The following is a 144,179-nucleotide window of genomic DNA, read 5'->3' as shown; positions in this document are numbered from 1 at the left end:
ACTTCTATCAAGACACCAAATGTTAATGGTTTGCTGTATGGATGAGCAGAGACCAGGTATTAGCAGTACCATACAGGTTTTTGCTTGTTTTTAATAAAAGGAAACTTAAACTTAGCCTGGAGCCTTGAATACAGAAAGATTTGCAAGTGAATTTAAAGTCAATATTACATGACTACAAGCTAAAGAATCAAAAGGCAAAGAGCATGGTGGTGTTTTCCACAATGGTTAGGCACTCATATGTCTGATCAGGCTTGGGAAAAAAGGTGAATATTCCATTTAGGTCATGTTGAACCAGAATAGGTGGCTCAAGACCCATAGGAAGTCTAGAAAGACAAGGAGAAAAGCAAGATGAGCAGTGTGATGTGAGGTTGAGGCAAACCCACCCTGATCCATGCTCACTGAAGCTCGGCCCCGAGGCACATGCTTTGCACCACGGAACAGAGGATCTGAGCAAACATTTTGGGGCAACTGTGATGCTGTTATCTTCTTAAAGGGAGGAGGAAGATCCCTAGTGCAGTCTGTATCCTTGACCCTCGGTGCTTTCTGCCTTGAGCATAAACCACTTATCAAATCCATGCATAAATATTGCAAAACTTTTAGAGTTGTGTTTAGCTGCTTAAAATTTCAAACTTGAGTAAATGGAACCATTTTATTTATTTAATTTTTTTTTTCACTCTGTGCTGCTGCTCAGGGGCAAATACATAAAGATGATGCATTTCAAAACTGAAGCTTTTGACTCAAAGTTTAGCAGAGTCATTAGTCATGTCACACGTGCCAAGTCTGGTGGAATTTGGCATAGCTGTTTAAACTTTAACAAGGGGTAAATTAAATGAACCTTTACCTAAGATATACTGCTGAGGACAGAATGCCTACGGTTACGATACAGATGCTAATTTATCAAGAACCGTTGAGTACTCAGTTTCGTATTAAAATACTAGTGTCAGCCAGGATCAATCCCTACAAATCTGCCAAGAAAGATACAATTTGGATCAAACAATAACATTTTTACTCAGGCTGAACAGACGCACTTTGGCTCTGATGTGTTTTCCTGGGTGAATTACAAAAGCAGGATTTGGAGGTTCTTCCATCTCGGGAATTAAACGCTCAGAACTATTGGCTGTCAACTTGAAAAATGTTAGATCTGCATCTCTCCACAATTGTCTTAAGTTTCTTGGAATCGAGCCCAGCTATTAGCAGGGGGTAAATAAGACCAAAAAATTGACAACAATGTGCTTTATAGGGTGAAACGTTGAAGGATGAGGTTTAGATGTGAGCGGTTAATGGATTTCTTATAGCTGTGGTGTTTGATTTGAAGCTTGCCATGTTTTTGGAGCAGGTTCACCTCAGTTGCTCTCTAAAATTTTTTTAAAAAACCCTAAAACACCCCAACCCACATTTATTCCTTTTGAAGTACTGCAAAAACTTGAGGTAGTGTTTATTAAAAATACCTTTTAAATGGGCAGCATTGTAAGTTTGAGGTCAGCTGGATTCATTTTGGCTGTTGGTGTAGGACCACTACAGCAAAATGGAAATTGCTCAGTGAACTAAGGTTTAAGTATCAATTATTTCCAAGGGCATTCACAGTATTTCCAAACTTATCCTTTTATTTTTATAATACACCATGCCTGAATGGGTACAGGGTTGTACTGTCAGACTGGGAGTGGTTTTGCCTTTTCAGAGGAATGTGGTGCTTTTTGCTTTACTTTTTCTGCTGTCCTCAGCATTTGGACATTATGAATACTTCTCTTCCATGTGATGAGCTGGGTTTTCTATCTTACATCATCTTTACCAGCATAGAAAAGTCCCAAAAAATAAATGCTACTTTTAACACAGAGATAATGAGGAAATATCACTGTTAGAATAGGGCAAACCTGTCAAACATCCCATTTTGGCCAGTTGGATAGGATGAGGAGGGATGTGAACACCTCGATACAAGCCACAAGCAGCATGAGCAAACCTATGCATGTTAAAGCTTGGTTCAGCAAGGCACTTCAGCCTGAGGTTATTCACATGTGCATGTGATAAGGTCCATAGGTATATTTACATCCAGGCACAGCACTGTGTATGCTGAAGCTCTTTGCCAAACTGGGGGCTGGCAAGCAGAACACAGCTTTTATTCCCTTCTCTTTATTTTACTGTTGAAGTGAATGACTCTGATTTTCTGCCTCTCTCCAGACTTCCTTTCTTAGCAAAATACTTTCAGTGGTATTTTTCTTTAGGTTCTGGAGGTGTTTGTGGGATGGCAGCACTTTTCCCTCACTCATACCCATGGCAGTGTTATCCGAGTCGCTCTCCAAAGCTGGCAGAGGCTTTGGGCAGAGCCTGGCTGCATCTGCACCAACTTCAACTCAATTTGCACATTGCAGTGTAAGTCAGGTTCATACCCAGAGCTCAAACAAATCTGCAGACAACAGTGATGAATTTGGGTACAGAGATTCTTAAACCAGTGTGTACATAATGCCTTTAAAATCAACTTTACTTAGTTGGAAAACATCAGCCCCTGCCCTGTCCTGCCTTCAGTAAACTGTTATGTCCCCACAATCACATTTTTTATCTGTCAGTTTGAAGGTTTTTTTCTGTATATACAAACAACTCCTGATTTTCTCAGATAGAAAGGAGGATTTTTCTAAAATACCACATTTCCAAGATTACAGGTAGGTGTTACAGCATTTGAAAGGCAACAACTTCCATGTTGGTTGATGGGCATGATTTAGGCATCATGATGTGCAATAGAAAAACTTCCAAGCAGTTTTTCAAGGCACAACTTCAGTAAAAAAGTTAGACTGGTCCTTTTGGTGAGACCACACAGTTACCAAGAGATAGGATGAACTAGAGTGACTTGGTGTCTTCACTTTTTACCAAAATATCACCCAGTTGTGATGAAGACCCTGCAGGAACATAAGCTAGTAGCTTAGATTCAGTAGCTGCAGTGTCATCGAGTCACAGGGTCAGAGGAAGTGTTAAATGGAAACTAATCAGGATATACCAGCAAGAACCAGCAAAGCATGGGAACGGACAAGGAAGGTGCAGCTTCACCAGGATTCCCATAAATGAGGGGTTTACAAGCTCCCATCAACTTTGCAAGACTCCTCTTTGCAACATGGATATAAAAGAGCAATTTGAAGTTTCAGGGGTGTCATGTCTGGGTGATGAGTCCATCAATTTTCTTTGGCTGCAGGTTTCCCTTCAGTGGCTGGAACGTAAATTATGAGGAGCTGAAGGAGGAAGCTGTAAATTATTGGGCTCTGTCAACTTCAATATCCTCAGCCTGATGGATCCTTGATTTGACAACAATCTGCTTGTCAGTCACTCTTGCAAAATATTAACACGCTTGATTATCAAATGTGTTAGCCAACTGTTAAATCTAGCGGGTAGAGCAGTCGGGAGTCAAGAGATGCAAAGGCTCAGTCAGACTCAGCTTCTATTCCTGCTGCAAAGCATCTGCTGAAGCTCAGGGGTTGCTCCTTGTGGGCCTGTGACAGCAGTATTTTTTAGAAAATTCTTTTCAGGAGAGAGAAGATCACACATGCTGCTGCCCAGTTTCCCTGGGTGCAGTCCGAGTTTCTGCTCATGGTCAATGGGGATGGCATGTGCCCAGCACTCCTAAAAATCAGTGCCTTTGAAGATGCAGGAAGCAGATTTTGTGCCTAAACAAAATCCCCAAATTTGGGAGGAAAAGCCAGGTTAGCTTCATTGCAGAGTATTTTATAACTAGTAAAACAGGTGTCTCCTGTTATCTGGTGCAAAATCCCATCTTCATCTGAAAGACCCTTTGGGGAAGCCAGACGGCTTCACCATGGTTTTATCTCTCCTTCTGTATTTTTCCCCATCTGTTTTTTAGCAGCCATGGCAGTGATGTCTCTTACTGCCCATGTTCACAGCTCCCAGCCCCATGATTCAGAGATTCACAGAACTGTAGGGGTTGGAAGGGACCTCCAGAGATCGTCGAGTCCAATCCCCCAATCTGGAGCTAAACCAGCCTGGGGGACAGCAGAGAGCATGGGGAGCCAAGCATTGGGTTTCCCCAGAGATTATGCTAGTGGCTCAGAAAACTTTGCTGTCTTTGGAAAAGCAGGAACCAGTAATGCACCCAGGAGAGCTGTGGCTTAGCAGGAGGGGAAGACAACAGGACCACAGGGAAGGTCACTAGTTGCATCCCTTGGAGACAGGGAACCTGGGGTTGGAGAGGAATCCCCAAGACAATAAAGACGGGTTGCTCATCCCCCCCTCACAAACCAAAACATGATTTTCCAGAATATTTTACTGCCTGTAGCAGAGGGAATCCCTTCTGGCATTGTAGTGCAACATAGCAAAGTTATGAGGTAACAGCCTCCAGCACCAGGACAGTCAGCAGTGCTCAGTTGTGTGCACAATGAAACTGCCAGCTGCTTGAGTCAGGAGTCGGGTGTCTAAGGCATAAGGCCTCTCCTCAAAATTCCCCCGGCTCCTTTTTTTTGGTATGACTCTATGTAAGGTACCTGTAAGAGCTGGTTAAATCAGCACTGACCATTGGTTCAGAAAGCTCCAAGGTACCTCCCATGGAGTTTTTGTATGCGAGGCATCCATCAGTTCTTACATTTAATTGTTTTAATTGCTTGTGTGGAATTCCAAAAGGCAGATGTATCTTTAAAGAGCATTAGCCTGCCTCAGGAAATGATGATGAGTGTTGGTCTGTCTCCTCCTACTGTAAATGATGACGGGACACAGCAGACATGGGCGTTGTGCTGCACATTATAAACAGTCACCTGGAAAAAAAATAAATGGATGAGTAAAAGGCAAAATGCAAATTTATCCCTGATTTATAATGTGCTAGTAGGTGCTGACATTCAGAGAGAGGGAATGCAGTGCAGGAGGGGGATGTTGGTCTTTGCAATTACAGTCCCAATCCACTCTCAAAGGATTAAAGTTTTACACAGTGGGTGTTCTCTGGAAATTTGCTGAATCCTAATATTTAAGATGAAAGCATAATAAAGGGTGATTTTTTTAATATACATATATCTATATATATATTTTAAAGAATTGTCTGATGGGTTTGATTTGCCAGTTCTCACTGAAGCAAAACTTTCCGCTGACTTCAATTATCAGTAAATTGTGGTGACCTCAATAAGAGTTCTTACAGAGCTGGACCCGGAGCGTGAATAGGCTGTTCTGCTCTGAAAAGTGACTGCATGAAAATGGCATCTTCTTACTCATCAGTTCTGCTCCCCGAGGGTGTGCCGAGCTGCTGTGTCTGACTTGCATGGCAAAAATGAGGTTTGTACTGCTCTTCCCACCTGCCAGAACCTGGGAGCTGGTGGAACTGGGCTGCAAGTTGGGGCAACAGCTGTAGATTTTGGGGGAGAACCACCTGGCAGAATGGTTGTGTCCTACTGGTGCTACATACTCAGAGGGGTTGTGATCCCCAAGGTTGTCCCCAAACCCCGCTCTCCCTGTGACAATTAATCCACCATCGTTTTTCCCAGTGGGCTACTCCAGTCAGGGAGCTTTAAATGCTCTCTGTTTGACATCCTCCTGATTTATTGCTTTTGTAAAGGTGACCTTAAATATTTTAATGGTAATAATTCTTTCAAGGGCTCGAATCAGTAAATGTGCTATGTTCATATTTTGGCATTATATACTGTAGGCAATTTAATCCATATAATTCAGTGATATTAACACTGTAGGCAAACTGATACTAAAGTTTAAATGTCAGAGAGAGTTTTCATATTAGATCTAGTGCAAACAAAGCATTTTTTTGCCAAGTACCGAGGCATAAAATACCAGGAGATAGTAAAGACAGAGAGTGCCAATGAATCTGAAATAAACAGGAGGTGAAATTTATAGTATTTTCAAATATGTGCCCTATCCAAGGACTGCTGCAGCTGCACAGATCTATAAAATTAGAGATAAGAGAAAAACCTTGTAGCACTCCACAATAAATGCACCTTCACAGGGGTATCTAGCTGGATTTCTGTAACTCCTTGGAGATTTACTATTTCACCTTCAATTTATTACCCTGCTGTGCATACCCTGGCTGGCATTTTAAATTTCCTCCATCACCCCACTCATTATTTAATGACAGGTCCCTGTTATAATCACTGGGCAGGGATGTGCCGCCAAACCATCGCCCACCCCTTGCTGAAGGGTCTGAGCAGAGAAACGCTGGGTTGATCCCACCAGTGTTTATCCAGCGGTGCTATGGGAGCTATGAGCTTATGCAGGTTCCCATCCTGTGGTCTTGAAGCTCTGGGTCCCTAAGGCAGCCAAGACTCTGCCTTATCAAGGGAAAAAGCACAGGCTGGATAAAAAGAGGTGTCTTTTAGGGTTTCCAGCTTGCTGTGAGGTGCTGGGTGCTGCCTGTGCTGGGGTAAGTGATGCCCATGGCTCTGCAGAGCCACCAGCCCTGATTAGGTGCACCCCACGGGGACGCCTGAGCCAGCTGAGCGCTCGGCAGCGCCGCCTCATAAAACTCGTGACAAATGGTCCCAAAGTTTATTGCCCATGTACTGCTGCTTATGACCCCATAAACCACCGAGGATAACATGGGTGGAAACACGGGCTGGCTGTTAGGATGCTTTTGTTGTGAAGTAACCCCACCTGCTCTGAAATCTCCTGCTGGCATACCTGAGCAGGAAAGGGTGGCTGTTAGAAAGCAGGTCCCTCAAAATCAGCAAAGCAGCCTGTGTGTGTGTGCTCTACAGGATATATGGATAATATAACTTGAGCTTTCTCCTTCTCTTTCCTATGCAGGAGAACTGTGTGTATAAGCATGAGGAAAATGGTGATGGACAGAAGAAACATGTCCCTGCAAGAGTGCTAATACCAGTATAACCACCACTTGCTAGCCAGTCAAGGAGGAGAACGTGAGTGTGGCAACAACCTCTACATCTTTTAATAATATTTAATCCTATTTCAGGACAATTGTTCACCTTTTACCAACCTGTAGTAAGAAGAGTGCCTGGACTCGGACAGGCATGGGTGGTAAGGTGGTGGCTGGATAATGAAGTTTGGGAGTGTGGTGTCAATGGTGCCTCATAATCAGGCTGCATTATGTGACCGTGCTTTTCTCTTTGAGACTTCATCAGTTCTCGTTATGACACTCAGCACAGTTGTTAATCAGACTTTTTAGAAGCAGGATGAGGCTGGCAAGCCCTCACCCTCAAGAAATGGTCTGGACTAAGTTTTGGCTTTATGGGAGAGCAACTCGAGGGCTCAGGCTTGTTGAATTTTAAGTTCCAGTGACAGAGGAACCTGATATTAATTGCTTCTCTGCAAGACTCTCTTCAGTCAAAAGCAATTCTTCAGCTTTCTTTGGCCTCCTCTAATTGACAAGCTGTAAATAAGGTGTCATCATGGCTTGTTGTTCCATAGTGGCAGCTATCACTGTACTTAAAAACATATATAGAATGAGTTGTAATAACTGCTACTGCATCAATAGCTGATAAACCAATAAATTAAAGTAACGGTGCATAAAATGATGAATTCTGATAGACTTAAGGCTATATAAAATAATTGGAGACTTTATTGCTATTTCCATTTTTAATGGGGTACTATAGCTGTACATTATCACAACGGGGCTGGAAAGGTAAATTAATCTTTATGCATCATCATCAAGCAGTGTAAACATGGCCAAACTTAATTATGATATAATAGACTGTTAAGTGCCTGCCCCACAGAGGTGTGATTGCTCTCAGGCAAGTGATTACGGCAGAGATGACTATTAGACAAGGTCTTCTTTAAAAGGCTGGTGTTAGCTTTTGGATGCCTCAGACGATAAATCTGACAGGAAAGCTGTGCCAGAGAGGCAGCTTTCCACAGCTCCAGCTGGAGCAGAACTGCATTCGAGGGGCAAACACAAATTTATGGTGGAGTGTTAATGAAACACGGCCTGAGATTGCAGAGCTTTCCCAGTAAAACGCCTTGTTTCTCTGCTAAAGCCTGGTGGAAGCCATTGGAGCTGCAAGCTGGGGGCAGGATGGAGGTGCTGGCCCCTCACCCCTGGCTCATCTCCACGCATCTGTTGACACCCTGTCCTGCTGGGCTGGGGTCCCACAGGGAGGAAAAATTATGGAGGGGGTGGCTGGGCTGGAGTACTTGTATAAAAAAATCAAAAAACCCCAAAAAAATGTTACCTGGCTTGTTGTCTTTTAGAAATGCTGGGAGATTCAGGTGAGAAATGCAATGCAACATGCCCTTTCCACTCTGTCTTCAATACTGGTCTGCTAACCATGGGGATCGTCAGCATTGAGGATCGAGGAGACAGGAAAGCAGTTGGCATTGGACAGAATATGAGAGGAAGGCTGTCACCTCATCACAGAAGTTATCACGGAATGACAGGAGTTGGAAGGGACCTCAAGAGATCATCAGGTCCAACCCCACCACCAAAGCAGGTAACTTGGGGCATATGCCTGTGGAGACAGAACTGTTACCAGTTTCCCTGTAGTATTTGTTTCCATCGATGTTCTTCCCTCACCCTTGTTTTTCCCTCTAGCTTAGGAGGTAGCCAGTACTCAGCTCTGATGAACAGACCTATTGTTTTGACGTCTTCCAGGTGCACTACTTCTGCCTCACCTTTCCATCTTGGCAGATTTGTCGCCCCTGTTCTGGGAGGCAGCTGGAAGGAAAGGAGCTCTCGTTTGAAAACCGAGTGTTGGCTACTGTTCTACTCTCAGGGGTGTTTACCATAGGAGCTCATGCACATGTGGCATGAAAGTAGATTCGGCACGACTTTGTGTGAAAACCTGTGTCCATAGTTGAGCCTTACAAACAGTTCAGTCTCAGCACTTCAAACTTCAAGATTTAGGTATCCAGGTTCGGGTTTTGGGTATGCTTGAATTTGGTCTTTCTTTGACTAAGCCCTGGATTTGTAGAGAACTAGCGCTTGGAGGGGTTCACAACTGTTCCCAAGGGCATGAAGAAATAGGATAGGGGGTGGTGGTTTTAAACTAGAAAAGGGGAGATTTAGGCTGGGTATTAGGGAGAAGCTCTTCCATTCTCATATGGTAGATCACTGGCCTAGGTTGCCCAGAGAGGTGATGGAGGCCCCTGGAGACATTCAAGGTCAGGCTTGATGGGGCTCTTAGCAACTTGATGTAGTTAAAGGTGTCTCTGATCACTGCAGGGGGGTTGGACTAGATGGCCTCTAAAGGTCCCTTCCAACCCAATACATTCTATGATTATATTCTGCCATGAGCAGCAATACTCCCAACACATAGGTGTGGTTTTATGAACCCACTGCCTCTCTTTCCATGGCAGCAGTTGAATTTATACTTACATAGGAAAGTATATATTTATACTTATATATTTATACTCACTAGACATAATCTGCAGTGATCTTGCTTCTTTAATTGAATAAGGTCACAGAAGGAACACAAAGTGGCTGCAAAGCCTAGGTCAGGATTTTCACATTATGAGGGGGTTTTGCGAGAAATTTTTGCGAACCAGTTCTGAGAAGAGAATGTGATTTATTGAATAGCTGCAATTTAGTCTAGACCTGATGTCTGTACAGTGTGGGCACCTGAAAATTCAAGCCAGAAAACATCTTTTGGCATCTTTTACAGCAAATTTTTAGCTGTACCTACTCAGACTGTAGTATATGTTTTATGCTTTGACAGCATGATGGAGACAGTGGTACAAATTGGTCATGTAGGGTAGTGGCAGGTTTTTTTCACACTGTCAGATACTGAAAGGTGACTTAATAACTGGAAATCAAACAGCGGCATGATCTTGAATTCCTTGATTACTCTAAGCCACTTTTTGGAGTTCAACATCCTTGTGTTTATTTCCTGATAATTGTGCCAAGAGTTTTCTGCTGCTTAAATTGCCTCAAGAATTAGGATGTGCTGTGAGAGCGGTGGAAGGAGTCCCCTGCCAGCACATCTCTCCAGAGCAGAAAACATCTCTCATTATGAAAATTACCATAGAATAAAAAGTGTAGAAAGAGAGAGGAGAGAGGGGGAAATAAATCATTTCAGAGCTATGGCAGAGGTCCGCTCCCGATCACCAAAGAGGCTGCTTGGACCCATTCTGATAATCAGAATAAATCAGCAGAGACAACACAAAGTGCGAAGATCCCAACTTCATTTGGTTACCAGTGTACATGGCAGAAGGGTTCTCTGTACTTAAATTTCTATCTTAATTACTTAATTCTCTTTTTAATTCCCTCTTCTGCTCATTTATTACACCACTTTGCTCACTGCTCGCACCACCTAAAGCTAAACAGGTTTAATCTCCTGACATCTCAAAGTCAGGCTGCATCCTTGCAGCTCGTTTCTGCATTTTCACTCTTTGATAATAGCTTTTACTAGCAGCCCAGTTTAAATTCTTAATTTTGTCTAATTCCTCTAAATGCACAATGATTCTTCAACTGGAAAGGAAAGAGAGTAGCTCTGAATGATCCATATGTTGAAGTACTGTATTTTCATCGTTTAAATGATAAACTTCCCATCAAATATCCACAAATGTACATTCATGACTCCCATCCAATGATCTATTGGCCAGAGGCACATACATTGGTTTAATTTATTTTAGAGTAAAGGTGCTTTCCTGCCGAGTTGGAATAAGCTTGCTATGTACCAAACAGATGTTCAATAAAAGAGAGACTTTACTGAATATGACATATAAACACAGGGAAAGAGGATGAAGAAAGGAAAATTACAGGATGTATGGATTCCTGGTTCATCAAACAACAGGCCACAGTTTTCATCGGGGTCCTTTTATGGACGGAGCAGTAATGAAACAGAAGGACTGGGGATGTCTTGGGAGAAGGTAACATCTACGTGTGGCTTATGGTGGAATTAACTTCCTTGAGCTTGCTGTGATGGAGCACAGTTTCCTCGTCCTCTGCAGCAGCACAAAGGCTTCTGTGGTTGCTAGATTGTTCCTCCCATCTCGTAATAAAAGCGAAAAAGAAATAATATTGAGTTGCACGATCTGGGAGAATGAAAGGGTCTGGCAGTGGACACATCAGGCTTTCTTCCCACCATATAAAATACCCAGCTTTTTCTTGCCAAGGAAAAGTGTTTCTTAAAATGCCCAAGCCTTGCATCTCTTCAGGCTTTTCCTGTTTGGAGAGAGGTGCTGTTGGAGGAGGAGGCATTGAGGAGAGCACAGCCAGCCCGATTCATCGGGAGATCAAAGAGGGAATGCCGCCTTTGAGATAAAGATGTGTCTGCTTTGAAAGGTTTCTCCTTTGTGCAGGAGTGTTGCAGCAGGATGTCCACCCACAAGGGAATGTCTCTGGGTGGAAGAACTCCCCTGAAGAGAGACATGAGAGTAGAAAAATATCTACTCTGCCTGCTTGGGGTGAGCTTAACCTTGGGGGGGGGGGGGGGGGGGGGGGGGGGGGGGGTGGAAACCAAGTGAGACTTTGTGCCTGACCATCTCCAGACCAACCCAGGCTTTGTGGCCAGCCACGAGCAGCACAACTATGTCTATGATGTACCTCCACCTTCTTGGCAGATAATTAGGCTCAGAGCTGCCTCATTTAAAACTGGAAAACCCCACTGAAAACTGCTCACAGACGTGAATCCCTGTGCTGGTTTGTTAAGGGAGATCACTTTAAGCCTCATAGTTTGCCGTGCTTGTCCAGGGGTTCAGCATAAACAGGTTTCCCTCACATCAAAGTGGTGAAAACATTAAGTTCTTAAATACTTCTGGGGGTGTTTTATTAAAATCTGAAGACAGGCTCCTGCAGATGCTACTACTAGTGCTCTGCATCTGCGTGACCCTGGTGATTTCAAAACTCAATTCTAATGGGAGTGATAATGGTCTCGCACACAGTGTGAGGCAACCTACATGAACATCATGCTGAGGCTTCCCAGAGGAAAAGAGAGTTGGTTTATGCTGAAGATTAGTAAGATTGCATCTTCCTCCTTCCTTGTTTCCTTCCTTGTTTCCTTCCTTGTTTCCTTCCTTCCTTCCTTGTTTCTTTGTTTCCTTCCTTTTTTCCTTTTATCCTTTTTTCTTTTTCCTTTTTTCCTTGTTTCCTTTTTTCCTTGTTTCCTTTTTTACTTGTTTCCTTTTTCCTTGTTTCCTTTTTCTTTTTTCCTTGTTTCCTTTTTCCTGTTTTCCTTTTTTCTTTTTCCTTTTTTCTCCTTCCTTCCTTTTCCTTCCTTCTTCCTTTTCCTTCCTTCTTCCTTTTCCTTCCTTCTTCCTTTTCCTTCCTTCTTCCTTTTCCTTCCTTCTTCCTTTTCCTTCCTTCTTCCTTTTCCTTCCTTCTTCCTTTTCCTTCCTTCTTCCTTTTCCTTCCTTCTTCCTTTTCCTTCCTTCTTCCTTTTCCTTCCTCCTTCCTTTTCCTTCCTCTTTCTTCCTTTTCCTTCCTTCCTTTTCCTTCCTTATCTATCTGTTTCTATTTATCGATCTATATCATCTATCAATTCCTTTATTATTTATTTAAAGTCACATCTGTATGACTTCAAAACTCTTGGAGTTACCCTATCCCTGTGTTTGCAGCATCCCTAAGCCAAAAGGAAGAGAGTGACAAGATTTGTTGGTTTGGGTTTGTGGGGTTTTTTTCTCAGTGTAGTCCTTTTGAGATTCTCATTAGCATGCTTGAGCTAGAGAATAAATTTGCCAATATCTTAAGTGCTCAGATGAACGTTACTGCTCATTGAGTAGGAACAGCATGTAAATGGTGGGTGATATTTTGGTGGGATCTGTAAGTGGCAAAGGAGTCACATTTGGGAGCAGAAGATTCAAACAGATAATTGTAATGATGAAGCCAATCAAGCTCATTAAATCTGTTATTTTAATTCCATCTTACATGACTGAGTGTATTTAAAAAGCTGAGGCAGAGGGACCTCTAGTCTGTGTTTCAATGAAGACTCTTCTGAGAAGCCTTTTAATTCTGAAAGGGAAAAAGTAACTCAGCACTTCCCCAGCTCATCACTGACACTGCTGAAGCTTTGCTGCTGCTTCTTCTTCCCAAAGGTCAGGCTCTGGTCCTGACCCAGAGTAAAAAACATCAATATCACTAGTTGCTGCAGGTAAATCTCAGTGTGTGTTATTCAGGCAGGGACTTGCATTGGCAAACTTTCTTTCAGCAAATTCTCAGCTCTGTTTAACTCTCCTACATTCACTTTTTCAGCAGGAACTTCCTTTATACAACTTAGAAAATGGGTGGTTTCATTTCGATATGTGCAAAACAACCATCAAATATTGAGCACCTGGCTCTCAGAGCTGCCCATTTGCAGGAGCAAAATCCCAGATCCACAGTTTGCAAGGAACAGTGGAGCTGAAATAAACCCCAAGACTTCCCTGTGTGAGTCCTAAATGTATTTGTTTCTTTCCCCTCCAACTCACGTGCTGCTGTAGGTCCAGAAAGACCAATCTTGGGAAACCAGTCCTGGACACACCACAAAGGGTTGTGAGCCTGGTGTCACAGTGCAAAAGCACCTGCTGATGTAACATGTCTGGGTAAAAAAAGTGGGAAATGGATGCTACAGATAAAGCAGAGTGTTGCCAAAAAACACACAGGGATTAAATATTGGAGGGTGAACTTCTTTTCATTCTTTGTTGAGTACATTGGGATGCAAAGATGGGAACACTGGCAAAAAACCTCCAAACTTTAAGAAGTCTTTAAGGGATAAAAAGAGGTTTAGAAACAAGGGCTGAGGTTATTGTGAGAATCAGAAGTTCAAGCAAGGCAGTAATCTGTCAAAACTCTCCCTAAAGAAACACCATCCCTAAAAAAAAGTCATGCCCTTGTGAGCAGTAGGGTAGAATATTCAAGTATCAGTGAGAGCATGAACATGGGACTGAGAAAATTGAGCAGGATACAAGGGGAAGAAGATGACCAAAATTAAAGGCAGAGTGGAGAATGTAAAAGGTCAAAGTGGTAAATGGCACCACACCTAACTGTACCTTTTTTTCTTTTTTGGAAAGAAGCTGCTAAGATGTGAACCTGGAGATGTACAAAGCTCTTCCTGGGCACACCACTCTGCTCACCTCCTAGTCCAGATGAGAAAGTAACTCAGCTGCAGAGCTGTGATGAGTGTCTCCAAAACACACAGTAAGATTTGTGAATATGCAGTGGAAAAGCAATATTACCCTTTTAATTATATTGTATGTCCCAGCCCTCAGCACACACCACTAGCCAGTCAGAACCCAGCCATGAATTGACAGGACTTTGCAATATCAAGTATGATATGCTGTAAATGTCATGTTGGAGGTGGTTGAGTCACCATCCCAGGATGTGTTTAAAAAAAAGGTAGATGAGGTACTTAAGGATATGGTTTACCATAGAATGGGAACAGTTGGACTTGATGATCTTAAAGGTCTTTTCCAACCTTGTGATTCTGTGAAATAACAGCCCCTATAGACTTATTGCCTTGTTACTATATGCAAGCAGCTATGAGGAGCACTGCATCTCCTACTCTGGCCGATGAATTTAAGCGTGATACTGAAGTTTCAAAACACTGGAGCCTGGGCAATATTTTTAACAAGATGGATTGACAGTTTTAATAATTCCTAGATCCCAAACACATAAGAAACGAGCCCTTGATGAGAAAGGTCTGATTACAAATAACCTGCAGAGAGATGAAAGTTCGCTTTTAATATCTCTTTTTTTAAGTCTGCTTTGGACTTTCAAGAGGCTTCAAAAGAAGTCAAAGACTAGAAAACAGTTTGATTTAATACTGTTAGATGTGTGAAATAAAATGCTGGACAATGAGAGATGTAAAACAAGCAACAAGTGCAAATGACTTAAATCAAATTAAAGAGCTAATTGAAAATAATGGAATGAAAACCTTTTCTGGTTGTTTTTATTCATCTGTTTTTCATCACTGTTTGCAACAGCATTTTTTTTTTAATCTTTTTTCCTTTGAAGAACAAGCTTTCTCCACCATAAAAGACAATGATTTTAATCAGTATCTGAAATGTCATTCTATGGGGATGTAGATGCTAAATGCCAGTCAGGAAGAGAAGCACCATCAACATCAGCCAGCAGGATGGCCAGAGAGCTGTACGGCCTTTGTCTGGAGAGCTTTCTGATACAACAGCATGATACCAAGTTACTTCATCTCCTGTTACAGTGATCCTCACTAACAGGTTTTTGCTTTCGTTCCCTGTACTAGGGGAAAGAGGTTTGTTTCTCTGTGGTAGCACACACACAGCATTAACTACACCAGCATCTGCCTCCAGTGAGTAACCACAAAGTAAAGACAAACTCAGGCTGGCTTGTTTTGCATGGGAGAGCAGGAGTCCCAGCAGGAACACAGATATGCTTACAGCTCTTTGCCCTCTTACCTTCTTTACCCTCTCCATGCCATTGCCCTGTCAAGGTTGACATCTCCTTGCTCTTCTTTCTCTCCTCCCTAGCCCAGCACACCTCCTCAGCGTTCCCCCAGCTGGTTTTGGGCTCCAGGGAAGAAGTGGCTCAGCAAAGATGCGTTTGCTCAAAGTGTTTACGAAGGACAGGACTCTACAGTGCTTAAAATAAGAGTTGAGGAGCATGTGGGTGCAGGGTGCATCTGCATGGGATTGGTACTTACAGCCTTTGCAGAGCAAAAGTCAGCCTGAACCCACCAACCTGTTAAATGCCTTTTGCAGAGGGAACCTCACTGCAAAGCCCTGTCATCGCTGTTTAGAATGTTTCCTCACTGATGTCAGGCGACAGGACCAGGGGCAGCACGTGCAAGCAGGAGCAGAGGACATTCCATGGGAATGTGAGGAGGAACTTTGTCACTGTGAGGGTGACAGAGCACTGGGAGCCCAGAGATGTTGTGGACCCTCCTTCTCTGGAGATATTCAAACCCACCTGGATGCATTCCTGTGGGATTTAGTCTGGGTGATCCTGCTCTGGCAGGGGGTTGGACTAGATGATCTTTCAAGGTCCCTTCCAACTCCTAGTATTCTCTGATTCTGTGATTTCTGTGATTCTTGGATCTTTTTTTTTCTGGTTATTTTTTGAAGCTCATAGGAATAATATCCCCATGGGCATCAGAGCCAAGCACCACAGCGAGTTCAGCTACCCCATGGGGCTTCAAGGGTTGTTTGTGCTTTCCTCCAACTCTGCCGCCTGTCTCACAGGCTGCTTCACTTTAAATTTCCACGAAGAAAGGGGAAAAGCCAACTGAAAAAAAAAGCCACAAGGCCAATTCCCCTGCTTGTGGGAACCGTATTTTCTAAATGAAATTATTTCCCCTGTGTACTGCTACGCTGCCTCTTCATTAGAGAAGAGGAGAAGCGTGTGCGCTTGCCCAACGTTGAGCACTCACGGTGTGTGAAGATGGCATAAAGAAATCATTTCTGGGACTACAAACCAAACCGTCACCTCTCTTGAGTTTGGTGAAATATCCAATCAGTCTCAGTGGGGTTCTGCAGGAAAAGGAATTAAGTAAAAGAGAAGAAAAAAAAAAAAAAAGAAAAAAAGGGAAAAAAAGAAGGAAAAATAGAAGGAAAAAAAAAAGGAAGAGAGAAAACCCACCAACCCCAGTGCATTCCAGTAATGAAGGGTCTAAAAATGCCCCACTCATTGATGCAAAATTACAGTTATTGTTTATCCTCCTTCTACTTCACACAGCTTTATACAATACGCACGCCGAAAAAATGCAAGCAAACAACCGACACATTAGTTAAGAGACCTTCCATTTTACTTTGGCAGTTCACGATAATGGAATTTAATTGTGGAAAAAGCTGAATAATTTTAGCTGAATGTCATTTGGTTCATTCAAACTGGGAATCAGGGACATTTTTAACAAAGGTTTTCAAACTTCTTTTGAAATCAGGAAGCTGCTGTGCACAGATAAGGGGAGAGGTTTGAGGATTCTCTATCAGAAATTTCAAGGTTTTTTCCATCTGCTTTTTCACATTAACTGGTAATTATCCAGAAAGGCACATAATAGTGCAGAAATGACAGAAGCTGACAAAGGTTTTCCTAAGATATGTAAATTGTCAGTGATAGGCAAGGTGCAACAGAAAGGCTTTCTACAGCACAATTATTTATGCCAGTTTCATTTGCTTTTAGGTAGCACTGATGGCATACCGCACCGCCGCGCTTATCACAGGCGCTGCACATTCCCTTCACCACCAGCACGCGGGAAAGATGGCAAAACCCAAGCTTGAAGGTTGGTGGTCCCCTCCGACTCCTCTCTTTTCTATTTCACCACATCTGCACACGTGCCTGTGTGTATAGATATTTCTGAGGGCTCTCTTGTTTTTCAGAACATTCCCCTTCGTTCCTTGCGCCACCTAAGTAAATGAACAAGCAGGGTTCTACCCACTGAAACAGCTGCCATGTACTGGTTGGGGTTGGTCTACGAGTCCACCTCCCTCACTGCAGTGTTATTTGAGGGAGGGGGTGTTAAAAGAGGCACTCAGTGCTTTGCATCATTAGCCCTTTGTGCTGATTGTGTGTTTTCAGTGGGCAGACAAGGCTGTTAAGGATGCTCAAACTCCTTCCCCAAGCAAAAAGCCCCTATGGCCACGCAGTGCAGAGCAGGAGGGTGGTGGGACAGCCAGGACATTGGCTTTTAAAGCATCCAGTGCTAGGACAGCTGGATTCAGATGCTCTTAGGTCATTATCAGGCTCCCCAGGGAAGGGGTCACAGCTCTGAGCTGGGCTGAGGGCAAGAAGCATCTGGACTTGGCTGGTCCTATGTGGAGCTGGGAGTTGGACTTGATGGTCCTTATGGGTCTGTTCCGATTCTATGATTCTATGATTACACTCCCTAAGGGAGAAAAGAGCCTGTCTCCCTAAACCACCAAGTCAGACACATAGGAGTGCAAAAATCCCACCCCTTACCCTGCTCCATGATGTGGTCCTGCAGGTCAGGTTCAGGGTCTTGAAGAGGTTTTACCTGGGTTTTTCAGTCTCTGCTATAAAAGCAGGGGGAGAGGTGGTGAAGGGTTGATAAATACCCCCTTTCAAAAGGACAGGTTGAGCTTCTGAGTCCTTCCAGGAGGTTAATTTTTATTTAAGTAAAGTGTCAGGGGCTGAGCACAGGAGAAATTCCTGCCTGACCCTTGCTGCATTCAGCTCAGACTGGAATTACGGGCTTTAATTAACCTTTTCTGGGAATAGGACTTCATATGTAACTACATATGTAATGAGAGGTTATAAGATCTTTAATGGATGAAAGGACTTTACCTATCAGTCCCTGATGTGGCGGTACCAGAGGTATTATGGTGGTATAATTACTTTGCATTACCACGCAAGTGATGTTAAGTTACTCTGATGGGAGGTGTTTCCATGTGGGTGGGTGGGTGGAATTAATTTCCTTTCTGGTAATATTAACTTAAGTTAATAGATGCTGCGAGAAAGTAAACAAGAATGCAGCACAATAGATGTATACAGAAAAAGGAACCAAGATTGCATTTGAAAGTCAATGGGCTCTGCTATGAGCTATGAGGACTTTGTCTCCCATCTCCAGCTTTGTTTTCCTGAATCGGAAGGGTGGAGATGAAGCTCATGTAAAAGGCTTTGGGGTGGAGGGAAAGGATACAACCCACTGCTGCCCAAGGGGGTCTGTCCCTGCAGGGACCAGCCTGGGGGGGCTGCTTGTTTTCTTTGTTTCTTATTCTTTAATTTCACTTTTTTTAAAGATGGGTTTTCTCTCAGGTGCTTTCGCACCGTAAAGAATAAAGAAAACCTTTGAAGAGCTGTTTCACTTGGTCAGTGCTTAACTCCATCAAAAGGAGCAGGGTCAGAGGCTTTGGCTGCAATATCCTGGCCACTGAGGAAATAGTGGCTGATTTATGGGGGGGGCTGCAGTCCAAAGACAGCTCCTATGCTTGTGTCCTCTTGTGTCCCACCTCCTGTAAACTCAAAGGACTCCTTGTGAGTCATTAATGTCTATAAATATGTAAAGGGTGAGAGTCAGGAGGATGGAGCCAGGTTCTTTTCAGTGATGGCAGCGATAGGACAAGGGGCAGTGGGTGCAAGCTGGAGCAGAAGTTCCATGTGAATGTAAGGAAGAAGTTGGTCACTGTGAGGGTGATGGAGCCCTGGAACAGACTGCCCAGAGACACTGGGGAGTCTCCTTCTCTGGAGACATTCAAACCTGCCTGGATGTGGGTTACATTAAGTAAAAGGCAAGAAAAACAGCCCCCTCTTTAAAAACAACATACCTGTGCCCAAGCAGCGTCTCCTATAAAGCATCCAGCTCCGTGTTCTTTGTTCGGTTTGAATCAGGGGCTGCGAGTTTCAGACGTGCTTCTGATTTACCCATCGGTGTGGTGGGAGCTTCAGGGTCAAGAGCAGTTTCTGGAGGTGATATGTGCTGGCAGAGTCCCATGGTACAGAATTCTGGACACACTTTGAGCAAGCAGTGCCTGTCCAAAGACGACTCTCCCAGGGATGCTGAAAAAAATCACGAGGTAAATGGGATGGCAGGAGTTCTGCATCTTTCTGGGTCATAAAAGGATGGGGGGTGGAAAAAGCAGCACAGAAAAAAGTAATGCTTTAGAATATTATGTTTTCACTGACTAAAACCTTCCAGCTTCTGTGATGCTAGAGCTCCCCAACATCTTACCCAGCGTTTTGGGGACAAAGGGGTGGGAATCAGAGCAGGTAAATGCAGGGGTCTAAATACACAGACATGGCCTGAATGCATTACCTGGATTATCTGGGGGTTTTCTGCAGCCTCTTGCTAGAGTTTGAATGAAAAAAAAATTTAAAAAAAAATTAAAAATTAAACATATTTCAGAGTAATTGAACTGTGCTCACATTAACTTACACTAAAATTATTTTTAATTAAATGACCTTCCCCTGTTTGTAGCTGGAAGGTACTTATGTGAGATAAAAACTCCATTCTAATAACGCTGAGACTCACTACCACTTAATTAGCATCACAACTCAAGGCAGACCGAGCAGGGAAGCAAGCAGGGCAGTGGGCTTGTGCTGCTGGGTGGGATTTTGGGGAGCAATGCCCCCTCCTGCAGCAACCTTCATCCCAGAGCCCACCCAGCACCGTGAGGCACGCTGGGACTGGAAATCACACCTAGGATTTGACACAGTTTGTGGCAAAAGCAATTATAATTAACATTATATTAAATATTAAGTCAAGATCATAAAATGTTGATTGGTACTGATTAGCTGTATAATCCATAATTAGAAATCACTGCACCCTTCACCAGGTACTGTAGTGCTTCGCTTACGCTTTCGCTGCTAAATTGAGTGATTCAGCTTTTGCCCTGAGTTTTACTTCTGCATTTAATTTAGGTCAGAACCACATGCAAGGGGGAGGGAAATAAAATAAAAAAGGCACAAGACCTGTTCCCATTGAGGCTGTAACCCAAAAATTTCCATCCCAAGGGCATCTCCCCACCACTTCCACACCTGTGAGAAGGTGATGGTCAAGTTCCCCTTGGCCAGCCCCAGTACTTGCTATGTGTGCAAGGCATTGCAAGATGAAAGCTCCTTGTGTATTTACTCACCCTTGGAAAATGTTCATGCAAAAGGTAGAGCTGAGGTGGTAAGCGTCTCCCTGGCTGCACTCAATCCAAGACAGATAAACCAACGTTAGGCAGCTCTGAGATGATGCTGGAAACACCAAGCCTTTGGTAGAAGAGTTTGGAGATGATGGTGGTGCCGGGCTGGAGAGTTGCTGCAGGAGGGTGAGTTAGCCCAGGTGTTCAGGATGGCGTGCTGCAGCAGTGCCCTGAGCAAGCCTTCCTCAGATTTTATGCAGCCATTATCATTGATATCCATTTATGATGGATAATGTCATCACGACACATTAGGAAGCCTTCAGGTTTTGTTAAAAGTGGAAAACAAAATCCACTGACCATAAGGTTTAATGACTTGGCTACTGGTTTTCAGTGACCACCTTGGCTGGAGACCCACACACAGTATTCCATAGCATTTCTGGATTAAAAAAACCAACAGAATTTGGCAGATTAAATCCCAAACCTGTGGCAGCCTGGCTGTCAGGAGGAACCCAGCTGTACTTGCAGTGCTGAAGGTGAGCTGGTCTGGAGGGACCTTCACAGGCTGAGCTCAGTGCCCACTGGCAAACCCAGGGCTAGAAAGGGAAAATACACTCTAATAATTTACTTTTTTTTCCCAAAGGCACTTTCTGGAGTCCTTTGGAAGAAATCTTTTTATTCCTTCTACAACTAGAAAGCACACTCTTTTCTTTTGCAGTGATTAACATCTCCTGGGAGTGGAGACGAGGTGCTGGGCAGCACCCGATGCTCTCAATCAATTAAATCAATGCAGTCGTGATGCTCCACCAATTTTCCCTAACCGAGGGTTTCACCTAAAAGGCAACGTGCAGCATGTTGCAGAGGACACACAGAATAATGTGGCTGCCAGTCAGGCAGAGAAAAACAGGAATACCATGCTCCAGGTCCTTATTATCCATCGATAAGCACCGTGGAATGCATCCCAGGACTGGGTCAGGAGACTACGGCAACCCACGATGCCTACCCCCTCATTCTTATACCCTTTTAACTACCCTTATAATTGAATTAATATTTATATTTTTGTTTAAATGATGGCTTTAATCTTGTGCACCTTGCCTCCTTCTTTTAAGTGCTGCTTTGGGTTAGTCGAGGGAAACTCTGCTGTGGTGTCTCCTTCCAGGGACTTCCCTGGGAGCTCCTCAGACAGCCATGCGTCCTGGCCAGATCTTTACCTGCCCCACTACAAAGCACCCAAAAAGTCAGGGTCACCTCTTTCCCCTGAGCATCTAAAAACCTGAAACAAAACCCAAACCAAGCAACAGAAGAGAGGAGCAAACCTTGTGTATGCTTTGCTGAAACATTTCTAGCGTAGGTGTTACCTCTGAGTAAGCAGCTGCTGAGAAGATTCCCATGCAACGACTACTCAAAGCAAGGTACTCCTACTCTTTCAGCATTTTTTCATTCACAAAAGAATAATAATTTTTTTTTAAAAAAGGTGTAAAAGATGCTGACTTTCTTCCCTGCCTACGACCTTTAGGTGGGCAGCATCGTGTGCAGGCAGCTGCTGGGCACAGGGTGCTGCGTCCCAATATTAAACTGTGTTTGCATCCACTTTACAGCCCCCATCTCCTACCTGGGCTGCACCACAATCCCACCCCCACAGCAGCCAGCCCGTTGGCTTGTGTAATATTAAATACCTCTTTTTTTTTTTTGCTGCAGAACCAATGCATTAACTCAGAGAAGCGGTACTGGAATGAAAGCCCAGTGTCACTGCCCACCCTGGAGCCAGGAGCTGCTCAAGTGATGGCAGTGGGGTTGCTGTGAAAGGAAGAAAAAAAAATAATCCTTCCCAAAATGAGTGCAGAGAATAGGTGTCTCCAGTCCCTTCTTAACCACAGAAGATATTTTCATTTAAAAATACCTACTCAAAAGCAGGTTTAATCTCACAACAGCATTTTACAGTTAAAAAAAATATGTAAAAATCCCCTTTAAAAATGTTTAAAGTTAGTTATCCTTCAATATTTTTTTCCAATTAAATTAACTTAAAATGAGTGAAAAATGTTTCATGCCCTAAGATCCTGAAACCTCCGGTGTCAGCTGAAACCACCGGTTCTGCTCTCAGCCGCAGCCCTCGCTGCAGGCACCTCTGCTTTGAAGCCTTTGAAGTGTTTGTGGTGCAGGCAGAGGCTCTCTGCAGAGAAAGCCCATCGTTTTATATATATTTAATGCATAAAGTGTGCGTGTCCATGTGTTTGCCTTAGCATAACATGGATTTTCACAATGCATATGGAAAGACGAAGAGGAGATCATGACTTGCAGAACAAAATAGCAAGGAAACCCACTGTCTGCCTTGCTTGGATCATCCATAAGGTGCTTTTTGCCCAAGCCCAGGTCAGCATCATCCTGAGGATCTGACTGAAACCATCCGCTGACCTTCAGAGACCAGAGGGCATGAAAACACCAGCACCGAAGTGATGGTGGATGCCCACCCCAGCTGGGAGCTGCAAAGCAGCTGGTGCAGCTGCCCCACACTGATTTTGGGGATGTGATGCAAGAGCAAAGCAATAAAGTTGATTAATGACTGGGGTTTGGAGCTAATTATTTGACTCACAAGGTAAAGACCTTGATTCTGGAAACTATGCATGTGGTTTGAGAGGCAGCCTCTCCATCCATGTAAGAAATGACCCAAGAAATGGTGGCTGCATCATCTTACGTTCAATTTCCCTATGTTTTTGGGAGGGACAGACTCAGAATTGATGCCTCTGTTTCAGAATGAGCTGCGTCTACTCACCACACACCACAATCATTCCAGCCTGTAGCCAACGAGGTTTAATCATCAATAAAACTGTAAGCAGCCAGTTCAGCCTAGGTTATTAGAGCAGCATTTCAGAATGGTTTGCTGAACAGCTTCTCCCACAGACTGGTGGGGTTTTTTAACAGAAGCAGGAAGGATTTCTCCCAACATCTAAAATAGATGATTTTTTTCCATGTTCTACAAAAACATTTCAGAGGACACGTAATATATTTTGCCAGGGTAATGTCCCTATTCTTGGCATGGTTCTTTCTCCTCAGCGTTTGTTGCTCTTTTTAATGTAAGCCACACAGGGAAATACTGGAGAATGGAGAGGGAAAATATAATTAACCCTGTGTTTTTCACACAATTGCCCTTTGTTCTACTTTATTTTTATTTTTCATAGCTCTTATGAAGCCATCATTAATCTAGTCAGCCAAGGTCAGGTGAGACTTTTTTTTCCTTCTCTTCAGACCCTAAAGCTTATAAGGCTTCAATCTACTCTTCCATAACCAAATGTTTAGTACCTACTGGTTGGGTTAATTAGAGTGCATTCTTTACAGCTCTGATAATAATCACTACTACCCCATCATAGCAGTGGCTGTGGACTACTTCTGCATTCGTTATGTCTTCCTAACAGTAAGCATTTAGATACTCACACTGTCTATACCACCGGTTCCTTCAGGTCCAGCCAAGTGATCATACCTGGAAATGTCACATTCCAGAAGATATGAGCATCACCTGCACTCATGACAATTCCCAACTGAAGCACAGCACAGCATCTTGGATATGCCTTAAAAATAAGTGACTTTAAAAGTTATATTTTAGGAGGAGGAGAGAATATTTATAGGGAAAAAAAAAGAAAAGAAAAGATAAGAAGCAAAAGAGAAGATTGCTGAATGCCCAGCATTGATTTAGACATAGGCTTTGCCAAACAGGGTGAAAAGGAGCCTTCCTGATCCATCCAGTGTATGGTTATTAGTATTGATAACAGGGCTCTGGCTCCCAAGGGAAAGAGTGAGGAATGAATTAGGAAACAAATACATTTCTGTAAATAAAGTTTTTTCCATTTTAGGGTTGTTGTTTTTTTTTTTTTTTTTTAGGAAGTGGAGAGGGAAAAAAGAAATCTTCTCTTAAATGTCAAGTACTTGAAAGACTAAAAATAGATCCCCGGAATAAATAAATTAACCCAGGAGACAGGACTGATGCTCCGCAGGCATCGGGGATTAAATAAATTCACTAAATTCAAAGCGGTAGTCCAGATAAGAGCTCTTTGTGCTACAGCATGTACAGCTTATTGATTATAGGATTGAGGTGCTGTGCTCTCTTGTAAAATGTACTCTGGTTGATATGACTTAATCCCGCAGTAATGTACAGCCCACTGCATGGAGCATGGAGCTGGCTTATATTTTCTTATTTGTTTTAATTTTGTTTGTGCCTTAATTTGCCTCACTGCATCTGTGCTCTCTCCCACCAGCACTTCCCTGGGTGGTGTTTGCTCAGGATGAGCGAGGAGAGGTGTTTCAGAAGGCGCTGACTCAGCAGGATGAGGGCTAGGCTGCCCAGTGGAAGTATGCAGGGACCTGCCTTGGTCATCTTCCAATGGGATGGAAATCCCAAGCATGTCACTTTTCTGTTGCAATGCTTGGGCTGGCTGAAAGGATAAGTTACTGATGTAGGGAGCCTTGGGGATCCGCTCAGATGAGGGAACTCATTCTGCAGACCTCCGTGTTTTCTTACTTGAGTCCACCAAGGCACTGGAAGTGTGTATAACCAAGGAAAAAATACTACCTGCCCAGACAAGGTGGATTCTTCTGGATAAAAAGAGAAAGTATAATGTTTTCTGAATCCTCTTGGTCAAAGTAAACAGTCCCAGTTGAGCTTTTCTACACTGGGCTGGAATTAATTGTATTTAAGTTCCAATTAACCTGTGTTTCACCCCCCAATCAAATGTTGAACTGCCAAGGTGACTTCACACTAGCACAGGAGGACATTTCTTTCTTCCGTTGGAAGCTCAGCCCAGCTCTCCTCCACAGGTTGCTCTCAAGAGCCAGCAGACCTCTCTGACCATGGACTTTTACTGTACCATTTACCAAGAAAGAAAAAAACCTCTATGCCTCCAGTGGTGTGAGAAAGCAGCTTGGCATGGCAATGATGCTCTCACGACATGCTGGTCTCCTGGTCCATCCCTCCTCAGCATTGCTGCTCATTACCCAGCACCTTCCCAGCCTTGGAGAGTCCTAGTTTTCTGAACCATCGGTTAAAAATTTGATCTAACCAAGGGGAAAAACTTTTCTCATCAATTTTTGTCTCCTTGGTATGAAGGAGCTGCAGGGACTTGGGTTTTGGGTAACCTCCCCACACCCTCCTATCTCCAACAGGCTTGGCAAGTCTCCCAGTATCGTCTTTCACCAAAACCAAACCTCTTAATCTCAAGGCATATAGCCTCTGCTATGTAACTCTGCCTCCTGAGCATGATCCACAGGGCCTTTATTTTAACACCCAAGATTCATTAATATTTCCTGCAGAGTATTCAGTAAGAAGCAAATAAAGCAGGAAGTGTCCCAGATGTTGGAGAGAAAAAATGGAATTATTCATTGCTTACTAACGTCAAATGCTAATGTGAGAAAAGCATCCTTGAAGAAATCCTTGACTAAAACTCATCAGTGATGTGAAATCACTGTTTTAATTATGCATTTTTGAATGTATTTATTAGTCCCGGTTCTGATCTGACTTACAGATGTTTAACAGTGATAAGGGTCTGCTGCCGTCTTTGGAATTACTCATGATTTATAATGACAAAACTTGGATCAGAATTAGGTCCTTGTCACTGCTCTATAATATCCTTTCATCAGACTCCTTCACATTCAACAGATGAAAAGGACGGTGGTTTCCGCACTCGCAAACGCTACCGCTGAGGCCCTTAGCTTGGCATTTTGCAATTTCTCCTCTAAAAATGATGATTCTTAGGCAAAATTTTGGCCACTCAAGCTGCCTGAAAGCCAAGGACTTAGACTCTTTATGCCACCAAACGGATGGGTTTGGTTATCACTTGTGCTGCCTACAAATTGGCCATGAGCCAGCAGCGTGCCCTGGTGACTAAGAGAGCCAATGGGATCCTGGGGGACATCAAGATGAGTGTGGCCAGCAGGTCAAAGGAGGTGATCCTTCCCCTCTACTCTGCCCTGGTCAGGCCCCACCTGGAGTGATGTGTCCAGTCCTGGGCTCCCTGGTATTAAAGGGACGGGGATCTCCTGGAGAGAGTCCAGAGGAGGCTACAAAGATGATGAAGGACCTGGAGCATCTCCCCTGTGAGGAAAGGCTGAGTGACCCAGGGCTGTTCAGCCTGGAGAAAAGAAGGCTAAGAGGGGATCTTACTAATGTTTATCAATATCTTAATCCCCCTGGGATGCAGGGGGAAATGGCCAGCCCCTTTTCAGTGGTCTGTGGAGACAGGACAAAGGGCAATGGCTGCAAGTTGGAGCACAGGGAGTTCCACACCAACAGGCTGAAGAACTTTTACACAGTGAGGATGAGGGAGCCCTGGGACAGGCTGCCCAGAGGGGTGTGGAGTCTCCTTCTCTGGAGATATTCCAGACCCATCTGGACGCCGACCTGTGCAATATGAGCTGGGGAGCTGCTTTGGCAGGGGCAGGTTGGACCCGATGAGCTCTCGAGGTCCCTTCCAACCCCTATGATTCTATGAAATGTTGCTTTTTAACAGATAAGTTAATTAATTTAACCACTCTAGTCTAACATCTCATTCTCTGCATCCTTTTTGTTGTGACTCTTAGAGCATGCTCAATACCAGCGGGCTTAAAAAAACCCCAAACCACCCCAAAACCTCCACTTAAGAATGACTCAAAGAAGTCATGTGTTTTTCAAAAGACTGATGGAGTTTTAAGCTATTGCTTGTTCTAGAGCTGATCCAGAATGAGCAGGTCCCCAGGGATGGTTTACTCCCCAAGGCATGAATGCATGATTAAGCTAAATGTATTCCATAAATGCCTTGATGACATTAAACTAAATTTTTTAAAGAACAGATGGAGAAAGTTAATAAATATTTCATTCTATAATATAAAACTTACTTCTATATTCACAACTTCAGGGATCCTCAGCTTCACAGATATCAATAAGTCTGATGGATTTCTCGCCGCATTCTCATTCTTCTGCCCCGGTGTCTCTTATGGGATCATCATTTCTGCATGCTTGGATTGTTTTATGGGATCAGTGAAAGGCAAGTGACTGTAAATCTTGACCTCTTCTGCTCCTGGATTATATACTTTTATTCTTTGTGACCATAAGTGTTCATCTCTACACCGAATAGATAATTAAATGACAAAAATTATTCAAAGGGAATTTATAGTGAGAAATTATCACTTGAAGAACTGATGGGGCAAAGGCATAACCCAAGGAGCTATCATGAAGAAAACAGTTTAGAACAACCAAATAAAGCACTGAAATACCAGAGTATGTGTAAATACATAAAAAAACCTATTCATTTTGGGGGGGGGGGAAACCAAACATGATTTTTACCTGCATATATTTCTGTTTCTATTCAAACAAAATTTCTATTAATGGAAAACAGTGTGAATTTTGCTTAAGAACTGCAGACCAAGCCTGCTATTCATATGAAAGAACTAATCTTTACATGTGGGAATTACAATTTCTCACTCCATGTACGCCGTGAATCTTGTAAAAGAATAATTAGAACTTGCTCCACGAGGAAAGAAATACCAGGCTTGAATAACATTTTAGGAGGAGCATCAGCAAACATTCACATACTGCTTTCTAGAAGAGATTTACATTACATTATTAATTAACCACACTGAGTCAATAGTGTGACATAAAGCTTGGGAGCTATATATTTAGCACCAACTCTGACTTGTGGGAGAACAGCGTGTGTTTTTAGGGAGTTTGATTTACGTGGGACCTGTCAGACAAGGCACACCTAAGCAACTGCAAGAATTCACACATACCAAAATGGTGCAGGGTTTGTCTTTCTGGAGCTGCTTCTCGTACTGTGGCCACAGAATACAGCAAGGTCCCGCACTCAGCTGGCTGACAAGTGTCTTACCATACCAAACAAAACTAAAAAAACATCATTGGTGGTGTTCCCACTCCCTTTTCCCCCCAACTCTGACCATCTTTCAGGTTTGGGATGTGAATCTCCACAACACTGTACCCAGGGAAAATGCGAAACGTAGGGTGATGCGGTGCTGGGAAGAAATACTAATTGATTCACGTTAGGTTTCATGCCACAGAAATGGGTTTATTCGCTTATTGGAAGTTAGGTCAGGTCCAGGTGCATTTGTATCTTCAGAATCAGGGCTTTTAAGGAAAGAGGAAAAAAAAAAGAAAAGAAGTTCCTGGCGTTTCCCGACATCCCATTAAAATGGTTGTCCTTTGACGTCAATTAGAGCTGGCTAAAAAAAAAAATCATCCTTAATTGCTTTTCAGAAATAGACATTATAGTGTACACCGTCACAGCCAGATTCGATTACCTTTTACAAGAAACAAGGATGCTGGGAACGCCATAAAACTCCAGTTCAAATGAATACAGCTGCAGGGCTGTGCAGGTAGCTGGGGGAGCTGCTTTTCAAGGCAAAGGCTCTTCCTTGGGGTTCCAAAACCCAGTGACACATCTAAATTTCTCCAAAGTGTAAAAGTGCTGAAGCTGGCTGTTCAGCTGGGGCTGGTTTTGGACCGAGAGTGGTGGGATGCTCAGTGCTCCATCCCAGCTTCCAGCTAAAAGTGAGTGTAATCATGCACTATGCTGACAATTATAGCTACAAACCCGATCAAAACTCGTGTGTGTTTCTTTACAAGGAGCATTGCCCGTGTTCTCAAAGGCCTTCTCCACACTCCTCTTATTCTTGGGACTTCATAATGTCTCTGCCGACCAGGTAGAAGAGGAGTCCAGAAAGTAAGACCAGGGGCACTCCCGCTGCGGCGAACATGAAGGACCACCCATAATACACGTGCACCGGCACATCGTCCATGCACTTCTCACTTCTCTCCAGGAGGATGTACTTCTGGAAATCAGCAGCAAACTCCTTCCAGATCACAAAGAGACCTACGAGCAGGAGAAATAAGCCTCCTGGAAAGAGAGACAAAGACAAGTCATTCTCTGTGGGTGAAGAAACACAGGAACAAAACTGAGAAAGGAATGCAAAGGTTTTCCATCCTTTTCCCTCCTTTGCATCAAAGCTTAGCACTGCAGAATGACTGTCCATGACATCACTCTGCAGGATTCCATGAGAGCCAAGCCCACATGCTGTGGGAAAGACCCACACCATCACTATCAGCTCCCACCCAGGTTCCAGAGCAACAGCTTCTCCTGCTCCCAGAGCCTGCACTATCAAAGCCCCCAGTATGGCTGGATGCAGCCATGGAGAAACCATCACAAACACAACTGATGTGCATGTTGGGATCAGCGGGGGGCTAATGCTGCATTCCTGCCTGAAGGGGAGGGTGGGTTGTTTTGCCTTTTTAATTTTTAATTAGTTATTTTTAATTTTCCTGGGATGAGCGAGGAGGAGACACTAAGACTTACTTTTCCCTTTTATTTTGACCCTTCCAAGTAGCCTCAGATCCAATTTCCCACTAGAAATGCAAAGATACGTGGATCATTCCTGCTGAAGGGAAGCAGAATTATCTGGTACCAAACCTGTTACCCTCAGCGCCAGCGCAAGCAGAGCCCACAGTCACCAGAGCAGCTGCTGCAGCTCATGGCAGTTCCTCCCTGCATCTTGCATTACCCATCCTGAAACTGAGCTTTGCCACACATGGAGAGGAGTATGAACAATCCTATTTTGGAAAGAAATAACACATAATAGAGTGGAAAAGACATATAGCCATGAGATGCTAATCTCAAATGGGCTACTAAATAGCAGAATAATAAAAAGTATAATAAACAGCCTATACCATGAGGCTAGAAAGTCATTTTATAGCACAACACTGGCAAGTCCTCCCCTGGAGCCAGATGGGAGCAGAGCCGAGGTCACACGTAAGGCTGGTCAGCATCTCGCTCAGAGAGTGTCTGCTCTCCTCGGAGCCTCCCAAGCCTTGCAGGATGCTCTGACCCAAATAGCAGATCTCCCATGAGACCTCACGATCTCATATTTCCAGCTGCATACCCATCAAAGGTCAGCGTTCGCAGGAAGAGCTTGGTCACATCTGAAAAGCACGTGGCAAACAGGCACCTCCTGGACCTGGCGCAGCCCCCAGTGGGTTTGGGGGCTTCAGTGCCTTAATAGGAACCCCCTTTCCCCATAACGCAAAGTGATAGTGGTTGAGTGCAGCAGGTCCATCTCCCCAGTATGGAGTGAATGAGAAAAAATAGAGTGGCCTTGATATTATTTACTGTATTGCATTAAAGAATATATATGTTGCTTTTTAAAGTCAACATATATTAAAACTGAATAGTGAGGTTGTGATGACAGATCTGAAAGCAGTTTGGTAGTATCTGAACTTGCTAATTCACAGCTAGAAGCTTGCTATTTATAAATGGTGCTGTATAACATATAGATATATGCACACATGCACACAGATATGAAATAAATACAGCACAGATTATAATAATTTTATAGGAGAAGCGAATTCAGAACTAATTTAGTTGACAAGTTACCACACAGTTCTGTGGATATGTTGTGGCTTCCGCTGGATTTAATTTCTCCCCTTGCAATTTTTAAATCAAAGGTAGCATGTACTATATTTAATTATCCTTCCTGGAAGCTCATTCACTACAAACTCCAGGTCCCGCGCTACGCAACGGGAGCCGGTGAAGCTTGACGTTGGTTTGTCTGCTTACTGATGGTGGCTACTGAAACCTTGGTCAAAGAAAACATGTCAGTGTTCAGCTGGGTTTCTGCTTAGGATGGGTATAGATGGATATAAAATCCTCTGCTGCTACAAACCCCTCATCTTTCAGCAAAAAACAAGACCGGTGTGAAGGCACAAGGGGTTCAAAGTCCTCCTATGCCTTCCAGAGAAGTTGAAGCTACGCACCACAAGCTGCCACGTCCATCAAACTTATACCCAAAGAACACAAACTCAACCTTAATAATCAAAGGTTGGTGCAACCCTGTGAACATCCTTCACATCACCACACGCTGCTATCGGAAGCTGCTCTCCTCGACACAGAGAAGTCCTTACGCTTGCTGGAGAGGCAGGCTAGGAGTTAAACAGCAGCTGCTATAACATTTGCATCTTCATTGAGATTCTGATACCACTTGAAATTAAGTGCACAAATAAATATTTTACACTTAATATGATAGTCGTATGATTAAAATACCAATTATTCCTCTATAAGAAAACGATTGCATGTTTAAATAGTCACATGGCCTTTACAAAATACAATGTATTGATAAGAAGGCAATTAAGTCTTTATTACTGATGTAATTTAAAATTAAATTAATTAGATGGCAACTGAACCTTGAAAAGTGCTCTTTTAAAGATCAATTTCTATTTCATTAACTTATAATACCTTCCGTAAGAGACACAAATAAAAATGAAGCCCCAGTGGGACAGGGGACATGGTACAGTAGTGGTATTCTGAATTCTCCTGCTTTTCTTTAAATAAGTAGGGATTTTGTATTGACTTGTCCCAGGACAATTTACATTTAGTGAAGATATCAGATTGAAACCCACCAGTTCTTACTGAGGAGGGTATAGGGAAGCACCGTGAGTAAGTGTCTCCATCCCTGAGCTTGCCAGGAGCGAAGGATGGGGAAACGGTCCCTCCCCTCACCCCAGGAGGAGCGCCAAGTCTCAGTGTGAAAGGATTTATTATTAAACAGATACTGGAGGTGACGACATGACCATGGCATCTAAATTAAGAATGTTTTCACACTCTGGGAAAATGACAAGAAAATGTAAACTAAGCAGCCTTCATCCCTGGAATAATTAGAGGCGCGTGGCGAGGAGTCCCCGGGATTTACACCATCTCCTTGGTGAGGAAAGAGAATTGGAAGGGCAGGTGGAGGCAGAAAAGGACAGTGGGAGTGCATAAAGGGCAGCTCACTGAAAAAATGTCCAAGTAAGCATTTGATATTATTGGGTCAAAATGCTATTTTATTTCTGATATTTAACCCTGGGAACAAGTGCCACTTTACTATCTCCTTTTGGGGACTTCCAGTCTCGGACGCAGCAAAACATCTTCATGTCCTGCCAGCCCCAAATGGCTTTTTATGTGGAGACAGAATTCTTCCCTCCTTGGGCAGCAAAGTAAAAAAAAAATCTAAAAAAAAAAATCTCATTTTCTACCCAAGCAACTAGCCCGGCATCAGCACACGTGCCTGAGACATGTCATGTGTTTGGTTTGGGTCAGTATGAGTGAAGACCTCATCAGACCAGACCACCCCCATGCTCTTCTCAGCAGCCTTGTGGCTTCTACCATCAGAAAAACTAACCAAGTGACCTCTTTCTTTCTCCCCTTTTCCCTCTTTGCCTCTGCTCATTGGCATAGCACAGGAAAAAAATGAACTGCAAAACTCCATCTCAACGCTGATGGGGTCAATGGCATCTTCTGGGGAGGGACTAATTGCAAGAAAATTGAAGTGGGGTATTAAATCTTTCTCCTGCATACACTGCTAACTGTAGGACAACAAACCCCATCGCTCTGTCCCCGCCTCCCAGGAGAGCTGCGCCTTCCTTGTGGGTAAATTGGAGTCAGGCTTTTTTCTTTCACTCTCTTTATATCCTTGTGACACCTTTATAGCTGCTAATTGTAGGGACAGGTGAGTGAACTCAATCTTTAACTCTTATCCTGTGGAAGCTGCTGAACTTTCATGTAATCTGCTAATTACAGGAAGAATGAACTTTGACTCCTTCGCCTTTCTCACTAGTTGCCTCTTAAGGATGTTAATTGCGAGGAAGAGGAGGAGTGACCTTCAGCTGCATTTCCAGAACTGTCTGCCTTCGCAGAACAAGGGATCCTGAGGCTGCCAAAAACATGTGATTTGGGAAGAGGCACCTGAGCACCAAATTAATTCATCACTTTTAGTCATAGGAGGGGTGTAGCAGCCCTTTCTTTATAATGCATTCAGCTCCCACTGAAGGGCAGGTTGGTCTGAGCACACACTGTGCTCCTCTGGCAGGACCACAACACAGCTCTGAAGGCACAGGAGAGTTTTTGTGCTGCCTCTGGCCATAGGAAATGGCCCACGGGATGGTGTGAGCAGCTCTATGCATGTCACACAAATGGGGATGCTGGAGAGACAGCACTGAGACTACAGTGGCTGGGGACAAGTGTGGACTGCACACGGTTCATCACTTATCTGTACTTTCCAGTGAAAGGTGAGCTGACAACGAGCTCCTCTCCAGGTTGTTTAACATTACCTGGGACACACATCCTCATTGCTTGCTTTGAAAACTCACCACACATTCAGGCTTTGCCCATCCAGTCCCTCCAGAGCAGCCTCCTCACCCCAGACCAGGCCACCAGGTCATTTTTCCACTTCAGCCTACAGCTATGCAGCTGGTCCAAATGTCTTAGGGCAGCACAGCAAGCCCAGTGAGCACCCTGGGTCTGCATGAAGCGTGTGCACCCTCCTAGGCTGGGTCACTGAAGTGCCCAAGGGAAATGGAAACTGAAGAGCACAAGAACAGAAAACTGAGGAGCACAAGCACCAAAAACTGAGGAGCACCATCAAAGTTATCTCAGCAACTCAAACATTCCCCAGAAGGTGCAGCACAGCATTCACCCATCCCCCTCAGTGCCATTGTAGGGATAATTAATCATATTGTCATCTGACTGGTGAAACAAGGGGACCATTATTTACCAGGCAGTATCTGTCTCCCCTTCCTGAGCACCGACGCTAAGTCTGAGCCAGCAGATGTTGGAAGGGAAGGAGCACTCTGGCTATCTGCTCATGTAATTTGGGCGCTGTAGGGAGCAGGGTGGCAAGGATACCTACTCAGCTGGGGCACAAGATGTGCAAAGACAACCTGCAGCAATTGTCAGGTGGGCTCCAGCTGTATTTCCCAAGTCACCCAGCTGATGGAATCAAGGGGGATGGCTCCAGTCCCTTGAAAGGGGTCTTGGAAACACTACCCACACCCCACTGCATTTGTTAGGGCAGCTGGCAGAGGGATGTGTCCTCTTGAAAGCATAACAAATAGAAGGCATCTTGGAAAGGAAGCCCAAAGGGATCTAATTGAGTGACAGCTGAATTCCCCAGGCAACAGAGTGGCACACGTAACTCCCCAAGATCAGGCTGGCTATCCATAAACGCTCTTGGGAGTGCATTTGCTCCAATAATATAGAGTCTTTTGGTGGCAAATGTTACATCATTTTGCAATGATTAACCGAAAGGGGCAGAGGGAATTTATGGACTGAATGATACCCTGGGATGCCAGGGCATCTTGCAGCCGTGGTGCCCCCCTCTCACCATCCAACTGCCAGACCACGTTCCTACTCTACAAATTGCCAGCATTTTCACACTTCCTCAAGGAGAGATCATTTCTGCAAGGGAGGTTAATTAACAGTGACCTGCAGGCCATGATTAGAAGACAAGCCGCGCTTTCTCCTGTGCCGTCTCTCCACATCCCGCTATCTGAAGGAAAGGGACGGCCAGGGATAGAAGCTGTGTTAAATCTATTGTTCCTATCACTTAGCACAATCAAGCAAAATATTTTTAGAAGGGATGGCACAAAAATAACCATGGAAAGATGCATCCTGAACTCATCAGGAAGCCAGTGCCGGGAAGATACCTTCCCTGAAAAGAAGGGGGAAAAAAAGGAGCAGCTGAAACTGAGGAAACTTTGCTGAAAATGCTGAAGGAATGCTGCAATCTCCCAGTTATCGTTTCGATTGAAAATTTAGCAGGAGTTATCTTCCAGCTGAACTTGTTCCTCCTAATGACAGTTAATAACAGTGATTGCTGTTCAGATTGAAGCTGCTTTAATACAAACTTCGATTTAAACAGCAGCATCTTCATCTGATGCCAAGAGGTTTATGTGATGCATAATCAGCTCCTCTAAAAAGTGTCACATTCTATGCCCCAGCCTTTTAATCAAGAAGTAGTCAAATAAAGTGCTAAAACAATGGCAAAAATGGAATACAGTGATTCAATATTACTTGACACTCTTTTTGGTGTGATATTTTATCTGGCCAGTGTCAGAAAATGATCGATCTTGGTTTTTCCTTTTGGGCTGAAAGTTGAGCATTTTGAAGAACAAGAACTTTAACTGAGGCAGCCAGGGTGTCACATCTGAGAGGATTCAAATATTCAGCCCTAGTTTCACAGGAAGAGATGACTTCAATGCACGTGCAAGTCAAGTGGCTAATGCTACTCTGTAGGAGGCATTGGTACCCGATGGAGATCTGACAGCAAGACATCTGACATTCCCAAATGAAATCCCTGTGTGCAAAACCTCATGAAATTCACTTTTGGAATAACTCAGCCCAACTAAGCATTTATTAAACCATATGAGAGACAAGCAGATACCCACAGGTTTGCTGCCCTCACTTCAGTAACTAAAGACCTAGAGGCAAATGGATAACCAGACAAAACACACAGGGAATTAGCAGAGGCAGGTAGGACCACATGGATTCGGTGCCTCCCAGGTTTTTTTAGACAAATAGGTATGTCATCTCAGCTTTGTTTTAACAAGCAGCTCAGATGGTGTCTCACAGTTAATTATTAGTACATCTAGAGGAGACACAGGTTGGGAGAGGAGCTATAAAACGGATAGGGAGCTAAATGACAGGGGGAAAGAGTAAGAGGTCATAACAGCAGGGCATGGTGAGATTGAGAGGTGTTTAGGTGGAATTCCTCCAGGTCAGTGTTGGGACCTTTCTTGATAAATAAGTTCATGAATGAATGTTCATGAAGATAGGCTGGGAGAGTTGGGCTTGTTCAGCCTCGAAAAGCGAAGGCTCCAGGGGTATAAGGCCATTATAAGTAGTGGCCTTCCAGTCCCTGAAAGGTGCCTATAAGAAAGCTGGGGAGGAACTGTTCATGAGGGCATGGAGCAATAAGATGAGGGGTGATGGTAGGACTCCAACCTAACACATTCCATGACTCTATGAATGTTTTCAGCCCCAAAGAACTTGGGCACACTCAAAGCCCAAACTGGGGGAGCAAAGACACTATGTTTGCTTCCCGATGTGTCTGAGGAAGCAGGACCTGGTGCAGGATCCATAACTAAGCAGTGGGTTTCTAGAGAGAGGCCTGACTTCCTTATGAAAATCTTTCCTTGGTTCAGCTGAGCTCCAGCCTTCAGCTGCTTGACTCGCAAAAAACCTTCTCCCTGAGTTTGAGTCCCTGTTATAAATTAAGTATTTCCACTGGTTAAGCCACTTATTCCTCCTCAGATACAGAAAGGGAAAAAGCCCGAGCGATAATTCAGTGGAATCATTTGTAATGGTAGTGGGAATAATGAATAAATGCCTATTTTTAATTCATTTTCCTGCTGTGCCACCACTTCATCTTTTCAGGTTTTATTAAGCCAGCCCTCCCATTTTGCATCACTGGGTATGCCTTTCATCGCTCAGTGGGTTTCCAGCTCTACCAGATGTTAACAACAGAGGCAGGAAAGGCCCGAATGCACAGGCTGACTTTGGGGAACAGAGCGTAGCTGATTGCTGCCCAGGGTTAATGCAGCCATGGACTTTACTAAAATAAAAGGCTCTGCTTCTCTGGGTTGCACAGAGAAGGAGAAAGAGGAGGGGGGAAAGGGAAAGGTATTTTTTCCCAACCCCAGCCTCCCTAGGACTAAGGGCTTGGCTAAAGCTTGGCTGAGCACAGAGGTTTAAAAGGGAAATCATTAGCTTGGAGTCAGTGCAGCTCCCATCAGAGTCCCCACATCACCCCCCCTCCCAGCAGCGTCTCATCCCCGGCTGCCTCCTCTCCCCCTGCACGAAGCTGGGCACGGCTGCTGCGTTCCTGCCCCGGCCGTATCCCGTTACCGCCGCTTACCCGAGGCGAGGAGGAATCCACCTCCAATTTTGTAGGCCCGGGGGCTGACGAAGGGCACACCACACACCAGCAGCAGCCCCCCCACTAGCCCAGCCACGACAGCCAGCATGATGAATGCCGTCCAGAAGCCTCTGTACACTGCATGGGGAAAAAACAAGAGAGTAAAGTCAGGGGGAAAGGAGAGGAAGAGCGGTTTTCTTCAGCCCAGGCTTAACTCCTGTTTTGGGAGCGATGACCTGTAACGCTACTTGCGTTCAGCAGAGCCAGAGCTCCAGCATGGGTGCAACGTGCCTGGAACTGATGCAAGATCAGGTTGAATGTCACGCCCTACATAATGGGATTGGAATGAGTACTAGGGTTGGGGAGGGCTTGCCAGGGAAGTACACCACAAAAGGGGGGTGAGAGTAAAGGACACCGTGCTTAGCTGCGCCCGTGGGGGATGGAGTAGCTTGGCAAGAAAGGAAAGTAAATAGGAAAATTTGGAGAGATGGAATCAGACCACATCTTTGTTCCATTTTAATTAACACTTACAGAAGGTGCCAGGTTCCTGGTTTAAAATAAAGGCGTTTTTTGTTAGCAGGATTGCGGGGAAAACAGGAGCTCATGATTTCCCCCATTAATGGCCTCGCTTGACTCCAAGTAAGAGCACAGGGCAAAGCACAGCTGCCTCTTCATCCACCAAACCAGCGGCGAGGGGGGAGGGTGTAGCTGTGACTTCATGCAATCGTGCCAGCCAGAGCCAAGCCAGCTTGCGTCCACCCCATTCCACCCCACAGCGTGGGACATAGCCCACTGATTTCAGTCTCCTGGTAGCCAAGTCTCATCCAGCCACTGCCTTAAAGCTTGGCCAAGGGTGGTGGTCTTCAGCCAGGCACCCTCTTCTACCCCATTCCCCTGGTTTATCTGATCCCCCTTCATTGCACCACGCTCTGCCTGTTGTTTTTCAGAAGTGCTAGTTAAAGAGATTTAAGCTGGGCACGAGCAAGTGGGTAATGCTGAAATGATTCACACTTGAAAGAAAAATGATACAGAGAAGATGCGTTTTACTCATTTGAAACCATTTTGTCAGGAGAGCCACTTAGGGAGAGATAAGTATCTTGAACTCTCCAAAACCACAGAATTCATTTTCATGTTTAACCTCCCGTCACCCGTTTCTCTGGGGGAGGCTAAGAGGATGCAGATAAGGCAGAATTATCTCCGGAGCAGGTAATAGCTGGAGGACCCCTCTTTCTTGGCCAGCCTCCTGTTTTGTCATCATTTGCATATGAGGATGGACTGGTGTGAAATAAAATGAACCTTAATGACAGAAGCGCCCGCTCTCCGCAGAGGTCTGAATGCCTTGCAGAGGGGTTGGTGCAGCACAGGCACCCCAGTGCTCCCGCTGCCCAAAATGTGGGTGCTGGGACATCCTCATCTCCCTGAGGATCATAGCAGGGTGGGTGCTGGAGCCTCCAGGCACAGCCCCTCCCCGGGATGAAGCCCCTGCACTGAGCCCATCCCTGTCACCCTCCCATCCCAAGGGGAATTTCGGAGAGGCAGCTGGAGAGGGTTACATAGCAAGGGCTGACAGGCAGGGACAGATGCCTCCAGGCCCCTTTATTTAGTACAGAAAAAAATAGTGTGTTTATCAGCAAGATCATTCAGAAACTACACGTCATGCCTGCCTCTCCTAAGCTGAAAAATCCCATCGCTTAACCCTCTTGTTTGCCTCACACAGCCTGCAACGGGCTCCTCCTTTTAGCATCCACAGGTCCCCCCCATATCCATTTGACACTCCAGCATGTTCCCTGAGGCAGGAATCCTGCACAGTACAGCAAAAGAAACTGCCTGCTCCCCCCATGCATTCTCCTACTGGCAATTTATTTTATTATTTTTTTATAAATTAATTTCTCATAAGAAAAAAATAAAATAAAAATTTTTTAAAAGGTACTGCTAAAGGCTAAGGAAAAGGTCAAGATGTTTGTTTGTGCAGTACGCCTGCCCCGGATCCCCGGAGGCAACGCAGAGTGATGTACACTATTTAAAGAAATCAATTCATTTCAAAAAAGATCATTGAATTAATTCTAGCTGCTGCCACCAATTTAGCAAATTAAAATTCCTAACAGCAGCTGATTCATTAAAGAACTCCGAAAATACAGAGAAACATAAATAAAAAGGGAACCAGTTGAAAGGAGAGCTCTCCAACTGTGTCATTTTCAGTGCATTAAAAATAAGCCAGTCACTTACATGGATCTTCTAACAATTTGGTCTTTAACTGATTTTCCAGTGTTTGTTTATTTTGTCTTGCAACAGATCAAGACTAGAGCTCTCCCAGGAAGCCAGACTCTGGAAACAAGTCAGCACTGGGCTGCCACAAGCCTGCACCCCAGGAGAAATTATTTTGCTTGCTTGCCTGCTGGGTTTGGCCATGGGGTTGAAGCCCTTTGCTTCCAAACGCCTCCAAGTGAGCAAGAAGGTGGGAGAAGAAAGAGAATCACAGAATCGTAGGGGTTGGAAGGGACCTTCAGAGCCCATCGGGTCCAACCCCCTGCCAAAGCAGGGTCCCTAGGACAGGTCGCACAGGTCGGTGTCCAGACAGGTCTGGAATCTCTCCAGAGAAGGAGACTCCACACCCCCTGGGCAGCCTGTCCCAGGGCTCCCTCACCCTCACTGTGTAAAAGTTCTTCCACATGTTGGTGTGGAACTTGTTATGCTCCATCTTGCAGCCATTGGCCCTTATCCTGTCTCCACAGACCACTGAAAAGGAGCTGGCCATTTCCCCCTGCATCCCATACAATGGATCAAGCATTACATCAAGCATACATCCTCCCTTGCTCATAGGAGCAAGCACTGAGCACCCAGACAACTCATGGCTAAGCACAGCTGGCTCTGGAGGAGGGAACACACAGGAGAACATCTTAACGTGCTCGTGGACAGGGGCAGTCAACTAAGACAGGTCATTTTGTAAAAAGCTTTCCAAAAGTCTTGGGCACACCTGATCACATGCATTTACAATGGGAGAACCACGGCACCGACACACACACACATCACAAATCTCTGCCTGATCACTCAGGAAAGGAGCTGCTGAGGGAGCAGGAAAGAAACCCACCTGCAGTCGTGTCGTAGGAAGGATGGGGGAAAGGTCCGAGAGCGATGGGCATGGGGAAGAGGTAGCCATGCATGCAGAACTTGGGGTGTGCTTGGCTGGCTGAAAAAAAGCCACAAAATAAACAAAGAAGTAAATAAATAGATAAATATGTAAATAGAAATCCATGTGTGTGTTTATTTTCTGCAAAACCCCAGCATGTAGCGTTCAAGTGGCCACATTCCGTTCAGCAAAACCTACATGGCTCTCACTGAAATCTGAAGGCTGGGGAGTAAAGGAGGATAGTAAATCCTGGTTGGAAAGAGAAAAGGAAACAGCAAAAGAATGATGGGAGAGAAGAGATATAACAGGACCTGAGACTGCTCCCTGTACATCTCATCTGCATAACCTGAGTTGGGGGTGGACATAAATCATGGAAGACAGAGCGACCGAAATCAGTGTAAATAATCCCATCGCTGTTTTCCTCTAGAAAACATGTTCAGACCACCTGGCAGGGGCAGAGGTATCTGGGTACCAGGACCAGCAGCCTTACAAGACCTCCAGTTTGTGAGAAGGGAAAGCACTATTAGAATGGCAGTGCCCCATCAATATTAATACCACTGAGGCTTATCATGATTAACGGTAATAGAGTGAATGTTAAATGAATTAATTAATGGCTGGCCACTTATTTAAATATGTTCCCCAGCTCAAAGGAACACTTTATAATAGGTGGACATTAGTTCATGCTAAATTGACTATGGAATACCTATTGAATTAATTATTACATCCATGAGAGCAGCAAATTAATTTGCCATGATCAATCCTATTATAATAAATACCTAAAGAAGTAATACAAATTTGCCAGTTATCAAAAAGAGTCACTTTACTCCAGGTAACATTCTATTATGTCATGTATTTCCACCTAATGCAATTAGATAGCCAACTCCCTCTCTTGAGCCTGTCCTTTATCAAAATATTCCTGTGTGAAAAATCCGAGGTCGCTGAGTTGGACGGTGGCAGGAACTGTTCCAGCCAGCACCAACAGGTGTCTCTGAACAGGTTTCACCTTCTCCTGCAATTTTTTGAGGAGTGAATTTGCTTTCAGGAAAAAAGCTATTAAAAATATTTTGTGTGCGTCTGTTTATTCCTAAATGTCATTTCAGACCTCAGAAAGTAAGGCAGGATCTTAAAATAAAGGTCTTGTGTGCTTAAGAGCATAAACATGTGTGGTTACAGCTCTGCATGGTCCATCAGTGCCCACTGCTAGAGGTCCTGAGCACCCAGTGAGACCACCCATGTGTGCATCCATCCTAACCCACGCTGGAATTGATGGGAGGCAGGCAGGCTCAGCATGCCACGGCTGAAAACACTGACAGAAAAGCAGTGCTAATGGCCAGGAAAGGTGTGGGATCAAGCTTATAGGACCTTAGCTGAGCACAGGTAGCTAGAGGTGTGTGGGAAGAGTTGTCCTTGCAGGTTGAAGCCACCAGTCCGTAAATGGCACCAAGTGCCATGTTAAATGGCATCAAGAGATTCCTACATTTCTGTGGAAAGATCTGAGTCAAAAAGAATGAAGAAAGGTGAGCTGAGATTGGTTCTGATAGAGATGACAAGGATGAGAATGAGAATGTAAAAAAACCCTAAAATAAAGGCCACATTCTCTTCATCCCTGTACTTCAAACTGTGAGTGAACGTGGTGGATATGATGGCATCATACTCACTGTACCAGAAGGTCCAGATGGTCTCTGGGTGGCCTTCGCCAAAGAACCAGCACCGCCAGAAGAAGCCCTCATGATGGAAAGTGAGGATCTCCTTCCTGACCTCTGTGGGTGTTTCAGCCTGCTGAGGAATGAAAACACAAGCTGACACAGGGATGGTCGTGGTCAGGAGGTGGGAAGTGTGAATTTGTTTGCTTAGGGAGTTGCTGCTTTCATGTTTCGTTGGGAGTTTTTGTTTGTTGTTGTTGGAGTTGGCTTTGGAGGGGTTGGGGAATGCAGAGGTGGCTGCTGCCCTGGACTTCGCACCGTATCACAGCTACAAATTGTTCTGATGCCCAATCTTCCCACAGACCTTCCCAAAACAACTTCTTTCTCTGACATCTCTAAACACCTGAGTGCCAGAGCTGGGCAGGAAGAGCAGAGCTTTCCAGGCCTAGCCTACTTCTTAAGCACTTCAGTAAATGTCATCGCAGTTGGAACTGGTAGGAAGCAAGTTGATTACCAATTAGGCAATTTTAGGTGTGACCCAGTGCAATAGTTCAGATATCCTTGCTACTCTGTGGGATACGTGTAAGGTCTGGCTTAACCCCACAAGACATCCAACATCATGCCCAGAGAGGTAGTGGATGCCCCGTCCCTGGGGGTGTTCAAGGCCAGGTTGGATGGGGCCCTGGGCAACCTTGTGTAGCTCCAGGCCTGGAGGTTGGTGTCCCTGCCTGTGGCAGGGGGTTGGAGCTGTGTGATCCTTGGGGTCCCTTCCAACCCAGACTGGTCTAAGATTCTAGCGTTCCCAGTAACAGTCTTCCAATCACCAGACCAAAGGTTTCCTTCTCTCTCTCTCTCTCGGCCAGCAGAAGTTACACTAAACTTACAGGAGACACAAACTACTCTGCCCACACCAGTCTTCTCACAGGCCACAATAAGGACATGGACTTTTTTTAACTTTTTTGTGATTCTACTTCAACCCCAGACCAGACCTGCAAGCACAAGGTTTGGGTCTTTCCAGAAGGGAGGATGTGCTAAAGTTGAGTCACAGAATATTTACCAAAAAGCTAATTAAAATTAGAGCCAAAAAATTGATTTTATCTTTATCACATGAAGTTTGGCAAAGGAGACATGACTGCTACAAGATGACATTACACTATGGAGAAACTTCATGCAGAGTGAACTCAAGGAAGGAGACAGGACTCAGTGGGGAGCTGCGAGAAGATACCTCCCTCACCCCAGGGTTTTGATGCACCAAGTTATAACAGCTTCCAGAGCTCTGATTGGATTCTCCTTTTCCTTTCAGGGTAAAATACTAACTATGACAATGGTAACATGCAGCCCTCAAACTTCATCAGCTGGGTGGCTGCTGATTTAGTGCGTCTACAGCACATTTAATCGCTGTTTGGCAGCTACTCGAGCCCATCCTTATCTGTAAGGGACAGGATTTGCCAGTTTAAGAAAGGGCAGGGAAGGTAAAAAGACAGTCTGTGGTACACAACCAGTAACTGAAATAGAAATAATAGAAACGGTGCCTGAAATAGAAATAAAACAGCTCAGAGGAAAGAGTAAGAGCAGTTCTTATTTCTGCCTGGCGCTTTTGAAGTCTCTCTGCCTCAGTGACAGGCACCCAAACACTTGGCCAAGAGCACATCTTAAACGTTTGGGATGCTTATTCACGTCACACCGTGCCACATCTCTGCTCCCTCCACTTTCAAAGACAACAGCACAAACAAAATTCAGGAACAATTAACACTGTCATTTTCCAAGTACACAAAAACTGAGCAACACTCCTCTATGCTCCTCTGTCCATGACTCTGTCATCTCCAGGGCTTTACTGTGCAAGGGCAGCATCTTCTGCCAGGCAGTTTTCCTATCTTAACTTCCACCCCCATCCCCCCCCAATAAAGTAATTTGGAAACACGACTCAAGCAAACAGTGCCCTACATTTGATTATAGGATTCTGAAATGAAAGCAAATACTCCTTGACGGTGTCGTGACGCTTCCCCGGCGTGACTCACCGCACTGGGGGGATAAAAAAATTAAAGGATCAAATCTAATTGGATTGAACTTTGAAGTAACAAAAAGTCGGCACACAGCAAGGGTCTTCCTGTCATTTTGCTATTGAAACCACACATTGATCAGCACAAAAACCATTTTTGAAGAGGGGATGGCTCGAGGAACTGATCTGGTGGTTATTTCATTGATGAGTTAGACACCAGCAAGCATGACTCAAGTAAACCTTCGAAGGGATCTATGGATGAGTGATACCAGCAGTTAGCACTAAGATACCGTGGTGTCCTTCAAAAAACTGTATTTTCTGCTAACTAAACCTCTATATAAATCTTAATTTTAAAATATATAGGCCTCTTCTTGTTAGATGGGCTGGAGTTCTTGTTGTCTATGCTCTGTGCCCGAGGTTCGCTTTTGTTTCCAGTCAGAGCAGCTGTCATATTGCCTCAGACATAAATGATTGCCAGGCCCAATACTTTAAAATCTGACCTTATCTTTTTAATGAAGAAAATGCTGAGGCAGAAATCTTCCAATGGCAAATATCAGGAGATATCTTTTGTCTTTAGAGGCAAATGCTGCCAACAAGCAAAGCTCTTACGGCTTTGCCTTTCATTCCCTAATATTCCTGCTTGGACTCGATGACCTCAAAGGTCTTTTCCAATCTGGTGATTCTTGTTATATCTGCCAGATTACAGAGGTGCTGTCTCAACGTTTTCCTAGATATGCTTCAATCAAAACACTGGATACTATGGAAAAGCTGATCTGGAGTTTAAACTTAGCTCAGGCTGAGGTTTTACATTAGCAGGTCACTCTCACCGAGCACAAACACTGTCACAGATGTAAAGCTGCCGGCACCCAAATTAAAAGTACTTGTTTTTGCTTTAGAACAAGTTGTTTAACCACATCAGCCCTTTCCCTCCCAAGGCAAGTCAAGGTTTCAGAGTTTACCTCCCCAGGCTGCAGAGTGCTATTCCCATCCTGGAAGATGCCGCAGGTCTCTGTAGCGAGAAGCCAGTAATCCGTCCCGAAAGCGATGAGAAAGAGCAACACGCCGGTGCCACCGAGGATCCCGGCGGCCAGAGCAGCTACTCCAGCCTTCATGGAGCAGCAGTGGGCAGAGGAACTGGAAAGCAGAGAAGATTCCAAAGAAAATCTGAAAAAAGACTCAGAAGAAAAACACCGGAGTTTCCAGGGTCACTGGAAGAAGGGGACAAGAGAAGGGCTATTTTTGGGCACGGAGAAGAGTGTCCTCCTGGCTGGTGTGAGTTTCAGTGGGTGGTGGGAACAGGACTAATAAAAGCAGATGACCTGGCGTAACCAAACAGCTGTGGCATTAGGGAACATGACAAATGGCTATGGAGACAGAGCAGGATGGTTTCCAAACACACACGTGGCTGTTTGCTTCAGAAGAGTGGAGCAGAGAGCCCTTGGCCCCGGCAGCGTCTGTAGGTCACACCAGTGGGTACAGTGCAGAACTGCCCCAGACAACAGGGAGTGTGTAAAACCCTGCTTGTGTCTGAGGTGGGCAGAGAGGCTGTGCAGGTCTGACCCCGATGGTCTTTACTGTGCCATAGAGTGTGCAGCTCCTGCAGCCATTGCTGTGAGATACCTTTAGCTGCATCCTCCTGCAGTGTAGACATGATGCTTCTGCAATACGCATCTACATCAGCTCCTCCAGCCTCTGAAGACTCTGGCTTTCACACGAAGTAACCCCAGAGACTAAATAGGCAATGTTAAAACACTGGTGACATCTCTTAAAATCTTGCTGCTCTCAGAAGTGATACAAACACATTTCAGAGAATCATAGAATGGATAGAAGGGACCTTAAAGATCACGAAGTTCCACACCCCTCTGCCATGGGCAGGGACACCTCTCACAAGACATAAATCAGGTGAGTTCATATCTACCTAGACAATGAGCACTAAAATCAGGTGTACATACCCATACACCTAGGGCATCTTACTATGCAGTTGCAACAGGATGTTCTTTCTCATACCACAGAGTAGATAGCATCCGTCACCCTCCCACTGCCCAAACCTGCTCTGGAAGAAGTGTCTCATGGGGAAGAGGACATTCCTGCATGGAATTTCATCGCCATTTGGTTCCTAGTGTTTTTGTCTTCTGCTGGAGCATCTGCTGCAGATCACTGCCAGGAACAGGATGCCAGACTAGGAAAATTATAATTTCTGTAGGGCAATAACCGTATTCCTGTGACACGCTAGGAGCCTATGAGAGGAAATCTAAATTACTGGGAAAATTCAAGTTCTGATTTTCCAACCTTAGCCTAAGTCATGCCCTGTTCGAAAAAGGGGCAGAGATGAGGATGTTGACTTCCTTATCCTACAGGGTTTTGTGTTGCCAAATTAATTTCTGAATCAATGTTATAGTTAAAGTTAACTGGGCACATATGGGTATTGCAGAGAAACTGCACACTGGTTAGGGAAACTGGAGAGAGTTGGGTAAAATCTTGACTACGTTTCTAGCCAACTGCTGAGGCATATGGACTGATGGATGTGCTCATTCTTCTTCTATGAGCGCAATAGAATTTAAATTATAATAATTTATTCTATCCTCTGTATTATTCTTTCTTAAAGTGGCAGAGCTGCTGTTTGTTTAACCTGACCAAGAGCACACGAGCATCTGATAGGATCCAGGAAAGAGGTCCCTGCACTGAGGAGCCCCTGCACTGACATGTGGAGGAAGGAAAGGTGGGATGGGCTGGAGACTTGTCATCATGCAAGGGTGAAACTCATCCACAGCCCCATTAGTTAAAGTGGGACTGTGAGGTGCAAGACCATAAGGAGGGCAGAGGATGGTGGTGTATCTGGCATGGTGGAGTAGGTGGTGGGTGAGCAAGGCAACAAGGAGCTGAAGGACAGGGGCAACAGGTGGACTCCAAAGTTAGGTTTACCTCTTGGTTGGTCGCTAAAATACCTTCTGATGTTTGTAGAGCGAGATGGAAGTCTCCACAGCGGGGCTGGACGCTGCTCTCAGCAGGCAGAGACATCATCGCATGGCCTTCAAGCAGGGAGCAGCGGGTGTGTGTCTGAGGGGAGAGCTATGGAGGCCATTTTCAGGGAAGCGAAAATACACATCATGTTTCCAGCCTGTGCAACCATCGCTCTTCTTCCACCCAAACTATTCAGCCAGCTAAAGGAGAAATCATTCTGACACCGAGACCCTTGGCATGCCCGTGGGGGAGCAGTGAGCAGCTCCACTCCTCCCGCCCCCTCTGAGCCCTCCCCAGCCCTGTAATTCTGTGGGAATAAACAGGCACTGTCCCTCCCCAGCCACACTCACCCTCCTGCATTTACCTGCCATCTCTGTCGGAAGCAATACATCCTACTGCGATGTGTTTGCAATGTAGGTGCTCCTGGCCAGCCCTCCCATCCCCATCACTCATCCAATACCTGCACACAGTACCCTTCTCCCAGCCCATCCCTGAGCAGCCCAGCACGTTGCCTCTTTTTCCAGGGTTTTGAACTGCAATAATGCCCGTCTCCCAGAGGCAACGATGGCTGCAACGAGCTGCCCTCCCTGCACTGAACATGGGAAACAGTTGATTAAATACAAAGCACAATATATCTATCACCTAATTAATTTTCAGCAAGTGTCATTTCTATCAGTGGCTGTTTAACTAATGTAATAGTGACTGAACCTGTCTGAAGTGATAAGGAAAGGCGGGTGCCCATCTATTCTGGGGATCTGTACCTCAAAGCTGAGCATGACCAACAAGAGGGCTTTGGCGATGCTGGAGGAGCTCGGTGATGACAAGGGTTTGCACACCAGAAATGAAGAACCTTTTTTTTGCAGACTGCACTGTAACTGCATAAAATCAAAATGCAAAGTGGGCACTTGTGTATTTTTAAAAAGGGATTCATGCTTGCTTCCCCATTGAGGGGTGTCTTTCTCAGCCAGCCGTGCCTGGCGTTGCAGCATCTCTGCTGATGCGCATCCGCAGGTTAGTGCTGCTTGCCATTTGGAAGGTGTCCTCAGCAACTCTCAGTCCCACTGGCAGAAAAAGCCCTGTGTGGCTGAGGCAGAGCTGTGCCAGTGCCCAGCCTTGGCTCCTCCCAGCCTGCTATGTGCCCAGCCAAATATTTCCTGCATTCTCAGGCTGTGGAACAGGAATGGAGTTTGCAAGGTCAAAACGTCTCCTCCATGCAATGAGCTTTTCCTTCTCCTTGGCACATCCCCACGCAAGCACTCATCACCATCAGGGGCTGAAAAATTCCTGGACATGATGGACAACATGGGCATTTGCAGCTGGTGGGAGCACCCCAGTTGCTGGGGATGCCTAATGCACCTGATGGGGCTACAGCCCCCTTATATTTCCTTCAGTTCACCTTGATTGTTTTTTTTTAATTAGGCATCAATCCCATTGCATCCATCCAGTTCAGAATGTGCTGGCACCTCATGCCATGGGGTTGCGGGTCTACCACAAGAGCAAACAAACACCTTCAGCTCCCCTCTGCCCTCTGCAACCCCCTTGTTTCTCTATTTCCCCATCACTCAGGGAAAAAAAAATAGATAAAATTAAATTCTTCTACCAGGAATATTTTTTTCCCTAAGACTTTTTAGTCTCACAGGTTAGACTAAATGAGAAAATATTTCCTTTACTCTTCAGAGTAAAAAAATCATCTCTATCAAATATAAGATTCCGACCCAGTCTGGCTTCAAAGTGTAAATTAGCTTTCTGGTTTCCTTTTGTGCAGGGATTTTGTTCATATAGATTTTATACAATGCGACAGCCAGCCCTGTGAATAGACAGGGGACACACAGGCTAGAAGAAAGGGGGGTAAAATAGAAAGAAGAAATGGCAAGAAAGCCACCAATAAATCATTCCAGCCCCCTCCTCTGCAGTTAGAAAGGGCTGGGGTCTTTCTGATGTACTAATGGGAAAATGCTGCCTTTAGAAACCAAATGGTTTTGAGGAAGGGCTGGAGTGAAGAAAGGTGTTTCTTAATTCTGAATGTTTCATTTCAATGTTTGCCAAGAAAAGGTTCTGTTCTGGAGGTCAAAACATCTTTTTACATTTCTCAAATAAATGAAAACAACCCCTAAATACCTATATTGGTGTAAAATTTTTATAATTTTTTATATATATATTCTGATTAACTAATCCGTATTTTTTTCATCTTACTGTTCCCTGGGCTGCTTTATGATGGGGCAGTGATACGGGCATCCAAGAGTTGTTACTGGGAAGCCACAAGAATGGTCCAGTATATGCCCAGCCTGAGCTCTACAACCTTCTGTGGGTTGGAACATACTGCAGAGCAGGCAAGGACAAGACAGGAATCAAAGTCCTTTTATTACACAGAAACACCCCAGGATAAATGCTGGGATCAGCAGGAGATGTGCAATCTCCCCAGCAGAACGGGATCTCACTCCATCTCACAGAAGCCTGGTTGCACCCATCCAGTGGAGATGTTCTCTAGTTTAGGGAAGGAAAGAAACAGTTCTCCAGCCAGGAACAGCAAGTCTGGCTACCAACACTTCCCCATTGACCTGGGTCACAGAGACACTCTGCCTGGTCCATCTCACCCCTCAGCATGAGGTCTGAGAGGTACCTCCAGAAGGTGATGCAGCTCTTGGCTGGCCTGAATGATCATTAGGACCATACTTGTTCCCTCCTACAATGCAAGTCAAACAGGTGACCTTATACACAGGCATTGGGCAGGCCAGGAGCTCCTCTGCCTGCCTCCCACACTGAATACAGGTATTTCTAGGGGAGAAACACAGAGGAAAGCTATCATCCCAAACTAGTCCACAACTTCTCCTCACTACCTGAACTAATATAACACCCCTGGAGCACTATAGCAACAAGCGTAGGACCCCCATCCTAAACAAAACCAAACCCAAATCTCAAAGAGATCCTGTCATGCTTTCTAAATCTCTAGAAGCTGGTAATGATGTTAGTTGTCCTTTGTAGCTTGCCCTGGGATCTCTGGAGTGCCACACCAAATCTAGGTAGGTGTTATTAACTGAGCATCACCATGATCCGTGCAACAAGTCAACACAAATTCCATTTACTTGGTGAGGAAAACAGCTCTTTGGTCCCTTACCTCTCCTGGTCCCAGTGCAGAGCTGCCTTCAGGTTCCTTCTCTCCACAGAGATCCAATGGGGATGCCACCGCAGACAGCACTAGGTCCTAGATGTAAAGAAAGGGAAGTCACATCCTAGGCCTTTTATTTCTTAATTGACCCTGAGGATTTTTTGCCCTTAAACTGGGACTGTGAGTCTCTAAAACATGCTCCTAGCCAGGAGCTGGGGCTTGTCAGCTCCACTTTTTGCCAGAATCAGCGTTGTACCTTTTGACTGATCAGAGATTCCATCAGCACCACCTGAGTTACTGTTACTTTTTATGTTTTGATCTGTGCTTGCAGAAAAAAAATCTACATTATGTAGATAAACATATCTTCCTCTCTCTCTCGTGCTGAAAGAAGAGGAATTTTGTGTGTTTTATAAGCAGACACGATTTCAGGTCTGTGTTCAGTGACTTCCCCAATTCCCTTTGGAGACTGCATAGCTCTCTGCATTGAAGCTTACCCTGAGACTCTGCCAGGCTCTGAAAGATGCTCCACATAACATTTTCTTAGGCACATGGGGCAAACACCTCTTGTGAGTCTCTGCCTTTGCTCTTGCTTCCGTAAACCTCAAAATGAGAAGAAACCAAGGAGAGCAAAGCCATCCAGACCATAACAAGGGCAACTGGAACACTGGCTGCTTTACTTTGGAAATGCCACCAAGGTCCCCAGCTGATTTTGCAAAAGAGCAGCCCCCCAGTAATGAACTGCATGGGGAGGGAGAGGAATAGTCCCCCACATTGACATTTGCCTGTTTAATTCTCCATTTAAAGTTATAATCACCCTTCACCTCCATCACATGCTCCTTTTTCATCTCGACCGTCAAGACGTCTCTTGGAAGAAGCACATAAGCCTTGATGTTGAAAGATCTTTAAGGTTCCTTAGGAGGTCAAATACCACCAGCACTTGGTGTCAGGAGAGAAAAAAAAGAGCTCAACTTGCCTCTCCCCCTACTTAAAGTTTCACCAGGACTTTCCAGGATTCAGCCATCCAAATCTCCTTAAGCAAGAGTGAAATAAAAATCAACAAGGGTGTGATGTTCTGCTCAAGATCAAAATATAAATTAAAAAAAAAGCCCAGATGTGTAAACCCAGGATGGTTTTTAGAGCTGGGAGGGCAAAGGAGATATACACCTTGATTTGTAGACATGGCTGCTTGATCGACTTTTCTGATGTAGCTTCTTGGGGCTCTCACTTTGCCTCTGAGCAGCTCCCCATCACTAGCAACTTTCCCCTGTTTTTGACCCCAACTTTCAAAAGCCTCCTGTAAACCTCCAGAGCAAACACAGAGCAAGTAACTCCCTGAACTCCTAAAGGAATCAAACCGATGCAATTTCTTTCCACGGAACCATGCAATATGCAATGATACACCAAATCTGTGTTTTTAACCACTTTTTAAAGGCCTAAAACTCTGCAAAGAATGAATTAGCCACGCTTTGAAGCCTCAGCATTTAACAGAGTTTTTTTTTTCACTCACTTGTAGAATTTTAAGACCACCAGCACTGGATACTGGCAAAGATTATCAAAGGTATTCTGGGCTGAAATACATACTGGGTGGAGGGCTCGGCCACTTAAGCAACTGGAAAATGCTTCATGAGAAAAGCAGGGCTCAAGTTATGTTTTGTAAAGAGACTTTTAAGAAAAAGATCTGTAGGATCTAGAAGGTTAAATTTGGGGCAGGGTGACTCACTGGGAAAGCACGTACTGCACAGAAGAATTGTCTTCTCTATAGATTGAGCAAACTGTTAATGCAGCAGGGAGGTATTTAGGGTTGTGGTGCTGCAGAGCAGGGTAGGGAGGGTTAAAACAGGCTGAGGTGGGTGAAGGATGAGGCCGGTGCATGTGCAGAGGCAGGTGGGGATGGCAGGAACTGACCAAGCAGCATCTGAGAAGCTGGGAGATCCTGGCATCAAAAGGACTTTGGTCATGCTAAAGTGAGATGAACCCCTACAAATTCAAAAAAATGCAAGCAAAATTTAATTTTTTTTCTTTGTTTTCTTTTTTTTCCAACCAGATAAAATTTCAGTTCTGTTTTTTTAATGGAAGCATCCTGATTTTCCCAATCATTTCTGCTGCCTACTACAGGATGAAAAAGAAACCTACGTGTACCAAAACAGACACCGTTTGATAAGGTCCTTGGTAAACCCCTAACAATATTGCAGAGAACTCATTTTATGTGATGGGAAACTCAAATGCAAAGAGACCATTATTTAAGTACCCAGAAGCATGATGGATGCTGTACAGGACAAAGGTGGTACGGACATCCTGATATTTAGGACAAAAGCAAGATGTTTCAGAAGCCAAAATTTAAAAAAATAAAAAGTTTCTATTCTTGATTAAAAAAAAAAATCCCAACCTTGATTAAAAACTCCTTGGCAAGCAGCTTGATTTATTCTCCTTTTTGCTCTCCAGCTATGGAATAAAAAGGGCCCATCTCAGTAAATCTTTCTATACCTATTTATTGTGAAGAACTTATGGAGGAATTTTAAACACTGTGGATGTTGAACTGGAGGTAAAGAGGGAACATTTCACCCCCAGACAGCCCAAGACCTTCAGATTCAGTGCATTCCCCACCCCCCAATTGCTTACACCCATGAACAGCTTGTTTTTCTGGCTGCTTACAATCTCCTTGCTCATGATCTTGTGATCACCAGCCAAGGGCTGAATGTTGGAAGCGGATGATCTGCTGAGCTTGTCGTGCCAGACTGATAACACCCAGAGAGACACCCCCTGCATGTCACCAGCTACTACTGATGTCACTGTGAGCAATTGGGGGATGCAAGGAGGTAATAACCCTTAGGAGGACTCATAAGACAGCATCTTTAATTGAGATAGAAGCGTGGTACATGCCTATTACATCTTCAGAGAGGGGCAGTTTTCTAAACAAAGCAACTCCCATCCAAGACAGATTAAACTAAGAGACAACCCAAAATTTTAATGAAGTAACTGAAGACAACACTGGACTTCCCCTAAAATCAGTGAACAGGTACATATAGGCATCTGCATCCCCCAACTACATGCATAAGGCTAAAAGGTCCAGTTTTCATTTGCAGTGAGGTGAATTGCCAGAGCCTTAAAGCCAAAATGAAACATGTCAGCTTATGTTAGGACATCATAATGGGGCTTGTTCAGATGCAAACAACACCTAGACATCATTGTAAAGAGCAACACTCGCAGTGTGGTGTCTCTGATGTAAAATGAAGGTCCCAGTGTAGCAGGCAGTGGTGTGCTAACAGAGCATTCCTGCACACAGATGATTGGCTCTGGAAGTCTGAATATACCATAGAGACAAGTACACGGATTCCTACATTTCCAAGTCAGGAGGAGTGTTCTTTGGCCACCCATTGAGATTAAACGCTCTTGGACCCTTCAGTGCGGAGGAATGGGAAGAGAAAGATAAACGTTGATGTTCCCAATGCTGATCCTCAGCTTACTGGGCTCAAGTAAGCACAGTCACAGGCTGGTTTGGGTTAGAAGGGACCTCAAAGCCCATCCAGTTCCAACTCCCCGCCATGTGCAGGGACACCTGCACCAGCCCAGGGTGCCCAAAGCCTCATCCAACCTGGCCTTGAACCCTGCCAGGGATCCTGGGGCAGCCACAGCAAGGACAGGAATTCAAAGATTTGAACACTTACCTTGAGTTTCTCAGAAGATTAGCCAGAGGTGGAGATACCTGTCTTCCTCAGATGCTATCCCTGCAGTTTACCTACATCTGCTCCTTTCTTGGTCGAAGCAGCGAGGTTTTGGGTCCCTCTCTCTTCTGCATCTTCTAAGGAGAAGCATTCAAGCCTCCTCTGACCCTGCTGCTCTTGGCCTTGGCAGAGATCTTCAATTTCAGCTACAGCATGAGGCCAGTCCATCTGTCTGAGGGCCAGCCCACTCTTCCCCTCCTATCGCTGCTGGATTTAGAGCTTCCCCATTTTATTTTCTGAGGTGCAGCTGCAATAAGTTTTCATTAAGAGAACCGTGCTGAGGTGTGGGAGAGCACCTCTGGGACATCACAGTGCCTGATTTAACTCTGTGATTTAACTCTGGACTTCATGTGATTGATGTTTATAGCCAGGACCCATCAGTTCCTGAGGAGCAGAAGAGATCTTTTGCTACTTCTTCTGGCTTTCCTGGTGGCATGCTCCACTGCCTAATAAAACCCTCCTTGAGATTATAAAGTTTTTCCTAACATATAATCTAAATGTTCCCTGCTGTTTAGTCTATCCCCTGCTGACTAATGAGAAGATCTGATATCTCACCTTATTAAAACATCCTTTCTTGCAGTTGCAGACAGTTTCAGCGATTTTCCCAGGCTGAGAAGACTCATTTTTCTGAGCTCCACTCCCAGACATTACACCTCCCCCTGCTACTGGGCATCTTTCCTCTGGGCTCCCCTTAAACCTCAGTGTTGTGCAATGAGAACACAACCTTTGATGCCAAGCACACACAATATTTTGCCCTGTCCACACTGTCCATTTCAATATTCATCTTATTTACATTATCTATCTGCAAGGTGTTGCACTTGGGCCAGAAGAATCTCAGACATAGATTCAGACTGTGAGAAGAGCTCCTTGAGAGCAGCCCTGCTGAGAAGAACCAGGGTGTCGTGGTGGATGAGAAACTTAACGTGAGCTGGCAGCGTGCTCTTGCAGCTCAGAAGGGCGATGGGAACCTGGGGTCCATCAGAAGAGGGGTGGCAGCAGGGACAGGAGATTGTCCCTCTCTGCTCTGCCCTCGTGAGGCCCCAGCTGGAGTCCTGTGTCCAGAGCTGGGGCCCCAATACAAGAAAGATGTGGGACTGTTGGAGAGGGGTCAGAGGAGCCAAGAAGATGATCAGAAGGCTGGAGCAGCTCCCCTAGAGAGAGGCTGAGGGAGCTGGGCTGTTTCAGCCTGGAGAAGAGAAGGCTGCAGGGGGACCTCATTGCAGCCTTCCAGTCCCTGAAGGGAGCAAAGAAACAGGAGGGGATTAAACTTCTTAAAAGGGTAGGCACTGGCAGGACAAGGCGGATAGAGTGAAGCTAAAGGAAGGAAGGGTTAAATTAGATATAAGGGGGAAGTTCTTTCCAGAGAGTGTGGTGAGGGGCTGGAACAGGCTGCCCAGAGAGGGGGTGGGTGCCCTGTCCCTGGGGGTGTTCAAGGCCAGGTTGGATGGGGCCCTGGGCAACCTTGTGTAGCTCCAGGCCTGGAGGTTGGTGGCCCTGCCTGTGGCAGGGGGTTGAAACTCTATGATCCTTGTGGTTCCTTCCAACCCAGACCAGTCTATGATTCTATGATCCACATGCAGAGTGGCCATCCGTGAGGTGGGCAGACCCATCATGGGACGCCAGCAGCATCGCTTGTGCTTTTACATCTCCAAAGGCAGCTCTTTCTCCTCTCCCTTCTTCTCTGCCTGGGCCATATTGCTGGGCTGTGGCGGTGGGATGACACACACCGACTGCGACCGGTTCTGTTTCACTTCCCGAACCTTGTCCGCCTCCCCCACTGTGGGAAGAGAAACAAACACCAGCTTGTATGAAATGTGTTCTTCTTTGCAGGCCAAAGGGGAGGAAGAAATACCAAGAGCTATTGAGGACACTGCTCGTTGGGGATGAGCTATTCCACTGCAAGGATTGCTTTTATAAAACAGAAGGCAAGGATCAGTGTTTGGATGGCAGGGGGGGCAGAGCCAGAAATTCAAACCCTATTTTCTACTTTAAAATATGTTGTGTATCTGGATCAATATAATAAAACTTGAAAAATCCACCCAGAAACCCAACTGTGTCACTTTGGGCTGCTCACACTCGTATTTCTCTTCAGGAAGAACGCAGACTAAACTTTTATTAATAATAAACTGGGGATTAAAATAGCTGCACCCCTGGCAGATGGCCCACGTTACGAGCTCCCAAATGCCAGGCTTGTGTTCTTCCTTCTCCCCTTGCAATGCTGCAGAGAGGTACCTCTGTGCAGGGGGAGTGCCAGCTATTCTATGGCTTTTAGGTAATTGTTTATAGGCAATAACAAAAAAGGAAAACATAAGAAATAGGAAGACACAAAGGGACTGAAAGGAAATGATGATACTTTCTTCCTTCTTAAATATTTTTCTAGTCTATTCATAACAAAGAGGCTTTCTGCATATTAATGCCAGACCCAGCCCCTTATCCCAACTCAATCCATACTCGGAAGCAGCGTTACTTCCAGGAACAAACACCACTGAATCTTTCCAGCCATCACTTCCACAGGTGTGGCTGTACTAAGAGGGTGTCGAGCTGAGTACTGTAACAACTCAGTGCCCAGTTTCCCACTGAACATCTGTCTCATCACCGTGCAGAGGCTAAAAGGACTCTGCCCTCTGTGCTTGGAGAGATGCGCTTTGCAGTGTTGATGGGCAATAGGTGTGTGAGGACACCTTGATATTGAAGTTGGGGAGTTTTAAAGTGTGAAAACTCTGCTTTCAAGTTGTCTAAAAACTCAGCTCGGGCTCAAAAGGGCCATGAGGGCTCAAGCCACTTGTCTTTCTGCTACAGGCTTCTGACAGTACAGACAGTGCTGCTAATGGGGTGCCCGAAATGTGTCTTAGGTATTTAGCTAGCACTGGAATCAAGAAAGAAAGAAATAACAATACTTAGCAAGGAAAAAGCAAAAAAATCTTCATTTTTGGAAGGCACTTGGGCACAAACTTCCTGTTTTGAAGCATCATTCATTTTTATAAGGTTTTAGTTTACACATTGGCTTCATCACAGGCAGAATGACCTGCAACTGCTGCCAAACATCTCCGTGCTCAGTGGACGACGAAGAGTGGCCCCCCTATGAAACACTTGCCAGAAAACTCTGTGAATTCAGGCGCCCCCTGGAAAGCACACAGGGATCCAGGAGGTGCAGCACCAGGACTGGGACACACATCTCACTGCCATGACTCCCACAAGCCACCTATCCCAAAGGACCTGCCTGGAGACCTTCCCTCCCCAGCTTACCGGTGAAGGAGCGGCACAGCTTGGGCTGTACACTGGAGTCGCCCGGCGTTGAGTAGGAGTCATCCTTCTGTGACTAAGGAAGAAAAGTACTTTAATGCATTTATGAAGATTGCTAGCGAGCCTGTTAATGACACTCCTGCTTCATAAACAAGCCGTCTGTAATCCCCACGGACTCTGCTCCCGTTTGTTTTACTTTTGCCAAGAAAAAACAAGATGAACTCTTGCTAAAAATAGGCCAAATAGACAGTAGGAAATATTTACAGGCATTTCAAGTTGGTGGAAGAGCTCTCCAGGAGTGATTCGGCAGATAGGATGGGAAGGAGCAGCCCTGGTTGGGGTGGAAGATGGGGCAGGAGAAGCCCCAGGACGTGGACATTTCTCACCTTGGCTGCTCCCCACCTTGGCTACAGGCCAAGGAGGCAGGTAACAAGCTTTCACTAACAAGCTTCCTGTCCTTTCACTCCAGGGCTAATCTCCACCCTTCAGGAAAAAGGGAAAAAAAAAAAAAGAAAGGAGAAAAAAAAAGAACCTAAAAGAATAATCAGGTAGCAGAGGGCTGCCTGAATTGTTGAGTGCTGCTGTAAACTGGGAATAAGTCTCTGTCGCAGCTGTGATTTGGCACCTCAGTCCAGAAACCCAGACTGCCAAAATAACTCTGGACACCTCCCAGCCTGGATTTCTGTTTTGTTTCGGTCCCTTCTCCACCCTCCCCTAACGAGGACCGATGCCTTCCATCCCTTGTTCCCACTTTTATTGACCATTTTAATAACAATGCCTTCCCAGCTCCAGCAGCATGGCCCAGCTCCCTGGAAAGCCATTCCCAGGGGCATTTAACGCTTCTCAGAGCATGCTCCATGAAAGGGCTGCGACATAATTACCAAAGGCAGTATGTCATTTACGCACATGGCTTACAGGCAGCTCCAAATAAGCTCCTTCTGGGGGAGTGCACTCGTGTTTTGGCAGCAGAAAAGAGGACGAAGTTGCCTGGCTACAGGTGCAAGGATTTTCTGGGTGCTCAGTGGTAAATAAAAGCTATCCTGGGTCTCAGAAACCGCCCTGCCAGGGCACGCTGCGTTGGATCCGTGCCTAAAATAAGGCAAGCCTAAAATCCAGCCAGTGTTCGGAGCCAGCGTGATGCACAGCTCCAGGAAGCAGCAGCCTCCAGCAGGAATTTTGTCCTTAGGCAGAGGAAGGCGAACTTTCTGCTGGAAATAGATGGTCTTGGAGTTAATCCTCTGGGCTGCAATTCAGACCTGAAGTCACCTCGTTGTCTTGCCAAGGTTTTTCTGCCTGGTGTAAATCATTTAACCTGTGCTGCCGGCTCAGGAGGGATAAGGATGGTTCTTTCCTGACTTCTCTGCTTCCCCTATTCCCTCTCTGACCTCTCCTTGGCAGGGACTTCTGATGCAACCTCTCTCCACTGCAACAGCAAAAGTGGACTACCTAGAGCCCACTAGACTCCTAAATGACCTAAAAGCCACCCAAGTTGGAGTGAAGATGTGACTCAGCTGATGGCCACAGACCAGTCCCTGTCCTGGTGAGAGCGCTGGTTTCTCTGCACTGACTGTGGAAGGAGATGAATTGTCCATCAGACAAGATGAACTTCACTCTTGGCTCCTTCCCAGGGCTGGTGGAGCCATAGACCTATAGAGAGATGCTCTTCCATACATACCTTATTTTGTGGTGACAGAGGGAAGAGACCAAGCAGCACCCAATAAATACGAGACTGACCTATCTGAGCTACCACAACTTCCTATTTCAATAGCAAAGGACCAACCAACTTCACTGGAAGAGAAAATACACAGAGCATCAGCAAGCAGAAAAAGCAGTCTTTAAAGGGATTTTTTTTCTATTATTCCTGCTGCTGATAGCACCTATCCGACTGAATGGATGGCCAAAGCTTTCTCAGAGAGATGGGCAATGGGAGCCACCAGCACCAGAGTGTTCCCAGCCGCCCTCTGCTTGGAAGTCTTTTACAGTTCCTTGCTTTGCAGGTGGGTTTGCAAACACAGTTGTAATGCTTCCATCTCGTGGTGAAAAGCAGAATAGAAAAAACGTGTGGCATGAGCGAGAGCCTTTCTTTTCCATGCTGACTCAAAACCTGGAAGGCCAAACCTTCCCTTTGGGACAGCGGAAGATGGATTACCTGACGAGTGGAGAAATCTCAAACGCTAACTAGCCGTATTTTTCGTTCATCTTTTTTTTTTTAACCAGGAAAAATACCATTTGCTTCTCATGCTGTCATGAAACCAAGTCTGAGCGGCTTAATTTTCTTTTCCCCCAAAATTTGAAATACTGAGCTGCTTTTCACAGGCTGAATTCTACTCCTTAGCACAGTGTTCCTTCTTTCTGCTGACAAATTCTGTGATCTATCCTCCTATAGCCTGAAGTAACAAGGTTCACCCACCCTCCCACCTCTTCTTAATATCCAGAGGCTCTTGTAGAACATTATCCCACTGCTTTTGGGCATCACCTTATTTCTTCATGGTAAAACAAGGCAGCTGCTTTAAACCCTGAGTGGATACGCTGCCTATGACACAAAACACACCTGATTTCTCCGTCTGGGGGCAGAGGGATGCTTCTTGGTCACCCTTACAGTGCCACTGGAATCAGCTTCTGGTGTCTACACCTGCTTCCCTTGGACTGGTATAAAGGAAAGGTAGCTGCTGTAAGGATGAGCACCAACAAAGGACTCTTACGAGACAGCAGCATTCAGCATCGAATCGGCATCTCGCACAATCCATAGCAGCACTCGTCACCCCTGTGGGGTGTTAGCCCCCACCCACAAGTCATAGAATCATGGAATAATCTGGGTTGGAAGGGACCCCAAGGATCAGAGAGCTCCAACCCCCTACCTCAGGCAGGGCCACCAACCTCCAGTTGCCCAGGGCCCCATCCAACCTGGCCTTGAACAACTCCAAGGACGGGGCATCCACCCCCTCTCTGAGCAGCCTGTTCCAGCCCCTCACCACTCTAAATGACAGAGTGAATTCCACCACTTTTGCAGTTTTCCCCCCAAAATACTCCATCCTCTGAAAATCCAGCTGTATGTGTTCAAAGCAACAGGAGAAGCGGCCTTCCCAAAGGTGCTGAATTTCCTACCAGACTGCAGCACCAAACAGGCAAGCAGGATCCCAAGGGTTAACAATCAAATGTCCTTAAAGTACGTAACGTCGTGCTCAAAATCAGCCCCGGTTTGATGCTGTTCTTTTGAAGTTTAATTATACCAAATGTTCTACAGGAACATGCCATGTTCTTGCCTATCTATTTTGAATTGTAAGTACCAATCAGCATGTAAATGATCAAATTAAATCTTTTAAGTTGTTTGCAAGAGCCGGAACACCTTTCTGTGAATGAAGGGCTGGAAAGCAGCAGCATTTGGTGTGTCACTGCTGTTCTTGATGGGCTCCTCAATGACTGGCATTTGAACAAAGAAATCAGAGTGGGAGAAAGCCCGCGGCGGTCCTGAGTACTTCTGCTGTCGTGGAAATTTACTATCTAAATAAAGATAGATAAATTATTTCTTTTTAAAAGGTCATTCTCTTCTCCTTAGTGATGGAGCCTTGCCTGCCCAGATTAGAGACCGCAGGGCTGCAGCTCCAGCTACCAAAACCTAAGACTGGGAGAAGCGAATGAAATTTAGGAATGGCTCAGAATTACTGATGCCAACCTGGGTGGTGGGGTGGGAGTAAAATTCAGGGGGAGCTTAATTGCTTTTCCTCTAGAGTTATGAATCATAGAATCATAGAATGGTCTGGGTTGGAAGGGACCACAAGGATCATAGAGCTCCAACCCCCCTGCCACAGGCAGGGACACCAACCTCCAGGCCTGGAGTTACACAAGGTTGCCCAGGGCCCCATCCAACCTGGCCTTGAACACCCCCAGGGACAGGGCATCCACCCCCTCGCTGGGCAGCCTGTTCCAGCACCTCACCACTCTCTCTGTAAAAAACTTCCCCCTAATATACAGTTTAAACCTTCCTTCCTTTAGTTTTAATCCATTCCCCCTTGTCCTGCCAACTGAAGTATGGGAAGAACTGGAAAGACCAAGTGTGCTCCTAGTGCCCTGTTCCTGGCCCATTTTGCCTTTCACAGGGAAAGGTTTGCCCAGCTTATGTCACCAACTGCCAAAGAAGTCAGCAAAAGTCTTCACTGGCCACAGACATTGCATTTACCTTGCATCTCCTCTAATTCAGAATACCACAGGACGCAGAGCTGCCCAGCAGTAAGTTTTGGCTCCGAGTGGCTCTCCCAGGAATCTGGTACATAACACTTCCCTCTATTTTACTGCCTTCAAGTCTGCCCAGAACCATAGCTACTTTTAAAACCAAACCAGCTCATCCAGAATAAATAGGAAAGCTCACAATAACACTTCAGTCCTTTCAAAGAGGTGGGGACCAGTGGGGGAACACCAAACAGTGTCAAATCTTTCCAGTCCATCAGGACTGCTGACAATGGGTGTATGTACCAAATTCCCACCTTCAACGAAATCACCCAGAAAAGAAAATATGGGGAAAAAAAAGACATCTGAATCCACAGACCAAAGCCTGATTAATAACATTTGCTCAGTAAACAACTTTCCTAGCATGGGTGGAAGCCTGTGCTCACAAAGCACTGAACACACGATGGCTCATCTGTTGGTCAGGAATTGGGTTGGGGTTTTTATTTCCTTGGGATTTCCCACTCATCAGAATGCAGAGACACCACTTCTTTTCTTTAAGACAACAGGATTTGTCTGTAGGAATCACAGAATCCCAGGATTGCAGGGGTTGGAAGGGACCTCCAGAGCCCATCAGGTCCAACCCCCTGCCAAAGCAGGGTCCCTAGGACAGGTCACACAGGTCAGTGTCCAGACGGCGCTGGAATCTCTCCAGAGAAGGAGACTCCACACCCCCTGGGCAGCCTGTCCCAGGGCTCCCTCACTGTGTAGAAGTTCTTCCCCAGATTGGTGTGGAACTCCCTGTGCTCCAACTCGAGGCCATCGCCCCTTGTCCTGTCCCCACAGACACTGAGAAGAGGCTGGCCATGTCCCCCTGTGTCCCACACTTGAGATATTTATAAACATTAATAAGATGCCCTCTCAGGCTTCTTTTCTTCAGGCTGAACAGCTCCAGGTCACTCAGCCTTTCCTCGTAAAAGAAGGGAATACCACCAGCAGCAAAGAGCACTCTTGCCAGTGCTTGCAATCAGTATCTGCTCTGCACAGTCTCTGCAGGTCCAAGCCTCCCCCGCTCCCTCTTACCTCCTTCCTGGAGCTGAGTGTGTCACCTCTGCTCACTTCCACCCACAGGCTCTGGCTCTTGTGCCGGAGGATCAGGATCTCCTTGGCATGCTCCACGGGCTCGGTCTCTCCAGGAAGGGTGTGCCTGTTGTATGCTGGCCCCTGCATGCAGCACCAGAGACACTGCTGTTGGAGGTGGGACAGACCCTCCACAGCAGCAGCATCCCTTCACCTGTGCATGTGTCTGCCAGGGTCCTTTGCCCTATCCTGCCTAGGTAAGGGGACAAACACATCCAGCCAAGAGCAGGAGGTGGGGATGGAGGGGAAAGAGCCAAGGAGAGAAAACAGGGTTCAGAGCTCTGCTTCTTTATGGAAAACTGCCCAAGAGCCTCTTGCTGATAAGACTGGGATGCATCTCTACGTGTCCACGTGAAACACCAACCTGGTGCAAGTACTCTGCTCAAGGTGTCTTCAGCCAGAGCTGCCTCAGTGCCCGTGCCCAACCCCAATATTCTATATCAGCCCAACCCCACATATCATTTGTGCAAGAGCATCAAAAGGAACAATAAATCCTGCTTCAAGAGGCAGGAACTAGCCAAAGTTAATGCCCCACTGGCACCAGTGGGAGCTGAGATAACTCTGTCGCTACAAGGGGCTAGATTTAGACAGGAGTAAGTGCCACCAGGAGGTATACCTTCATCTTCACCCCAGCCACCATTCCTATAGGTTTCCTCCCAGCCTTATCTAGTCGCTTCTATCAACTCAGTGAAGGGACAGGAGGGGGTGGCTGATCCCCCTATGCTGAGCTGCTCACACCAGCCACATCCCCAAGGACTCAGCATTTCGTGCGTAATCCGTAAAACAAAGGCTTAGGTGGATTCCAAGGATAAGGCTCCATGTATCACCACGTGAGCAGCAATTAAAATGCACAGTCCTAGGTGCTGCATAAAGCCCCCACCACACCATTCCTGAGTTATTCTGTAAACAATGAGTGGCTCTCCTATGTTATTTACCAGTTGTACCAGTTTCATGGCAAAACTGCTGAGGGGCTTTAAAACCTCTGCAGACTAATTCTCACTTGCAGCTCCCTGATCGTGCTCTCCTCCACGGGGTAAAACACAACCAGGGGATAATCACATCCCCGTGCTGCTCTGTAGGTAACCAGGAGCTGCTGCAACTGCTGGAGCTGCTAAGCTGATGCCTGAAGGATCTGTGTGTTCATCTCCTTTCTGGTTCCGGGTACAGATGCCTAAAATACTCCAGGAAATTATAGGCTGACTGGGTGAACCTTTCAAAAGCTGTCATGCTGCAAACAGAAATGTGCCACTGACTTGGAAACTGGATCTGGCTTCACACAGCCAACTATTCTCTGCTCACAAAGCGACATCATTAGCAATTATGTAAATATTCATAACATCTGCTCAGGCTGTTAGGATCACCGAGATAACTTTTGTTATTGGACATCTAAAATACAGCTCAAGGGAAGAGATATACCGTCCTCCTTATTCGGTACAGGTTCCTGGCCAGTATCTCCTGTATATTTTCCAGGACATCCTGATCCAGAGTATCTTCCAATTTTTTCTCTGTTACAACAGTCCTGTCATGATTCCTGCAAAGCAAAGCAAACCAGAACACCTTATTTTGGAAGCCACAGAGCAGCACCCCCAGAGCATCCCCAGAGCCCTGTGTTCACAGCAGCCCTTCTGGATCCCACCACCAGCAAATATGACCAACAGCTAATCCTTGCAGATGGAGGTCTCTGCAGAAGGGACATCTGTTATTTGCACCAGAGCTATGCCATCCCTGTGCTCCCTGGAAAATAAGAGCTGCAGGGAGCTGTGGCAGAGCAGAACCTCCTGTGAGAGATGAGATGGCCATTCCAACGCACAAAGAGTTGACCCTGCTGCCCCAGCCAACGCTCAGGCTGGCTGTTGGTTCCTTCAGTACCTTCAGTACACGTAACAGTGCAAAGCAACCAGAAAATGGTGTGAGAGCCTCTTCATCAGAGCACCATTTCCATGTGAGCTGGGGCAGAGGGGATACAGATGAGCCTTCTGAACACTTTTAATACCCACCTACCAATCATTAAATAACATTTACTTTGCCTTTGTCCAAGCTACGATGCTCCATCCCATGGGACAGCCCGGCAGGGAAGAGCAGAGGAGGCAGAGAAGTTTTTGCAAAGGCTTTTCACAAGCCTTCCTTCCAGTGGGAGGGTTGGGAGGAGAGACAGAAAGGGGACAGCAGCCAGAGACCACTTACAGCAAGGACGGGTGTGACGGGGCGTGACCCAGCTGCCCTGCTTCTGCCAGCTCGATGGCGTGTTTCCGCTCCAGCTTCTCATAGAGAAGCACAATGCTTGACTTTGGCTGGTCGTATTCACGAAGCAGGATCTTCTGCAGGTATTTGCTGTTGAAATATTCTAATCTGTTTAAGAACAAGACATATCAGGCTTAGCTTCCTCCCACAACACCCCAGCACCGAGGTGGACACAAGCAAGCCAGCAGGTTCAGTCCAGAACTGCTTTATATCCCATTATCAGATCCTAATTATTTCTACTACAGTACACAAGGTGAAGTATTCACAAAGCTGTAGGGGTTGGAAGGGACCTCCAGAGATCACGGAGTCCAACCCCCTCTGCCAAAGCAGAGTCCCTAGGACAGGTCACACAGGTCGGTGTCCAGAAGGGTCCTGAATATCTCCAGAGAAGGAGACTCCACACCCCCTGGGCAGCCTGTAAGTTAAAACTTTGCCAAATACAATGAAATCTTCCCAAAGTACCACGTTAATCAGGAACTCTACCACAAGTGTTACAAGCACCCACAGCAGCCCCAAGGGATGTAGCACATTTAAACACCTCCAGTTTCCCTCTTGAGCCAACTCCTCCCTCTTTCTGCTCAAACACAGCACATTAGGGAAGGACCTTGCACCAGGGTATCAAACACTGACTCTCAGGTTTGGCTGTTCACAACATGTTTGGTGTTCACAGACATCCTCACAAGGAGCGAGGATGCTCCTCAGCAGTGATTCCCATACCATCTAGTGGCACTTGCAAGCATTGGCCTCCCTAAGAAAATCCCTGCCAGCTGCCTTTATCAACCACCACAAAGTCAGCTGCATCTGCACAGCCAAGGGATTAAACCCTAAGGATTGTTAGTAGTAGATTTTGTTATTTGCTGCTTGGGGTTTGGGGTTTTTTTAGTATATTTTCCTATGTGTACAATCAACAAGAATTTAGTGAAAACTATGCTACAGGTTTCTGTGGAGCTCATCTGTAAATTGTTGCTCCACAACAAGCAGTTGTCCCTCAAAGTGCTGCAAGCTCATGTTGTGAATATTAATCATGCACACACTGGGTTGGGGTCCTCAGGTCATAGAATCACAGAATGGGTTGGGTTGGCAGACACCTTAAAGATCATCAAGTCCCTAGCCCCTGCCACAGGCAGGGACACCTCTCACCAGACCAAGCTGCTCAAGGCGCCATCCAACCCAGCCTTGAACACCTCCAGGGAGGGGGCAGCCACCACCTCTGTGCCAGGGCCTCACCACCCTTGTAGTGAAGCGTTTCTTTCTAATATCCAATCTAAATCTACCCCTTTCCAATTTAAACCCATTCCCCCTTGCCCTATCACTCCAGGCCCTTCTAAGAAGTCCCTCCCCAGCTTTCCTGTAGCCCCTTCAGGTACTGGAAGGTGCTATAAGATCTCCCCACAGGCTCTCTTGAACACCCCAACCCTCTCAGCCTGATCCACCAGAGTTGGAGAGTCAGAAGGACATGCCCTTTCATCTCCAGCAGATTTCTTTGGACAGAGTGACAAACACAACAGAAGAGGAGAAAGGAGTCTTTTGAGGATGAAGCATAACATGATCCAGAGGTGGGGAAGCACCTGAGAACCTGGTCTCACCTCAGGCACCTCTGTCCCCTGGGTCGTACCACAGGGATGAACAAGGTTCATCTCATTTAGGGAGCAGAAACCAGACTCATTCTTTTTTCTACACATGTACACAGTTGTATTTTGGCAAATCCTTACTTGTCTTTCCAGTAATACTGTCCCCAGTGTCCAGATATATCTTCAATGCCAGCCAGCAAATGATCCAAGAACTAAACAGAAGAGAGGATTTTGCTGTACACCGGTTGCATGTGTTGCATACAGGATGAACTCAGTCAGCAAACATCAAAAGCCAGCAGACAAAACAGGGGGATGCTTCCAGCTTGGTACACAGCACCGGTAAACAAGAAGAGGGATCATCAGGCTAATTCCCTATCCAGGCATCCATGTGCATCCCTTGGTTCTGGAGTACAGTGAGTGGTTTGGCTGCTTGCTTTCAGGTCTGTGCAAGCAAAGAATAATCTCTGAGGGATGTGGTCCTGCTCTTTATGATACATAGAGGATGGCTGATGGTGTGCATGTCCTGTATATTGGGCCTTGATAAGCAGGAAGTGCTCATATTGAGGTTTTTGAAGACAATTTGTCTCAGGAGATTGGAATCTCCAGGATATAGGTGTAGATAACATACAAATGATTTGAATATTAAGTACTGCCTTCCCCCAGACGCTTCCCACTGAATGGAAAACAAAATTGGCCATACTATGCCCTACACAAAGACGTTATTGTAGTTAAAAATATATTAAAAATCCCAGGTGGGCTGATTGTTCCACCTAGAAGTTAAATCCGTCATTTCCCAAATTGTTTACTGGCATCTCCAAACTTGGAGAGGGCTCTGCTCTACCACGGGTCAATTCCCCTCTACATTCAGGTAGTGATGCCTCCAGAGCTTCCTCCAGCTTTAATTTTAAATAAATATAGAAATTTATTATTATATATAGATATATTTTATTTATAGACACATAGATGTTTGTTATAATATATATATATATATTCCTGGGGTCAGAGGCAGGAAAATTTAGCAGCCACACAGTCTGAGGATCAACAAATGACCTCCCGCTGCTCATGGCTCTTGTGAGCAAGAGCATCCCAGCTATCCAGAGAAATAAATCTGAGGAAGAAAGCCCCTCCTGGCTTCCACATGCCTGGTTCCCAGCTATCTTCGTTGTTACCTTCTCTACTTAATTGCTACACAGCCATTTTCAGCTCCCATTTCCTAATAAACACATTTCTGGAGATGATTTACTATTCATACACTAACAAAAGAAGAAAGTATTCTCTGCTCCTGACAAGGAAAAGCCTCTTCAGCCTATTGAACCATTCTGTTACCCTCAGACAAAGCCCTGTAATACAACCTCATTGTGAGGATGCCAAACAGTTTTTATAAATGTCCACAGACCTGATGTCTTTATTGCCAACTACCCAAAAAGATGACAAAAACACTCCTGGAGGAGCCATACCTACAGGAATGTGATTGGGCATAAACAATTACATCTAGAAACATTATTTTACACTGGATGCAGAGTATCACAGTGTTAAAAATCCCCAGCCCCAGCTCCTGGTCAGGTTGGAAGACTCAGACTGAAGGAGACCTAGAGCAAAGGCTCTCCAACGTGCTGCTCAGCACTGCAGTGGGCTCCAGCCGAGCTTCCCCCTCTCTGGACAGCCCACCTAATGCAACACCAGCATGATGGTGGCTGCTATTCCAATGCAAATAACAACTCATGTTTTGGAAGCTGCGTAGCACTTCAGACCTGCCAAGGAACCAACCTGCAGAGGATTCACATGGAATTGCAGGCCTGAAGCATCCCTGGAGGCACACCACACTTCCACACTGCTGTAAGCAAAAGCAGACTGGAAAGCTCTGGCTGTGTGTCCATGGACACATCACTTACCCGAATGTGGATCTGCTCTCCCACTGTGGGAGCACTCTCTCTTTTCCTCTTGACAGCCAACAAGTCCACAAGAGGACGGATGGTCATTCCCTGCAGCATAACCACAAAGACAAACATCAGCTTTTCTTCACATCAGAGTGTCCTTAGCTGTACCTGCACTGGGACAAAAAGTCACCAGCATGGGTATGAGCCACAGCCACCTCACTCTTTGCCAGAACAAGACCTGCTGTTCGTGCTAGTGCCTCTTATCTCAATCAGCACGATAAAAACCTGCAAGGCTTTGCCAAGACTAGAAACTCTGCTCTCCTAACTGTAAGCCAAACATTTTGCTTGATCTCAGTAGTAGGTTATCCACAGGAGCTCACACACAGACTTCAGGATGGGGGTAGGCAGAGAGGGGAACCCTCCCCGCCTTGCTCTCTTCACCTGGCATCTCAACGACAACAAAAAGTCAACCAATGATTTCAGGGTCAAGCCTGAGGGTTGCTATTGCTTGTAGCCTACCAGATGGAGAAGGGCTTGAAGTTCAAACATTCAAAGGCCTGAAATGATGATAATCCTTGAGCCCTCACAGCACGAAGCCCCCACCAGCATTTGCCCCCTAACTTTTCGAGTATTGTGTCACAGATCATTACCCCAACGATCTTTGATGGCTCAGCCGATGGCTGCATTTACTCATCAAAGCATCCACCTGGTGGGAAGGGTCAAGGGAAGAGTTTTAATGTCCTTTAAGCCTCCTGAGGGAACTTCTAAAATGCCTCTGCAGTGCGTTGCTTAGTCTGGCTTCCTTATGAAGTGACTTTTCCAGGACATGTTTACAGCAAAAATGATGGAGTAGTTGATGTTTATGACTTCTGAATGTCACAAACGCTGGCACGGAGGAGAGCTGAACACATTTTTAATTGCAGAAACAATTAATGTGTCATTTTAATAGCTAATAGCAATAAAAAATGCATCACTGTTCAGAGTAAATAACATAAAAGGCACAAATACAGAAATAACAGATATCGCAGAAATTAAGTAGACACCATGCCAGTTGTTCTCTTGCCTTCACTGGATAATCAGCTGTGTTTGGTTTTGGTTTAAAGTGGCATTTTGGAGTTTTGTGACCAGGAGTCTGAAATATAGAAACACCTGAATTTCCTCTGTCCCTTCCTGACCTTGGGAGCATTATGGGAATTCACTGGGACAGGCTGTCCAGGGGGGTGTGGAGTCTCCTTCTCTGGAGAGATTCCAGCCCCGTCTGGACACTGACCTGTGTGCCCTGTCCTAGGGACCCTGCTTTGGCAGGGGGTTGGACCTGATGGGCTCTGGGGCTCCCTTCCAACCCCTGTGATTCTGTGATTCCACATGTCATTTCAAGCCATATATTTCACCTTTGTAGGTCCCCTGTGATGTTCCTCCACCCACCAGGGACAACTCATCTGAGATACATCACCAATTGCAACAGCTCTCACAAAGTTCTAATACCAAGAAGCTAATAGGTCAGTGTGGGCAGCAGACAAAAAACCAAACCACCAAACCCCCACACCTCTTCACAGTTACTATATTTGCTAATAATTTCATGGCAGAGGTCAGAGCCCAGCAGGCTGAGAGAGTGAACTTCAAACAGAGAACATGGTATTTCGTTTTTAAACCACACTGAAAGGCAGAACAATGAGAGCTTTTTGTGACATTCCAGACAAGCCCACAGCTCCTTGGAGCACTTTCTGGTCTACGTGGCACATATCCAGGGCTGTCTGGAAGCGCTGAGGACAATTGCTTAGTCAACCTTCTCAAAATTATTAATTAGGCTTTTGTGGGGAGAGCCTTATGCAACCGAGTTAGGCCAAAATAGAGGAGTTTCCTGGGTTGTGTAATGCACGAGCCCAGCTCCTTACACCTTGGTCCTTAGTCAGGGTAGTACGAGGCTTTCCAGACAGTGTATCCAGGATTTCCAAGAAAATGAAGTGGTTTTGTGCCCTGACAAGACACCTTGCTGACCTTCAACAGCTTAAAAGAGCCCAAATCATCTCTCCCCTAGTTCCTGTCCTAACACAACACCTCCTTACCCCAGCAAGCCTGTGTCCATATCACTGTGAATATAAAGAAAGCTTTTTGCACAAAATAACAACAGCAGAAGTTCACCAGCCACAGAAGTTGTTTGGCAGCCAATACTTCACTGGTCCTTCCATCCAGAGTGACACACACCACGGATGATGCTGGATATGAGAGATATTTATCCCCCCCTTCAGTCCTGTGCCCACTGATGTGGCCAGCAGCAGTGTCGTGGACTTCAGAAGCTGTAGGACTCATTTCTGAAGGTTCATCTTAACACCTGCTTCTGTTTTCCTTTGATTTCTGTGCCAAGCTGCAGCAGTATCTTTCTGGTTCAGCTTTTAAGCACGTTTACTCCCCTCACCACCCCCCCCTCCTGCTCTTCTCACGGCATCCTCAGCTCTGCACAGCACTGCAGGTACCTGGAGGCTGAGCAAAGTCCCTCTTTACAGATGCTGTGTTCCCACTGAATGGCTGAAGGTCAAGGGGTCGCCCTGCCAACACGTACCCACGAGGGACCCTGTTTAACTCTCACCCTTTCGCATGGAGATGACATCACCAGTTGAGCTTTGAGGTTACACAAAAGCCCTTTTCCCAGTCCTGGGAAGGATTTTCCGAAGCCTTGGTAGAATGGAGCTGCTGCCTTAGAACAACCTTTGTCTGAGACTCAAGAGCGTCTCTGCATGAGCGGACGTGCCTAGTGACCGTGTCTTTTCAATTTCTGACCCACATTTGCATCTTAAAACTCGTCAACCTCCACCTAACTACGCTCCCCCAACCCCTGGCCCCTGCTCCCTCCTTTCAGTCTGCAATCTGTGCTTGGTCCAGCTGCCCTGTGGGACTCAGCTCCGAGCCCATCCGCACATCACACTCATTGACCAGTTTTTCAGCCCGTGGTATGGATTAGGAGGACATGGGGAAGCAGAGTCAACCCCAACCCTCTGCACTGCCAACGTGCCCAGCACCCACACCTGAGAGGTTCAGGGGGGAATTTGCTCTTGTGGGGTGATGCTCAGCCACGGGGCAGCCATCACTGTGACCCACCATTTCCCAAAGCCCCAGCAGCTGCTCCACACACTCCATCCAAGGGCAGGAGGAGGCCAGCTCTGGGTCAGCAGCTCTGCCTGAGCAGCTCTGCCTGGACCTCAATCACTTGAACAGAGGCTCCCAAGGGAGTTTTTCTGCACAGCACCATTCCCAGCTCCTCACACTGCTCACTTCAGCCCCATGGAGACCCATTCTTAACTTTTTGGGACAAAACATGCCAGGTTGACATCAGCCTTACTCACTTCAGGGCCACACATCCCCAACTTTCCTACCACATCCTCCTTCAAATGCCACAGCGTTTGGCTGGTGCACTAAAAGCCACATTTCAGACAAACCCCGAAAGGAGCCGGGTCCTTACAGACCGGCTGCTGGGCGGAGAGCAGCAGGGAGACAGACATCCAAACCTTCCTCCAAGAAGGCTGCAAAGATTCCTTTGCCACTAGATGTCACAGCAAGGCTGCCTGCTCCTCCGAGCACCACAAGTCTTACCACCTCAGCCTGTGCCTAAGGGAGAGAAAACCTTTCCCTACCCTAATGAGGGCTGCTCATTAACAACCCATGAAGAAAAGGGGGGGGGGGGGGGGGGGGGGGGAAGTACATTAATTCATTCTTTAAACAATAAACCCAAGGATCACCAGGGCAGAAAGAGAAGCAGGTAGCAACAGGGCTTAGGGGTCAGATAAAAAAGAAAAATTACAGGCAAATTAACCAAATGTGCCATGATTTTTGTATCTACTTCTGATTTCCCTTGCTTTTATAGCACCTAACACACCCTGGTGTTTTTTTCCAGTGGAAGAATTAAAGCAACCCCCTTCCTGCTGCATCACCACAAAGTAACTGCAGCTGCTTTGCTGCATGACTGTGAAAACCTCTCACCCATATAGACAAAATATTTTGATAAACACTAATGACTGGTGTTGCTTCAGGGGCTGGATGCCCCAACAAAACAGAACTTGCTCTCAGAAAATGTTAAGGAGTCACTCCTCCAAAATTCAGTCACTTTAAACTATCCCACTTGTGAACTACCAAGGCTGAGAGCACCTCACAAGAAAAGTCTTTAAATTCTCACTGCCTATGCTCAGAGTATCTCCAGTATCTTTCATCTTCTCACCTTTGGGACCAGGAAATCTGACCTTCATTACTCCATGGCTCAGGTAGAATCTCTTTTCATAACAAGGCTACCAGAACAAGCGGTTCTTACCCTGCTTAAACTAGATTTATGTTGGCTTTGCTCTCACATCAAACATGTAAATACATTGCTTCAGTGAGGAAACCTATGCCCCAACATCATTCGTCACAATTTTCACCTCTGCTTCCCCAATAAACATGGACCAGACCAAAGATGGGACAGGTTTTGCTGGAAAATCACAGAATCGTAGGGGTTGGAAGGGACCCCCAGAGCCCATCGGGTCCAACCCCCTGCCAAAGCAGGGTCCCTAGGACAGGTCACACAGGTTGGCGTCCAGATGGGTCTGGAATCTCTCCAGAGAAGGAGACTCCACACCCCCTGGGCAGCCTGTCCCAGGGCTCCCTCACCCTCACTGTTCTTCCATATGTTGGTGTGGAACTTCCTATGCTCTTAACCTGCAGCCATTGCCCCTTGTCCTGTCTCCACAGACACTGAAAAGGGGCTGGCCATTTCCCCCTGCATCCCATAGTTAAGATATTTATAAACATTAATAAGGTCCCCTCTTGGTCTTCTTTTCTCCAGGCTGAACAGTCCCAGCTCACTCAGCCTTTCCTCACAGGGAAAATGCTCCAGGCCCTTAAGCATCTTTGTAGCCTCCTCTGGACTCTCTCCAGGAGATTCCTGTCTTTTTTATACCAGGGAACCCAGAACTGGACACAACACTCCAGATTGGGCCTGACCAGGGCAGAGTAGAGGGGAAGGATGCTTCAGCACACATTGCAAGTCAACCTCATGAATGGGTGACACATTCTCAACCCTTCCTCTCTTTTCAACAGTATTGTTGCTTAACCACTTGATGGGGGATAAGTTTTAATGACTGGTAAATCCTTGTATCCACCTAATGGTTTAGTCTGGGAAAAAAGGAAAGGAAAACAACCATGGTCATTCTTTACATCTGCTGGTGGCACGGAGACTGTTTTTACCTGCACGAACACGGTGAAGAGGATGACCACAGTTGTTGCTGCAATGAAGAGCTTCTTCCGGCGAAAGTCAGGAAGCAAGAAAACCAGAGAGAAGCAAATGGCCCCTCGGAGCCCCCCGTACGCGATAATGAACTGGTCTTTGCTGGTGATGGTGTTCACGTGAAACCTGTTCACAAAGAAAGTCAGCACAAGGACCCCTGTGGAGCAGAAAGGGGGAGAGCACATCAGGTGAGAAGAGCCATCTGACAGACTCGCGGTAAAATATCATCGTTGAACCGGTGAACATCAACCATGAGGAGCCGACCAGGGGCCAGGGTGGTATATTCCTGATATGCCACTGGAGAAGGGCTTTTCCTCCAGCCTGGTCCATCAGGTTTGCATTTGATTTGTCCTGATAAAAATCAATCCCCAACACATTTCTGATTTGGGGAATTACAAGCGGCCACGGTTCTGGGGAATAGAACATTTTACTGAGCCCATCCTGTAGCAGATTCTCATGGTTTTTAACTCAGCCTTGTGCTTATCACAGTCCAGCCTGGAAACCAGTTTCCTTCAGAAGGACTCTGAACTCTGCAGGGGACTTTCACTGTCCTCCCACTCCCATGACCACAGATGCCCAGCTCATACCGTTTACCTGGCACAGATGCTCAGCTCATACTGTTCACCTGGTAACTCGGTGTTAAGCATGAATACTGAACTGTAACTACTGCCAACATAGGATGCATTAGCACAATCATTTTGATGGCAATTAAAGTTTTTAGGGCAATTCTACAGTCACATGCCAGCTGCAACTCCACTCATATAACAATACAGAGCCTGATTCCAAGAACTGAGCTGAATTATTAACTGATCTATTCTAATTGGTGATAGCAAATGATTTAATTGCTTGGATTATAAATGGTCTTGAGGCAAACCAGCAGTAACAACCTACCCACAAGTCACCATCAAGTTTCCAAAGGTTCCCAGACAGCAGCTTGGGTAAGTAGCTGCACTCTGCCTGTGCTAATGTCTCCTCACAAGCCTTTCACTCAGAGTTGTGTTGTACAAATTTAAGCCTGTGCAAGGTGACACAGCAACTGATGTAATTTAGAGTCATCTGCAAATACGCAAACAGATGCAGAAAGGTACAGAGAGCCAGGCTTTAAATCAGTAAACTGAGATTGCAATACCAGCAGATACAGTAAACACCTTATCCCCTCAGGATCAATGGCCATTATGAGAACCGATGACACTGACTGCAAGGAACTGGCTGGATCCACATCCCTACTGCTTGTCTAAAGGGTGCTTGTAAAAGAAATCACCTTCAAAAATAGCACACTTGTACATATCTAACACCTTCCCACATGTACCAAACATCCTCCCACATGTGTGCAGCTAAAAACATCTGAACTTTGCACATCAGACCCTCTGAAGAAAACAAAAAGCTGGGGATGCTCAGGAACAGGGAGCACTGTTAACCAAACCTTGCAGCACCATCCCCATCTCTGGAGCGCTCTGTGGAGCTGGTACCCAGACCAGCAGATGGAAAGTGCTTCAGCTTCAAGGTATTTTATACGTTTAAATAAATAAATAAAGGAAATTAAACACACCTCTGATCACATCTGCAGCTACTCTAAAGCTCAGGCAGCACCAATGATTTAAAGGAACAAAATTTACTTGGGCTGATATCTTGACCTTTGCTTTAATTTAATCCTTCCTCATAAATTATTACCAGCATTCCCTAAACTAATTCAAGGCCTGTTTGGTCCAAGACGGGATGTACAATTAATCATTTTGAGCAGAATCTCTTTTCTCCTGGAGATATACCTTGAGAAAGAGCAGAAGTAAATCTCCCTCATGCTTGGCTAAGAGCAGCATACAAGTACTGCTGTGTAACTAATATATTTTGCATTTTAGCTGATCTCTCCCATTGAAGTAATTCCAGCCCTCAGGCTTCATAAGAATCATTTCTCATTTAAGAGCACTGAGAGGGTCCAATGAAGTACAGCTTACACACCACCCCCAGCACTGCCAACCCAAAAAAACCCAATTCCTGCAAGCAAACTCCATGGGTACCTCCCATTTCTGGACTGGAGCCTTGCGCACATCCAGAGCTGCTGGATGGGTCTGGGCAGCTCAAGGTCTGATCTCAACCACCACCCTTCCCAGCTCAGCCTCAGGAAGAATTTTTGATTCAAAAAAACTCCTCAAATTCAGAAATTATTTTCATTTGAGCAAATAACAGAAGAGAAAACCACACCACTGTGATAAAACATCCAGATGGATGCACAACTCAAACATTTCATAGACTCACAGACTGGTCTGGGTTGGAAGGGACCCCAAGGATCACAGAACTTCAACCCCCTGCCACAGGCAGGGCCACCAACCTCCAGGCCTGGAGCTACACAAGGTTGCCCAGGGCCCCATCCAACCTGGCCTTGGACACCCCCAGGGATGGGGCACCCACCCCCTCTCTGGGCAGCCTGTTCCAGCCCCTCACCACTCTTTCTGTAAAGAACTTCCCCCTAATATATAATTTAAACCTTCCTTCCTGAAATGGAAGGTGAGATGATGGCAGTCAAAGGAGGGTCTAAGACAGAGGCACTGATACAATAGATGTCATGAGAACTTCTATTTAGCACCAGCACTGCCTACAGTAAGTAGAAATTGCAGCGAACTGCAAGAGTTGATACTGAACAAGGGATGGAGGAGGAGGGAAGCATGGCTGGCGTGTCCCACTTCAGTACTTGCCTTCACATCTGGGATAGCCACACATGGAAGGACAATGGTGGGGGTAGAAGCATTCTCTCATTTAACAGAATCACATTTTCACCCCCATAAATAATAACCTACATAAAATAAACCCACAGAATTTCACCATACCCAGTGCTCTCCAAATGAGACAGAAAATAACGGTGAAGCAAATATACGGCCAGTTCCACTCGTGATTTTCTCCAATGGTGGAAACACCCAGAAAGATGAAGATGAGGGTATCACTAACACTGCTCCACATCTTCATGAAGTATTTGACTGTGGTGTGAGACTTCAGAGAGATGTTGGCCTCCACGTACCGCTTCATACCCATGGCACAAGCAATAATGCTGAAAGAATTAAAGCAAAACAATAAATGGTTCTACTTAAGCATATAAACTGGACACACTGTCATTTATTTACAAATAATAAAATGGGTTTCATCAAGTCTTAGATGTCTGCAGACACCTCTGGGTAGTGATTCGCTTCCCCAGTCAGTTCAATGACATCAGGACAGTAAGATATTGTGTATGTTGACCAGACAGACTGATTCTGTTTTTTTAATAGATAAATGGGATAGATATTGGCTGTTTATCACAGCCATACAGCAATGCTTACAGTTGACTTCACCCAACCCTTCCCATCACCCTACATTGTTCTTAATTCTTTAATTTCACCAAACTCTACCGCCTGGGCTGAAGAATTTCACACTTAAGAGTCCACATAACCTATTTTGCATGGATAAAAGGCATTTGAAGGAATTGGGAGACTTGTTTCTCCAGCATGAGAGACGTGTAAGTAGGACTGGTGTGGGTTGGGCTGATACCTGGTCAGTGCAGCAGATTCATGCAGGACTGAAAATTCATGAAGTTTAACAGCAGCCCAAGTGCTTCACTCCTTCACCCAAAGCTAAAGTTGGAGAAACTCAAGCATATGATGTTCCTCACACTGTGCATTTCTAAGCCTGGCCAGATTTGCACTGGGTATCACTCAGGCACAGCTAGGAAGCATTGACTCCACGTGACCAAGAGACAATCAAACGCTCAAGCACGCTCACAAGGCTGCCCAACCAGCCAAGAAAAGCTGTTGCTGCAGTCAGAACATCTGACCTCCTCAGGTATCACATATCCAAGGTCACTTCAGAAACACACAGCACCAATTAAAGCTTCTGCCTTGCAATTTCTCGTGGATAATTGGTTCTTCATGTTACAGGCTACATGTGGTTAGCTGCATTCATCAGCGTTTCAAATCAATACATGTTCAGGCCAGCAAGCCTAGAAGGTCAAAACAATTGAGTCAAAGGGTTGAAGCTGGATTTTTTTATATTTTAACCTGGAGAGAAACATTTTGTCCTACACATTGTATCATCAGTATAAGAACAGCATCGTGTTTCTGAGATCTGATTTCCACCAGTATTTGGTAAGGCCATCCCCACTGAGTTTTATTGCACTAAAAGTTCCTTCCACAGTGGACCTCATGGTTACTAAATCTCTTTACACTATATCACACACAGACATGCCCATGGAGAAGGAGAGCCTTGGCTTGTGACAGTACACCTGGGTCTGGGAGAATGACTTTAGACACCAATCAAGACCAGGGCAGGTCAAGGATCCATACCAATGCAAATAGGTGTCAAGACAGGTGGTGGCTTTTGCAACCATTATCCATAATGTATCCTATCAGGCAGAGACTATTCAGGAGATGGTCAGGCAACTACTGCTTTGCAGTGAAAACAGTACATTTAACCCCAGAATTTGATGAAAAAACCCCGAAACCCAGGGTTGTCCCCTGGTCACAGCAGACAGGGCAGTTTGCAGATGGGCAGAGCTGACTCTGCTCTGCTTGTGGTTTCATAACCTGTATGAAACCAAAGACCCTAAATCCCAGAATCACTGGGTTGGAAAAGACCTTGAAGATCATTGAGTCCAACCACACCCAGCCTCTACTAAACCTCATCTAACAGCCTTTTAAATACATCCAGAGTCAGTGACTCAGCCCCCTCCCTGGGCAGCCTGTGCCACAGCCCCACAACTCTTTCAGGGAAGAGCTTTTCCCTCCCATCTGACCTGACCCTGCCCTGGCACGGCTTGAGGCCATTTCCCCTTGTCCCATCTCCTGTCCCCTGGCTGAAGAGACCATCGCCCACCTCTCTGCACCCTCCTGGCAGGCCAGTGTAGGTGGTGATAAGGTCTCCCCTCAGCCTCCTCTTCTCCAGGCTGAACACCCCCAGCTCCCTCAGCTGCTCCTCATAGCATTTGCCCTCCAGCCCCTTCCCCAGCCTGGTTGCCCTTCTCTGAACTCACTCCAAGACCTCAATGTCCTTCTTGTGGTGAGGAGCCCAGAATTGGACCCAGCACTTGAGATGCAGCCTCACCAATGCCCAGTCTAGGGGCACAATCACCTCCCCACACCTACTGGCCACACTATTTTTGATAGAAGCCAAGATGCCATTGGCTTTCCTGGCCACCTGGACATACTGCTGACTCATATTCAGCCTGCAGTCACCCAACACCCCTAGGTCCTTCTCTGCCTGACAGCTCTCCAGCTAGTCTCCCCCAAGCCTGTAGCACTGCATGGGGTTGTTACGTCCCATGTGCAGCACACTACACTTGGCCTTGTTACACTTCATCCCATTGGTCTCAGCCCATCAGTCCAGCTTGTTCAGATCCCTCTGAAGAGCCTCCCTACCCTCAGGAAGATCAACACTTCCTCCCAGTTTAGTGTCATCTGCAAACCTACTGAGGGAGCATCACTGAGATGCGCTTCCACCCACTGTGAGTTACTCCTGACTGTGCCCTGTGTTCAAGCAACACCCCCAAATCCACACAGTTCTACTTCTTTCATTTGAAAATCATCATTTGTTCTGCCCCTTTGCCATGGGAAGTGCACAGATTTTCTGAAGAAGAAACATTAGTGCCTTGTCTAAAATTAAAACTTACAGGAAAGGACTTGTAAAGGCATGTGGTATGAAAGGTCAGGCTCAGAAAAACCACAGTGCCCTTACTGGGAAGGAGATCCTGTTCTGCCCAGCAGCACGAGACAAAGATTCAAATCCCTTTTTTCATTTCACGCTGAGTTCACATCTTTTATCTCCTAAGAAAATGTAGCAACACTTGAAAATATTCTGAAATTGGTCTTTTTTTGATTTATCCCTTACAGATTGACCTGCTTTGCATAAAGCACTGAACCAGACAGAGTAACAGGGAGTGAGCCACGGGCTAAAAAGAAAATGATAAATTCTTCTGTTTCTGCATCTGCCTCAAGAAACAGCAGATAAAATAGTTCCAACAAGGAACCAAGAAATCCAACAAGCTTTTATGGGTAAGCGACTTCCAGAGCTGTGGTTTGGAAACACTTCTTGGGAAAAGTAGTGATAGGACAAGGGGGAATGGGTTCAAATTGGAAGGCAGGAGATTTAGGTTGGATATTAGAAAGGAATTCTTCACTCCGAGGATGGTGAGACCCTGGAACAGGGTGCCCAGGGTGGATGTCCCATCTCTGGAGGTGTTCAAGGCCAGGTTGGATGGGACTTTGGACACCCTGGGCTGGTGAGAGATGTTCCTGCCCATGGCAGGAGGTGGGAAATAGATAATCTTTAAGGTCACCTTCAACCCAAACCAGTCTGTGATTCTACCTACGGGCTCACACCAGATTCACAGACAGGGAGTAGACTTGACCTGTTTCATCACGACTTCAAAGGAGGGCAATGCCCTGAGGGCAAGGGGGAAAAAAGAAATGAAGAGTTAAAAAAAAAGAAGTAAAACTAAAACCCATCTCCAGAGCTGTTTCACACCTCGAGTTACATTCACAGATTATTTTTTTTTTAGTATGCAGAATTGATTTTTTTTGTGGCAATCAAACTATTTTTAAAAAAAAAAAAAAACAAACCCTGCCAAGATCTGCTTCTTATAACCCAGTATTCCCTGGTCACAAAGGGCTGGATTGTTGGAAATCAAGATATATAAAAGAGGCATTTATAATTTGGCAATTATAAGACCGGCAGTGTAGAAATCAGCTGCCTCTGCAATTGTTTTGCTTTAGAAACAATGCATTATTCAAAAGAATAGAAAATGGGTTCCATAATGGGTACAGTAGATTGTGATTGATAGAAGGAGACACCATTAGGATTGAATGTTTTCTGCTCCATGATGATTATACAGCATATTTATTTCACTGTTCTGTCTTGCGCTGCTATAAATAGGTTTCTCTTACCTATTCCCACAGCTAGAATTGTTTTCAGCAGCACCAGAATATTGCTGCTATTAACCACTTGAGGAAACAAAATCTGCAAGATACAGGAGGGGTTTAGAGCCAAAGGAGAACCACTGGTTTTAAAAGAGATCTCCCAGCTCCTTCCCTGTCTAGCTGGTACCCAGCTTAACTTCTTTATTCCCTTTTTATCTTCATGATCAGATTTCCAGTTGTTCACACCATAGCTATCAACACAGCTCCATACTTTTTAGGGAAATAGGAGGTAGTTGGTTGTGATCCTCAGCACCAACCAACTCAGTTTAGGCAGGAGAACCAACTGTAACAAGTATCACCCCACAGAAACCAGGCAGATTGGATCACTCTGTGTTTTCAGCCACACCGCAAAGTCAGGCCAAACCTTCCTGAGGATTTCATTAAATGCTCCTCACAGCTCTTCAAACGGTAGTTTTGACCAGGGCACCCATGGAAAACAACAAAATATGCCAAGAAGCCTCCTTCAGCTTTGTCAAAGCATCTGGGCATCTTGCTGCTTGAGCATCCAGGGCTTCCAAACAAAAACCACAGAGCTCAAACAAACATCCCTCCATAATCTCCCTAAGCCCATCAGCCATCTGAAGCCACAGGCATCTCGACTTGCCATTGTCACTGCTGATCACAGAATCACAGGGGTTGGAAGGGACCTCCAGAGCCCATCGGGTCCAACCCCCTGCCAAAGCAGGGTCCCTAGGACAGGGCACACAGGTTGGTGTCCAGACGAAGGAGACTCCACAGCCCCTGGGCAGCCTGCCCCAGGGCTCCCTCACCCTCACCAGGAAGAAGTTCTTCCCCAGATTGGTGTGGAACTCCCTGTGCTCCAACTTGAGGCCATCGCCCCTTGTCCTGTCCCCACAGACATTGAGAAGAGGTTGGCCATTTCCCCCTGTGTCCCAGCCTTCAGATACTTATAAACATTAACAAAATGTTTTTTAAAACATTTTGTTGTATAAACATTAATAAAATATTCTTTTCTCCAGGCTGAACAGCCCCAGCTCACCGGACCTTTCCTCATAGGGCAGATGCTCCAGTCCTTTAATCGTCTTCATAACCCTCCACTGGACTCTCTCCAGGAGACTCCTGTCTTTTTATACCAGGGAGCCCAGAATTGGACACAACACTCCAGGTGGGGCCTGACCAGGGCAGAGTAGAGGGGGAGGATCACCTCCTTCAACCTGCTGGCCACACTCCTCTTGATGCACTGATGTGCAGTTGAGAAATGTGTGAAATGGGGTTACACCTCTCAGCTTCTCCACCAGCTTTTAGACCTGCCAACTAAGGGAACTCACATTAAAACTTCTCCTAAGGCTTTTCCATAAATTAAGGCAAAAGAAAAAAGCTTTCCCAGACAGACGAGATGCTGGGATGTACTTACGCCACGATCCCTGAGAGGTGAAACATTTCGGCGGTGAGGTAGGAAAGGTAACTGTACAGGAAGACAAAGAGCGGCTCGATGACCCGGATGTCCTTGGTGAATCGTGTGGTGAAAGCAGCGGTCATCCCAAAAGTAAGACCCACAAAGACTCCTCCCAGTCCAACCACAAAGAATTTTCCAACTCCAGCAAAAATATCCATGCTTTTGATGGTCGGCATTTCACAGAAAGAGCGGAAGAGCTTGTAGAGCACCTGGGTGGAGAAAATGAGACAGAAAACCCACTGTGAACAAGATACTGGCCAGACATGGCTGTACCTAGTGATGGCATGGAAATAAACTGCTGGGATTCCTGCTTGTGCAGCGTCAGCATCCTTCTCTGGAGGTCAGCACCCAATAGGAGGAAACACACATTTCTGTCTGAGGAAAGGCTGAGTGAGCTTGGGGCTATCCAGCCTAGAGAAAAGAAGACTAAGGAAGGACCTTATTAATGTTTATAAATATCTTAAGTATGGGATGCAGGGGGAAATGGTCAGCCCCTTTTCAGTGCTCTGTGGAGACAGGACAAGGGGCAATGGCTGCAAGTTGGAGCATAGGAAGTTCTGCACCAATATGCAGAAGAACTTTTTACACAGTGATGGTCAGGGAGCCCTGGGACAGGTTGCCCAGGGGGGTTGTGGAGTCTCCTCCTCTGGAGATGTTCCAGACCCATCTGGACACCAACCTGTGCAATATGAGCTGGGGGCTCTGCTTTGGCAGTGGGGTTGGACCCGATGATCTCTCGAGGTCCCTTTCAATCCCTATCATTCTGTGATTCTGTCTCCAGACACGCAGTCAAAGAGCTGTTCACCTGACAGCTTCACAGGGCCTCAGGCCAGAGAAGCGGACCAAGACCCTCTGCTAGAACCCATTGATGCCTTTTACCTGCGCAGACCTCCCGTCCCACCTCTCAGCACCAGAACATCCTCCCTCTGAACATGAAATACTCAAGACAACGGCTGGTTCTTACCACCGTCACCGCGTCGTTCAGGAGCGATTCGCCGAAGACCAAAATGTGGAGCTTTTCATTGACGTGTATCTCTTCAAACACAGCCAGCACGGCCACGGGATCCACAGCAGCGATCAGGCTGCCAAACAGGAGGTTGTGGAGCAAGGACACGTCCTGCAGATGAAAGGCTTTCACCTGGCAGATCCCGTACAAGGAGAAGCCGATGCCAAACACATTCCATATCGTCCCCACCACCGCGTAGAGGAGGATGGTGCCGATGTTCTCAAAGAAGGGACGGCTGGGCATGAAGTAACCGGCGTCAAGGACAATGGGTGGCAGGAGGTAGAGGAAAAAGATGTCTGTGTCCATAACAGGTGGTGACTTGTCATTCAAGCCATAGATAATCCCCCCCATAATGAGTCCGACAAATATCAATAAACAGCTTTCGGGAACGACAGAAGGCAGCTTGTTATAGAGATGAAATCCTGGATGGGGATGGATGGATGGATAGATAAAAAAAATAATCAAACATTACCTCACCAGCCCAAACTGCCTGAAGAACACCAACCAGCTTCTCAATGGGGCAAGGAACCCCATGCTCCCACCTTCAGCAGGCTACATTTCAGAGAAGCAGTAACACACACACACACAGTTAAGGTGAAGCTGCTCGATCAGAAATCAGTCAGAAAATCTGAAACAAACAACTAATAGAAAGAGCAACTGCTGATCTTAAACACAGTACAGGTTCTATACATGTAAAAAAAGGAAATAATCTCAGCAGGTACAAACAGTGCAATTTTAATGTTATTTTATCCTTAACACATAAGGGCTAAGGGCAATATTGAAAGCAGCCCAGTCGAGCCAGCCTTGAGCAACACCCAGTGTCAGTGAGAGATGCCAACAGCCCCAAGACTCAGGGTGAGTTATTAAGAGAGAGTAACTGGAGCAGGAATACTAAGGGGGAAAAAAAACCATTGTGATCATTATTATTTCTTCATGCAGGTCAATAGAACTGGGGAAAGGTGGTGCAACGAAAAGATTGTTTCCGTCTGAGAGAAAGTGTGATTTAACTGAGTCTCTGAGACTTCTCCCTTCTGAGGGAGAAATAGAAGATAAAATGCTGTGAAATGACTTTCAGAATACATAGTTTAACAGAAGCGATCACAATTCCCAGAGAGAAAACAAAACAGACAAAAGAATATATACTTTCTACTTTCCTAGGTCCAGTTTTTCAGGAGAGGGGGAAGATTGGTGCAAGCTACGTCCTGTCCCAGGTGTCACTTCCATATGGCCTCCTTGACACAGAGTGATTTTATTTTAGGCTGCGTAGCACCCTGTGCGTGAACCAATTTGTTCTGTGTGCCTGGCCAGCACCCTTTTTAAGCCAAAGGAGTCTTCATTTTAAGATGAAGATGCCAGTAGCCGACCTGCATGTACCTAAAATGCAACCAGGGAGTTATTTCCCATGAGTGCAGTATGCCTGACACACAGTTTGTGCATCCTTTTAGGACTTGGGATGTTATCTCAGGCTCCAAGACTGGAGAAGAGGTGAAGCAAAGGCCACCACTGCCCACAGCATCCCCACAGAGACCTCCCGCCCTTCCTCACCCTCACAAGATGCCTTACCTATTTTGGCCAAGGATGCAAGCATGATCCAGAGCGTGATCTCAAAGGGCACTTGGACGTGCTGATAATCCAGAGAGAAAAAGGCATGCTCTGAGGATTCATTGCCCTGGGCCTCCTCCGCAGCCCAGCTGGTATTCTCCAGGATCGCATCCTCCAGCAGTGGCATCGGTGGGGAGCCCTGCAGGGCTCTGACCCCAATGCCTTGGAGGACAGAGGAGAGCAAGGACCCGGCTAGAACAGCAGCAGCAGCTTTGCACCCCGACCTCCACTCCTCCATTCACCCTGGAAGCCGTCTGCCACGGGGATTTGGCTGCTGGCTGCTCCCGCTGTGGGAGACACCAATGCTCAGCTCGCCCTCGTTGCATGGGGTGCTGCAAAGAGAGGATCAATCGCTCTGCCTCACGATCCTCTCCTCCCCGATCCATCATTTTCCAGCTGGGAGACCCTCCGGCACCACGCAGGCAGAGCATCCTCCTGCAGATGACTCCTCGAAGAGGAGGTGTCTCCTGTGCCCTTAGACCAACTGCACAGCTATGCAAGCTTGAGGAAGGACTAAAGCACAATTTGGGTCTAACTCCTGACATATTTTGACTTCCAGTCTCTCAGAAACCCTTCTTGAAGGGGGAAAAAACCCAAAATAATATTCACCAGCGCTGCTCGAGCAGCCAGGCTTTGATGGAACAGGTCCCACCTAAAACTTGTGCCCACCTTACAGTGGGCTTCACTGGATGTCTCGTCTGTAGCCCAGTGCTCACTGACCAAACACACAGCAGTAACATCACTGATAACCAGTTTCCATTCAGCAAATGGAGCAGAGCAACCACTGTCCTATGGTAAGGTACCGAGCTGCTGGGCCACGCTGGATGGAAGTCGCCTGTGGTGGGACAATAAATGTCACCAATTGCTTAAAGCTCCTTCCTATATAAGGACTAACAGGAAAAGTTACCTTCACATCACCACTTAGAACGGCACTGAAACCTGCGTGAGCTCGCTTGGGAAAGCTGGAGGGAGGGAAAAATAAAAGGTTCTGTGGAACAGTTCGATGTGTTAATAACACAGAGTGGGGAAGGACCCAAAACCATCCTGGGCCAAATTCCTCCACTGTGGAGTTTTAAGTCGACGACGTTTCAACAGGGATGGATTTGGTCTGAGGAACACACGTAATTAAAACACAGAGGCCCCAGGCTGTTGTTAGACTGATCGATGGCCTGTTTGTTTGTCTTCTGCTGCCAAAATCGAGCTGTGAGGGACAAGCTGGTGACCCACTTTTCTGCTGTAACATCAGGACCCAACACTGTGCCAACACAGACCCCGAGTCTCTCAGCACCACGTGAGCTCCCATTCCCGACTAGATTATAAAGGAGGAGGATGATAGACTTCAGGAGTGACTTCTTCCCACTTTGCCACCATTAATTTGAGTTTATGGTATGCCTGCACCATGCTTTGCTGGCTAAGACAAAACTCTTCCCATCAGAGCTGCCTTTGAGCAAACTAAGCTCTTTAAACTCAGTGCCACTTCCCGTTGTGTATTTAAAAATAATAATAAACAAAACCACAGGACAGACACTTGGAGGAAGAATCCTGCCAGGTTTTTCTCCATCTGCTTCCCATCATCTGATTCCATAGTGTCTGGGATGGACAGGAGAGGAAGAGGTGAGGAGGTGTGACCTGAGAGAGGGAGAATGCAGCGCTCTTAACAGCAATCAAGAAGTGATTAAGAAATTACCTAGCCAGAGCTAAGAGCAGCAGAAGCAGTTCTGAGCCTGGACTTGCATGCCACACCACCGTACTTCCTCTTTCTGCTGAAATAGTTGGTGCCGAGCTTGGGAGTCTGACAACTCATTGCATTCAGTGGCACAGAAGAGGAGCTCTGTCAGCCTCCCACACCCTCCATCCCCTTTCTGTGACGAGGATCATGGCCCTGCAGCTCATGACCACAGATGCCTCAGTGCCCCTGCTCTGCAAACTGGCTTTCACCTCACAAAGGCTGCCTGGGGGGGTGTGGAGTCTCCTTCTCTGGAGATATTCCAGACCCATCTGGACCCAACCTGTCCTAGGGACCCTGCTTTGGCAGAGGGTTGAACCCGATGAGCTCTGTAGGTCCCTTCCAACCCTTACAGCGCTGTGACTCTGAAAGCTTGAGCATCCCCTTAATGGCTCCATCTTCCCCCTGACTCCGATGATGAGCTGTGCCCAGACTCTCACAAGGACCACAAAAGGCCCTCTGAAAGTTCTCTGGACATCACGTTCCATTATAGCAAGAGGCTTCAAGTTCACTTTTGGGATTTTGAAGCCCCTGGTTTTCCTCAGTTCCCCTCAAGTTAGACATAAACAAGCTCGCTCCTTCCCTCAAGTCCTTACCTCACATCCCTGCTCGTTACCTAACAGCTCTGAATAAACCAAAAGCCAAAGGCAAAATGTTTACCCAAAGTTCTGTGACACCAGAACACGTGTTGTTCCTCTTGTAATGGCTATCGATATTATCGAGCCACATTTTAACATGAGCACCATCTGATCAGATGTTTATTGACATCCTTTCATCTCTGTCTAATGCCACATGCTCTCCCACATTTTTCCACCATCTCAGGATGGATTCTGATCCCTGTAGTTGCACTGTGGGTACCTTGTTTGACTGAGAAGAGCAGAGTATCATGTGCTACAGTTACAGTGCCCAGAACTCAGGCTCCTGCAATGAAAACATAATGTTAAATTAACCATTTTAACTCCTTAATTGATGGCAATTTTCTGACGCCCTAAAACTGAATGCTGTAGCACAGGGGTTTTTCCTCAGCAGATCACAGGCCACAGATGTATAGAGGAGCCACCTTTGCAGTGCGGTGAGCTGGAAGAACCGATGTGATGCTTAACTCCTGCACACCCCACAGAGCCCAGGCAAGGACACAGAATCACAGAGCAGCTCTTGGGGATCAGCCTCAGCTCAGGACAGAGGATGGAAGAAGTTCTTCTCATCCACCATTTTCTGCTGGTTTGCTCAACCCTTCCTGTCCCCTGCCCAAACCACTGACCACCCACGGGGAAAACACCCAGCGCTCGGTTTGTCCGGGGTTGTGTATAACCCCTGTCAGGGTAGTTCTGTAACCCCAACTACAGTAAGACCCCAAGAGGAAAACCAGCCCTGGGAATCAGCATAGGGGACCCACACCTGGCAACCTGCATTGGACTTAAGACTGCAAACATCTTGTGATGATGCTGGTGGAAGATCCAGCCTGGATGAGCACAACAATCCCTCACCCCAGAGGCATGAGCTCGTTCTGCCTCCTGACAACTGTGTGTTTACAGCCATGTGGATGTTTGAATTGGGGGATTCAACCCCTTGTAGGGATGAGAGCCCATCTCCTGGCTGACTGAGCTCCATGCTGCTCCCCGCACCCCTGTGTTCATCCCATACCACAGTGGGAGGGCTGGTTTCTCTGATGTCCTTTACCTGCTGAATGCAGCCTTTGGTTTCATGCAGGTGGCCGCTTCTTGAGCTGTATTTGTTAAGTAAAAACATGCAAGGAAGCTGACCCACAGCCCTTTGTGATGCCATCATCATGCCAGCGATCAGTGACCTTTTCTTTGTGTTTAATACTGGGGCTGGAGGGGCAAAGGGTCTGCAGAGGGGACCAGAGCTGTGCCAGCCTCCCCTGACCAACCCAGGTCCCCACCCCATCATAGAATCACAGACTGGTCGGGGTTGAAAGGGACCCCAAGGATCACAGAGCTCCAACCCCCTGCCACAGGCAGGGACACCAACCTCCAGGCCTGGAGCTACACAAGGTTGCCCAGGGCCCCAGCCAACCTGGCCTTGAACACCCCCAGGATGGGGCACCCACTCCCTCTCTGGGCTGCCTGTTCCAGTCCCTCACCACACTCTGTGGTGAGTCCTACTTCCACCATTCTTGCATACTCAACATGAAGTGTTTTCACTTTATATTCCAGGAATGGCTTTTTGTAATTCCACTAACAGGAAAGGGGAATAAGAATAAACAAAATCTGTTCATTTAAAACTTCAAGCCAGGATTTTTTGGACATTATCCTGCCCTTGCATTCCCTGTTCCACTAAGCCCATAAACGTTTGGAAACAAGGCAGTCATATAGCTTTTGTACACAAAAAGAGTGACAGTGAGCATGGATCTGGGTTTCCTCTCATTCTTCTTCATTAACCTCTGGTGTTCTGATAATTAATTGAACTCTGAGATGTACCAACTTTACAGGGTTGAGCAACAGGCAGTGCAATAAAGAGTCTTATAAACTTGGCACTAGGCAGCAGAAGGGTGTAGTCACTGCAGATGGGGAATGAGAACGCAAAATAGCCACACAGTGTATTATGAAATGATATTATTGCACAAACTAAGACTTTTTCCATTGCAGAAAAGCCCAGCACACAAGCACAGGGAGGGATTTACAGCCACACCACGTGTCTTGCTGTAAAGTGAGGGAGTTGGGCTCTGATAAATAAAACTTCCAAATTGCAGCAAGGCTGGAGCTGCCAGTCCCAGGTAACAGCAGAGGGGACTCAAAACTAGCAGCTCTCTGGGGATAGTTCAGCTGCAGTGATGCCACTGAAATCACCATCACCAACACATCACCCAGCACCAGCCAACTGCCATGGACAGAGCCGCCGGCGTCACCAAGTTCAGAGTCACACATGTCAGTTCAAAAACTGGAGCTGTATTTAGGGAAGATGCTGATTCCACTCACCCTCAGGGAGAAGCAGCGTTAACAAGACACAGAAAACCCATGATGAGCCTCAGTGCTTCTCCTGGGGTTGGTTTTCAAGCCCCAGCTCTTCTGGCTGCTCACAGTCACTGCTCACCAGGCAAAGCTCCTCAGCCCCTCACTCACCTGCACTTCAACACCAGTAAATAACACCCCAGGAAGAGTGACAAGACACCAGATTGCTTCCAAGATACAGTGACTCAAGATTTGTTTTCTCCCTGAAAGAGAGCCCCAAACAAGCATCCCCAGCAAAATAAAACCCTGACAGACACAGCCTGAAAAAGAGCCCAAAGACATTTTGGGGGGTGGGGCAGGGGGTGTCATTAATTCAGCCCCACCACTGAATGATGCTCAAATCCCCCCCCACTCCTCCAACTCGCTCCACTGCACCAGAGATCCCTCCAGCCTTTTTGCCTTCCCCAAAGCACAGCCCAGAATCCCCACAGGGGAAGGGGGAGGAAGGTCTGTGGCCTCGTGGGATTTATAGGTCAATACTACACACTTTTATTCCCACCTGGAAGCCTGCAGGACACCAGGATGAGGTATGTGGCAGCAGAGTTCATTAGCAGCTGAGCACTCATTTACCAAGCAGCTGCTGACCCACACAGCTGATTTATAATCCTAATAGACTGATGAGGTGATCACAAATAAATTAACTCAAAGGAGGTGGCAGGCACTAAGCAGTGAGGCTCTGCCAGAAAAGCAAATGAAGTTAATTAAAATCAAAAAGCTAAGTGGAGGCAGCTTGTATGTAAAACAGGGAAAAACCCACATCAGAATTGCAACTTCGTGTCTAAAGTCATGGAGACAAAGCTGGAATTACCATCTTTCTGGATTTTAACCTGCACAGTGTAAGAGCATCAGCTGGTGGATGCTGGTACTCTCCACATGTGGAAAAAACACTTTGTGGGAAACAATCCTCCCCCCAAAGAAAGCCAGCCCTGGAGATGTACTGAGAAATGGCTGGAGACCCGTGGAAATGCTGAGCTATGAGGTGCAAAAGGAAATCACCACTAGGTATCAGCATTTCACTGCTTAACAGGTACCAGAAAAATTGATAGCCTTGATCTGGCCTGTGTAAATCCCCTTTTAGGCACCCAGGTAGGTCCAGTCACCTTCTAGAGGAGCTTGGAACAGGCTTTGGGAATGACATCACAGCTGCAGGTCACTGCTCATTAGGTAGATTTAATTGCAGAGCCCAGTTCATGCCAGCATGCTGGTCCCAGGGCCTGGGGGAGCGTTTCTCTGTAGGAAAATGAAATGAGAAGTGGGAATGAAAGTGAAAAGCACCCCTGGTATTTCTCCTTCAATGTCTGATCACAACCACCAGCAGGGATTCAGCTTCATGTGTCCTACCTATGAAATGGGGTGTTATGTTGGTAATAAAATACATCAGCAGCATGGAAAAGCTCACCTTTCCAGGGATTCTTCCTTCTGGAATTGGAGTTCAAGCAATTTTCCCTGCTAGTGAAAATGGGTGCAGCCGAGGGGAGTTTTACTCACTCAGTATCTGTCAAAGAGAAATAAATCCAAAGCATGTCATGGATTAAAATACACCAATAAAAAGGAACTAAAAATAGCCTCTAAGTGATTAGTAAATCTTTTTTGCCTCATCTTTCCTCAAACAACCAGATTTTGCTCTTAAAACGTATTCTGCAGCAGCAGCACCACAGAGATCTTTCTGCCCACAAAGGGAAGTAGATTGTCCCCACAGAGAAGTAAATTTTGAGAAGTTACTTAAATTTTGGATTAACCCAGAATACCAGGAGGAAAAAGCACCTAGATGAGACTTCTCCATGGGCAAAACAGCAGAGCATCGATGAATGCAGCCTGTGGTGCCTTATGTTAACAATCTGCCTTTATCCACATCTTCACTAATTGATAAGGGAAATCAACTTAAAAGGGTAGATAATGACAGGACAAGGGGGATGGATTAAAGCTAAAGGAGGGAAGATTTAGATTAGATATTAGGGGAAAGTTCTTTACAGAGAGAGGTGAGGGGCTGGAACAGGCTGCCCAGAGAGGGGGTGGGTGCCCCATCCCTGGGGGTGTTCAAGGCCAGGTTGATGGGGCCCTGGGCAACCTTGTGTAGCTCCAGGCCTGGAGGTTGGTGGCCCTGCCTGTGGCAGGGGGTTGGAGCTCTGTGATCCTTGGGGTCCCTTCCAACCCAGACCAGTCTATGATTTGCTCAGACCACTAAAACACACATAAAACAGAAAATCCATTATCTTTTCCATCCCTCCACGCTGGGCATTTATTTAAATGCTAAAAACTAAGCTTATGTTCTTCTAGTAGAAAACACAAAACCCAGAAGTGTGGGTTTTACATGAAGTTCTGTATTATCCTTACAGGTGCCAGACACGTCCTCACTTCATCTGCACCCATAATACAGCTGGTTTCAGCATTACTGCTATCATGACACATGTAACATTCCTCACTTCCACCAGGTTGTAATACAGGCTGTAATTATACCTATAGGTCTAACAAGGTTATCCCATGACTCTGCTTGTTTGGTTGTTTTCATTCTGGCTAAAATTGTCCATGTATCTGGTAAAAGGAATTCAGATGTGGGCTGTGAAGCCAGACCTGGAGAGGTATGGGATGGGCAGAGTTATCTCCACAGGCTCTTCTGTGGTGGGAGAAGCAGGTCCAGCAGGTTTTCTCCCAGCAGAGCAGCTGACAAGGATCAGCAGCCTCTGCTGAAACCACAGTTGACTTCACAGCCAGGGTCCTGAGGTCAGCAAGAGAGAAGGACAGGTCTGAACAAACACACTTCTCAGGGCTGGGAAGGACAGAAAAACCACCCAAGTCTGGACCTCAGCTTCAAACTCTGACTTCCCCGTTTCCTGAGGAAGAACCTTGTGCAATTAACTTCTTTCAGGGCTTTGGTTTGAGCTATAAATACATCCCAGGGAACCCGAAGGCCAGGTCAAGGCAGCACAAACATCACAGAGCACTTCTTCATGCTGTTAATTGCAAACCCCTTGATTACTGGTGCCCTTTGGAGTATTTTTCTCTATCACCCCAGCTCACTTCTTCCACTGAGGAAGACTTTAAAGTGCTGCTCACTCTGGGCTCCTCCAGAATTTAATGAAATCACTTGGCCTCTTCCCAACGACCCTGTTTGATTCTGAATGCTGAGAAGAAGATTGATGCCACACATATGGAATTTGAGCAATGCACTTACTGCAAAGCATCCTTCCCCCATCAGCCTCCTGGAAAAGGAGGGACTAGTCTCAGTACACCCCCCACTCCCTGCACCATGAAGGGCAAGGAGAATTTTTCATCAGGTGAGAGGCTCTTACTTTGGCCACCCAGATGGCTTTTACCTCAGGAGCAGGTTCCTCTCAGTCTTGCCAGTCAAACTACAGCAATCTCTTTCATCTGCCTGAAAACACCCATCCTACCCCAGCAGTGCCACAGAAGAGCCTCCCTCAGGCTGAAGACCACCTGTAAAAATAACATAAAAGATGGTTTCTCATCTCCAATCCCCAGCTTTCAAAGAGCAGGACTGGGCTTTTCAAAGGCAGCTGAGGGATGTGAACACCCAGCTCTCAAGGCAGTTCCAGAGAAGCAAAGTGCCCGTCTTCCTACAGCTCCAAGATCAAAGTACATAAAAAGCTGGGGAAACGCCTCAAAACTGGGGTATTCACTCCACTTGGACACCAAATTGGCTCCTTCAGACCATCAGTTCGACTGAGTGGCCTGGTCAGCCAACTGTGTGTTTTATTTTTGATGTCACATTTGGATACACAGACTGTATATTCAAACACACCTCTGCTCACACCTGCCCGTGCTCCAGCCATCACAGCCGGAGCTGAACTCACAGCTCCAGGAATTTAAGTTCTACCAATCCCAAACCTAATGAGAAGCATCAGAAAAAGGTTACAAGTGTTCAGGTATATGGAAGTATCACAGTTCCCTTTCCACAACACACCCTGTGTTCAGAGGGCTGTGACACCACACGCAGTGACGCACACAGGGGCAGTTGCATCATCCTCCTCCTCCTCAAGCAGCCCCATGCAGTGAAGGTGCAGTCTTGGCAGATGCAACACTTAGGGCTTTCTTCTGCAAATTCCCTCCTCTGCAGGGGCCAAAACAAGTACAAGTTTTACTCTAAGCCTTGCCATTCAGTTTCTGTTATGGTAAATGCAACTAATTAATAAGCTAAATTACTTGAATTAAGAGCACCAAGATGGATCCCTCATGAACTCAGATCTTCCATGTTCTGGGGCATCTTTTGAGCCCACTTGTATTTCCATCATAAACACCAGCTCAGAGACGACTTTAAAAGCTCAACTACTAAAGATGCTGGATTAAAAACCACAACCACCCAAGCAAAAAACTACCCCAACAAACAACTCTGCTCTCTTCAAAGGACTGATCGGATGCCAGGGGTCTTGATTTACAGACACAGGTACATTTGCATCTGATGTGTTATTACCCAGAGATCACAAGATCCTTCATATTCTCTTAGAGGGTTGATAAAGATAAAAAAAATACACATTGTGCATCAGCATGTAAGAGATGAGTCTGAAAAACAAAAGGTTTGGGTCACATTACATGTTTCATCCCAAATCTCAGGGAAAGTCTGCCTTCTTCATCCCACACCTATGCATGGAGTGGCACCAGGAACAGGATACAAGGATTTAACTGGCACAGGTCACAAAGCTCACACAATCCTATAAATACCATTTGTCATTTGATTTTTGGATTTCATTATTAAAATGCAGAACTGCACGTCTGCCAACCCACACTCAGTCCCAGCACAAAGAAAGAGGTTTCCTTACTAGAAGGAAACTTCTGCAAACCAGGTAACAGCCTAATTCATTCATCCTTTTAAAATCATAGAATGGTCTGGGTTGGAAGGGACCCCAAGGGTCACAGAGCTCCAACCCCCCTGCCACAGGCAGGGACACCAACCTCCAGGCCTGGAGCTACACAAGGTTGCCCAGGGCCCCATCCAACCTGGCCTTGAACACCCCCAGGGATGGGGCACCCACCCCCTCTCTGGGCAGCCGGTTCCAGCACCTCACCACTCTCTCTGGAAAGAACTTCCCCCTAATATCTTCACTCCATCCCCCTTGTCCTGCCAGTCTCTGCCCTTTAACAAGCTGGTTCCCCTCCTGTTTCTCTGCTCCCTTCAGGGACTGGAAGGCTGCAATGAGGTCCCCTCTCAGCCTTCTCTTCTTCAGGCTGAACCAGCCCAACTGTCTCAGCCTCACTCCGTAGGGGAGCCGCTCTGAGCATCCTCCTGGCTCCTCTGACCCCTCTCCAAGTCTCACATCTTTCTTGTACTGGGGCCCCAGCTCTGGGCACAGGACTCCAGCTGGGGCCTCAAAGGCAGACACAGCAATTAATTTCCAGCTGAAATACCTACTGAAAAGTAGTAACAGATAAGGAAGAAATGGGTTTGAAAGCCAAACACCAACACTTCCATAATAAAAATCCACAAAAGGTGAAGAAACTTACAGTACCTCTCCAGGAACACTCCAGTTGTCTTGGTTTCCTGAGGCTTCAGGCACTTCATTGCCAAGTAAATAAAGGCAGAGTCCATTTACTAAAGATGCAAGTGGGAACATAAAATAACAACATACTGACAAAAAGCTGAGTGGATTTCAGCAGAGACAAGGATTTATTTAAAAGGACAAGTCTTTTTCACAGAAAATCAGGTAATTTTACAATCCTGATCAAGTCTTTCACCAAGACAGGCGTTGTGACATAGCCCATCTATGCAGTACAGCCACACACATCACATCAATGTATTTCTGATGTCTGACAGTGGCCACCAACCACCCAGGGTCCTCAACACCTCCATCTGTTGACAAGACTTTCAAACCATTTGCTGCAGCAAAATTATAACCTGAATGTCCAAAACTTGGGCTTTGACTCTCTAAACCAAATCCAGAGCCCAGGAAAGCAAACCCACCTCCCACTTGGGGCTGGCTCAGTCTCTTGTAGTAGTTTTCCCAGCACACATCTTGACTGACTTTTTCTTGCAGGAACAAATCTGATGGTAGAGGAGCACACTCACTCACCCAGCCAGTCTCAGGAGGACTCATACAATATAAAAATATGGTTGGCTAGCATTTTAGAGAAAGCTCTTTCAAATTCTGTACCAGAAGAAGTTCCCTGTATACCATGCTTGTTAGCAGAGGGAATAAAAAGTTGGGTTTAGGCCTTAAGATACTTATTTGATGAACTCTGTAGTGTGTAAATGCTTTCAGTTCCTAACATGATCATGAGAGGGAAGCATTCAACTCTGAATCCTAGTCATCTCTGCAGCTAAGCAGAGCAGTCATGATGTAAACTGCATCCTGCTGCTCTTTCACAATGCCAGGTTTGAGATCTGTAGGGCAGGAGTACTGAATTCAGAGCTACTTCTGTTGGTAGTGTTGTGCAAACTAAGCAAAGCCAAAGAGTGCAAGAGCACTTCCCTGGCTTTTGATGTTTCTATAGTCTGGTCCTGGGATATCTGAAAGCTTATCTGGTTCAGGTTACTCCTTATCAAGCTGCAGGTGAGGAGGTTTCTCACAGAACCACACCTGGTGAGGTTTTCTTCAAAAAACTGTTTATAGAGCTCTGCCACTTTTGTTTCCACATACTTGTTGAGCACAGAATTTGAAAGAGGCTCCTCACAGAGCATGATACTCCTTTCTGCAGCCTCATCTCCAGGCAAGGACTTCCCACCTGGCTTTTCAGGATGCTCAGGTAGAGGAGACTGACCTAGAGAAATATCTACGGAGAGCAAAACAGGGCCATCAGGAAGCTCATCACACATGTGGTCCAGAACACAGCCCGAGTCACACATGTGGTCCCCCACACGGTCTCCCCCGATGTGCAGGTCAGGGTAGTTTTGATAAATGCTGTTGCATGACCAGGATCTGTACAAATCCACTGGCTCAGCAGCTTGTCCTCTCCCAGGGATATGTAAAGCCAGTGATACTGTCCCTTCAGCCAGCACCTTCTGATCTTTGGCAGGTAACTCCTGTGGGGATCTCCACTGAGGAGCACTCCCGTGCTCCACCTGGCTGCTTTTCACAGAGGTCTCACCCCGCTTCTCATGTTCATCAGCAAAGCCTTGGATTTTGGGGTTTTCCACAAGTTTCTGTCTCCAGATTCCCTCTTTATCCTTTCTGGAGGGATGTGATTTGTGAGGCTTGTCTTGATGACAGGTCTCCTTATAGACGAGTCGAGTTAAGATGCCTTCTGCCAGCATGATGACAAGTGGGAGTCAGTCTAATCACCAGAGTTCCATGTAGCCCTGTGAGTGAGAGACAGGCAGAGCACCTCAAACTGACTTGGCCAAAGAGGATGAACAGTAAAAGCACTTTTTTTTTTTAAAAGACTGACTTTTCTGTTCCTCTAGAATATTTATTTCCCAGTAATCAGCAAGCTGCATGCTTTTCTACCATTTTAACCTTTATAATAAAAATAATTCTGAAGATCTAAGGAGGACATTAACTGGGCTCTTGATCTGTACCAGCACTTCTGCTCCTAGTTCTCTCTTCTGGTGAGTTGAGATAGATCATACTTATGAGCTGTTAAAACCAGCCAAGTTATTTACTTGTCTGTATCACTCCCACCAGTTGCAAGTCAATCTTCCATTGAAAGACAACAATGCTTAAGAGCTAAAGGGATGATGCATGAAGGAAAGCAACGTCAAATTCAGACTCAGAGGTTGGTTCTGAATCAGCCTGAGCTCTCCCATGAGTTGCCAAGTTGCTCCAGAAGATGCTGTCCTACAGGACTGCATTCAAGACAGAGTTCACCTACACAAATGTTTTTAGAGTCCCTCTTAATGATGATTTCAAAAGATTTCATCTTCCCCAACTGTGAAGCGATGGGTAGGATGTTTGTCCAACTATAGACTCCAGAGTTTTACTATGAGCACAGAACTAAAGGCTAGCTAACGTGCCTCAAAATAATCTACTCTATTCAATTCACCTCCTGTTAAAAACCAAAGGGAACTTTTCCACTTAGAGCCAAGCCTGACCTAAGCTCGCTAAGGAAAAGATCATCACTGCTCCTCTTAAGGATAAACAGAGAACACAAGAACCCCCCCGTTGTTGAATTGCCTTTAAGCTCCATGCATTTCAAGTCCCTTCACACATCCTTAGTGTGCTGGTGGGTTGAACCAGTGGGGAGAGGCAAGGGATGAGGCAGCTTTACTGAAGAGCACACAGCCAGTCTCCCAGAGAAGGGGACATACTGGCACAACGTTTGAAATACACCAAAAACCCTACCTAGATCATGGACAACTCAAAACCTTTCACAGCACTGGCAATTTACACCTTTGGTAATACTGTGCAAGGCACCAGAGAGCTCTCCACAAACAAACCCTCTGCAAATTTAGTATCTGATATGTAACCTGAAAGATGCTCCTCACTCTACTTGTTTGCTTCTAACTATCAGCAACCAAACCACAAACTCTGGGTTATTTGCCCTGCAATAAAGCTTCATACACTGGTCACCTTTTTTAGGAATCCTAGTACTCCTTCCAGAAAGCTGTTCTAAAACTCTAGTTACTTGAGAGATGGGTATTTTCAGCCTCTCTCCTCACTTCACACATTGCCACAGCACAACTGGCTGCTTTGTTTTCTTCTTTCAGTGATCTTATAGCTTGAATCCCACTGTTTGCTCCCTGAAGCTTATGGGAACACTAGAATTGTGAGTGTTCTCTCTGCAAGTGAGACCAAAGCAGATGAAAGGCAGTACAGGCAGTACACCATGCCCTCTCCTGGTTACATTACCAAAGCTGTTTATCTACAGCATCATTTACATATGCAAAAAAGCAGGACAATGTTTTCTTAAGCCCTTAGGAAACCAAGAGCCATTTTTGAAAGAGATGAGTACTTGGCAGGCTGAATCTTGCTGAAGAGTCAGTGGAACCTGGCACACCACATGCCTCACTGGCTTCTGAAAAACACAACACAGGTACCCAGGTGGTTACATGCTAAAGACTTTACTCTGATGCTTCAGAGATGCTCACAGTGCTAACCTAAGAGCTAAAGTATCAGAATCTTGGCAAAATTGCTTTCTCTAAAGTAAATGATCCCTGCACTTTTAAGTGAAGCTTAAGAAAAGCAAAGCCCAGAGTCCAGACTTACCAAGCCCAGCAGCACAAGAGGCAGATAATCACATCTCTCCAAACTCTCCCACTACAGCAGCTCTCAGAGGCCAGATTCTTACATACTTTCTTCACTGGTGTCTGTGTGGAAAAAAACCTGACACACACATGACCCAGTTCCTCTTTTTTCTCTTTTAAAACAGAAGTGATCCCACTGGGAAAGCGTGTGGTTTTTGATAACCAAGTGACAGGAGACCTAAAAGAGGATGTTAAAGATGTGATTGAGCCATTTGTGAGTGTGGGCAATGCTGCCAAGTGGGAGAATGCATCATTTAAACCCAAAGGCTACTAAAGGAGCAGGCTGCCTGCCCCTCAACAGGCTGCTTGAAACTAAGTTCCACCAAACATCTACAGTTTTGTTCTGACACCCACCAGACATATGGGGGTGATGTTACACCATTTCCCCTTTTGAAACAGCCACATTTAAAGTCCTGTGACCTTCCTCTGGTGGGAATGAGGTTGGCAGCTTCTTTTCATCAAGATTTTGATTAAATATTATTTGTGATTAAATATTATTTGTCTATGAAATGCTAATACAAAAACCTGCTCTCAGCAGCCATCAGACAGCAGTAGACAATCATGTCAACCATTGACCAAAGCCACTTTCCATGGGCTTAAAAATCACCTGTCTCAACAGCAGGTCAGAGGCATCCCTGGGGTGTTTTTAGCATGCCCTTCTCACACAGGCTGAAGCTGAGCCCATGCACTGAGCCCATGCACTGAGCCACACATCTCCCCCAGCACTAGAGCCCATCTATTGACACTTCGAAGAGTTTTCTCTTGATGCCTTCTCCAAAATTTCACTTTTCTCAGGAGATAAAGAAATAAATGAGAAGCCAAACATCATCCAAGTTCTCCACAAAAAGCTCTTAGACACTGTTTAGTGTAACAGGAGACAGATGTAAAATACAACTAGAGTGTAAAGACAGCACCAGAGATACACACTGACTGCAGCACATGATCCAACACGTGTTGGCACTAATGATGCACCTTAGAAATCAATCAGTGCAAGGTCTGAAATAACTATGACTGCAGAGGTCCAATGGAGCCTCTTTAAAAGTATTCCTCTGGTGCTTTCCACCTCTACTGCACAAAAGTCTTCAGGTTTTATGGAGGCAGAATGGGAACTATTTTGATTCCCACTGGATTTATATAAAGCGTATTTCATATGTAAAGGCTGCTTAAAATCACTTTAGTTTTAATCACCTTATAGGACTAGCATCTGCCACGGATGCTGTGGTTCTGAGTACCCCTGCCCCGAGCCTGGGAGGCAACCAAACCTCACAGGAAACACAGTGGTGCAAAACCCAGGTAGTTTTACACCTCACATTCAAACCCCTGGTAGTTTTAAGCCTTGTGTCCCTCATCAAATTCGTAATTAGCCCCAGTTGCAGCCATAGGGTTTGAGCTGCAGTTTTACCAAAACACAAAAGCAGCAGAGAAAGGAAGAGGAAGGAATCGCATCAGGTCATTAGTCTTTAGTGATTAAAAAATGAAGTCACTTTTCATTTCAGTTGTGCTCAGGTGCCAAATGCATCAATATTACAGGGCAACTAATGACTTTCTATCAATAAGAGCTTATCTAAAAGCTCTCAGATGTACAGAAACAGAGCTAGACTGAGCCAGAGTTCTTTCAGGAGCTGGTAACAGCCTGCAGCCAGAAGAGACAGCCAGCAACAGGTACAGTGCTGAACTCATGAGGTGAATAGATAAGGAAAAGCTAGACTACATCACTCATACATGGAATAAAGGTGACAGCATTGTGTATTGCCACACACAATTACCCTATTACAGCAGCTACAGCAGCACACAAACAGAATCCCCTATTCCAGCCCAGAACAGAGTTTTTACACACACAGAAGCACAAGCCGGCTACACTGGAGGGTGAGGGAGCCCTGGGACAGGCTGCCCAGGGGGTGTGGAGTCTCCTTCTCTGGAGATATTCAAGACCCGTCTGGACACCAACCTGTGCAATATGAGCTGGGGAGCTGCTTTGGCGGGGGCGGGTTGGACCCGATGAGCTCTCGATGCCCCTTCCAACCCCTATGATTCTATGATACTCTGACCGGTTTATTATCCACACACAGCCGCTGCCAGCCTCCTGCTTCCCACTTCAGCCAGCAGCACCTCACTGCAGCCACCCCAGCTCCTCGGGGGATCCAACACCCCCTCGCACAGGGGCTCCTACCTCACCCCGGGCGCTCCAGCTCCCGGGCGGCCACTCCAGCCTCTTCCGACGGCTTTAACAACCGGTCCCCAGCCCCGCGCCTCTCCGCCGGCCGGGCCGGGCCCCACACGGCCCTGGGCGCACAGGCGAAGGGCCTCACTGCAGCCGAGCGGAGCTGCGGGGCGGCAAAGCTCTTCTTTAGCATACGGAAGGCCGGTACCGCTGCCCAGCGGCGGGGAGGCTACAGGGGAGGAAAGGCGACCGGCGGGGCTGAACCCGGGCTGGGCACCCAGCGGCATCCCCGGCCCTGAAGGGAGAGGCGGCCTGGGCAAAGCCGGGCACTCCCGGGAGGACGCTGCGAGGAGGGGCCGGAGGGCTGCGGCTCCCGACGACAGAACCGCTCGCCGGTACCGCGGACTCGACAAGAAAGAAACACCCCAAAACCACAACACCCACCACCCGCCATCACGGCCCCGCAGCTGAAGCGCGGAGAGGGCGGGTCCCGGCGCTGACTGACAAGAGGAGCAGCCAATGGGAAAGGCGAGGCAGGGCCGCCGCCGCCGCTGTGTGGCCGTTGGTTGCCGCAGCAACGGCACGAAGCGGCGGCCGTGGGCGCCATTAGGGTCCGTTGCACCGGCGGGAACGGGTACGGGGAGCGGAGAGGGTCAATTCGAGCCTTAGCCCCAGGTCCGGGCGGCGGCCCTTCGGCTGCTCCCGCCCGCCCGGCAGGTGAGGCAGAGGCGGGCCGCTGGCGCTCGGGGATGGGCGTTAGCGGGCTGCGGGACCGGGGGGTCGGCGGGGGCCGGAGGAGGCGGTGGCGGCGGCGGCCCCGTGCCCTAGCGAGCGGGGGTGGGTGCGGCGGGCGGAGCCGTGCGGCGGGCGCGGCCGGGTGGTAACGAGCTGTGTGCCGGGGCCACGGGCGCCACGGCCCGCCTCCCGCCGGCTCCCGGGGCGGGCGCCGAGGGGCCCCTCTGCAGCCCCGAGCCCCGCAGCCGCCCCGCAGGGCTCCAGGTTGTCCCGAACAAACTTTGCAGTCTGAAGTACCAGGATCACGGGGATGCGGAGAAACAAGCGGCTGAGTACATCTGCTGGAGGCTCATTGGAAGAGTTTTTAGAAGAGTTTCTCATTAAAACTCATTAAAAGAGAGAAACTCGTGGGTATTTGTTGGGGGTGATGCTGGGTAGGGAGCGCTGCCTGACCTCTTCCGATGGTCTTTGCCCCCCAGCGCTTCCCTGAGCGTAATCCCTGTCCAGAACAAGTGCTGCAGCCGGCAGTGGCTCGGAGGAAGGGGCAGACAAGGCCGGTACTCCGCTGTGGGGTGGGTGCAGACCCGGGGTAACCGCCTGCCTTTGCCCCTTACACCTTGAACCGGCCCAACGTCAGCATCCCAACACAGAAAGCCTCCTTAGGCAGTGTCAGGCATCACAAAAAGCCCCCCAAAAGTGAGATGGGCAAAGGAGGGAAACACTGAGTCAGGAAAACACTGTGGGGAAAGCTTAGGGGCTTCTCACCAATTACTGCATTGTCTGTGTTTCTTTTACATTGGCTATCAAAGTTCTGTCACTGTAATGGGAAAAATGCAGAAGAGATCTGATAAAGTTACTGATCAGTCTGAATCTGTTAATTAATGGATTTAAACTAAACACCCAACCTAAAAGCCAAATTTAACTACATTTGTCTTGGTAAATCTTATCGCTTGTGTTCCTCACTTGGTGGGTTCAGTGCACAGGTCTGGCCAAAGCCTTGTTCTCAGGTTAAAAAAGAAAAGGAAAGCCAAGACACAGATCTTTATATACAGTATACCTGGATAGAGAGGTAAGATAGATGGATAGATAAGTTGGATGGATAGATGATGGATGGATAGATAAGAGAGAGAGAGAGATGGAGAGAGAGAGAGATGGATGTTTGAGATAGGTAGATGTTTAAGATAAATAGGTGTTGGAGATGGATGGATGGATGGATGGATGGATGGATGGATGGATGGATGGATGGAGATATAGATGGATAGATAAGATGGATGGAGATAGATGATAGAGATGGATGGATAGATAGATAGATAGATAGATAGATAGATAGATAGATAGATAGATAGATAATCTGCAGTCTCTTACCTGTAAGTGAGCTGCTCAGGAGTCACACATTGACTCAGCAGCTTCTGACTGCAGCTGCAGCTCAATTAACCCACTCTGGGCTTTGAGTGAGGTGAAGTGACTCTGAATGAAGTCTCTGCCGAAGGGACGAGCCAGCACCTATGTGAACTGTGCATGCCTCCCATTTGTATTACAAGACATTCCTGGGCTTTGAAATATGTGCAGTGTGAGCTGAATGGTACCATCAGACTTTAAAGAATGTTCCCTGACACACAGATTAAGAATATTTCATGAGAAATGAGTAAAATCCCACATTCACTGGTAGAAAAGTTTATTTTTGCTGTGCACACCATTGTATCCTGGAACAGGGAGCTATGTAAACACATGGAAACAGGCTGGTTTTAAACAGGCTTTTGAAAACTATTTGTATTGAGCTTTACATGAACGGATAACAATTTGATATTTTAAGACTTTTTATAAACAAACAAGAAAAACAGATTTTTCAGGGTTATACAAGCAAAGTGTATAAACAGGGAGAGTAAATGGGATTTATTACAAATAGTGTCAGAAGCCCTTTATCTTATATTATGGACCCTTTTTTTAGGGGCAAGTGTGAGAGATGAGCAACACACCCAGTTAAAAGACACCTGTGGAACTGGTGGTTCTTGGTCATGCTTTTGTTGTTCAGGCAGAAAAAAGTGGATCCTGTAAGTGGGAAACAGCAGCTTTCCTGACACCCACCCTTCATAGGATTAAGTTACTGGTCTCCTCAGACCATGTGAACTGAAGTCTGGGATCTGGGCAAGCCCTTAGCACAGTTTTGGGGCAGAGAATGCATCTTCTGTAGCTCTACAGAGGATCGAGGTGGTGTAAAACATGGGGGTGTAAAGCTTAAAGCAAAGTACCTGCTGGATCTACCAGGCAAAGACAGAAGGTAAAAGGGAATAGTTTCAGTTTAAAACTTTATCCTACACCGCCCTCTGGCAACACAAATATTAAATGACAGAGTTCCCCCACTGTGAGCAGCATAAAGCTAATTAATGACACGTTGCCAAAAAGGGAAAACAACCAAAAAAAGCACAACTGAGAGTGTTTGGCAAACTCTGTGGGCAGAGGGAGAGCTGAGTTGTACTGTGTGCCTTCCGTCTGCAGCTGCCTTGGGGAGAGAGTGGGAAAGCAGGTTAATGAGGAAGCAGATTCCACGCTGTCCTCAAACCCCCAGAGACTCCTTTTTTTGTGTAGGTGTATCCCAAGTAAGTAAAATCTGAGTGAGTGAGTGAGAGATCTGACCCAACAGACTTCAGAATGAAAATAAAGCAGTGTTTCCACTTGCAAACCCCCCTTGCTTTCAATTCAACCCGTGAAGGAAACATGCAAACAAGTCAGTCGTGTGAGAAAGCATTCTAAAAGAGTTTTATTGGAATGATACAGGAATGGTTAATATACAGGTTAGATCCTCAATGTCTGCCTTCTACATAGGAAAAAATAAAAATAACAAAGAAATGAACAAATTCAGTTCCTGTGCCCATCAGTAACCATCAGGTATGGGAAACAGAAAAATGGCCCACAGGCAAGAAAAACCTTGTGCTCCTAAATCCATGCAAGGTATCTGCATCAAAACAAACACCACTTTTCCATGTAGCCCCATAAAACAAAGAGACGTTGGGTATTTTTCAGTTTGCCTTGGTGCCTTGTTTCCCCAGACAAAGAAATAATTGAGGCTGTCTCACCAGAGCTTGCTAAGGAATGCTGATACGGTTTGAATGCTACCATATGGCAAAGGCAGGGGGACCAGACAGGAAAAGCAACTTCACTTTCTTAAACTTGGCAATTTTCTTGACTGTTGGAGATTTGACCTCGTTTCAGAATGTTTTGGGTCGCTGAACTGACAGGATTTGGCAGCGACTTTCAATTACAGCTTCTCCAGAATAATGAGGGTAATTCACAGAACTTAACACCACACTTTCCTTGCGCAGGAAACACAGCAAATTGGTGCCAGTGTAGTGACTTGTGTGTCAAATTCTACCTTCTTCATCTCACTGTGTATTCTTACTCACTCAAAGCCATCACTGATAGTCTTAGACAAAGGTTATGCTGGTATTAAGAAAGCAAAATCACTTCGGGTTGGAAAGGTGGAATCATAGTGAACAAGAATTGGCCAGTGAATTTAAAATAGAACCACCCCCCAAAATCTTCAATGTCACAGAAATTCAGTAATTACTGAGAAAGCTCATTAATGACAAAGCACAAATGGGTGTGTTAATCCTGATGGTAAGGCAACATTCATTATCCTGATGCCTTTTGGTGCTGTCCTTCTGTAAGCACGGAGCTTCGAACTGCCCCCCCGGCTGCCAAATCAGGCAAGGGAAAACATGAGTTAAAGGTCACTTTAGCTCCTGCTCACTCAGAGATCTGTGGAAGGTTCACCATGGGCTCTCCAGAAGCAGAGCCACCCTCCAACCAGAGCCATAGCTGCCCTTTTCACAGACATCACCAACATCCTCAGTTTGGTGAACTGACCAAGAGCCCCAAATGAAGGTCGGTGGGGGGTAGATTTAATTACTGCACTGCAGAACATCTTTGGAAACCTAAGTTCTTACTTTTATCCTATTCCTAATTTCAAAATGATGAACTGTAAACCATTTCAGAAAGGATTTGTATTTCTGCAGAATACAAAGAAATACAAAGCACCTCACAGGCACTGGGAGAACTGTCAGGTTAATATTGCACATGGTAAAGCCACCACTGCAAGACACTTTAATACCAATTCCCAATTCCTGCAACAGCCTCATGATATGGCAATAACAATGGAAATAAGTTTTTAAACCTTTAAAAAAATGAAGTCTTGCCTAATTACAATAGTTCTTGCTGTTCCAACATTTATTTCCTTGATTGAAAAAAATCCTACATGAATCTAACGACTACTGGAACGTGCGATGAGATGCCTAATGCTACAAGCAGTGTGAACTGGTGTTTTTTGGAGAGGAATATTTTTTGGAGAGGAATATATTGAAGGCTTTCACCCTCACACAGGTAAGGAAATGCCATTTCTGGCTGGTTTGGCTTATTTGCAAGGGTGCCTGGGAATGAGCACGTGCTTCACTGAGGTGCTCCGACTGCAGTTGAGTCGCATGGAGAACTTGCCAGTGGAAAGGCTGTGCCCAAATCCCTTTTCCCTTGTTGAAAGAGCTCCCACAGACCACTTACATGAGAAACACATGGCAATTCTTCGTGGGTTTTTTTTTGTCATCTGTACAGTGTGCTACAATACAAACCTTAAATATCCATTCTACAAAAGAACAAACACAACTTTCAGAAGTGACTACACGACACCACCTACAATTTCATCTGAAACCAGAAAAGACACTGAAAAATTACTGTGTGATTCAGTAACATTTTTGAGGCAACTCAGGCACTGAAGTTAGTATCTGACAAAGGTTTAGATGCTGTTTTGCTATTTTAAATACTCAGATCTCTAGGTATAACCCCATCTGTATAATTAGTACTAAAATAGTTTCTTTGAAGTTTACACAAAACTGATGAATTGCCAAGACAGTTTAAACTACATGGAAATCATTCCTGTCTAATTGCTTCAGTTTCCTATGCTTCCCAGGCTGTAATAATACACTCTCTGCTCTCTACCTTTATGGTCACGTTTTCATCTTGGGTTTGGATTTGTATGACGTACGGTGAATGCTGCAAGCACCAATCAAAGGACAGAAATCACATCTACATTTCTTGAAGCAGAGACAATTGTACTATTGTATAAAAAGCTGTGGAAATTCCCTTTACAGAACATTTTAAGGCAGTTGAAGTTCACGCTTGCTGCTTGGCCAGCGCCTCGGCTTCCTGAAACAGCAGAACAGAATGACACATTAAATCAGTGCTTTATGGAAGGTGACAACTCACACGTACCTGTGTTAGAGTATCAGACAACAACACCTGCAGCAATATGTCACCAAGAATTGAGCAGCACTGAACCCAACTCGGGAGCCCCCAACACCTATGATGACCTTATGAAACAAGTCCCACGCCGTGCTGGTTTTAACTCTAGTTCTGAGCTAGCTCCAGTAGGACCTGCTGGAATATTCCAACCTGTGCCCACAGCCAGTTGTGACCATAAAAGTTTAAAATAAAAGATCAGATATAATGAGTTAGCTCTTGTTTCATGTTAGGACACAAGAACTGTTTGAGATCAAAGACTGTTTGAAGAACTACGGTTAAATGGGAAAAGAATTCTTAATTAGTTAGTCTCCACATTCAAAAAGAACCCCACATGTCTTGAGAGATATAGTATACTTTCTGAAGTAAACCCTACCAAGCCAGTATTTAGCTACCCAACACAAGAGCCAGTATTTAGCTTCTGCCTTACAGAAGGATGATGGGAGCAGCCTGCAAATCATAGAATCAGAATGGTTTCAGTTGGAAAAGACCTTCCAGATCGAGTCCAACCATCTGTCCAGCCCTGCTAGGTCCAACACTGGACCATGTCACCAAGTACAACATCTACTCTTAAGTACCTGCAGGGATGGTGTCTCAACCACCGCCCTGGGCAGCCTGTTCTTCAGCCGCAGCCCAGGGCTGTGCCAGCAGCAGACCCAGACATGAGCTCTGTCCCAGTGCTGGCAGCAGGTCTGTCCTGGCACTGGCACTGCTGAGTAATCCCAGCTCCCTGCTGTGGGGAAAGCGAGCCAGAGAGGACGTGCTCCTTGGGAACCGCTCCTGCCTACCCCCTGCTTTCCAGGCCCAGGGCTCCCAACCCACTCCTCTTTGGGGGACCTGCACTGTCCAGGCTTCTTTGCAAGGTGGTCGCAGGTGGGAACAGAATGGCAAGAAGAAGAAATGCAAAGGGAATTTTTTTTTGAAGATGGTTTCTACAAGTGTACTTTTGACTGAAGATTAATTGCCTGCTAGCAGCAACATGGGCTACAAGAAGAGGAGCAGTACCAGTGCTCTCACTTCAGGGTGCAGAGATTGGTTTATTTTAAAGGCAAAAGCTCCACTCAGCTTTTATGTAATGGGGCTGTATGCTGTGGTAACTGTAGAAATACTGGAGATAACAGACCCAGCAATATCACGGTTAACATGAGCCAATATGCTGAAGAAATAAAAAACAAGAGGAGGAAGGACTAAGAAGGGAATTTCCAAGAAGCCTCTAAGCCTGGTAAGAGCAGGGGGTGGACACACAATGCGTGACCTCAGCCTGCAAGGGCAGGAAGTACCACGCGTATCACCCTTATCACAGACGTGCTAGAGCACTCTGAATTTCCTGGCTATCTGCCCAAGATGCCTTTTAACTCAGGGGCATGGGAATAGCCTTGCTCAGACCGCTGCCTCAGGTCTGCTGTGCTCCCAGACACTGCTGGGCTCCTCTGGCTGCATGTTGTGGGTCAAAGAGTGGAGATGGGATGTCACTGTGCAGCCACGCTGCTCATGCGAGGACATCCTATCAGTTCATGGCAGAAAAGGCAGGTGAAAAATGAAGGAAAGAATAAAAAGAACTCCAAAGCCTGGAGAAAACAGAATGGATGTTTGATATTCTTTAACAGACAAGTGGTTCTTTGAACAGAAGGGAAGAGGAGATGGCTCCCTTGGCTTTGTAACAGCTCCATTAACCAGTCTCAGGCACTACAGAAGTGACACTGCCTTTCTTTTGCTTTTTTTTTTCCCCTGTATTTTTTGCCAGAAAATACAGGACAAAGTACTTCAAAACAGGCAGTGGTAAGCTGGAGATATATTTCTCTCAACTCCAGGAAAGGGGCTACAAATAACTCAAGAGAGCATGCAAACCTATTTGTTTTGAAGGTGAAATCCCATTTCCTCGGGTGCAGTCCTGCGAGTTTCCAGGGAAGGGCTCAGCTTTTCAGGTCTGACACTGTCCCTCTTTCACCCTTCTCCTCATTTTTCCCTTGAGGCCCCTTACTAAACATGGTCTCAGCCCTTAAGGAACTAACCACAGCCTTTACCTCACAAAACCCTCCCTCTTTAAAACCCCTATACATGAAGTGGGGATACTTAACTTGAATGCCAGTGTTACCAGGGGGTTGTAGGTCCATTTGTGCCCAAAGCACAAACCTCCAAGACTCCCTAAATAGTTCCTTGCCTTTCCCACGCTCACTTCCCAGCCTCTCTTGTTTAGCATTAACACTGGAACTTCGTGGTGAGTGCCAAACAACTTTCCCAATCCCTGATGATGACATTGAGTGGAGGTTTTCTGTCAAGGTCCTCTCTTGCACCGCACACAGGCTGCACCTATTCTCCTTCTATTTTATGTAGCAATACACACAGTGTCATTAACTACTGTATTATATCCAAGCTACATGCAGCTATGCTGTAAATGCCAATTTCAGCATCTACCAATCAGGTTTTTCCTCCTCAGCCACAGGCAATCAGCTTGATTCAACATCATGTAATTGTGGGACTGATACCAGAAGTCAGACCAGGAGTGGAACGTGCTGGGTACAAGGTCACTTATGCAAAGGTTATCTTCACCCACTTGGACACCTCTCCAAGCTGTAGCAAGCCAAAACTCATCAGAGTACAACTGCATCGTGTTTCTGCTTTTTAAAACTCCCCTTCTCCTTGGGTGAGCACAGAATCAGAGCTAGCCATGACAGCCATGCAGACCTGCAGTCTGGCAGGAGTCTGTAGATGTTAAGGAGACAGGTGACCTGATTCATTACAGCAGCAACTGCTCACCAGTACCATTGCACTGCCCAGATGTTGGTTGTGAGGGGAAACACACTGCCCAGGTGCTGGCTGTGAGGGAAGTGCACAGGCTTTCTGTATCCCATGGTCTCAGGGCTGCCTTCTCACTCCTTGCCCCCATTGTGCCTACTCTTTTGCACAGTGCTGTGCACATGTTCCAGAAACTTCAATAAGATTTCCATGATACCCCTCTGTGGGCAGTTGGCCTCCTGACACCACCAGTGCATGATGCTGGGACCCATATCACAGGTCTTGCCCTCTGCAGTTCTCTCTCTGAGGCAGTATTTCCTCACACCACCATTCACAGTGGTGGTGCTACCACTGGAAATTAGTTTGGCTCCCAAAACAGCTCCAGCCTGACCCACAAGTTGTAGTGCTTAATACCAACGGATCATCATCCACCTTTAAAATTAGGTCTCTTAGTGATGTGCAGAGCACAACCTTCAATTCTTACATGAATAAAGCTGAAAGGAAACGGCGTGTTTATCCATTGGAACAAGAAAGCTGGAAGTGACCTGGAGGATCCTGCTGCTGTCAAGTGAAACGTATAAAGCAAGCTTGTCCTATCCTATCAAAATCAAAAGGAGAATTCCAGCCCATGGCATCCGCAAAGCAGCAACCCAGTTTGTAATTGGCAAAGGAAAACAAAGCTTCAGATTACAAGCTGGAGGAAAAAAATTGCTCTGAAGCAAAACCACATTATTTCAAAAGCAGTTGAGGGATTTTCTAGTATAAAAATGTAGTCAAAACTTCACATGGATTTTTTTCACTGAATTGAAATAATTATTTGGTTTTGTGACAATGGTTTAAATCTACATTTCCTGTGCATTCTTCAGTGCAAATATTAATTACTCTGCCATTTGTCCCCAGTGTGTACAATTTAAAAAAAAGGCAATTATTAGTAGTGAAGAACTTGACCCAGCTCTTCTTCCCAACACAACAAAAGCTTTTCCATTAACTTAAAAAAGAGCAGGGTGGCTCTGCAGTGAGGGTACCAAAAGAACATCTGTACTGAACGCTGAGTTCTGGTGGAAGAAGGAGGAGGGAGATGCCTCCAGGGAACTCAGCATCCTCCCAGTAAACCAGCACACAACAACACCGTGGTGTTGTGTTGTTGAAGCCTCAGTGTTAGTCTCTGGAGACTGTCAGACCAGCAGGTAGAGAGCAACTGGGGCAGCATCAGAACACATAGAAGATCCAACCATGAGTAGAAAAGAACAAACTATAAAATACAGGCTGTGGTTTGCTGGGAGCAATGTACCCACGTACCTTTGAACCAGGTGGCGCAGTCAAGCCTAAGAACGCATATACCGCATTGTTCTCCCGAGCTTCAAAGAAAGCTTCATAGTCCTTCACAGGAGTCAGGGAGGGGAAACAAGAAACACAAGCATGAATCGTCAGAAATAACCAGCAGAGCTCAGTTTGGGGTGTTACCCAACCTGCACCCAGCAAACTGCTTCCTCTGGCTGAATGCAGATTTCAGAGCATGAAATATTTACTGTTAGCACAGATGCCAAAGAAACTGTACTGTCTGAAAAGCACCAACCTGGGAATTTCACTCTCTGTAGCAACAAGATACTGCTGTGAAGTGCTTCTGCCTTTCCCAGCCACCACAGCAAGGTGGTTGTTGTCACCGGTCTGGCACCGATGTCTGAGCCTGCACCTTGCCGTCAGAAACCCTGATGTCCCCACATGTCATTGCTAATTACTGATGGGCAGTGGTAACTCTGTCACTATGGACCTTAACTGTTAAACCTGCTGGAAGTTAAATTTAAACCCATAAACTGAGAGCACATCCTTTCCCACCATGGGTCCCATTAATGATTGCTCCACGCAAATGAAGGCAGTCAGGTAGCACTGTTCATTGTACTCACCCTGCACTACAATTGCTCTACAGCCACTTCCCAGGACAATTAAGGTAAAACCAATGAAATAATAGAAGAAATACCAATGCTTCCTACTTTCTCTGCCCTTTTTTATATTTGAGGGAGAATACAGTGCCATAGAGAGTACAAACAACACAGCTTCATTGCCTGCTAAGTTAGGAAAGAGCAAGCAAAAAGTCCCCAGTGTGGCTGAGCAACAACAGTTGCCAAACACCAACCAAAGGAACCCACAAGGTTTGTGCAAGCCTGCTGTTGTCTGAGTTACCACATACTTCCCTCCCACCAATTTCCAAACTCAGCACATATCTGTCCTATGACTTTCCTTCTCTCCCTTTTAACTGAAGCAACAGCACCAGCTTCATCCAGCTTTCCTGGGAAATGCTCTGATGCAGGAATGCTGGCTGAGAAGGGAGGCAGGAGCTCAGAGCAGGCTCAGTCTGGGGCTGAGGGCAGGGAGAGAGCTGCCATTAAGGGCACACTGCTGTGCGTGCCAGTGTGTCTGGAAGGCAAAAGCCTGAAAAATAGCAAGTGCTGTTCCAAACAGCTCTGTGCTTAGAGCAGAGGCAGCTCTCACAAGAGGCTGCTGCAGCTGGAGCAGAAGAAAGTACAGGGAGCAGAGGAGTCAAACAGCCTAGAGATCAAGGATGTCCAATTATTCTACACATAGCATTTGGGTGCTAGTTTGATGAAAATGTGTATGATTATGTTAAATCCTCCCTGAAGCCCTTCTGGGGACAGTACTGGGGCTGCTTGATAACAAAGGGGTTGTTTATCTGGCTGGCGCATAGTCCGGCGGTCTGCTTCACAGCATCTACCAGGAAAGGAATGCCTGTGAGTGAGGAGCAGGGCTCATGCCAACTCACACAGCCTCTACAGTTACAGCCATTCTGCTGTGCACAGGCCAATAAAAGTCAATGTGCTCCTTCCTCTGCCAGTCAGGCTGCATCAGATGAAACAAACAGGGAAGTTCATGCTGCAGATGGATCAGATAAAGACATAAAAAGGGTCGAGTGTGGGGGCACAGAGTTAACTTTTACCTTCCTGAAAGCTCAACCAGAGTTAACTTGAATCCAGCTACACAAATTGACACAAACAGTTCAAAACAACATCAACCAAATTTTGGGGATTAAATAAGCAAAAACTGGTCTGAAGCATCTATATCCCTCTCCTCAAAATTAGTCTATTCAGAATTGTTGTGGGGTGCAGCTGGGGATACATCAGGAACATCCCTGCAAAGCAAGCATCCAGATCTAGGTGCAGACAGCTTTTTCTCCTCCTGCCCCACACCACTGCCCTGTAAAGCCCTGTTCTGCTCCACAGATGCAGCAATGCAGCAGGAATTTGGCAGCATTTCACTGCTAAAGGACGACTGCAGAGCAATCAGCTTGAACCCCGAAAGCTCTGGTACACAGGGGAAGAAAGGTGATACTGTTGCAATGGGACTTCCTACTGGTACAGAAATATTTGCCTCTTCTTTTGTTTGTTTGGGTTTAAGGAGGGGTAACTGAAGGGAAATTTTCAAGTCTGAGTAGCCCCTTCTCAGCTTTCAGCTCCAGACCACTTATTGATCATGACACTTGTTGCTCCAAACCAACCTTTTTCCATGTCACAACCACAGTTGGTAAAATTTTGAGAGCCAAGTGGTACATTAGCTCAGTGTGGATATTGTTTCAAGTTCTGCTTTTATTACAAGCAAGGAAAAACTCCTGGCACCTTGAGAATATTTCTTTCAGTAGGCACAGAATTGCCTCACAAAGGTACAGAGCTGGCAGGTTGTGTTTTACAGAGTTTGAAGGTCAGAACCAGACTGCAAAGCGACTTAGAAACCAACACACAGCAGCAGAGAAATGCAAACTGTGAGCTCTTTTCAGAAGATATTCAGTTTTAAAAATAAAATTAGCAGTTAATCTAATAATCATTGAAGCGTGGCCTGCTGAGGAGAAACGCTGCAGGGCAACTTACTTTTGATCAAGCATTAAAATAATTACAAGTAGGGGCTGTATGTGCAACGTGAGCTATACTCTGGTCAAGGCACTGGAGTAAGAAGCCCACCATAGCCTTCCTTTTGCAAGCAGCACACAGAAACTGATCCAAAGAGGATCAGAAAACTGATTTATGGTCATGGGAGACATCGCTTCATAGGAGCACCTGTTCTGGAAGATGAGCAGACTACAGAGTGATCTGGGATCCACACATAGAGGAAAACCCCACGTAGGCAGGAGAGATCCCTGAACTTGCTACAGAACGTGAGGCTGATGCAACAGAGCCAGATCTCTGTGCCACGTTAGTTCACAATCATGGTGAGCATGAGAACTCAAAACCCCTGTAAGCTTTCAGAGCAATAAGAGGGGAAAAAATACACACACTGCAGGGTAGTGGTAGGCTCAAGGACCTCAGAATGAGGAGGTCCAGGTGTTAATCTCTCCTCTATGGCAGAACTGCGATATCAAGGATCAATTATTATTAAAAACCCCGGGGTTGGGGTGAAAGTCTGACACCTTCCACGCCCCTTGCAGTTTGCACGCTTGAATGGACAGCTGGCCAGGCCCTTCCTTGCTGATCAGAGCAGCCAAGCACAGACTATGGCAGTGAGGAAAAGGACCAGGACAAGAAGAGATGGAGACACAGAGCGCTCCCTTACCCCGAGGTACCGGCTGTCGTTGAAGAGCCGGGGCGGCAGGGGGTTCCCGCTTGCAGGCCGGCTGTCTTCAGGCACGTTCTCACGCATCCATTTCCGATTCTCCTCATTGGCAGCGATATCCTTTTCCTCAAATTCAATTTTGTTGGCTTCCAAGAACCCTAACACATCTTGTTGCTGCTTTTTGATCTGTCATAAGAGAGGGAGGGGGGAAGAGAAAGCAAACAAAATGGGTCAGAACTTCTTTTTCTGCTGCCAGTTACGCAGTCCCAGGGTTCAGTGCAGAAACGGGGGTGCAAAACAGGTTAAAAATGAAGCAGTAAGAAAATTCTTAGAGGAAAAAAAAGTATCTTTTAAAGAGTCATATCTGAGCCTTGACTCAGTTCTACACAAGTGAACAGGCTGAAGTCTAAAGACACTGTCCTTACACCCATGTGAGCAGTGTGAGCCTTGAAGGTGTCCAACCGACTGCAAAGGTGCAGAGGCTGTGTTGTCCAGGCCTTACCCTTCCTTTGGGGGAAATGTTGGTTTTTCAGGTGCAGTGAAGCTTGCTGGAGGGACATTTAGGTACAACCTGCTTCCTTCACACCCCTGGAAGCACAGGCTGAACCCACCCTTCCCAGAGTCCAAGTTTCTGACCTCCTCACATAGGCTATATACTTCCCTGCAGGGACTTCCTGACAGAGATCACATGAAGTTCCCCCCCAAAATTTGGCTCATGTTTCACTGGAAAACAAAAAACAAACCACTTTCCACTCTGCTCAGGGTTTCAGCGGTGTCTGGTATGGTCTCTGGAGACCTATGACCGCACATCCCCTGTCCTCGCTCGTCTCAGTCAGGGGGGCTGACCGCACAGGCTGAGATCCCCCACCCGATGCAGCCCCTCCCCTGTGTACTCACACAGCACCCAAATGAAAAGCAGGGTTTGTGCCAGCTTTTTACAAGAAAAGTGGGGTTTATTACTGTCATATATGAATTATTGACTTCCTGATACAGAGATGTTCTGCTTGTGCTCTGTTTCCCCTCTGACTTTACCACCATAAAGGAAATTACAACCATGCACATCCCAGCAAACAATAAAAAATGGGATTTAATGGGAAATTTGTTCTCTTCAAATTGTTCCCCTCACTACAAAACTAGTCCAAGGCCTGGCTTTAACCTAATTAGCTGAGTGCAACAAAAGCAGAGCTTCATACAGATGTTGCACTGCTTCCAATTCAGGTCAGCCACCCGCTTCCCTGCGCAGCCTCTCCTCTCCATATACGGCGAAGGGAAAACAGGCGACTCCCGGCGAGCAGCGCCGAGGTCAGGGCACAGCCAGCCGAGAGCCAAATATGGTGCCTGCGCCTCCGGCTCGCACAGCCCTGCACCCACGGGCACCCAGCCGGACCCGGAGCTGGAGGGAGGCTCTGAGGTTGTAGTGTAGGCAAAGTGCTGCCCTGGCAGGGTGCGGTTGGGAGAGCAGAGCCCGGCTGCTCCAACAAGGAGAGGAGGAGGCAGCCATGTCTTGGCAATCTTTAAGCATCCATTGACTCGTCCTGTTAGCTGCACCTTTGCAGCCATCGCTCCTGGTGGGGTGGGAATTCATGACAGGGAACTAGTCCAGGTTAAACCAGATCTTGTTTTTGAAAATCCTGGACAGAGCTCCCTTGGCATCTAGCAAAGGGGCCAACCCTGCTCTCTGCAGCCAACGTAATTCCTTTAGCATGTCAGCAGAGGAGCCGCTGGACTGGATCAGCAAGTACCCTTGTACCCTCAAACAGCAGAACAGTGCTGGGCATTACCCAATTTTCATCTTAGCTAAAAATAAATAAAAACCAGGCAAGTTAATACCAGCCCAAGGAAATAAGGCATGTTACAGGCTGCACAGAAGAACATTTCTCTGCAGACTCCCATCTAGCGATAGGAGATTTCTTTGCTGGCCTTTAGTAACAGGGGTCACAGCACGAGCAAGCTGTCAGGGGAAGTTTTATTCTACCAGAGAAAGAGGAAAAAAAAGGCAAGCACTTCCTTCATGAGGAGTAAACTGAGGGAAAGGTCTTTGTAAACTCCTCCACCAGCAGTCAGTATCTGAGGTGACCTGCTGACCTAGGAATGAATGGAAATTTTTTCCCTCAAAACTAGTTACATTGTAATTAACCATTTCCCATCATTTGTAAATTACAGATCCAGCCCCTTTTCATTCGCCTCAGGTCCTCAACTTGTCCAAATCCTGCTACTCAGTGAAAACACACTTTGAGATGTCTTGGAATTTTTAAGGAAAAAAAAGAAAATCAAGTTTTTTCCCAATCTATAATTAAACTATAGACTCTGCCATGTAAAACAAGAGCTCTAAGTCTGCCAGTAATTAGCATTCTGATCTCCTGAGAACTCTGTTTTTTACTATCAGATTGCCTCCTCAGCGTCCACACAGTCTCCACCGCACCAGGGCTGCGTCTCACAGCACAAACACTTCAGAGGCAGCGCAGCCTCTGCGTATCAGATCTTTCCATGCAGCATCCTCACCGGAGGGGCTGGACTATCTTAGCCATCAAAATGCTTCTTCAACACAAAGAAAATGCCTCTGGATAACCTGTGTTTCCATTATTTCGTATGATGAACTGAAATATAGTTTTTCTCTTATATGTATGCAAAACACCTCGCTGTATGCTGCCACATCGCCTCTTTGGCTTTATCTTCCCAGCTTTCTGGAGTAAGGACAGCCTCTGGGTTGCTTTTTCAGCTACAGGTAGCACATCCAGATGCCAAGTTCAGGACTGCAGCTCCGAAAGGCTATCACAGCAGATCACAGAATCACACAATCACAGAATCGCAGGGGTTGGAAGGGACCTCCAGAGATCATCGGGTCTAACCCCCGGCCAAAGCAGGGTCCCTGGGACAGGTCTCACAGGTTGGTGCCCAGACAGGGCTGGAATATCTCCAGAGAAGAAGACTCCACATCCCCCTGGGCAGCCTGTCCCAGGGCTCCCTCACCCTCAACAGGAAGAAGTTCTTCTGCATATGGGTGCACAACTTCCTATTCTCCAACTTGAGGCCATCGCCCCTTGTCCTGTCCCCACAGACCATAGAAAAGAGGCTGCCCATTTCCCCTCTCTTTGTTTATGAAGAGCCATCAAAACTGGATGTCTATTTATCCATCCAGAACAGGCACCATGCAGAAGCCAAGCATGGCATTAGGGTCTCTGTGCCTCTCACTGTCCATCTGTGGTCAAAGGAGGCAATTCTCTAAACAACTGTAAAGAAAAGCAAGGAGCTGGTGTTGATGCACGAGTAAGATCAGTTTGAAACCCTCGTTTTCCGGCCAAAGGGAATAAAAAATGAGGTGGAAGATTAAGAAGTGACGTCTTCCTCCCAGCTCCTCAGCCAAGTCTTGCGACCACGGTGACAAGCACTTACACAAGAGCATTAAATGCTCCAGAGCAACATGGGCCCAACCACTGGGCAGAACACACCAAGCTGCCAGATCCCACTATTTTAGGGGATTTTATTTAGAAAACTTCAATTAATCTCAGGCACTGGAATACCATGGGGAGGGAAGTGCCTAAAATAGAGCAAGAGAGGCCTGCTGCTGTTTCAGGGTATTTTGTCTTACTCGAAAGGGCATACACTCAGTCCTCAGGACAAGAGCCTGGAGGATGGTTCCTGCTGCCCATGTTTGGGAAGGAGCAAGGAGCCTTTCTTCAGGATGCGCCTGTCAACACTCAGCACTTGTTTCCCGTAAAAAAACCCTCTCCCAGTTGCCTAACTGGACATGGACACTGGCCAGCGCCTTTCCAGATACTGCACCTCATCCTACACAAACAACTGTCATGTCTGAAGCTATTTTGGCCCGTTAGCTGCAGCTAACCAGAGTTTGCAAACACGAAAATCCTTGTTTATACTGAGTGCTCCTGACACATTTTGCAGGGCAGGGAGCTCCAGCTGAGAGCTGGGAATGTGCACACAGCCAGCGCGGGAGCTGGGGAACAGAGAGCAGTGTGGCTGAGGCAGGGGCCTGAGGCTGGGGGACTGGCAGTGGGGAGGCAGAAGGACACGTGTATAGTCACAAGAACAACAGAGAAATCACAGACAGGGATGGACAGTCAGCTGCAAGGAAAGGAAGAGGGTGCAGGTGGGCAGGAGTGGATGGGAATGAGTGGGATGGATGGATGGATGGATGGATGGATGGATGGATGGATGGATGGATGGATGGATGGGAAATCCCAGAGGTGTAGGTGGGACAGAGACAGAGGGATGGGAGGAGAAGGGATGGGGAGCAGCTGACGTCAGCAGTGCCAGAGGAAGGGTCACATCCTGCTGGAGCTCGCTGCTGCCCTGCTTGACAAATGAGAATGCCCTTGTGAAGGGAGTTTTGCTCACAAATGTGCTTTACCTCCCACCCCAGAAACACACACACAGTTTCTCAGCCTGAACATGCAGACTTGTGTTTCTCAGGGAAAAAAAAAATCTGAAATTATTCCAGGTGAGTGGAAACATTACACTTTTTGCTGACACTCCCAAGCTAATGATGAAAGGACACATTTAACCAAAATGAATCTATTTTCACTTTGTTTTGGCTTTTACTGTCTGTTCTGGAGGGAGAAATAGCTTTATTTCATATGGGGAAGTCTCACCACCGAGCTGTAACCTTCTGTGTACAAAATCCACATCAGCAACATTAAAACCTGATGCTTCCAGTGGACTTCTTGTTTTAAGATACCCTCGTGTATCAAGACTCTCTTCCATTCCATTGGGCCTTCAATGGAGCACATGCACAGAAAAACATTACTAAAATAAGGACTGTCCCTCACTGGGATATACATCAGAGGTGAAGTTAGCTGTTGGGAGATCTAACATCAGTGGATGATGCCAGTAGCACAAGAGAAACCAAACCAAAGCTGCCAACAGTAGAGGTGGGCAACATTTCAAACAGATCACAAGCCACCACAAATGGAACAAAGGCTTAATTCCAAAGGGGGCAGAAAACTTTGCAGGAAACACTGCAGCATTTTAGACTCAGTATTTTTTTTTCCTTCTCCAAATCTTTACTGACTGAAAAAAGGAAAAGTTCAACAGCCAGCCTCCCTCAGCACTAGGCTGCTGCAAGGAAACGGTTGTTTTAAATACTGCATGGAAAGAAACTTCAAAGGTGTTTCCAGCTTGTTTGTTGTCCACAGGCATACACATACACAAGGACAGTTTAGTTTACAAGGCTGGCCCAGAGGGGATTTTGGGTTTAAGCCTTGTTATTTTTTCAGTTTATAAATAAATTCCTTGTCAGACAATAGACATGTTTTAGAAATCTATTTATGGACCACTGGAACTTGAAGTAAGTTTACAGTTTGAGTGCTGCCATTTTGATCACACACCAAACTTCCCTGTGCTGATAACGTGGCTGCAGCCCTGCTGCTCCTTCACTCGGTACCGTGCATCCTCCACCATGTCTGCGTGTCCTGGGTCCTGACCTCCATGCAGGGGAAAAAAACATGTGTTTGCACACTCCACTCCCCTGAGATGTGATTAAATGGCTCATACGTTGTTGTGAGGATTCAAAAGAACTTTAATGAGATTTCCTATAAAGTTCCTGGCCATGGTTATTTATATATCAACGCTTACAGCATCCAGCTCCTCTCCCAACCACACAGCTGACAGCCAGCACCAGGATAGTGGAGAAGCAACACCCTACAGCAAGCAGATCTCCACCCTGCACCCTTCTCAATTTAGTTTAAAGACAAAATCAGCTTCACAAGGTTTTTTTTACCTTTCCAATTACAGCTTTCTGCATTCTAGTTAAGGAAAAGCAACTACATCCTTAAAGCAGTTGCATTTGAAGCCACTGATGGTTTTAAACAAGCTGTTTTGTCATTAGGGGGGCAGTTCCTTAAATCCCAGGGGATATCTGCTTTGTCCAAATCCCCAGTGATGCTACTGTTTGGAGCCAGGCTTGTAACCATCAGCTCTTCAAACGATTCAGCACTTCTTGAAGATCAATAAGCTTCAATTTAAACAGTGAACAGGGAAAGTGCAGCGCAAGAAACCTTCAGCTAACTCCAGCAGCAGCCAGCAGCACTGTCCTTGTGCTCGCTGGAGCCCAGGTGAGAATACCATACCCAGAAAGTGGTCCAGACACTTCCTGGGATTGAGAGAAAAAAAGGCGGATTTCTCTGTTTAATTTTTTTACTTTTATCTAATTTCTAGAATGATGCTGCTAATGTGGAAGTTAATACTTGCAAATTAGCTGTGAATACTTATAATTTTACCTCCTAGTGCAACATAATTTGTGGGAGTTAAACCACTCTCAGCTCAGCTATGCATTTAAATGTCACCACTTCCTGATCCCCCCACAATTCTCCACCTCCAGGACTCTACAGCAGGGCTCCCTTCAGAGACAAAACACCTCCGGGCAGGTTCAGTCCTGGCCTCCATCAGAGTTTTGTCTAGTTTTACTGTAATATTCAAGGAGCCAGTTTTTGGTATAAAGTGTTTTTGTTGGGTTTATGTGTATGAAAAAGGCTGATTTTTTTTTCCCTCACCCATAATAGTTTAAAATCCCAAGATGCCAGTTCTGGGGGTGCTGGCAGCCACCATCAAAGTGCAGAAAACTTGTAGGTACCCACAGCAATGACTTGATCTGAGCTTTGCAGGCTGTCTCTGAAGTGTCTCTCTCTGCCTGGTAGAACATCTACCTATTTTTAGGTCTGGGCAATTATCATTACAGAATTCAAACCACTTCTTTGTTCTGGCTATTTTAAGCTGAGCATTACACGTAGTAATGTCATCATTCTCTCTCCCAATGCTTGGTTTCTGGTCTGGAAGGAATGAGATTGAGCACATACAGCAAAACCACCATGAACTCAGGCCACCTTAATTAAAGACAGGAGACTAGACAAGCTCACACTGTACTTGTGCTAGCAGTGTCCAGATGGGCTCCATGTGTACTTCCTCTCTCCCTCCAGGGCTCTTTGGAAGAGCCTATGGCACATCAACATGTACCCTGAATAGATGCTACAGCAGCTGTCTCATGATGTTGAGATTCAGGCTCCCAACAGCCTGAAAGTTGTTTATTTGGACACAGTTGTCACTGCCGGGCACCCACCACCCCAGCTGCATTACCAGCACATGCCAGCCTGAGACCCAGGGCAAGCAGGAATGGGCTCCAGCTCACAGACCGAGCAGCAACCAGACACCCATTCCTCACCTGTGGTTTTATAAGATGCTTTTTTAAAGCAGGAAAAAGTCCTGGAGTGAAAGGAAACAAAACCAACACTCAGAGCAGGGTTGGGGGGAAAATCCAGGCTAGCAAAAGCTTGCAACATGTCTGGAAGCACGTGGTCTGTCTGGAGTGGGCATTACCCAGGCATACAGTACCACACCACCGATCAGATTTTGCCCCACAAGCCAAGAATATAGCTAGAACAAAGGACAAAGTCTTTACTTCCCAAAACAAGATCACAACTTGCGCCAGAAACTGTAGAAAGTTACATAAATGGAAAAGCTGATTCATGAGAACAAAAAGAAAAGCTTCTCTTATGGATTATAATGCCATTGTAGGCGCATTCAAGGCCCACACCAACAAAACCCAAGTCAAAAATCCTAGTGCATTCAACAAGTTTTTTTTCCTGACAGAAAAAACAACCCAAAAATTAATGTCACCTCTGTGTAATTAAGTCTTGTGGAGATCAGGATTCTCAACAGAACCCAGGGCACTGGCACTCGCTTGTTTACTCCTTGACCCAGACTGCAAAGAGAATAGAAATCCCCAGTGGAGCTTGGAATTTAGTCTCCTCAGTCTGCTTTGGGAAGTTCAGACAGTACCCCAGGCCTGGCTCCTGGCTTGGCACAGCCCCACAGAGCAGCCTGATGAGCAGGTTCCTCACTGCTCCGTCCCTGACTCACTACTGAAGCTCAAGGATTTTAAGAAATCTCCTCTCTGTTGTTCCAAAGGGAAAAAAACAAAGTAATATAATCAACATTTGGAAAATACTAGTTTAGAAAATTAATCTCAGCCCAGTTCTGTTCAGAAGCCCAGGAGAACACTAAATTCATGGTCTCACACAGCCACTTGTGCTGTGGAACAGGACCGAGAGCTGCAGTGACCCAGGGAGGCTCACTGTTCCTGACAGGCTGTCCTCTTCTTCCTCATCTCAATCAGCACTCAGCTCCCAGCCAGATGGTGCCTTCACACTGGGTACAAGTGTACATGTGCTGTGCACGCCTGAACTGAGTACAGCACACGCTGGGTATGCTCAAGGCAAGGACTTGAGCACCTCACAAAGTATGACACACATTTAGGACAGGTGTAAATGCCACATGGTTTCCATCATCCCTGGAGGCATACAGGACAGTGTTACATCCCACGAGCGCTTTCTTACCAAGGGGAGATCCAGGTGAGTACCCAGTGTCACACCACTCCAGGCAGAGGTGTGAATCAAGTGCTGTGAGTGGTGTTCAACACAGGGTGAATGGTGGTGAAAAGCATAAAGGGGACTCCAAATGCTCTTTGCAGCTACAGTACACGGTGATTTGGGGCATCTGTCACTTGGGACCTACCAAAGTAATCCTCTGCTAGCAAAACTCAAGGCTGGAGTACGTGAAGTAACCCCTTAGTCATGCTGTGGGCATAACCACACGAGCAGCTGGCAGAAGCACATCTGTAAGTTCACCTTCGTTAGCACAGCACGATAGGAACAGCCGAAAACACTCAGACTCAGGTGGCACTGACTCATTTACACACATGCGGGATGCGGGTGTAACGCTGCCGTGGGGTTTCTGAGCATCACTGGGTGTGTCACACATGCGACAGGCCCATTTCTGCCAAGCTCTGTTACGAAGCTCCACTACAAAGCTCTGTTACAACGCTCTGTTACAGCCAAATTCTAACAAGATAGATCCTAAAAGGCCACAAATAGGTCAGGACCGACTTGCTGCACCACATCGAATGTCTATTTAGCTACTTTCCTCCAGCAGCAGCCAAAAGCAAATTCCTTTACCCATTAGTCAAGTCTGAGGACAAGTAACATTTCCTTATTTATATCTGCTGGGCTTCTGGCACATGCAGCAGCAGTGCCTAATGAAGGCTTGATTGCTTTTTAATGGGCTTTAAGTTTACGTTCTATGAAGACACCTTAAGGATCAATGTATTATCACAGCTTAAGTCAAATTCTGCTCTCAACAAATAATACCCAAGCACTGGGGGAGTGGGGAGGGCGAATCCATTCATCCTTTTCTACCTGCTTGTCAAGGGCTGCTGTGGTGCCACCAGGTTTCTAACACGGAACATCCTACCGTCAGCAACACCCGACGTCAACGTCTACAAGTACTGTTTAATAAACTTCAGGTTTTGTTCCAGCACATGAAAATGGATCTCTGCCAGCTGAAACACCACCTCTTTTCCTACTGAAGCTACCAAATTCAGAAGCAAATCTTTCTCTTTCTCTTTTGGCTGCAAGGAAAAGGAGGGTGACATTGTGCATTCCCCTTTAACTCTCCTCTTTGCTGGCTGCCCCCCAATATTTTTGTTTCCCTCACTCATTTAGCAGTTTCTGGCCTGCCAAGGCTCACGTACCACATTGGCAGCATCCTTCTTGTTTTCCCTGAGTCCAGCTCAGCCACAAGTCTACCAGCCAGATGCACAAAGCTCACCCGGGTGTTCAGGATGGCTGTGCAGAGCAGATGCAACATGCCTTTAGTCAGGATATCTGTTTCCTCACAAAAGAAAATCCAAACTAATTAACTATCCTTCCATTATTTTCTTTAGATGCCTTTATTAATTTTGCAAGGTGCTTAAAAACAGTCACAGTTGCCAAATTAGTATTGTGCAGAAGTCAGGATGCCAACAATCTCCCTAGCAGCCACTGCCTGTTAAAAGACTAGAAGCATAGAAGTAATACAAAACCTTATTTCAAGGTTTTACCACAAATAAAAGTAATTGTGCTACAATAAACACACATTTCTCTCAAGTGGGTTTCACTTTTCTTAAGAAAAGGCTTTCCCTAGTTACCTGTGGATCCTCAGCTGCAAACACATTTGGAGTTCATGGCAGAGGAAGGAGCTACATGTTTAAACTGAGAACTCTGGTGCTGTTGTGGTCTGCTTCAAATAACCAAAAATCCTTACCACAAGTGTGCCCATGTTTTCTCTTTGCTCATAAGCACTGTGCCCCTTAACTGCTGGGGAAAAAGAACCCCATAGTACACATTACACAACTCGAAAGCGATGTGTTCCTAAATCCAAGGGGAGAATGTGAGGATCTCTTTGTGGTCCACACCACGGTCCTTGGTGACCTGGATTTACTAAACCCTTTCAATGGGCAGGTAAGCACAGGTACTGAGACCTTTCCACCTGGCCAGCGACTGATACTAGTGAGTGACATGCAACAACCAAGGAACCTTGGCTGTGCTGTATGTCTGAACAACTCCCACCCCACTCCCATGTGAGTCAGGTAAGATACATTTACAGCATGAACAGTTACCAACTATTAGCTGGATTTGTACAGTGTGACACTTTTGGCATGACAATACAACTGCACCAGCTGATGTACAGCATCCATGGGGACCATCAGGCGCCTCTCCAGGCACAGATCCCCTCAGTACACCAAGGGATTAGATGTTGTTTATGTGGGTCTTTCCCCTCTTTTTTTTTTTCCCAATGTTATGTGAGACGTGACAGCAATGCCCACCAGGATTGTTTATATGAATTTCAAAACCAAACAATCCCCACACAGCCAAAACTCCCATTTTAATGCAAGACTTTAACATTTAAAATCTCTTTCCATCATCAGCCAAAAAATAGAGACGTTTGCTCATGGGATGGCAGCAAGCCTTCTGACACTGCATTTCACACACATGGAACAACAGAGCCCCAGCAGCTGGGCAGGGGAGGAGTTAAAATCCCAGAAGTCACTAGAAGGGGCTGGCAGCACCAGAGCTGTTACTAGAAGAGGCACCAAACCTCCCTAAGCACAAGCTGGCTGTAGAGAACCTCATAGCCTGAACACAGAAAAACAGTGAATGGAAACGAAGCTTCCAACCGCTGATCACTGAGTGAGGCGTTTCAGATCTGGAGGGGTGTCAACCTTTCTCTTGTCCTCTCTCACAAGGAAAGGGTGATGCCCAACTCCTGCTTAGCTCTCTGCTCCCATGGGGCTTCAGGAGTGGTGAGCAGCATGATTGTCCCCTCCCTTCATGTGATTTCGGCAAACAGCCGCACCGGGAGCCCTGTTTGACTGAGGATGAACTTTGCACTTGAAGCAGCCTCATGTCTCTGGCCGGCAGCAGCTTGAAACTCAGAGGCCCAGACCTCATCAAAAACCTGCCTGTCCTCATGCAGGGGCTCTGCCCATGCTGCTCCCAGACCTCACAAGCACCAGGGCCAGGGATCCATATCCAGGAGGGACCATTGGGAAAGGACAGCTCAGCTCTGGGACTGTATACATTCAACCTGCATAAATCAGGGTTATGGAAAGAGAATATCTCATTAAACTTCAAAGGCTCGTCTATAAGCTTGCATTCACCCCTTCTTGCAACCGTGTATGCCTTGGCACAGCTATGTGGAGGTCTGAGCTGGAGAAACTCTTCTGGTCACACAGCAGTATTGTTTTGGGGGAGCCTCAACCCAGCCCTCCATGTGCCATCACAAGGAAAAGTAAGGAAACAGGCCAGGGGAGGCAGGATTCCCTCTCCCAGCAGCAATATGGACTGAAAGCCCCTACCAACCAGGCCCTCAGGTTGTTGCTGTCTCAGGCCTTTGCTCCTTTCTGTAAAAGGAAGGATTTGCAGCTGCAAATATTCACATATCAGGATTTTTTTAGCTTCTTTTGTGACTACACTACTGAAGCTAGCCAAAACATATGCATCTTGCAAAACCAAGCTTCCAGAGCTAAACTTCCCCTTATCTTGCTTTAAATGAGAATGTAAAGAAACACTGATGCATTGCAAAGCCACCACTTTAACCCCATGCACCGATGTCCTCCACGAACCACCACGAACCACACAGAACTGTCATAATCAAAAGGAAAACACCATCACTACAATACAAAATAAATTGACCCTTGGCAATTTTCTAAGTCAATTTTGTGGCATTTGACTTTCATAAGCCTGAAAACTGCTCATATGGTCCAAAACCAACAGACAGGCAGCTTCCTACTGTGGGAATACAGGCTCCATTATCTCGGTTATCCGTTAACAAAGCACAAGCAGCAGCAGAATATGAACTCCTCATTTATTACGCATGGTAGTTTTCTGCTGCAGACTTGGAGCTTGGCAGGCTGTATTTCCCTGGTTCCATGAGCCTAGTCACAGCATCCAAACTGCACACAGGGTTAAATAAAAACAAACAAATCTGCTCCTCCCCAAAAGCAGGGTAAAGCTAAGTCAGTCCTGAACACCTCAAACATGGCAAGGGCAGGAAAAGTAGACAAAGGAATGAAACACGTGTTGCATTATCCCGTAGAGATTGCCAAGCTTCCAAGACTACCCATGAGAAAGCAGCACAAAACCCAGTACTTATCAAACAAAAATTGCCACAGGGTCTGGAATGAATTCCTGAGGTATCAGCCAGAACATCTCCAGCAACTCCACTTATCTGACCATCATTTATGATTAGCAGGAAAGCAGACATCTACCCACAAACCTGCTGTCCCAGCTTCTGAGTTCTCCCTCATTAGTCTTCACTGATGGTCACAGTTGTCTGGTACAACCTGGGCAGAACAGCAGAGAACTGCAAGGTTCAAAAAACCTCATGTAACATTCCTACTTGTACACCAACAAAGCTGTTTGGGTTAGTGCCAGTGCTACGTCCTGCACTTGGTCCATCCCTGCAGGGAGGAGATGCCGCCCCGCCACCGCCAGAGCAGCCGCACAGCTCCCCATCCATCAGCCAGCACAGGGGTTCTCTGTCACCACGTCCTCTTTTCCAGGCAGTGCCAGGGTTAGCCACAAATGAAGGTGAAGCTGGTTGTGCCTACTCCCTCCTTTGGTCCTGGGATGCTAAATGGGCAACTTGGGGAGGACCTGAGCAACAGCCTCTTCTCCTGGCACAACTGCTCCGTGTGTTGCCTCAGCATCTTGCCTTAGTCTCTCTGCTGTACTCCATTACCTGAGGCACGAAGCTGTCTCTGGAAACAGGAGCTTTTGCTATGTGGAAGGAAAAAAAAAGGTTCACAAATCTAAGCTACCCCTGCCACTTGGAACAACTCTGAATGCACCCTTTGCCTCTCAAGAATTTCCTTTCCTAAGCTGTTAGTCAGCAGGAATAATTATCGTTTCACATCACTGCTTATTTATTTTGTTATTTGGGTTAGGGATCATTTCTGGCTAATTCTACAAACAGTATCAAATGCACCACAGCCCAGCCTCCTAAGAGAGGCTTTACACACTGACTGTAACGCAATTTCACACACTGCATTTAACGCCAACAAGATAATGAGGGTCAGTACCACATGAGATGCAGAGAACTCTCTGGAACATGACGTATTCCTAGATACTCAAAAATTCTCATTGTGGCTGAGAAAAATGGGGGGACAGGCACTGAGGGTGCCCCAGTAAACCTGACTACTTGCTCTAGAAGCTTTAAAAAGGGTTTCAGTCAGGAAAGTCAGGACCTCACCACCTCTGTCAGGTTCCAAGTCTGTTTTTTTCAGCCAGTGTCTCTCTAAAAGCTGAAAGAATTATTCCTCCTTTATCTTCATTTTCACTGAGGGCTCCAGGACAGGTCTGAGTAGTCCATGCAATGTTGGTTGAAAGTGGACCTTAAGAAAACCGCTGGCTGCTGTGTTACACCAGTTAAAACAGCACAGATCCCAGCTCATCCCACCCTAGATCTCCACAGTCTGCACAGCGCCCGGCGAGTATTTACCAGGGAAACAGAGAAAACAGCCTTAGGTCAACACACCCCACAGCCACCAGAGAGCTGCAGGGTGTTTATTGAAACAGCTGCTAATGGAATTATTTTTCAGAATCTGTGGGTTTCTGCTGGCGATGAGGAGCCCTGCATGGCAAAGAGAGGGGAGAGGAAAAGCAGTTTTTGTTTTGTTTGTCTGAGGAGAGCTGAACTCTGGTAAGGGAAGGCGTTAAACACACAGGCAAGGATTGCACAAGGCTCCTGGGGATTGCAATAAAAAGGTTTATTTCCTGTATGGTTTAGCACACAGAGAGCCTAAATTAACTGACAAGACTAAAAGTTTACAGCATTAATTGTTGTTTCACTGCCTTTATACTGCCAGCCATTCATTATCTTTAAATAAAAAACTACTTTAAGAAGAAATATAACATGGCCTCAGGGATCCTACGCCAAATCCAGGTGCTCCTGTTCTGTATTACTTTCTATCTTCAAAGACCTTGTATAACAGGCATGATTTAGCAGAAGAGTTTTTTGATGACTGCTATTCTAAAACTAAACCAAATAAATGTTTCAAGGGAAGAAAGCTTTTTTTTTTCCTGAAATATCTAAACACCATGACACAAAGAAAGAGGCCATGGAGTAAATACAAGTTTTCCTCCTCCTTCCAAAACGGGTCAGGCTGTATCAAGAAAGAACAGCAGGTCAGTACATCTACACCATCTACACCAAAGCATCCTAGAGATGGAAAGATTTATCAGACAACAGTCTGCATTGGCACCAGCTTTCTGACCAGTTTATGTGCCTGGGTAAAATTTCAAGCGTGGATCATCCTAGGGCCCTCAGATCCCCTCTTTATTTTAGTGTACGCTTGGACAAAGTATTGTAACTTCAGAAACTGTGCCTTTAAGGGGGAGGAGAGAGGGAGATAAGTAGAAACCTCCCAAGAATTGGCTGCACTGTAGTTTCTAATACTGATTTCTAATTTTGGTAGCTGGAGCAATACAGGAGTTGGCCAACTCCTGCTTGCAGTAGCCCAATGCCTGGTGAAGTGCTCTCAAGAGGACCTGTCAGGAGACATCCTGAAGTCACTCTTTACAGGAATTAAAAAAAACTCAAGCACTTTCCAACACAGTAAGCTCCTTCCCATCAACAAGCTCTTCTCACCCACTGCACCCCAAAGGGAAGTGCCACCTTCCAGCCCAGACCAGGAGCACTAATGTGAAAGCTGCCCATGCCTGGACAGAGCCATGGCCTTGAGGTCGCTCTGCAACCCCCCACTGTCCTTTCTAACTTTTTTAGATCACTCTTGTCACCATGGTATCTGCTGTGGTTTTGTGTTCTTTTATTTCTAAACCACGAGCTTCCTTCTGCCTCTGTGCAAGCTATCATCTGCATACCACGATCAGAAACTATGACAAATACACACTGTGTTTTATTTTTCAAAAGATTAGGTTCCCCAACTGTTTCTCTGCTGTAGGATGGAGTTCTCCAGGCCTGGGCAAGGAGCCAAAATAGCTTCATTCCCCTGATGTTCTTCAGTCTCAGCCTAATGCTCAACGGCTGGCAGTGTGAGCTGACGGCTATCCTAACACCTTCCAAGCTGCTAATTTTGGTCCCAAATGGTTATATGGAAGGCATAGCTGTCTGTCCAGCTGCTCCTCAGTTTATACAGGTGTAAATTCTTGGAAGGATCATTCCCTGAGGTAGCTTTAGGGACCTACTTTGATCTTTTCACAGCATACACAACTCAAACCTCGGACCTCTGCAGGTGAAACACAGGTACTCACACCTCCTGGTACATTTTAGTGTGATGAAATGAAACAGAAATTTAGAGAAAGCTTGCTCAAGTGCAAAGGTTTCATGGACTTAGCCATCAGAACCATGAGACCTGCTTATCTGCATTAAAGGGTGGATAGAAATCTCTAGTTCTTAATCAGGATTATCAGGTCACTAAGAAGTAAGTTTGCAAACCTGCCCCTTTTTATTTCTCCTCGAGTATATCATACTTCCTGCTGAGGGAAGAAAAATAATCCTACATCTATTAGCCATAAATCAGCTTCACTTGAACTTCATTTCTATCCATGTCCACTTGAGGAAGTTTTGTGGTATATTTTTAATTCATCCACTGAGTTATTTTGCTGCTCTCCCATCCTGCCAGTTGCTCTGCAGCTGCTCCTCTGGCCGAGTACATTTCCAACATGTGCACGGGAATGATCTTGGATAAGCAGCATTAAGCATTTCCTAAGGAGTAAAATCTTGTCCTGCTGTAGTCCATGGCAAAATTCCCAGTGACATTAGCACGGCCAAAGGTTGATCCCATGAGGTGAATACAGATGTGCTGTTTAAACCTGCCTGGAAACTAGCACTGTCATAAGAATGTGGGGTTATATGCAAACCACTATTATTTTCCCCAGAGGCTGCCCGTTTTCTGTTTAGATTGGGCTTTGACAGTTTATTTTGACCTATGCCAAAGGCAGGAGGGGCTTCTGGTACACCTATCTTACTGCCTACCTCTAAACATGATGTATGTTAGCATCTGCCGACAATGCTGCAAAATCTTGTCAGTTTTGGAATCGCTTGCTGTCCCGACCACCAAACACTGAGGTGTTGTATGTGCAGAGACTGCGACTGGCGATGAGACGCCACGAAGACCAGCCATGTTCCCTCCCTCCTGCAAGCTCTCATTCTCACCTGCCTGTCTGCCCAAGAGCCCAGGAAAACAGTGACATTTCAGCTTTGATGAATAGAAACTTTCCTCAGCCACACCGGAACACAACACCCAACCCAAACCGTGGATACAGAGGCTGTGTATCATCCGGCAGAGCTCACTTCGCGCTGGCTCTCCCAGTGCCTAACACCCCAATCCTGACCTGGATCCCACACTGCATTTCATTATATGTAAAACAGAAGATCTAATGACAAGTCTTAATCTATGCAAAGTCTTACCCAACATCCAAACCTTGAGATCTCAGTGTTTATCTCTCAACAGAAAGCTCTGCCAGCAGCTACAGCGTAACAAATCACTTGGTACAACATTTTCTCACATCCTTGTCCTCAGCTCGTGAACTGAACTGCAGTTGTTCAGAACAAAACCAAGAGAATTATTATTAACTTCTGCTTCCCTCCGTCCCTCCGTGCCTCTCTTCCCCCCACCCCTCCACCCCACCTCCAGTTTCTAATCTACAGGGGACAAATATAGTTAAAAGTTCCTCTCACTTCTACAGCCTCTCCCAGCATCTGAGTGTGCAAAGCAGAGAGAGGCAGGATTTCAGCCACGTTGGTATGTCTGAATATAAACCAGATACAAAATCTGTTTACATTTCAGAGGAAATTTCTAGTTACACCTAAACATCCAGAGCCTTCTAATACTTTTACAATTACAGGCGTTTGCAACAGCCACCAAATTAAAACCAAACCAGCACATCCCCAACACACATATATATATTCTTTCCCATCAAACACTTTTTCCTGGAAAACGTGTTCTTTAATTTTTAAATGCAAACTGTTAACATATTTTTGGGAGCAGAGCCAATTTCATCCAAGAACAGAAGAACAGCTTTATTGGGTTAGATCCAACACTTGTCTACCCCAATATCCTGCCTCCACCGGCCGCAGATCCCAGGGAAGCGCATGCCAACAGATTGAGTGCAGAGGGCTACACCAGTTATACTTTCCCAGGCTCCAATAATCCACAGTTTTGAGTCAGAGGTGTAGTAATTATGTTTAATAGCCCTTAATAGACTTTCCCCCTTAATTTCTCTCACTGCTTCCTGAGCTCATGCAATTTTTGCTACACACCATGTTCTCTGGCAGCCAGTTTCTCCATCAAACTACATGTTGTCAAACAAAGTACTCCATTTATTCTGAACCTGCCACCTGCTAGTCTCGCTTGCTCTCCTCCAGTTGTTGCATTAGGAAGTTAGGCGTGATCACTTCCTATTTGTTCTCCCATGCCTGACATGATTTTACCACTTTTTGTGCTTTTTCAGCACTTTCTCAGCTGCAGAATTCTACCTTATTTGGATATTCCCCATCCAGTGGCAACCTCATACCTCCTTTTCTAATTTTTAATATCATTTAAAGACAACTGTTCCAGGCTATTACGGATACAGACTCACCACACAGTTATACAGTGGGTTTTTTTTCTCCCTTTGCTCTCTCCCATTCTAAAAAAATCCAGGCATTTTGTTTGCTTTAATGACCACTAACACGTTATTTTTGTAGAATTACCTAGTACATCTTCAAGACCTCTCTGCTGAACAGATTGCTTAGTTTACATTTCACCTTTTCCTCACACTCTCTCCCCATATTGCTCAGGGTACAGCACAGACCTCTGTAGGATCTCCTCCTAACTTCTGCATATTGCAAAAGCCGCCTGCATATTCCAGTCTTGATTGTTATCTGTTTTATATAACTGGTGTGTAATCAATTATATAAGCCAAAAAGAGAAGGAAAGCATTCCTTTCTTCTTATCCCACAGCAGCTTAGTTTCTTTATGGGAAGGAGAGGAAAAAAAAAATACTTTTAACATGGCCAAAGCTCATCCAAAACTTTCTGGAAGTGCAGGGATTCGATATCAAGGGATCACCTCTACTCATATGCTCTGTGGCTGTTGCAGGTAACTCAGCTGTGAGGCAGGGCTTGCTCCTCCCTGCTGGGAAAGAGTCTAACAAAGAACAACATCCATTTGTCCAGCACAGGAAGACAGCTTGTAGCTTCCTGCTTTCCCTCAGATCCTTTTTAAACCATGGTTGCCTTTGGCTCCTTTCTTCACTCCTGACACCACAGCAATTCAAACAATAGGTCCCTTGACAGGTAATAGTTACAGTTTTACGCTCCAATGCCTTTAGAATTTAAAGCAAGGCAGGATTCACGTATGGAAAAAGAGCCCAAATAAAACTAAACTTCAGCTAGGTAATTAAAGAAATCAAATCATCACATCCACTTCTCACAGGGGAAACTAAACCCAGCTGGAAGAAGTTGTAAGTCAATATTGAAAGACTGCTTCAGCTGTGTCTAGACCACATGAACCTTGGTCAGTTCCCGGTGTGATGTTAATCATAGAATCCCAGACTGGTCCAGGTTGGAAGGGACCCCAATGATCACAGAGCTCCAACCTCCTGCCACAGGCAGGGCCACCAACCTCCAGGCCTGGAGCTACACAAGTTTGCCCAGGGCCCCATCCAACCTGGCCTTGAACACCCCCAGGGATGGGACATCCACCCCCTCTCTGGGCAGCCTGTGAGGTTTAATACTTCCTGTTTTCTCCTGGTGACTTAAAACTCAGTCTCACTTTACTCCCCTGCAAATCTCAGACAATGGGCTTCAACAGTCAGGTGGAGGTGCTGTGCTGGAAAGGACCTGTCTTGGATGGAGGCTTTTTTTCTGGGACAAACAATAGTAGGTAGTCATTATAATTTAAAACAATCAAAAGCTTGATTAAATATCTGACCTACAAAAATATTTTAAATTTAATCATAAACTGAAGGTCTCCTCTGACTACAGTTGGGGTTAAACACATGTCAATAACACTGTATTTTCATGTTTGCGTAGAAACATTCTTGAATAGCATAATATTGATAAAAGTTGTGGGTTTGGTCTGGGTTTCCAGATCACTGGTTAGTGCCAGGAACTAAGATCAGCAGTTTCAGGGCAGCAGCTCAAGGGTCAGGGTGCATGAAGAGCAGCTATGCAAGGCAGAGCTCATCTCTCCCTGGCTATGACAGCAAAGCAGCCTTAACTCTTCTTTTTACCATACAGGGGGATATTTTGGTTCTGCTTTGAGCCTGAACAGCTGAAATCTATCGGTGTTTCTTTACTTCCATTTGCTTCCTCTCTCCCTAAATCTTCCTCTTCTGTGAGGAACAAGAATAGCTTTGCAGAGACTCTTGGTTTTGGCATCTTCCATTCACTATGTGCATGCCAATTCACTGACTTCTATAGGAATTTTCTGATTGTAACTTTAATGCCCCAGGACAAGAAAAGTCCCTTGCTCAACTTTACAAATATTTAGTTAAAAAGCACAAGTGTTTATCGCTGAGGTTCAAGCAAAGCCAAAAGCCAGCCTTTTCTCCCCAAGCAGTGCACAAGAAAGACATAATCCTGACGCACCATCTCAAAACAAACCCTGTCATACCTGCATACACAATCTACAGATATTCTCTGCAAAAAGCCTTTCCCAGCCTTAACTGGGGAGTACAATTCCCCATCCTTCTCATGCTGTCAGAAAACTGGTTTTATTTAGAATAAACAGTAGAATGTTTTATATTTTGATATATTAAAACAATTGCAGCAACTGAGGTCAATTTAAAAATGGCTCTATTTAAATATATTAATGTAAAATATTTGACTTATCTAGAGTTTAGAATAATAGCTTAAAAAAGAAAACCAACCCACAAGGCAGATGGAACACATCTGAGCTAACTGCTTCACTAGATCCACGTAACATATTTTTGTCTTCCACCCTGAGAGCTCTAATTCAGAACAATTCCATTCTATTGAGAGAAATTAAGTTTGGTTACCACGAGGTATCCAAAAAAGTACTTTGGGTATATTATGTTTACACAAGAGACGAGTTTCAAAATCAATAGCAAGCCCACTCACAAGCCAGTTCTCACCCACAGTATATAAACAGTGTGAGCTAAGTATCACAAAAATATATGTATATGCTTGTGTGATTGCTTTTAAAACTACAGATGCAGCTTATTTTCCCCATAATACGTGGTTTTACCCACACTTGCATCGTATTACAGGCTATTTATAAAAGATTTGTATTGTTATTTGCTTCTCCCATAAACTGTGCTGACTCGCAGCAACATTTGGACTGAAGGAAGTTCACCAGCAGCTCCAGACCGTCTGCTGCCCCTGCCTGGGGCTTCCGGGATGACAACCGCGGCCACACGCGTCCGGCCTTTGACAACACATTTGCAATCTTGGGCGCGACTGCAGGACAAAGCACACTTATTAAACAGACTGATCAAACCCTGGATGCAAAGCACCGCCCTGCTGTAGCTGCATTTGCCCTTGGCAAGGCTCAGCACCCAGCCATCTCCCACCACGGCCCCACAATGCTGCAGTGTTCAGACGCAGCTCCATCCGCTCGGGAGCCTCGAAGCAGCCAAACACCACAGAAAGGGGAAGCACGCAGACATCGCTCATGCTATCTTAGGCTGAGGAAAGAAGCCCAAGAGTGATTTAAATGCAAAGTATAATTTTATTTCTTTTTTAATAATCTCCATCTTTCCATGCATTCCGTCCTCAGGATTGCTTCAGAAGGATGAAGTGGCTTCACCAGCCCTCCCAAAGTCCTGAGACGCTGAACAGGGACAAGAGCTGGTGGTTACACTCAACTCTGCTCACTTCCAGTCGCTCTTCTCCAGAGCTGTTCTCCCTCAGCTGGAACCTGTCATGCTCCAGAAGACCCTTGCCATTGGTTATATATCCCCAGCAGCACCAGAAAGTGCTCCTGTGCCTCAGTGGGTTATGTGGGGGAAAAGTGTAATTGAGAGCAAATGCTCGCTCTCCAGACCACAGGCCACTTTCCTCTTCATTTCCTGGTGGGTGGGGAGGAGAAGCCCTAGGATCCTTTCCCAAGCACGAAAACAATACAAGAAAAACATGACACACACACCCCATCCCTAACTTTGTGAGTGAAAAAACAAACTATCATTTCCTTTCCTCACTAAAACCATCCCTAAAGAGCAGCATGTAGCACAGGACCCTCGGACACCGAGATCATCTCTTTTTTAATGCCTTGTCTGCAGTCGCTGGAGGAGGCGAGGAAGGAAAACCACCCACGCAGCCATCACAACAAGCAAGGGGGGAGAGCCTGGAGATGGAAGCACAGGCTGAAGACATCATCCTCCAAGCACCTGGCTCCGAGGAGTGGTCTGGACAGGAAGGGTCCAAGAGCCCACAGCACTGGCAGCAGCACATGGGAGAGCTCAGAGAGCTCAGCCCACCATCTCCAGCACCGCTGCTTCACTTCCACAGGCACAGCCTCCAGGTCTCATCTGTACTCCTGGAGCTTTCCAGGGGGCGTCGGATGAACAAACACCATTTTCTCAAACAAAGTCTGCAGTCAAACCCGACGCAGTTGTTGGCAGCAAATGCACACTCTTAAGACTGAGAAGAATTTTAACAGCTGGCTCCTTTCCACATGAGATCAATAACAGTGGTTATCCAAGTGCCTTCGGGAAGATACACACGAGCGCTTCTGGTGCTGCAGGAGAGCCAGGGAAATCTCTTACCCAAAAAACCCCAACAAAATACCTACACACTAATGGAGAAAAATCACAGACTGGATTTGAGCAGTTCAGCTTCTTCCCTCTGATCTTCTTTCTTCCAGGAGCAAAAGTCTAATTACTCTCTGGCCTCTCCTCCTCTCGCCTCTCAAAGGACCTGAATACAAGGATCTACTGTCAAATCACTCTCACAGCCTGCACAGCCCCTGCTTGAGGCTTCTGAATGTGGCGTTTATGTCTGTCATTTTACCTGCCAAGCCTCCAAACACTGCCTCACGCTAAGTAAAACTGTTCCCTTCAACCATACACCATGCAGAAAGACTCCTGGACAGAAGCTACACAGGTGTGTTCTCACGTCTGGTGCCTACAGCTCATCTCCACAATTACTGTTCCCCATGTGTCCTTGCCTCAGCCCACGACTCACCAGCACAACATTCACACTGAGAAAGCTTAAAGACAAAGGGCAACTTTCCACACAAGACTCCAAAACACAGCAGGAAACTGGTGCTGTAACTATTACATTATGATTTCTGGGGTGAAATTCCAATAGGAGGCCAGACCAAGACACCACTGAGCCGAGTCTTTAATTACAGGCTTCCAGTATATTCAGTTATCTCTGTCTGAGAGCCATGGCGATGAACCACCCCACTCCAAAGTCACCTTTACCACGATTGAGTACAAATACAGGACTTTGCAACCAATGAAACACACCAAAGATAACACCAGGCACTAACTCCTCCCTGCAAAACCTGTCGAGAGGCAGCTCGGCAGTCACACTTCTGCTCTGAATGACACACGTACACGGAATTAAGTGAGCTTCACCAGAAACCCCTTGAAATATCATCATAAAATGCCTGTGCTTGGGTGTTAGCTTTGTATATTTTTTTTCCTTACAGATACACCCAATCAAAAATACACTTTCTGGAGAGCAGTGCCTTGGGGAATGAATTTTATATACTGTGATGTGGCAAATTACACTGCATAACAAAGTATGACTTTGCCAACGGAAGACCACAAAATTTGGGCACCCTCCAAGACTTGCAGCCCCAGGCTGTGAGGTGTGAAGCAACCTCAACCCCTTTTCCTTTCAGTGGGAGATGACGGTTTCCAGAGTCTCTCAAGAGCTTTACCAACTTACAGAAATGGGGCAGTCATTTTGTAGGATGGAGGAGACTTTATATTATTTCTGGTATAAAAGCAAATGAGCCAAAATAACAAAGTGCTGGGTGTCGCTGGCAGTATAACACTGACTTAGAGCAGCGAGAGTCTTCACAGGGATAATGTTAGCCAGTTCAGTTACTTGGCTGGAAAAAGCTTTGACTCCATTCCACCTCTCTGTGGCAACCTCCTCTGCTGTGGATTTTCCGCTCCCCAAGTGGGTTATTTCAAATTCAGCACCTGGAAGGGCTGCTCTGGTCCTCCAAAACAAAGCCTGTCTCACCAACAGCTGAAGACCCATGAAAACAGCTCATTTGCCTGGAGCACATTTCCCTCCAGATAGGTGCCCCTCTGTCTTACTTGAGGTTGAAACATCGATTAAAGATCTTATACTAGAAAGAAAACAGCCACCCGGTGAGGTACTCCGACGATCCCTGCCAACAGAAACACCCTCCGTGTACTCAGTAAACCGAGAACGTGCAAGTCCTGCTCATTACCACAAGATTACTTGAGCTGCACAAGCTTTAGACACAGGCATGTGTATGTGTGTGTGTAATATATATATGTTATAAAACTGGCAATTATGTGCACATTACACTCAAATTCCACAAAAAGAGACTACGCCAAGGCTAGATTCAAATTCCATAGTCAAGGATGCCCAAAGGACCCTAAAAGTCAGGGCTAAGTCAGAATCGAGCCTTTTAATGTGCACAATCCACACAAAGATGAGACCAGCAATGCAGACATCACTAAGCTAATAATTAAAAACCTCATTTAAAACCAGGAAAACATAGTCAGGACTGAGATCAGTGGTTACGCCCCTGGAGCACAGTATCACCACACAGACAGAAATCAATAACTGACGTTAAGAGGTCACCGATAAAAATCTATAGCAACTGCATCAGTCAACTTGAAAGCTATTAGCAGCTGTATCAGAAAGAAAGAATTACTTTTTCAATTTGCTAATGACCGTTTCTTCCTGTCCAGATGATCACTTTGTATAAACCCTGCAGAAGTCCCTTTGGACCCCCCTTGTGAATGAACTTCTGAGGGTTTCAAGACACTGTCCAGATCGGCATCAGATAATCATCTGCTTTTCACAATCAGCATCAGCACTTCGATGTCAGTGCTGACATCAAGATTAACAAAACTGGCAGAGGAAGAGAGCGACAGCAGGGACATTCAAGGCACACACTCCTGTGCCATCTGCACTCCATCACTACAGGGCTCAGCCCCTGTCATTAGAGCTAAACGAGGGGTTACAGCATCATGTCCATCAACGACAAAGCTTACCAACGTGTTATTTTATCTGCTGAAGGTTGTAAAAGAGTCGCTGCACTCAACTGGAAAAGGAGAATTCAGTGAAGGCTTTTTTTAATCTTCTGTACATCACTGTCCTCGGAAAGTTTGGGAATCTGCACCTGAAGTATGCAGCCTAACAGTGATGTGAAAGGTCATCACAGAGCCACAGCTTAGTCTCTTTATCCACTTGCAGTAAAAGTCACTGATCATTAACTGCGATAGCTGGCATTTTCTAAGTCTCTGGCATTTTCTAAGTCTCTGGCACATTCACGGCAAGCACGACAAAGATCCCCTGGATTTTAGACTGAGAGCATCCTTCACACAGATCAAACAGAAATCAGACGATCTTCAGGACACTACTGCTTTGAGCTACATTCCAACCTAGGCACAAACACTCCAAATTTTTGTTTATTCTCCTTTTGAAACAACACAGTCTTCCGATCGAGCTGTGCATCCAATGCACGTGGACCATAAGGAGCGAGACCCACTATTCCCACACGGCAAGAAACCGCAGCTGCTCGGACAGCAGCCACACATGCCTGTCACCATTAATGGCTCGATATAAGGGGAAATAAACCCTCCCAAGCCCTATACTGGCAGGACAGGTGACACAAATCAGAGATAAACTACAAGAACAATAACAAATAAACCCCCCAAACACCCCAAACCCAACCATTGTTGGCTTTGCCTTCCCAGCGCAGGACCAAGGCTGAGAAAGCATGCAAGCCACCCAGACCCAGTGAAGCCCAGTGATGCCACCTGGTCCCGGTGAAGCCTGGTGATGCCACCCAGACCCGATGAAGCCCGGTGATGCTACCCGGACCCGGTGAAGCCAGCCCGGGCGTGGGGAGCAGCTCACTGAACTCACAGAAGAGGCTGCGAAATCATGAAGGAAATGACATTTTGGGTGTCCAGCTGCGGCACACGCATCTCCCCATGAGCGCTGGGTGCTCCTCTCACTCCGCGGAGGTGGTAGGGTGAAGCTCGGCTGCCCCGGCCCCTCCTCACGCTGCCCGGCCGCAGACCGCCGCCCCCGGGCGAGGGGAGCCCAGGGGACCCGCACCCGGGCGCGGCACCCAGCACCGCCACCCTCCCGCCCAGTACAACTTTCCCGGTGCGCCCCTTACCGCCGTGGAGCCGGAGGATGAGGCGATATAGACCTTGATGACCATGCTGGGAGACGAGGCGGCGGCAGCGGCGGCGGGATGCGGAGCCGGGCGGGTGGGTGTGTGCGGGCGGGACGGAGAGACGCGGGCTGGGGCTGGGGCTGAGGCGGCGGGAGGGAGGCGGTGAGAGGCCTCGCCCCGCCTCGCCGCGCTCACTGGGCTGCCAGCCGAGCAGTCACAGCCGCCCGGCCCGGAAGAGGGGAAAAATGGTTTAAAAAAAAAAAAAGGAAGAAAGGAAGCGAGTTCTCGATGAGCCACGCGAGACGTGCGGGGGGGGGGAGATGGGGGGGGGGGGGGGGGGGGGGGGGGGGGAGGGAGGTGCCGCGCCATGGCGGCGGGAAGGCGGCTCGCTGAGGCGATGCGGGGCTCCAGGCGGGGCCGCCGCCTCAGGGAAGGGGCGAGGAACGGCGGGGCGGCCCACCCTATCCCTGCGGGGAGAGCAGGCAGAGGAGCTCGGGGTGGGCGGGAACCGCGCGGGACCGCCATGGCAGCGGCGGCTGAGGCGGGAACAACCGTCCCTGAGCTCCGCCGCCTCCTGCAGCTTCCCCCTCACGCCATCCATCCCCTTCGCTCCTGCGGACTGCCCAGTCCTGCCTTACCCGGGGGCGGGGGGCAAGACACCAGGCAGCACCCCGCTACCCTGGCAAGGGCTGGGGCAGGGCTGCCGATCCCTGCCCGGCGCCCGTTGCCTTGGGCTGTCACTTGGTGCGGCGACTCGGGCAGCCGTGGATGGGCAGATGTTACCGAGCATTGGGAATTACTAGGAATTCAGGATTGCCTTTTAAAATTCATTGCAGCGCCAGAGTGACTGCCCAAGTGACGGGCCGGGCCATGCCAGGAGATAGGCCACCCGGGCATCCAGACGAGTCCTTTGCCTTCCCCAAAATTACAAACACCACAGCACACCGTTTCACACGCTGTTTGAATTAGGACCACGGGATGAGACCTCTAAGAGTTCTTAATTGTTACAGTGACATGCTACTTAGGGAAATTTATACTCAGCACCCATCTTCCACTGGCCTCCGGTACTCAGCTATTACCTTACATATATTTTATTATATGTTCTGATGGCAGCTCGGTAGAAAATGGAAAATAATTACAGTGATGAACAGGGCAAGCTGAAATTTTTGATGCCTAACCAGCTCAGGTGAAAGGAAGGTGTTTGTTCTGTTCATGGCCAACAGCAAGAAGGTATTTATCTCGGGAATGATTTTCTTCCCAACCAAAATAAACTTTCCAGTTTCAAATTATCAGGTGTTTTTTTCCAAACACAAACATGTTTTTTTAAAAAAAAAAAGCCTGCTGAAGTAAAAAGTCTTGGGCTAAGTCACCTAGATTTGCTTTATTTATAGTAAGAGGAAAGAGAAATGTTTTGAGGATGCCATGCTGAACTTTGGTATTACCTGTGATACTCACCTGAATCTTTGAGACTTGCATAAGATTTATGCATTTTTTATGAAAATAAACCAAAATGTTCAGGATGATGGTACACAATAATAATTCCCTACTTTGGGGAGTTTCAAAAAATTAGTAAAAATAAATGGTGTAGATTTTAATCTCTTTCAAACAAATGCAGATTAAAATTCTTGGAGGAATGTTTCTTCAGATCTGTTTGCTTCAGCTCTCCTTCACAGATGCTTGAGGTACACCACTATAATTCCCGTTTCCTCCCAAGCACCACGCTGTGTGCCAGTCCATAATCAGATTCATGGCAAGGAACACTACAGATAGAAACCAGAAACCACAGCTCATGTGAAAGAACGAAAAAATGCAGGTGGAGAAGGGGATAGGCAGGTTTGTTTGGGCTTTGGGCTCACTCATCCAGCTGGCTGGCCGCCTGCTCTGGCCAGCTCTCCTCTCCTCGTAACACACTTCAGCTCCTCAAAATTCTTCTGGAGTGAGCCCACACCTTGTCTTCTGCCTGCTAAAAAAACTGCTGTGATCACTGCTCTCAAAAGGGCACTTTAGGAGGCATTTTATCTTCATGAAAGAAGATTTATTAAGTTAAGAGCAATACATGAATTGGGGATTATTGAAACGACTACGTTTTCATGACTCATAACAGTAAATTTTCTACTCTATTGGCAGAAGAGCGCAATGTTGTCAATTCCCAGGCTACTCGTGTAGAATCCACAGTATTATTTTTGGTGTCGCTATTAGAGAGTTGTGAATGTTTAATTATCCTTCTCAAGGTAGACCAAACCCTCAGATTAAAGAAACAAATTGGTATGATGACTCTAAGAGGAACATTTCCTGTTCTTGTGCAGCCAAGAAAGCAGGATGAATGTAATAGTCAGCGATGACTGTTGTCTCCTCAGTGCCTTGCTGCAGCGTGTGTTCCTACAAGGCCATCTCATTAGGTTCTCACTACCATCACTAGATGGAAAATGGACCAGTTGAATTTGGGTTTATATTATTTTATATATTACAAAGCAGCAATGGTGAGCAAGTGGCGGTGCTGACCTGAATGGCAGGAGGAGTGTGGGTGCTCCCTGATGAGGAGACCGGTGGTTTGCCCACCCCAGAGTCCAACAGGGATTCCAGAGAAAAATGTTGCTGGTAATGGTAAAGATCAACTTGTTTTTTTCTTAAACCACAGAGGAAGATGGGGGCTTCCAAGTGCTGGCAAATTAAGCTGGTTTTTTTTTTTTTTAAAAAGAAGTATAGGAGAATCTCATGGCAAAAGACGCTTCAGTAGTCACCTGCAAAAATCCTTGTGCAAGAACCACACCTGCCCCAAATGCTCTACAGCTTCTTTGTAACCACAGAGAGAAACACATCCAGGATTCAACTGCAAAGGCTTGTCCCTGCCAGGCTCCCTCCTCTGACTGTGCCCGTGCTGTTGCTAGAGAAGGCGGTCTGGATCCATCCGATATGGAGGCGCGTCTCATCCGTCAGCAGCACCACCCCAGCCATCTCAATAGGAAATAAGAAATCTATTCTTCATTTCCAATCCCAGCCCACCAAACTTGTCTGTAAGCGGAGCCAGAAGGCAGATTGTGACTCAGAGTGCGTCTTCTGACTTCACCCATGCTTGGGCAAGAGCCACGTCCTGCTACGGCCTGTACCCAGGCAGCGCTGGGTGATGGTGTGTGGAAGCTCCGCTCTCCTGCTCCATCATGCTCGTAGGAGGAGGTGGGAAGTCCAGGAGGTCTGCTTCTCCTCCGCCTCCTCCTCTGGATCACAGCAAGGCCGTGTTCCCTTGTCCCGTGGATCCTCGTGCGAGACACGGCATGGCGTGAGGAGGCGAATCACACCGTGCGGGATGCGGCACTCGGCGTTGCTGCTTTTCGCCTGCTGATTACCTCAGCGATGGGACTGACGTGTGTGATGACATCAAACGCACCAGGAACCAACATCTGCTCCCGGTTTGCGCGAGGCGCTCACCGCCCCAGGCCCACGCCTGGAACCCTGGCTGAGGCCGCCACAGGAGGAGGAAGTGGAGCCGAGGCAGACGGCACCGAGGCGGCTCCGTTGGGCCCCGGAGGCAGTTCGGTTCCCCGGCCTCAAACCCGGCGGGGGCGGACGGCGGCACCACGCGCCGCTGGCTGCCGGGGGGCGCCCCCTGCTGGGGCCGGGCAGAGCGGCCGGGCCGGGGCCGGGTGGCCGGGGCCGGGCGCGGACAAACGGACGGACACGGACGGACACGGACGGACACGGACGGACGGGGCCACCGAGCGGTTCCCGCTGCGTCTGCCGACCGCTCTGCCGCGGGTGGATTCCGCGCGGGGTCGAAGAGCGGGGCTCCCGCTGCAGGAGCGCGCTGGGTGCAGCCCTCGGTTCCCTGCCCGCGAATAAAGGCAGAAAAGGTGCATTTAACGGCTTTAGTACCGTGGTGTTGTGCCGACGGTTCAGCTTTCATAGAGGCAAAGCTGTGTGAGAGGCTGGGGTGCGTCCCCCTCTGGGCTTTGCACCTCCAAAGAGATGCTGCTGTATCGCACCAGGGACTGTGCTGTGACGTGCTGGTAGTGGACCAGCCGCACATCAGGCTCCTCTGGTGGCATCCAGATGAAACCAAGCTGGAGGATGACAGCCCATTCTACTACTTTTGGCTATTTTCTGTGCATTAAAAACCCCAAACTGAAGCCAGAGGTTCCACCTAGTCCCAGGGCTGGCGATTCCCCATCTCCACTCCAGCAGCATGCTTGCACTGGCAGTAAGGCCACTCCGAGCCACCACCCAGCCCTGGCTCTGGGAAGCCCTGTGCATGTTCCTGAAGTGCACTTGGTTACCCTGAACTACCTGAGGGAAGTACATGGAAGGGAACACTACAGATACCGGGATTTCTGCCAGGAATATTCGCTCTTCTAACGTGGTTTTGTTCAATGGGGCGTTCTCAGAGGGCTGCTGCCCTGAAAGGCAGAAGGTACCATCCTGCCAACACCCTTGCCTGGTCCCTGGCTCCCACTGACTCAGGACCCAGGCTGGACAAAACACATTTTTGTGCTCTGAACTCTAAATCCTGCCTGACTGAGCCCACCTATCAAGAAACCTGCAGTTCCTGCTTGCTGTGAACTCAAAGAAGGGGAAGTGGAGCTGCAAATCAGTCTGTGATACCCGCCATGCCATTATTTTAAGAGAAGCTTTTAGCTACCGGGTACACTCACTGTTTAAGAGGGCTTGGGGTTTCCTAGGACAAAGACAGATTTCGTCAAAGGGTCTGCTCACTTGCTTGCTCCCCCTCTTTCCTCTGGCTGTTGGAAACACTTGGGTTTTTTCCAAAAAAAAAAAACAAACAACCCTGCTAAAGGTAGCGTGGCTTTGGGAAAGTTCACTGTGCTTACTCTTCACAACCCCCTCCGGTGCTGAGCCTCCCAGGGAACGGATCTTAAAACATGGAGGCATCTGCCCTCTCCTACGGCTTTGTGTGGAAGGGGTTTTAAAGGAAGGCTCACACACTTCTGCGGGCGCGGCGAGGACCATCTGGCAATGGTTAGTGTGTTATTATTCGCTTTGTCGATTTATCCCAACGCGTACCGATGCTTCAGCGCGAGACAGATCCTCGGGCAAGCTTGTGAGCTCCTGTCTGGGAACTTCCCCACCCTCCTCCACAGTAAACGCAGATGCAAAATACTCATTTGGGTTTTCTGCTCCAATACTGTTCTTTCTATGTATTCCTTTTTATATCTCAATAGCAAATTCATTC

The 144,179-nt window shown here is 46.4% G+C and overlaps 4 protein-coding genes across 5 annotated transcripts; all 4 read right to left on the bottom strand.

Moving 5' to 3' along the window:
• Positions 1 to 28,367: 28,367 nt before the first annotated feature.
• Positions 28,368 to 45,044, bottom strand: LOC311195780 (transmembrane protein 182-like). Of its 2 annotated transcripts, none has more exons than XM_084269207.1 (5): positions 44,770 to 45,044; positions 41,827 to 41,947; positions 40,130 to 40,228; positions 37,042 to 37,179; positions 28,368 to 29,216 (listed from the first exon to the last, which is right to left on the bottom strand). In XM_084269207.1, exons 1-5 carry the CDS (start codon positions 44,920 to 44,922, stop codon positions 28,987 to 28,989), a joined length of 741 nt encoding a protein of 246 aa, XP_084125333.1. In that variant the 5' UTR covers positions 44,923 to 45,044; the 3' UTR covers positions 28,368 to 28,986. The 2 variants fall into 2 exon arrangements, with proteins under 2 accessions (XP_084125333.1, XP_084125334.1); XM_084269208.1 differs by having other exon boundaries at positions 41,827 to 41,944.
• Positions 45,045 to 55,239: 10,195 nt separating this feature from the next.
• On the bottom strand, positions 55,240 to 84,281 carry LOC311195611 (sodium/hydrogen exchanger 2-like; the record flags this gene model as incomplete). Its single annotated transcript, XM_084269019.1, has 12 exons — positions 55,240 to 55,376; positions 56,846 to 56,912; positions 62,087 to 62,227; positions 63,560 to 63,674; positions 64,328 to 64,492; positions 66,097 to 66,167; positions 67,848 to 67,937; positions 73,044 to 73,240; positions 75,906 to 76,123; positions 81,394 to 81,644; positions 82,400 to 82,863; positions 84,005 to 84,281. The coding sequence occupies 12 exons, from the start codon at positions 84,279 to 84,281 to the stop codon at positions 55,240 to 55,242; spliced, it is 2,193 nt and encodes a 730-aa protein (XP_084125145.1).
• Positions 84,282 to 95,054: 10,773 nt separating this feature from the next.
• Positions 95,055 to 95,945, bottom strand: LOC311195574 (TLR adapter interacting with SLC15A4 on the lysosome-like; the record flags this gene model as incomplete). The annotated part of the gene is made up of 1 exon (XM_084268978.1): positions 95,055 to 95,945. One exon carries the CDS (start codon positions 95,943 to 95,945, stop codon positions 95,055 to 95,057), a length of 891 nt encoding a protein of 296 aa, XP_084125104.1.
• Positions 95,946 to 103,505: 7,560 nt separating this feature from the next.
• On the bottom strand, positions 103,506 to 139,051 carry SH3BGRL (SH3 domain binding glutamate rich protein like). The gene is made up of 4 exons (XM_084268963.1): positions 138,995 to 139,051; positions 113,350 to 113,535; positions 110,092 to 110,172; positions 103,506 to 105,963 (listed from the first exon to the last, which is right to left on the bottom strand). The coding sequence occupies exons 1-4, from the start codon at positions 139,037 to 139,039 to the stop codon at positions 105,931 to 105,933; spliced, it is 345 nt and encodes a 114-aa protein (XP_084125089.1). The 5' UTR covers positions 139,040 to 139,051; the 3' UTR covers positions 103,506 to 105,930.
• Between the last annotated feature and the right edge of the window lie 5,128 nt (positions 139,052 to 144,179).

Source organism: Gallinula chloropus, assembly GCF_964237585.1.
Source record: "Gallinula chloropus genome assembly, chromosome: 11".
In the NCBI taxonomy this organism is placed as follows: Eukaryota; Metazoa; Chordata; class Aves; order Gruiformes; family Rallidae; genus Gallinula; species Gallinula chloropus.
This window is presented reverse-complemented; position numbering and strand designations above follow the sequence as displayed.

Excerpts from the sequence above, each read along its gene's own strand:
- LOC311195780 (XM_084269207.1), bottom strand. The coding sequence starts at position 44,922 with ATGAAGGCTGGAGTAGCTGCTCTGGCCGCCGGGATCCTCGGTGGCACC. Across the intron at positions 40,229-41,826 it reads CATCTGGACCTTCTGGTACA|CCAGCCAAGCACACCCCAAG; the intron begins GTGAGTATGATG and ends GCTTTTTTTCAG. Across the intron at positions 37,180-40,129 it reads TTCCTACGACACGACTGCAG|TGTACAGAGGCTTCTGGACG; the intron begins GTGGGTTTCTTT and ends TTCCCCATGCAG.
- SH3BGRL (XM_084268963.1), bottom strand. The coding sequence starts at position 139,039 with ATGGTCATCAAGGTCTATATCGCCTCATCCTCCGGCTCCACGGCG. Across the intron at positions 110,173-113,349 it reads ACGACAGCCGGTACCTCGGG|GACTATGAAGCTTTCTTTGA; the intron begins GTAAGGGAGCGC and ends ACTCCTGTGAAG. Across the intron at positions 105,964-110,091 it reads CTGCGCCACCTGGTTCAAAG|GAAGCCGAGGCGCTGGCCAA; the intron begins GTACGTGGGTAC and ends CTGCTGTTTCAG.